The following is a 144,179-nucleotide window of genomic DNA, read 5'->3' on the forward strand; positions in this document are numbered from 1 at the left end:
ACAGGCATTTCAGGTTCAAGAATATTTGAGAACTATTCTGTGGATGGTTGCTCCAGTGAATAGATTTCAAATTATGTGAAATTGGTTTTATGTGAAAAGTGCAAGAGTTTGTCCTAAAAATACATTAATTTTATTAGATTGTTTAGAGCTTTGGAGTTCCCTCTGGACAGAGCCAAGACTGCCTTCATTGCCTCCTCTATGTACTGAGCTGGTCCAACGTAATTCTCTATGGTGATGGTAATCCATCCATTCTGAAGGTGGTAAAATGGGGGTGGGGGTTTAATGAAGGCAAATGATCCCAGAGGTGGTTGTGCCCTCAAAGGACAGTGGTTAGTCCTTGGGAGAGACAGTCCTTTTAGTTTGAGCTCTCATCAACATATTCTCAAGGTGGGAGCTCTATGTCCAAGACATCTTCATCACTAAGATTTCTGGACTTCAGAACTCCTCTGTGTAGTGTCTTATCGCAACAGAGGAGCCTGAACTTCTTGAACAGTGGTGCAGGGCTTTCAGAGCCAGGAAGCAGAAGCAGCCAGCCCTCCTAAAGCTTGGGCTCAAAACCACGATGGTCATTTCCACCGTAAGTCGCAAGCAGCCCAGATTAAAGAAGGTCAGTAGCACATGTGCACAGAGAAGGAAGGAATTTTTGGGAGTGGCCATATTTCTTGTTAGAGCCTACATGCTGTGGAGGGATGTAGGAGGAGGGGGTGTGCCATAATGAGTATGGAAAATTGTTGTTCTTAGAAAGTTGAGGAAGAGATTAGAAAATTACTTAAACAGATGGTATGAGAGATAAGCACTAATCTCATGATGTATAAAATGACAAAGGATATAAAAATGATGAGACATGGAGAGTGTTGTAGACTGAATTGTGCCCCTGCTCCCCCCAGTTTAGATGTTGTAGTGCTAAGCTGTAGTACTTCAGGATATGACTGTAGTTGTGGATAGGACCTTTGAACGGATAAGTAAGGTAAAACGAGGTCATTTGGGTGGGCCCTAATCCAGTAAGATGGGTGTCCTTAGAAGGAGTGGATATTAAGACTTAAAAAATTGACTAAGGAAAAAATACATGAGGACACAGCAGGAGGCAGCCACTTGCAAACTCATTAGAGAGGTCCCAGAAGAAACTGAACTTTCAATCACCATGATCTTGGACTTAAGACACCCAGTCTGTGGCACTTTGTGATAACAATCCTAGCAAAGCAATGCAATCAGCATCTTCAAGACACTTAGCTCCACTGGAGATGTAGACAAATAAAGAGGCATTTCTTTTTTTTTTTTTAATAATACTTTTTAAAGATTATATTTATTTATTTGACACAGAGAGAGATCACAAGTAAGCAAAGCAGCAGACAGAGAGAGAGGGAGAAGCAGGCTCCTTGCTGAGCAGAGAGCCGCACGCAGGCTCTATCCCAGGACCCTGAGATCATGACCTGAGCCAAAGGCAGAGGCTTAACCCACTGAGCCACCCAGGCACCCCAAGACAAGTGTTTTAAAGGAAATAAATGTGGTAAATCTTCATTTAGTAACAACACAGTAGCTGTTTTGTCCCCATGAACCACTACAATCTCTGGCTTTTCACCTTTACTCGTAAATGAGACATTTCTAATACCCACCTCAGGAGTGGACACAGGATGCCATGGGAATACATAAAAAAGACAATGTATTCTCTTTCTTTGTATGCTTCATTAGCATAAATTTTCATTGCTTTTTCTTTTTTGTAAAGATTTTATTTATTTTTTTGTGAGAGAGAGAGAGCATACCAGTAGGGAGGAGGAGCAGTGGGAGAAGGGCAAGCAGACTCCCTGCTGAGCGGGGAACCCAACTCAGGGCTCAATCCCAGGTCCCTGAGATCATGACCCGAGCCAAAGGCAAACACTTAACCAAATGAGCCACCCAGGTGCCCCTTCATTGCTTTCTCTGATGGTAAAATGAGACTTTCTGTATAAAATACTGAAATATAGTAGATGTCCATCATGTATTAGTTCTTTAGGTACTCCCTTTTAGCCAATTGTATACATACATAATTTTTTTTATTTTTCTTTTTCTACCCCAGGGAAGGGAAGTAAAAGTAGAAAACCAGAGTGGAAGGATCAGAAACAACAACAGCAACAACAAACCCAAACAACTCCACTGGCCTATTCCTTTAGGCTACACACATGGGGCTGGGGGAGGGGAGGAGGCCTGGCATTGGCTGCTCTGGGTCATTTAAGAGAGAACCTCTCACCACCCCCTGGCTGCTGGTTCTGGAGCTCTGTGAAGTCGAGCACATGATCTGAGACATTTCTGGTGATTATTTAAAAATATTCTGGATTAATTCATTCTGCTCAAGTTAAGAAGAATCTTCTCAAGATGGAACTATAATTGAGAGCAAAGATCAGCAAATAGAATTTTTCATTATTCTAAAATAATAATCTATGAAAATATGTTTCAGTAAATACTAATGGCTGTTTAAGGAAGTTATTGTATTATCAAAGCTTATACATGATAAAAGGTTTATTGAATAGTTGATGATAAAGGGAATTTCACGTGGGAAATCTTCCTGGAAGTGGTATTTCTAATAGGATGAGGAAGCATTAATGCGTATCAGGGAGGATTTATTTATATTTCTGATTTATCATTTTAATTAAGCATTGTTTTTTAATAGCACTCATGACTCAGGGCAGAAAATAAAGCAAGTAAAAGTTATAGGTGTGCAAAATATTACACCCGGCTCTATGGTTCCTTGCAGAGAGACAGACCAAGGGTCATACCCAAATAGCTATAAAATAAATGCTTTTGTGGTCAGTGTTTCCAGAAATAATACTAGGAATAAAAATATCTTTGCACATTCTATATATTTTTTGGACTCTTTCCAGCAGTCTCTCTGGGAAAATGAAGAACATCAAACATAAAAACACTAAACAGCATTTTGGGGCCTCTGCAAATAATCATTCTGAGAGAATCCAAGAAATATGGAAAGATTCTGTAAAAGTTCCTCTCATACGCTTTTGACATAAGCACAGTCTTGCTTGTGGTTGTGCTGGCTTCTCTCTCATCCCCGCCTGCCTGTCCAGCAAGTGACCTTCAGAAGGAAGTTCCAGATGGCTGCTTATCTACATGGCCCACACTTTTTATTAAGTAAGGATAAATTCCATAGTTTCCACATTTTAAAAAGCAACACCGACTGCGGTGCCTATTTCGGGGGTGAGCTCACTGCTGCAGCGACCAAGGTTGTGCATGCCTTTCACTAGGTCCTGGGGCCTCCTTGCCCTTGCCTGCTGTTCTTCAGTACTCCTTTTGCCCCTGCCTGAATCTGATATCTGTTCTCAAGAGCACTTTTAATTTTCCCTCGCTCTTTGTTACTGGTTTATCAGGATTCCAGGCGCTAACCATCAGGATCTAACTGGCTGATCCTGGTTCACTTGCCCCTGACTGCCAGGAAGGAGTCAGAGAGAGAAGCTAGAACTGCCTGCTTTGGTTTCTGCTCTGGCAGACTGGGGACAGGTGGGGGATACCCTGAAAATAAGAAAGAGGTTTAGATGTTAAGTAGACACATAATTAAACTTCAATGAGGACTTTTATTTCAAATTCATAAAATTGTGTTACTATTTCTAGTAACACTTAAAAACAAGTTTAGCTAGCCTTGTCATGATCCTTCACCAACGGCATTACCATGTCAAAACAATTGTTTTCCGCTAAGTATGTATATCAGTTGAGGTCATTATCCTTTACTCATAATTTTATTCATGATTTAATGGAAAAGCAAAGAGTCTTTCTTAAAAGCTCATCCTAGAGGACCTATTAGAGCTGGGGCAAGTTTTCATTTACTGAGTAATTACTATGTTCCTGGCTGACACTAGGCTACGTAATTTATAAGCAGTATCTTATTTAGGTCTCCTTGCAAACTCTGCACCATTGACTTCATTTTCTGTATGAAAAAAGTTCCCAAACTGTCTACATGCAGAACCCAGGACCGGAATCTAGGATTTCCTTCCCCCTTCCTTCCTTCCTTCCTTTCTTCGTTCTTTCCGTCTTCCTTACTTCTTCTTTCTTTGACATCAAAGTCCATATACATAATATTATTTCCTCACCACTTCGCATGGCTAATTAGTAGTGTAAAGGCCCACGAATCCTACCTTCATGAAGAAATCTACTTTTTTTCCTGAAAATATGTACTTAGTCACCATCATCATAGATTCTCTGACGTAGCCTGATTGGTTTTTAAACTTCAAAAAAAAACAAAAAATCATTCTGAACTTCCACTTAGAAATGAAAACGGATTTGAAAAGCTATGGATCCTTGACTGTGTCACTGAGACATGGTACAGAACTGACAGTGCTCTAAGAAAAAGAGGAGCGGGAGATCATCAGTGTGGTCTCACAGTTGGCATTCTTCGCTGGGAACCAGGGCAGAGTGGGAAAACATCTGTCCTCAAATGTTGCAAAGGCCACTGCCCTAGTTAAACTGTTGTGAACTGGGGCACTTGAATCTAAGTAATTCAGGACTTTTATTTTCAGCACATGTCCCCAATCATTCCTGCAGAAATGAAGGCCATTTCTTGACTTCGAATGTGCCATTTACCCTTAGTACACAATCTGTAACTTTTATCCAACCAGTAAAGACAGAAAAGTGGAAAAATGTCACATTCTCAGAATTAAAAAAAAAAAAGTTGAAAACATTTGAGGAAAGGGAAAAGTGTTGTCAGAGTCTATTAAACCAAAACCATATATTTCTAGTTGAGTACCCTAATTATGGTTCTTTTCACTTTATTACTTATTCTATAATATACTTTACTGAACATAAATAAATTTCACCATTTATTAAAAAAGAAAAGTATCTCCATTCCATACAAATCCATATAATACACTCATTATAACTTGGAGTTGAGAAGAGGCCAATATTTTGTGAGATTTTCCTATCTAAATGCTAACTAGATCTGAATATGCATAACTTCTTCCAACTAGAGTTAAGAAATGGGCCCAGGAATCATGAAGGTAACATTTTAGTCCTTTTAGACATTCTGGATTTCTTCTTCTATATTGTTATTCTCCGTCAGGTAAGGCTTTTTGGTTCTATCCAGCAATGGCCAAGGTTGAGGGGGAAAGGATAAATCTGAGTAGAATAAATAGTAGACATGTTGGTGGCCCTGAAGATGTAATGAGGGGTTTTGCTCAGTAATAGACAGTGTTATGTTGTGGTTATGGTTGTGGTTATGGACTTTGGAGTCAGGCTTCCCTGATTCAAATCCTGGTTGTGGGTTAAATAACCTTGAGCAAGTAATTTTGCCTTTTAGTAACCCAGTAGCCTCATCTGTAAAATGGAGGTAATGGTAAGAATACGTCATAAAGTTACTGTGGAAATTAAGTGAGTTAATAATATAAACCATCCAGGTCAACCCATAGTAAGTATAAAACTTATGAGAATTTAATACATGTATTTTATCATGATTCTTCAAAATTTATTTTTCTATCGTTACGGAGCATTTGACCATAGAGATGAAAAATAATTGACTCACTGCCTATTGTAACAAAATTTTAGATTACTTCTGATTTTTCATGGCTATGTATTTGCTTATTCTTTTCAGATTAACCTTAAAATCACTTTGTCAACTTCCAAGAAAAATACTTTTGGAATTTTAATTGGAATTATATTAAACTTATACATTTATTTTGGTGATATTTTTCTACAAAATTCAATTTCTTATCCTGGGATATAGTATACCCATCTGCATATTCTAGCCTTCCTAAAAAATGAATCTAGTATTTTGTAATTATTTTCATAGAGATCATCTATATTTATTTTTACATTAATTCTTATGTATTTCATGATTTTGCCATTAGGAACTATTAAATAGAATTTATTCTTATGTGTTGCTGTTATGAAATATTTAGTACTTTGTTTATGTGGATATTTATATGGAGGTTATAATTTTTCATAGTAAAAACATCAAACCTTTTCTGCTATGACTATTTCTATGCATAGAAAATGTCAGCTTACGTCCTGAATTTAGAGCAATTTTTACCTATAATTTCTTTCAGTAAAAGCACTTTCGAAAGGTAAAAATTTTAAGTCTATCATGTAAATGCATAGCTAAGCAATAGGATGATTTCATAAATAAATCACTTAAACAAACAGCATTGGTGCTTCATGTCTCTTAAACAAAGAGTCAGTAGGACCATCTCAGTCCAAATAGAACAAGATTTTAAGAAAATTCCATGCTTCACTAACAGGCCCATTAGTGGGTTATAAACTACAGAAGTCCAACATTTACTCAAGTCCCGCCTTCTTTTCTAACATTCCTACCTTACTGTTCTTCTCCTACGTTTGTAATTGTCTTGTTTATTTACTGTTTACTTGTTTATTGTCTATTTCCCCCCCCCCATTGCCACTGCCATTTCTATTAGGCTGTAACCTTGGTTGTCTTGTTTACTACAATAATCAATATCAAACCAGTCTTATTCATGCATTCATTCAATAAATATGTATTAATCTGCTATTTTTTGTCAGGAACTGTTGTAGATAGACAAGGTCTCTGGCCTTGAAGCGTTTAAAGAAAGAAAACAAAGAAACAAATAACATAATTTCAGGTAAATTGTAAGACCTCTGGGAAGGTAAGGCAGTAGACTGAGCAAAGCAAGGAGGGGTACTGGGTACTGTTTCAGAAAGAATAGCCAGTAAAGGCCTCTCTAAGGAGGTAAAATATGAACAGAGACCTGAACGATATGAAACATTTGGAGGAAGAATATTGCGGGTAGACTGAACGGTTATAAAGATCTTGAGGTGGATAAACTTGGTTGTCTAAGAAGTAGCAATAAAACCAGGGAACAAGGGAGAGAGTGGCAGGTCAGGAAGGCAAATCATGGTCAGACCTTCAGTCAAGGCCTTCTTCTCTCCACTAGTGCTTTTCGAGACTTGTTGCGCATACAAATCATCTAGGATCTTGTTAAAACACAGACTCTGGCTCAGTTGGTCTGGGGCAAGGGTTGGGATTCTGAATTTCTAACAATCTTCCAGAGGATTTTATTGCTGTTGTTCTGAGGACCAGTCTTTGAATAATAAGCTTCTGAACTATGAAAAGGTAGTTGAATTCTATTGTAAATATGAATGAAAGCCATTGAAGGGCCCTGGACTTGAGATAACACAACTGATTTACACTTTTAAAGGATCATGAAGGTTCTGTGTGTAGAAAACCTATTGGGGAGAAAATGGAAGCTGGAAACCAGTAAGAAGATTGCTTCAGTTAGACAGCAGATGATAATGGCTTGAAGTAGCATTGGCAATGAATGAACTCATGAGACATAGTCAAATTTCAGATACATTTTGATTACAGAGTCAACAGGATGTTCTGATGAATTAGATGTTGGAAGTAAAAGTAACAGTGATGAAAACAGACTACTAGTTTTTAGACTGAGCACTCGGATGGCTTGTGGCTCATGTCCAGAGCTTAGGGGAGATTGCTGGATGAGAGATGGAAATTTAGGAACCATTAGATTTTAAAGCTATGCAATTAAATGAGCTCATCTAGTAAGTGGGTATATACAGAAGAGATTTAAGATTGAGAAAAGGAAGAAAGCCCACTCAAAGAATTGAGAAGGAGCTATCAGTGAGACTGGAAAAAAAAAAAAAAAATGTGTGATGTCCCAGAAGTCTAGTGAAGGGCTTCAGCATAGGAGTTGGTGAGGAGTGTGATCAATAATTCAAACAAAATGTTAAAATAAAATGGATGATTGAGACTTGACCATTGGACTTGGCCAGATGTGGGTTACTGCTGATTTGACAAAGGTGGCCTCGATGAATAGGGTAATGAATCTTGGCTGGACAGTAAAAGAGAGAGAATAAGTAGTGATAAAGTGGAGGCAGAGACAAGAGACACCTGTTTCAAAGATTTTTGGTACAGAAATGGGCCCTCACTGGAGAGTGACAACGAATCAAAGGATTTTTTTTAAGATAAGAGATAATGAAACATATTTATGTTTTGATTATGAGTGACAGGTGTGATACTGTGACTTATAATATGAAATATACATTCGAGGTGTGATACTGTGACTTATAATATGAAATATACATTTGGTCTTCACTCCTGTTTCTGGTTCAAAACTCCTAAAACCCTTGACATTTCCTAAGGCTGTCTTTTGTTATGATGTTAATGAGGTGACTTTGGGAAAACCCCTAAGGCTGGGGGCTGGGTGCCAAGGGAACCAAAAGTTGAAATTCCAGTCCCACTCCCCAACTTCCTGGAAAGAAAGAGAGGCTGGGGGTTGAATTCAGTCAGCAATGGCCAATGATTTAATCAATCATGCTTATGTAACCCTCCATAAAAACTCAAAAGGACCAGGAAGCTTCTGGATTGGTGAGCATGGGGAGTTACCAGGAGAACGACATATTTAGAGAGGGCAAGGGAGCTGTGTGTCCTTTTCCCATACTTTGCATCTCTTCCTTCTGGCTGTCCCTCAGTTATATCCTTTTATAATAAACTGGCAATCTAGTAAGTAAAATGTTTCTCTGAGTTCTGTGAGCTGCCCTAGCAAATTAACTAAACCCAAGGAAGAGGTCGTAGGAACCTTCAGTCTATAACTGGTTGGTCAGAAGTACAGGTAACAGCCTGGACTTGCAATTGGCATCTGAAATGGGGGCCAGGAGCAGACTTGTGGACTGAGTCCTTAACCTGTGAGGTCTGAACTATAACCAGGTAGACAGTATCAGAACTGAATCAAATTGGAAGGTGTCCAGCTGGTATTGGAGCATTGCTTGGTGGTGTGGGGGGAAAAAACCCTACACATTGGAACTGGAATCAGAATTTACATAGATCAAGAGAAAAATATTATTTATATAGGTGGACGGGCTGGCTGTGAAGAGAAGAGACAGGGTCAGGAGGGAATGCAGAATACTCGCGCATGTGTGTGTGTGTGTGTGTGTGTGTGTGTGTGCACGCACACACATACATGCATATATATATTCTGTTGGTGGGAAGATGCAGTACTTTTCTTCTTTTCAATAAAATGCAAAGAAAGATCATCAACCAACAGTGAGAAATATGGGAAGAGTATTGGAGACTTGAGCAGTGAAGGAGTGGTGTGATATAATCATCTCACAAATTGTGAAAACAAGTTCAGTAGGACAATGTCGTAGGATTCAAAAGGCAGAACTGTGGAGCCATTTAAAATATAATAATATTAAAATGAAACAAGTGGGCTTCCCTCTCATCACATGTGATTGTTTAGAAAGCAAACGGTAAGGTTACTGAGGACATAGGAAAGGAAGAAATTTTAATAATGAACCATGGCATCTAAACCTAGAAAGAAGCCTTGAAAATTGGTGAGTTAATGCATTGTTCAAACGGGACAAAAGAACAGATGTTACAGTAAATGAACTGAAAAACAGGAGGTTCTTTGAGCTCTCAGGTAAATTAAACCCTATATAACCTTCCCCTGCAATTCTTCAAAGGTGCTAGACAGGGTGACCTTAACCAGTAACGCGTAGTTTGAATTGTCATGAGCTTTTCTCAAAAGGCTCACCATTGCTTTACTTTACACAGTCATCATATGATTTTATTTACTCACAATTTCTTAAAAATAGATCCATTGAGAAAAGCAGGGTACAGCATCAGTACAACAACTATATCCCCTTTGATTTTAAAGCATTTTAAAATGTTTTAATGCACCAAACCAAAAAGCAAAACATCATTCAAACCAAACAAGTTATTAAAGTACCAGCCTTAAGTGCTGTTTTGTCTCTTTGCTTATTATTCTCTCAACAGCAATAAAGCAGAAATCATATTACCGAATTTGAATGCTAACACATTTCCAGGATAATATGAACAGGAAACAAATAGAATCTTGAAACGCCATCTCAAATACTCTTCAGAAAACTGTTAGGAGGGCAAAAAGTCCATAAAGTAAGCCACAAGGGTAGGCAATGAGAAGCTGTTGTCCCTCCATGCCCAAGGCAGAACTGAAGATTTTGGAAGCCGACAGACTACACCAGCCAACAATGACCAGTGCCAACACAGTTCCGAAGGTGCCCCTATAGCAAAGACAAAAGAGATGATTACCCTATATCATGAGAAAAGGAGATTATTGAATCAAAGCTGCTTCTGAAACGTCCTTGGTACAATATTTTTAACTACTTTCTCCATTCGCAAAATGAGGGTGAGGAACTGTATGAAGTCAAAGGCCGTGGCCAGCTTGAAAATTTGTGAGTCAAATTCCCCATCAGAGGTAAACATTTTATACTTCAGTAAAACTTGAACTCATAGGAGTACAAAACTCACCTACAGTTACCGTCATCTGTCAACATTCAAATCCCAATTCCTGAAAATCTTTTATAAAAACTATGCTTAGGGGAGCCTGGGTGGCTCAGTTGGTTAAGCAACTGCCTTCGGCTCAGGTCATGATCTCAGAGTCCTGGGATTGAGTCCAACATCAGGCTCCCTGCTCAGCAGGGAGTCTGCTTCTCTCTCTGACCCTCCCCTCTCATGCTTTCTCTCTCTCTCAAATAAATAAATAAAATATTTTTAAAAAATGTTTAAAAAAAACAACAACTATGCTTAGGGTTTTCTTTTATAATTACACATTCTTTTTCCCACACTCTCTTTCCAAATTGATGCATGGTATGAACAGAAGGAAAACTGGACTTGTAATCCAGCTGGGGGCCTCGTCCCCACTGCTCCCATGTCCGCTTTTCAGGTTTCTATCTGAAATAGATAGACACACTTCAAGTAGGGAACACAATTTTGTGTGTGGCCTCCCACCTCATTGCTGAAGATTCCTTTTGTAGGTGTATTGTGGATTTTTTAGAATATTGGGATGGATTTGTTCCAATTGATATCATCAAAAATAACTGTGGAGGCAATAGGCTCTGAAAGAATGACTGGGTAGGGCCGCCTGGGTGGCTCAGTAGGTTAAAGCCTCTGCTTTCAGCTCAGGTCATGATCCCAGGGTCCTGGGATCCAGCCCCTCAACAGGCTCTCTGCTCAGCAGGGAGCCTGCTTCCTCCTCCCTCTCTCTCTGCCCGCCTCTCTGCCTGCTTGTGATCTCTGTATGTCAAATAAATAAATTTTAAAAAAATATTTAAAAAAAAGAACGAATGGGTAAATAAGGTAGTTAAGTCTAGCCACCATGGGGATAAAAGAGGAGGTATGGGAGTAAAGAGTGAATTTCATTCCTTATGTGCAAAACAGAATGTGTTATTTAGAAAAATAAGCTGTAAAATCTACAAAAGATCACAAGATAGCTAGTCCCCAGCTTTAGATCGATGAAGTGACATGAGGAAAATTACACAGTGCAATGGCATTAGGTCAAGATCTCCTAATTCCCAATGCCACGTTGCTCCTTTCACCATCAAACTACACTGTCTCACTCGATCCTGGTATAATCTGAAGTTGAGAATTATGTTTATTATTTGTGAGAATGACAAAAATATTTACTTTTAATAACTGAACCAGAGAAAAACAAATGAAAAACTATACAGTATATGGCTTCTGATGCTGTGGATTATAAATAAACCAAAAATACTTAAAGTGTCCTCTAATAAATATGATATGCATTGGTTTAATAAATATATATTAGGAAACATTTATAGGTCAACCTAATATACATGTTTTTTGAATGAAAATGTAAAATTATATGTGATTGATTTGAATGATATAGTATTATGCCCAAAAAGGAAATTTCAGTGTAATAGTCTTAGGGGGTTGGATAATTTACTCTCCTTTAATATAATTTAAAAGATTTCTAAATCATCCTTTATCATTTCAGAATGAATCTCCAATGAAAAAGGGTCCAGACTTCTGATGATTCTCAAAATCTCATTTTAGTTGTTATTTTCTTCCCCTAATAATCTGAAGTCATTTGAGATGCTCAAATAGAGCATCTTAACTTTGCTGGAAATAATGTTTTAAATTTCAAATTTTTAAATCGTAAATGATTACAGCATTCTTTGGCAAAAGCTTTCAACAAAATAGAAGTTGTAGAACTAAACTCTGCATTAACATGTCAAATGTATTAACAACACAGTAAATGGAAAAGCTTGCTAAAGAACCCGCTTGGGATTCTCTCCCTCTCCTTCTGCCCCTCCCACTTGAGCTAAATAAATAAATAAATATATATATATATATATATGGGACCATATTAAAACAAAGAAGCATTTCCAACTAAGTCCCTCTCAATAATGTTATTAAAAAACTAAATGAGACATCTAAACAAAATTTGTAAAGGCTCTCCTACAACGTCTACCTTTGGCATTGGTAAGTTTTTTTATATAATACACTATCCAGTGTAGTGTTGATAACCTAAAATGTGGATCTTCCAAAAAATTGCAAATTGTGTCTCCTTTGGATGCGGAAGAATGGGCACTGATGGCAAATGTTTATTGAGTTCTGAGCACGTAGGGGACAAAAGACTATGTAATTACTTGCTCTCCCCAAACTGTGGTAGTGATGTTCGTTCATATGCCCTGGGAAATTGCCCAACAGAAATATATCTACTGGATCCTCATTAATAGTTTTGAATTGCAAATCCTAACTTCCCAGGAAGTAAAAAAGAAAAAAAAAAAAATCTATTGGCTGAGCATATACGCTATAAAGTTCTCCAGCATTAATATCCTCATCAGGGTTCCTGGGAATTCTTCACTGCAAGGAGCCCAGCTGAGAAAGCACAGTTGCTTGCTGCCTCAAAGGCAGAATGCCTGGGAGCTGAAGCAATTCGTCAGTGTTCACCAGGCAGCTCCTCTTCCAAAATCAAACAAGTGAATTCATGCAGTTGTTCTATTACCCTAGACTATGGTTCGTACTGAAGACTGCAACCACCTCCAAAGTGCCACTTTCACAGATAACTTGGTTGAATTTATTGTTTACATCATCCAAATAGGAACAGTACCTGAGCCCAAACTGACCCACTTTCCTGAATCTGTCACTTTTAATAGCCAAAGTTTCCCCAATTCCATTCCCAAAAAGTTCAGAAAAGAGGTTAACTGTCACCCCAGTGTGGCAAGCCTGAGAGAGGACTGGGCACGTGGGGTCCATTAGGGCACGCAGGCACTTACTGCAGTGAAAAGAAGATGGCGCAGCTGGACAGGATGACCATGGGGAGCAGACAGTAGCCCAGGACGCTTGCCACGCAGCCGTAAGACGCCCCTGAAGAGCTCATCAAGTTTAGTAAGGTGTGAATCCCCAGGCAACCTATGGCACTCATGCCATACACATAACCGAACTGAACTTTTCCTGCCTGAAACAATGGGAAGGACACAGGTGAACACACAACAAAGATCAAGAGGAAATTGGAATGTCAACAGAGCAGAGAGCATTTTAGAATCAATCAGCTCAACACTGTTTCATGTCTTTCGGGCACAGTCATCAGGAGACTGGGAGTTCTGGAGAAAACACTGACTATCGTATGACTTCAGTCCTGAAAAGAAATACTCCTGGTTATATTCAGGGGGGGTGGCGTGCATGCCACTGAAAAGATGAAAAAAATTTCAAGGTTTTTTAAAAAAATCATATATCACCTACTAGAAGTACAAGACATAAGTAAGAATATACTTACTCTCCCTATTTGTTAAATAATTAAATGAATGAATTAATGGATGAAAAAAAACCTAATTTCATTTTGAAGATTTTACAAGGCAAATGAGTAATGTTAACCAATACCTACAGGATTTACTGTTAGATCCTATTCTAAGCATTTCACATGTATTAAATTATTTAATCCACACAACAACCTTATGAGGTAGGTACCATTATTATACTCATTTTACCCATGAGGAAACTAAGGTGAAGAGAATATACAACTTGCAGAAAATAAAATGTTAAGCGGTGCAACTTGGTGTGGAACCTAGCCAGTCTGGTTCTAAAATTAGATGTTGGACACCTATAGGAGCTCTCCCAAGTCTTAAAATAACGGGACTTACTTGACCTTTTTAAACCTTTTTTAACTTGACCTTTTAGCGTATCCTAAACTTATTTGACCACAGAATCCTTTGTTTTCCTAATTCCTATTACCAGTTTAACTGAACATAATTTATGAAAACCTGGTTTATATAAACCAACTGGTACTGAATCATAAAAGAAGTACTGTTAAAGGGAAATCAGTAGTGTTCAGGATACAACACTCATAAAAATACAGGACTCATAAAAATAGCCATCTCCCACAGGCACTAGGCATTGAGAGCTGAAATAGTCCCATTAAACTCACCCAGAGAAAGTCACAAACTATTATTGATTCAAAAGGGGATATTTTAATGTTTGCTACCTGAGGATGCCAAAGCTCCAGTAAAGAACGCACTTAGTTTTTCTATTTACATTACGCTGATTAGAAATTCTGGGTAAATATTGAATAGGCTGACTCTGTTTTTCATGGGAATCATGCAAAACAAGGAAGGATCTGGTAAATGCGGAGAGTGAGCTTTTTAGCTGTCATGTTCTCTTCTCCATGGCTGTTATCTATACAGTCTTTATGTCTTATAGAGTAAAGAGATATTTACTTTGCAATTAATTAATGGAGAATATTTGACCATTTTAATGTTCAAAATTATCTAGCTATTTTGAGTTCTTCTTCCTCTACAGAGATGGGGAGATTGGTCACTACCAAGTCTTTTCACAAAATGTCCCTGGGCTGTGCTTGCAGAATTCTCTCCTGCAGTAACCATAATGAGTTCTTACTGAGTAACTTTTGTATTTTCATGGCTATCTTGTGAAATAATACTAATAATGCTAATGGACATGCTTAAGAACCCTCTTAGTTATTGTTCTATTGGGTGAGTTTTTTCCACTTGGAAAATAGTGACCATTTAAAATCACTTGTATTAGAGAAATATCCTACTTAATATTTTAATTGGATGGGATAATTCTGAGGTAGCAAAAGCTGTAACAGTGAAGGTCAACTTCCCCACAACCAAAACACACAGAGCTAGAACTTTCTGACCCCAAGCACTTTTATAAAAAGGGTGGGGTATATAGAGGGTGGACAAAATTAATTTGAGAGTAAAACTGTCCCTTCGGGATATGAGTTAGTGACTGTTCTCCTCATCTCTTCTCTTGTCAGTTTATCCATTCTAAGTTGTGATTCCATTTGGCAGGGGCCATCGCCATTTTTAACTTGTTTCAAATTCTAAAAACGGGCTTGTAACTAAAATGGAAAACCAATGTTCCATTTCTTCTTAAACTCAAAATTCACATGTCCTCCTTGTACCACCTTCATTACTAAATCTGAATTTGAAATACTCATTATTCTTCTGATTATGCTTTTACATTGGTCATGCATGTTCCTTTTCCAGATCATACTCTTAGAGTTACCAGAAAAATTAAAGGGAGCCATACTTTTAAACCACTTATCTTCCTTGTTTTGGGAGTAAAATAATTTTGACAGCAAAAATAAAACTAAATTTATGCTACCTGTTTGAAGCTGTCCTCTTTGGTTTGCCTCCTTCAACATGAAGAAAGTCACTAAAAGATACTATGTCATGCCTTATGTCAACATAAATTATAAAAATGATAAGTATGTGATCATGAGTTTTATGCCTCTGAAGAAAATGAACAAATCGATTGTTGTTTTGGATTCAATTTTGCTTTCTCTAGTACAATGCATATACCAGCCCATAAACTTTTCTTTTACATTTTAATTCTAGATACCCAGGGCATGGTTAGTTTAGTTTCAAATGGGCTCTGAGTGAAATCTGACTTCATTAGTATATACCTGGATGATTTTTTTGTTGTTTTTGGTCTTTATTGCTCTACATGTATTAGAATCAATTCTGAAGTAATGACATCTAATGGGAAAATAAAACTGATAATGTCTGCTTAAAATATTTCAGAAAATATGCACTTTCACATATTCCTCCAAATTTTACAGCTGAAAGGAACCTTAAGAACTACTTACATAAGTGTTTTTTGTCTTCAAAATGAAGAAATGAAGAAATAAGAAACAAAAATCTCAAGCTCATACCCAGAGGCAAAGTTAGGGGTACGTTCAATTTCTCACTTCCATTTGGGTTCTTAGCCTATATTGTTTTGTACTTCAAACAAAAAAGAGGATATTTAAATAATTCCAACTAACTTTATACACCCCAAAGAGATCTTTTTTTTTTTTTTTTAAGATTTTATTTATTTATTTGTCATAGAGAGAAGCGAGAGTGAGCACAGGCAGACAGAGTGGCAGGCAGAGGCAGAGGGAGAAGCAGGCTCACCGCCAAGCAAGGAGCCCGATGTGGGACTCGATCCCAGGACGCTGGGATCATGACCCGAGCCGAAGGCAGCTGCTTAACCAACTGAGCCACCCAGGCATCCCATCCCAAAGAGATCTTAATGGGATTAATGCTTTCCTTTAAGGGATGGTAATACTAACATTTTCTATAAGAAAACAAACAGCTGTTATATTAGAAATCACTTGAAAAAGAAATATGGTTTAATATATTAAATTTATTGTTTCTATTTGATTAATTGACATGGTCTTAACTTAGTGTAGCTAAGATTATCAAATTACTGTGACAAAGAGAGAAGTGAAGTTAAAGACTAAATTAAAACTCTAGTTGATATAGTGTTTGATTTACAGAGTATTTTCATTTGCTGAAGTTCAAAGGAAGAAATAAGATGCTATCACTAAATACTATTGTATTGCATAAATATGATGTGATTATTAATCATATCACCATGCAGAAACTAGATTGCTCTAAGTATTTTGACTGGTATAAAATAAATTAATAAATAAAAAGTGAAAATTTATTTAGTTGCAAATACATTTTACATCTACTTTTGAAAACTATAACTATAGTGGAGAAAAAAGCATTTATGGAAAGTGGATAGCCAAGAGACAGAGTAGTGGAGTGAAGAGTTATTTTAAGGGCTTTTCCTAGAATTTTTATTTTATTTTAATATTCCTGTATTCTTTCTTCTGTCAAGTTTATCTCTTTGTCCCTTAATGAAACTATACTTTTCAGACTGGCCTGACCATCTTTTTCATCCTCTGTTTTTCACATATAGTCATTACTTCCTTGGTTTAAAATCATAGACATTTTCTCTTTTTCTTCCTTTTTCTTTAAATGAAACATTTTTCTCAAGTATGAGCTAAATGTCTTCTAAACTTAACGTGGGTGAAAATGTGTTTTTCTTTACTTCTTTGGAGACTCAATCACATTAGTCCCGATTTAAAGAATGAAAGAGGCCCATACACAAGACGAATGGTAAAGTCAAGGGGAAAAATGCCTATACAAAAAGCAGAAAACTCAAATAATAGAGAAATATATAGGCTAAATATACAAATCACTGGTTACACATTGTGAATTAATGTACTCATCATAACCTAACCGGAAACAAGGAGACTCATCTCATACTCATACCTCACACAGTATTTGAAATATTCTATAGGTACACCCCAGCAGAGATAATGACGAGCAAAGAGAAAGGATTTTTCTGGTGTCACAACAGAAGTGTCACAGAAAACAAGAAATAAAATTTGGGCCAGTATTTCCCAAATCCATGTGTTCTTCAACTTTTTCAAATTGACAATCTTTTCTGAATAACAAGAAAGACATAAGGGATTGCCCGCTTTGTTAAAAACTTACTTGGTGATTTGATTTTTGATATTCTGTTTAAATTTATATTTTTTTCTGTCCTAATACTTGAGGGTTGTTTCTCTTTATCACTATGGTTCAATTAGCTTTGCCACACACACACACACACACATACACACACACACACAGGGTAGGTATAAATTAAATAATCTACACTTTATCAAGTAACATATAGTCTCCTGTATTAACAAAGACTTCTTCAAAAATGACACTTGACACACATTAAAATCTGGTGCTTGCCGCCGTCTGTTACCAGAAGCAAGGTGGCTCCCAGAGCGATACAAAACAGGATCGGCCCAGCGAGGTCCGTTTCATTCATAATGCTGCCATCTGCTGGCTTCAGCGGGTTTAACACGGTCAAGGTTTTTTGCCATATGTGATCAAAATTAATTCCAAGTTCTGCAAAAACAAACAAACAAAAGGAATAATAATATAAAAAATAATAATAAATAATATAAATAAATAAATAAATAAATAAATAATAAATAGTAAATAATATAAAAAATAAACATGGATAATGTTTACTTAAATTTAACATATCTCATTAATTTACTTAGCACTTTCATCAGACTGTTACACCTCCAAAATCTAAAGTTCTATGCAATGTACAGTAATTTAACAACAACAACAACAACAAAAGATTTGTTGTTCCCAAACAAGGAACTAAAGAAATATTTTAGAGAAATAATTACATCAAGGGAAAATTTCCATGCCTTATGCACCAAATATAAGCTTAAAATCTAGCTGAAAATTGGGAAATAGATGTTCTACAATAAAAAATAAAATAAAATGGTAACTAAGAGACCCAAAGTCCCATCATATTGCTTAATTAATATTAGATATTAGATATTTCCTCCCCCCCCCCCATTTTCCCTTAATAACACTGTTAGGAGTTAGTTAGATAGTTAGGGAGTCAGGGCCAGTGTCCCCAACAACAATATATGGAGTCAGGATAGCTACAATAAAACAGCAGTGACAACCTGTTTTGCAGCTTGGACAAGACTACACTAGCGTTCTGCTTGCAGCCTTTGCAGAAATGACTTCAGCAAAACATCCTAAAATAAGACAATTAACCACAAAGCATATGTCACCATCATAGGCAATGGGCAGTTAAGACATAAGCACCAGTTGTCAGCAAAAAAGACCATCAGTATGCTGACATGAACCTAATAAGGAGACAGATAAGTGACCAAAGCCCTGATTGGTATGACTCAGCACACTCTGATTGCTTAAGATAGTTTCACAAAAGAGCTCATAAAAACCCCTCTTAGGAACTCCAAGGGCAGCCCTCTTGGGCCCCCCACCCTCTCTAGGAGCTTTATACTACCACTCAATAAACTCCGCTTTGGCTGTCCTCCACTCTTCATCTGGCCTACCTCTTCATTCGTCAAACCATTGTGACCAAGAACTGTGGGCACAAAAGGCAAAAAATCCTGGAACAACACTTCTGAAATCATATCATACTTATATCAAACATGGTATAATTGCTCAATTAGCAGTATTATCTAAAGTAAAGATATTTAGCCCAGATCTGGGATTTTATTTCCACCTTGCCTGATGAGAAAAGTAGTTGTATGCTAATTGCCTTAACCTCCACAGAGGAGAAAAGCGGATGTCTCTTTCTTATACCCGTATTTTAAAAAGGTCTGTGCTACTGTGGTTCAATCTATGTATCCAAAGTGAAATTCTTGAGACAAGTTAACCTTTCCCTTTTGTGAGTGGCGGTGGTAGAATAAAATATTCAAAATCAATGGAGCTTATTGTCCATGAGTCCAAATTCATTTAGAAATATCTATTTTTCCCCAATACCTTGTTTTTAAGTAATTCTGACTGCCACATCACAGATCCTTCTGCTAGATCCTGCCCCTCTTACATTTTTATTTAATTTTTTTAAAAAAACCCAGCTACCTGATATCCACTGAATACAGAAATAAATAGTAACACCACATCGGTTTCTTTTCTCACCAGTTCTATAAAGATAAACATTAAAATGTATCTTGAGTAGGAAAAAAGAACATTCAAAAAGGAGAAGAACAGGACTTTACTATTTAGGACCCAATAATCATGCTGACTACTGCTATCATTTTAAATTTGAATAAGAGTAAGCCAGAGACCCAGAATAATTAGAGATAAACTACTGTAAAGAACAATGCATTTCAGCTAAAAAGAACTGAATGGGTTTTTTGTTTGTTTGTTTGTTTCTTTGTTGTTATTGTTGTTACTGTTCTCACTGAATTCTGCTGCGGGCTCTACAAGATTTGTATGCATTGGTCTTACAGACATGTAATGAGGCTAGGGCTGTTATTTTATTCCTATTTTGTGCATCAGATATCTGAGGTTTTGAGATATGAAGAATTTGTCCAAAGGCACTGAACTAGTAACAGAAAATACAGATTTCAATGCTGGAGAATCTAATTCAAGAACCCATGTTTCCTCCCCAAGACAAACAATACAATTACAAAAGCAGCAAAGGATCTGAATAGACATTTTTCCAAAGAGGACATGCAAATGTCCAACAGGTACGCGAAAAAGTTCTCAATATCACTAATTCTCAGGGCAATGCAGTCAAAACCACAATGAGGTATCGCCTCACACTCCTCATTAGAATGCTATTATCAGGGCGCCTGGGTGGCTCAGTGGGTTAAGCCGCTGCCTTCCGCTCAGGTTATGATCTCAGGGTCCTGGGATCAAGTCCCGCATCGGGTTCTCTGCTCGGCAGAGATCCTGCTTCCCTCTCTCTCTCTCTCTGCCTGCCTCTCCATCTACTTGTGATCTCTCTCTGTCAAATAAATAAATAAAATCTTTAAAAAAAAAAAAAGAATGCTATTATCAAAAAGATGAGAAGTAAGTGTTGATTAGGATGTGGAGAAAGGGGAACGCTTGTGCACTGTAGGTGGGAATGTAAATTCATGCAGCCACTGTGGAAAATAGTACAGACATTCCTCAAAAATTAAAAAAAAATAATAATAAGCGCTCCCATTACCCCACTGTGGCCTCTGCCCAGGCCAGGCTGACAACATGTCCACTTATGGCTGGAGGACATGGGCATTTAGCAGAGAACACTGTGGGTCAGTCCCCAGGGCAGCAATGGTTGGCATCCAACCATTTGACCTGAGCACTGAACCTGGCCAATATAAAAAAAGAAAAAAAGGAAAAAAAAAAAAAAAGAACTTCTATATGATCCAGCAATCCCACTTCTGGATACATATCCAAAGGCAATGGAAACAGGACATCAAAGAGATACATGATCTCCCATGTTCAATGCAGCATTTTCACAATAATCAGGACATGGGAACAACCTAAATGTCTGTCAGTGGGTGAACAGATAAAAAAGATGTGGGATATACATACGATGGAATATTCATTCGTGAGAAAGAAGGAAATCCTGCCGTTTGCAATGACATGGATGGACCTTGAGGACATTATGTTAATTTAAAAAAATAGAGAAAGACAAATACTGTGTAGCGTCATTTGTGGAATCTAAAATCAAGGAGAAAAAAAGAGTCAACCTCATAGAAACGGAGTAGAAAATTGGTTAGCTGAGGGTGAGAGACACAGGAAGGGGTGAGTATAAAGGTATACACACACACACCCCACACACAAAACAAAACAGCAAAAAACCAAAAATCTTGCTTTTAATCATAGAGCTATGGATGTCAACGTGTACCTAATCTCACAACTTTTTTTTTTTTTTTTTAATTGAGCTCAGTTTTCCCATGTGAAGGATTTTTTCCCTAAATCATTTGTACAAGGCATTCAACTTCCCTTCCCAGGACAGTGACAGTCTTTGGTTAGATACAAAGTATAGTTCAAATGCTTTTATACCTGCACGTATCACCTGACATCTTGCATATCTGACTTTCCATACACAAAATACCAGATGGACTTTAATGCCTGCCATGACAAAGAGGGGTCTTACTCTCACAGGGACCTAGACATTTTCAAAAGATTGGACAGACATTGGTCTACACTGCAGTAGTAAGGATCTTTTTTTTCACTTATTTCATATCCAGGCTGACCATCGCTATCCCTAGCTTAAAAAGAAAGAATTTGACTGCTTATGTCCATTTCAACTTTTGTGCTGCATCCTTTCTATTATCACCATGTAGTTATATATTTCTTTTTTTTTTAACATTTTATTTATTTATTTGACATATAGAGATCACAAGTAGACAGAGAGAGAGGAGGAAGCAGGCTCCCTGCTGAGCAGAGAGCCCATTGCGGGGCTTGATCCCAGGACCCTGGGATCAGGACCTGAGCCGAAGGCAGAGGCTTTAACCCACTGAGCCACCCAGGCGCCCCGTATAGTTATATATTTCTTAACAAACATACACTTTGGAGGAGGTGAGCAATTCACCAAGCTTAAAATGAAGTTAGAATGTCTCGTGTGATTTTTAAAAAGCAGATTTTAAAAACTGAGAAATATTGTAGCTTAAATTAATTTCACCTAAGCCTTATGTTGTTTTCAAACTTTTTTTGCGATTAAGACATTTATGTTAGTAATATGTTTTCAGCATTTGCCACAACACAGTGGCCTTTAATTCAAAATACCTTTTTCCTCAAAAAGCATAATAATTATTCCTGAAGAAACTCAGATGTAAAACGCCTTGTGAGGCATTATTACTGATTTCAGACGTTTATTTGATGGCATCAACTTCTGCACATGTTTCAACATCGAGTCATGAAACAGTGAGTGAACATAAGACCTACTAAATATTGTCATACCAAAAAAGAATTTATGTGTTTTCTACCAAAATACATCTCCATAATATTTTGTTTTCAAATTAATTACAAGGTATGCAAATGAGATTATAAGTATTTATTAATTGTAAATATCCTAATATAGTACCTTATTATACAAGATAAAAGATGAAACCGCTGTGAAATTTGAATATAAAATTTATTGTTTTGCTGTCATCTAGTGGTAGTAAAGTATATGATATATATGCTATAAAAATGAATTAATATCTTTGTTTTCTATGCAAATGGTGGCACTGGCCTTTTAAATAGAAACATTGGGCTGTGCTACAAATATAAGTACTGAATAGCACAGTAATTTTTCTGGTTTGACAGACTTGAATTGGCTATTATTCTTCAAGATACATTTGTTAACATATTGATTGTACATAATCAAATAGGAAAAGTTATCATTCTTACATAAAATCACCAAACAAGTCTTTTAGACAACAAAGTATTTAAGGAATAAAGAAGCACACTTTCAAATAACATATTTTTGCATAAGGGATGTTAATTATTATAGCTTCATAATGTGATACCTTGTTTGGTGTATACTCAATAAAAACTAGCAAATGACATTTATCACCTTATCTTAGAAAGCCTGCCTGTGGCTTTTTCATATCTTTGAAACAGATGAGGCTCCAGACTTTCACAAAGTCACCCAGCCTCAGGAATGTATTGAATCAGCATCTAGAAATTTCATAGATTCAAAATGCAAAATTATATTAGGTGCAATTGCTTGCATCTCTAATACATTAGCAATTTGGTGGGGACAATCACAAAGAGAAAATAAAATCTAAGAATTTTCTCTAAGTTACATAAAGTGGGAGAAGAAATCTAGTATATTTTCTATTGGAAATTAATAAGATATTAGGGAGGATGCCTTCAAGTTTAGAATATCACAATAGAGACATTTAGACAAGCAGAAAAGAAAATATTATTTTCAACAAATGTTACAGGAAAAATTTGATATTCATTAAAGAAAAAAATGTTAAATCCTAAAGAACCTAGATGTCCATCAACAGACGAATGGATAAAGAAGATGTGGTATATATACACAATGGAATACTATGCAGCCATCAAAAGAAATGAAATCTTGCCATTTGCGATGACGTGGATGGAACTAGAGGGTATCATGCTTAGCAAAATAAGTCAATCGGAGAAAGACAACTATCATATGATCTCCCTGATATGAGGGAGAGGAGATGCAATATGGGGGGTTAAGGGGGTAGGAGAAGAGTAAATGAAACAAGATGGGATTGGGAGGGAGACAAACCATAAGTGACTCTTAATCTCACAAAACAAACTGAGGGTTGATAGGGGAAGGGGGGTTGGGAGAGGGGGGGTGGGGTTATGGATATTGGGGAGGGTATGTGCTATGGTGAGTGCTGTGAAGTGTGTAAACCTGGTGATTCACAGACCTGTACCCCTGGGGATAAAAATATATGTTTATAAAAAATAAAATTTAAAAAAAAAAAGTTAAATCCTACTTCACATACTAACTTAAAATAATTTTTAATGAATCAAAAATTTAAGTGCAAAACAAAAAGATAATTTAAAAATTTAAGAATATACAAGAGGATATAAACAGTAGCTAGAGCTGGAGAAATAAATTCTGAATAAAATTTACCAAGAAAAATATTGTGGAGTTAAAAAAATAAATATTAAAATTTCTATATGATTTAGCATCCTATTAACAAATTAGATGGCAAACACCACCTGGGGAAAAAAATGTTTGCAATACATATTCCAGGTAATCATTAAATATCCTTACCAAATAAATATCTTTAAAAATCAAAAAAGAAAAGGAAAAATTTTAAGGTTCAAATAAGAAATTTGACAAAGAATATGAAAAACAATAGTCAATAAACGTGAAAAAAATGTGTAACTTTTCTAGTAATCAAGAACTACAAAGTATTCCTTTTACCCATCCAATTAACAAAAATATCTCATATTCTACTATGATGGTGTAGGGGTCATCCTTTTCTAGATCAGTTTGACAGTGTAAGTACCTTTTGACCCAGTAATCCCAGTGTTATGGATCCATCGTAAGGACAGACTCTGTAGAGATGAAAGTTACTTACTTCACCAAAGCATTACTTATTATAAGGATTAACCTTTAAGGTGAGTTTAAATTATGGTACTTTCATATGAAAAATATTATGTAGCCATTCTATATACTTTCTAATAATATTTAATGACTTTAAAGAATGCATGCATAGAAATAATTTTGATATTAGGTAACTTTAAAAGCTATAGAACGTCACAGCCATCGTATGATCCAACTTTCATTTTTAAATATTCATAAATACACATGTATTCAAAAATATGGTTTTTCACTTTTAAGCATATATACTTAAAATACATATATTCTTGTGCAAAATATTTACATATATGTATTTCACACATACACACTCATAAAAATAGACTAAAAGTTGGAAGAAAATACATCAAGTCATTAATGGAAGTCATGTCACAAAGACAAAATTTTAGGAGGTCTTCATATTTTTACTCATATGTTTCTCTATTTGCCAAATTTCTATATTGAATATAGGTTATTTTATAACAACTGATTTTTTTTTAAAGTAGAGATGCTGGTGGAATCAAGGAGAATATTTAATAAGGATAACTTACAATTTTCAGGTACTGATTATTATTGCAGAGGCAAACTGGACTGAATTGGTTAAACATAACTGATCCCCCAAGTCTAACTGGCTTCTAACCAGCCAACAGGCCTATGGTAACATTTCCTGTGCTTTTCTGAGTAGTTAAAATCGTTCACCTTTTTTTAAATTTTGAACTCAAAGAAAGAATGTTTTAATGCCAGGTGGTTAGCTCTGTTCATATGAGGCAAACACTGACTTTTTGATGTAAAATATTGGGAATTTTAATCTCGCCCTTTTCATTGACCACATATAAAGGGGTGAGAGCATAATTGTTGACTATTCATATATTCATACTTCTCCTTGGCTCTTAACTTTTTTTTTTTCAAAGATTTTGTTTGTTTATTTGACAGAGAGATCACAAGGTAGGCAGAGAGGAGGCAGAGAGAGAGGAGGAAGCAGGCTCCCTGCTGAGCAGAGAGCCCGATGTGGGGCTTGATGCCAGGAGGGGATCACGATCTGAGCTGAAGGCAGAGGCTTTAATCCACTGAGCCACCCAGGCGTCCCAACCTTGGCTCTTCAATTTAAATCTACTTGAGTTTTGGTTTTCCAGCCCCTATACTTCTGGCATCATTTGATTTGCTATAAGGGCAAAAGCAGCAGGTATAGCATGGTCGGATTTTAAAAAGAAGAGAAAAATCAGTGTATGGAACCCCCCTGAAATTCCTAAAGAACAATCCTAAAGGTGCACCGGTTTCCTCGCCACCAGGAGTGCTATTCCCTGGAATCGTATATTCCTCCGCACTCAGCCATACCCAGCTGGGGATGAGGGGGCTCCTTTGAGCCAGGGAAGAAAAAGAAAAAAAAAAAAAAAAAAAAAAAAAGACTGGCTTATCTCTATGACAATTAAGAAATACTGAGAAACTACCCCCATGGCCCCCAGGCATCCTAGCAGAAGAAGCAGCTTCATTCACTGGGATGGGAAGGGCCATTACTTTGATGCAACGGCTCTGCTCAAAGATGTGTTCACTGTTGTCTAGCCTCCATCAGGGAGTCCACACTTCAACAAATTGAAGAAACACTTAATAACAGCAGTTAATAGCACAGCAATGGCAACACATCTACTTTCAGTTTTTCCCCCACGCAAGCACGAGACAAACGTCCGATGGTTTCAGCACCTTCTTCGTCTGGCAGACTTGTTTATACATGGAACGATCACACATAAAACACAAAGCATGCTGACCGCACATTACGTGCTGTTATTGCTATTATTCTTCTAGCTGTACACACGTTAATAGCACTTCCTTAACTTACCTTCTAGCAAAGGAGGCTCTTCCTCAAAACTGTCAATGTAAGAAGATTGTGAATAATAATCCGGGTTGGATGCTGGCTGAAAATATTGTCCCTCGTAACCTGATGACGTGAGCATCTCTGCTGGGACAAAAGCAGGCGGAGGCTGCTGGCTGGCTGGTGGTCTAGAGAAAGGAAAATATTGAATTTTATACATTTCAGAATGGGATATCATGACAAGTGGTGGAAGGAAACTACAATGTTCCTTCTATGAGTTCTACTAGTTTTTGTGAGTATTTACCCATGAAAGAAATAACTTGCTTAAAATTTACCTTTAATTTAAAAAATGAAGTAACTGGTCATGAGAAGTTTCTAGAAGAAAGATCTATACCAACTAATACTTATTATGGACAATGTGCTGGACACTTCGCCTCACATTTTCCCACATAATGAATACTCTGTAAGGTAAAAACTGTAGTTTTAATCCCATTTTACAGGTAAAGAAGCAGAGTTTCATGGACACTGAAGGACTTGGCCAATGTAGCAAAATAATTCTTCAGGGGTTGGACTCCTAAGTGAAGCTGCTTGAGCTGTGCTCAGATGATACAATGTTGCTTTTTTACTGATTTTTTTCAGGGGCAATCACCAAAGACATTCCCTATAAATCTGTGGAAACAAAAGTAAGTAAAAATCACAGTTTTAATAGTAGAGTCAATTCATAAAAAAAAAAACAAATACATAAACTGACCTTCTAGCTCTGGCCATTCCCAGATAATTACTGACAACTGAATTATCTTTGAGTACCTAAAAGGATTCTATGGCTGGCTTAAAGTCCCTCTTTTGAAGTATGCAATTTAGTTTTGTTGAAGCATGATATTTTGATACTTTCTTAACCACATTTTTATTGGATTTTATTTCACCATTTGTCTTAGAAAGTTGGAAAACAACACTCAGTACATAATTTCTTAGAGCTAGAGAAAAGAAGGAAGGGGAAAAAAGAAGTATATGAGGTTATTTGATCATTTTAAATTGTTTTTACCTGAAGGAAGGGGGAGACACGTAAGGAGTTGTCCTTATGAACATGTTTAAGTTTCTTTCATCAGAGCCACTAAGGGCTAAGCTAAAAATACAGCTCAGGATTCTGAACTTTGCAGCTCCCTGTGATCTCTCTGCATTAAAATATTTACGAAATGGCTTTTCATACTTTCCTTCCAACATTACGCTTAATATGAAATCTAAGAATAACATATTCAACTTCTGTTATATGAGTAAGCCTGACAGAGAAAATAAACTTCTCTGGAAAACAGAGCTACGAAAATAGAGATATATGTGTTTAATCATTCACCAACTCAACGGTAAGCTCATTAAGGGCAAGGACCTGGTGTAATACTTCCTGAATCCCCCACAGCATATGTTGATTACTGTTATTGTTCCCTTAGCCATGAGGCATATTCCTAACCTTTTTTTTTTTTCTTTTTGTCAGTAAAATAGAACCACTATCAAAAGTATTGGTAGAAATGAATTACAAATAAGAACCTGATGGTTTGTTGGTTGATGAAAACCCCCCCTTGATCTATATTTTTTTTAATGGAAGCATTTCTAGAAGAATAGAAGGGGAAAATAAATTTGACTCAATGGGCCAGCATCTAACCAGGACTATTCCACTGACAAACAATCCTAGCATCACCATAACTCAGGCCTAGGTGTGACTAACCAGGCTTGAGGAAAGGTAACTTTTACAGTTACTCCCTGAAAAGCAATTTCCATGAAGGAGGGAATTTAGCAGAGGTGATTGACCCAACCCCAGCAAAGAGAAAAACACATTAAAGGAAAAAAAAAAAAAAAGTGTCCATTACCAGCTAGATCCCATCCCTTTCTCTTTCCTTCCTCTCTCTCTCTGCTCCTTCATCCAGCAAAACTTCTTTATCAGGAGCTTGGTCTCTGTTGTCCTATTATAATGGAGGCATAATATTAAAATTCTCCCACCATTTATTTAAGAAACTATAATTTCAAACTCCATCCAACAAAGGAAACCTCAAAAGCTTTTTTTTTTTCTTTTTAAGATTTTATTTGTTTATTTGACAGACAGATATTACAAGTAGGCAGAGAGGCAGGCAGGGGCGGGGGGGGGGGGAAGCAGGCTCCTTGCTGAGCAGAGAGCCAGATGTGGGGCTCAATCCCAGAACCCTGAGATCATGACCTGAGCCGAAGGCAGAGGCTTTAACCCACTGAGCTACCCAGGTGCCCCATAAATTATCATGGTCACCCACTACCACTATCTGAATTAAAATTCTCTCCTTTTATCTTTTAACTTTGTACATGTTGACTCTAACAATTGACACTACATCTCAATGAATAAAATCTAAGCAATACCAATATAGTCATATGATTAGTCCACACGTCTACCCAACAAACTCTGTAAATGTTAATTTTCAGGTTTTAGGCTTTTTTCTGAAAATTGCAATGAATAACCATAATTTTATTTAACCATGTATTTCTTTTTTTTATTAAGTGTTTAATTTTAATTCCATTATAGTTAATATACAGGATTATACTAATTTCAGGTGTACCATATAGTGACTCACTAATTCTATGCATTACTCAGTGCTCATTATGATGTGTGCTCTTAGCCATATATTTGGACACTTTACTAATTGCTTTGTTAACTACATAGCCCTGAATTATTAACTTACTAAAGGCAATTGCATGAGTTAGATTAGTGTACCCACCCAATACTTAAGATGGTAAGGTTATATCATATCTATATTTCATATAGTAATGTGAGTTTTGCAGAGTATATCAACAAAATATTCCTCTCTTCTTGATTACGCAACATCTTAATTAGCTTTATGAGAAGAGGCATATTGAAATTTTGATGATATTTAACTTAGCACATTATCCCAGATGAAACAAATGTCAATGAATTTGACCAAAATAAACGCTGAACTCTGGCTGGTAGAGTTTAAACATTAACTTTGTTAGTGGGCATCTCCTCTTCCTGTAAATATTATTTAAAACAACTATGTGATGACTGCAAAAGATTCCTTTAGGACAACTGGCAACATTCTTGGTCATACTACTCTTCCTTTGCTTCCTGATTCTGTGGGGGTTACACTTTTGCTTATAAAAACAGTCCAATGAGAAAATTTATCCTAAGTCGAGTGCAGTGGTTAGCAAACAAGCTTCTGGAGTTATACTGTCTGTGTTCAAATCCCAGTTTTATACTCTTAGGCAAATTATCTTACATCAGTGCCTTGATTTTCTCATCTGTAAAATGAGGATAATAATAGAACTCACAAAGGAAACTAGTGGTTACTAGAGGCAAGGAGGTTTGGGGGATGGGCAAAATAGGTGAAAGACGTTAAAAAGTACAAACTTCTGGTTATAAAATATAAAAGTCATGAGGACGACAAGTACAGCATAGGAAATACAGTCAATAACCCTGTAATAATGCATGGTGATAGATGGTAACTACATTTATCGTGATGAACATTAATTAATGCATAGAAATGTCTAATCAATATGTTGTACACCTGAAACTAATATAATATTGTGTATCAAACTAATATAATATTGTGTATACCTTAAAAAATATGAACGAGGGGCACCTGGGTGGCTCAGTGGGTTAAAGCCTCTGCCTCTGGCTCAGGTCATGATCCCAAGGTCCTGGGATCCAGCCCCACATCAGGCTCTCTGCTTCTTCCTCTCCATCTCTCTCTGCCTGCCTTTTTGCCTGCTTGTGATCTCTGTCTGTCAAATAAATAAATAAAGTCGTTAAAAAAATATGAATGAGTAAGAACCAAATAAAAAAAGTATTTGTTGATATTAAAGTTGAACAGGGCTTGCAGTTCTTCTACCAATACACCCAAGCCGTTAAAAAGTCTGCTGTATAATAACAATAATAATAATGATAATGATGATCTCATAAGGTTTTTGTAAATTAAATTAGCTGAAATAAGTAAAGCACTCAGAACAGCGTTGGGCATGCAAAAAATGATCAATAAACATGAGCCACGTCTTGGTATGCTTTTTTCTCCCTGAGACTTACACTAAAGCATTCTAGACATCTTCCACAAAGTCTGGAGCCGCATCTTCTGTATTTGTAAAGAGTTGTCTCTTCCTCAAAGAAAACAACATAAATAAGAGGCCAAGAGTTTATATGCCTTCTGTGCTGATCATCTTTCACTTTTCATCATTTTTGGTCTCCTTGGAAAACCCAAACTGACTTTGACAACATCCCACCAGTGTTGTGTTTTCCTACCAGGAGAATCTCCCCTATACACATGCCAGGACTTCTGTCTCTAAGCAGTAAAACAATGGCCACACACCTGCTCTGTATAAAAACCCTCTGCACATTCACCCAATTCTTCAGTATTTCCCTTTTCACCATCCATACCTGGGTTTATAAAGTTCCAACAAGTCTCCAGATGGATGATGTTGTGTTAGGATAAGACATAGTCTCCAGCTGGGGAAAAGATTTTCCCTGGCTCTGAGGCAGCAGGACTTAACATTCATTGCCCAAAGCAAATATAGGAGATCATTGTAATTAATCTCAGAACACTACATCGAAAACTAAGGATGTACTGTAAGGTAACTAACATAACATAGTAAAAAATAATAATTAAAGAAAAGATCATTGTTAAAAGACTCAGTAGTAATTTTTATGATTACAGAAATGTGCTTTCTGTGTCCTATCACACAGTCACTAGATATGTATTTTTTTTAATTTTTTTTGAAGACTTTATTTATTTATTTGACAGATAGAGATCACAGTAAGCAGAGAGGCAGGCAGAGAGAGAGAGAGGAGGAAGCAGGCTCCCTGCCGAGCAGAGAGCCTGATGCGGGGCTCGATCCCAGAACCCTGAGATCATGACTTAGAGCCGAAGGCAGAGGCTTTAACCCACTGAGCCACCCAGGTGCCCCACTAGGTATGTATTTTATTGAAAGTTTTGTTGTTCTAAAACTATCTGTTTAGACTTCCTTCATGATGGTCACCTGATGCTGCTTTCCTTTGTCAAGCTGATCCAGGAGGCATGGGGTGATGAGCTGTCACAGTGTCACATGGAGGGCTGGAGTATAAATCAGGTTGTAAAAAAATGCACCAGCAGATAAGTACAAGTCATGGAAAGTCTAGCTGCACATTTTAACTAATATTCAAGTATGGGTGTATTTCATATAGCCAGATGACATAGCATCTGGAACCTGAGACTAGGAAGGGTTTCAGAATTTGAAACATCATCACCTGAAACAGCCTGAGACAACAATATGACTGATCAACAACAAAAATACACTGGTTTTTTTTTTTTTTAAGGTTTTATTTATTTGACAGAGAGATCACAAGCAGACAGACAGGCAGGCAGAGAGAAGGGGAAGCAGGCTCCCTGCTGAGCAGAGAGCCTGATGCGGGGCTCGATCCCAGGACCCTGAGATCATGACGTGAGCCAAAGGCAGAGGCTCAACCCACTGAGCCACTCAGGTGCCCCTCAAAATACCCTGTTGATTAAAAAATATAGTCGGTACTCCCAGAAACAGTTTATCTATGTCAGTCTCCAGGTAAGCCAGTAAAATCTGGTATTTTAAATATCCCCAGTAAGAACAAAATGTACAGGATCAGTTGAATGGTGGTGTGTTTTAGGGAATAGTAGCAGGGGACCTGACATTTACATCATTCCCAGATTCTGGCCGAGCCAGCAGGTGCACAGTGACAACATACCATTGGCAGAGTCAAAACTGTGTTTGACGCTCTAGAGGAAGATCAACTCAGGGGATTCAGAAAAGCTGGGGATTCAGTATCAGTCTGTTAAAGTCCTGTGAAACCATTCAAAGAGAGTTTTCCAGCTGTTGTCTCCTTTTGTGTGGAAATATCTTGTCCTTTCTCTAAATAATTTGAATAGATTTCCCATTTTAAAGTATAGAAAAATATAGTGGGAAAATATAGCCCAGGTGACAGGTTACAGGTGTTGAAAATAGTGTCTATCTGAATGACTGAATAGTTGTTTAAAATGAGGAAATGCCTTCTTGTTTATCCTAAAATAAGAAAACTTGTTTTTTAATATAAATATTTTTATTGTCTTAGTAAATTACAGTCAACCAGCTTTTAGATCAGTATGCTACTGAGCAAGTTTTCTAAGCAATCTCCAACAGGGGCACCTAGTGGAGTCTGCTTAAGATTCTCTTCCTCTCTCTCTCTTCACCTCCCCCCTCCCCTGGTCCTTCAGGCGAATGTGTGTATGTGTACGCATGCGTGCTCACTAGCTCTCTCAAATAAATATGTACTTACATATACATACATGCATAAAATCTTTAAAACTTGCTCCCATATATGAGAGTGGGGGTGGACAGAGACAGAGAGAAGGAGACTAACTGATTAAAACTATCTCCTGGATTCCTGTGTCTTTTGCCAGGATCGTTAGCATCTTTTTTCTGTTTTGGGGTGTATTTTAATTGAACTATTCACTGTATGAATAAAAGATCGAATCTCTCAAGTTTGATGTACACTAGTAAGTCACTGACTTGACTCCACATTTTATGTACCTCATAAAACTACCACAGCTAATATGCCCTTTTCTAATTCCTGAGACTTGCAGTGTGGATTGGAATTTAAATGTTACTGTATCCAAATCACGACTTGCATTTAAATGCTAAGGAACTGAAGCAGGTTAGGCCATCAACTTAAAATAATATAATCTTGAGTTTTCCCCTTTGGTTATGTTCATTTCCATCTCATTTTCATCTTGATTTCTGGGAAATGTTGATATGTGTAATCAAATAGAAAAATAAAATTGGGTGGTGGTTTGGTGCTGGGGGGTGGGGGGGGGGGAAGCTGTGGTCCATGAGTCCCTACATAAAGAGAAAGTTTTGTTCCTCTCTTATTAGATTTTTTAATTTTGTTTAGTTTGAAAATGTAGATCATAGATGCCACCCATGTGTTTACTCCATCTGAAGAAAAGAAACAAAAGGTGACTAGTTTCTTTCACTAACATAGGAAATAGAGCAGAAAAAATCCTATTAGATTTTGGATTATATATTTTGAGTTACCATCCTGTAACACTTTACTGTCCAAGCTACTCCCTCTGCCTGATTAACACTTTTCTGGCACCAAACACTTTTTCTTGATCTTCAAAGTATAAATAATAAATGAAATAAAATCAAGTTCTTTTTCTGTAGTTAGATTCTGCAATGATTGAGTCAAATCTCTACAACCTTATTCTTTTATCCTATTTTTCTTATAAATAGGATAAATCTATTTATCTAATGATAAATTTAAATCTAATGATAAAAATACCTAATGATAACATTCATAGAAAGAGAGTGAAGGAGGAGGGAGGCAGTATAGATTGTTTTTCATTTTAGGAAATTTTTACGGTACCTGACTGAAGCTGGACAACATAGACTAGGTTCATTGATGGGATAAAACTCCAGAGGTTTAACTTTGATAGTTTTAAAAACATTCTATACCAATCCTTTCCCTATCACCTTAGAGTAATGGTTCAGCAGGAGCACCTATCTCTTGTGTCTTCAGGAGTGATCAGCTAGTGGAAACAATTTCCAAACTGTCCCGTTCATAGTTGGAACTGAAGAGTTCCCGTTGCTTGTTGTATTTATTCTATCTTTTCCTTTTTATCTGGAGCTTTCAAGGCACTTATCTGTGTTTAGAAAATGAAACTTCAAGAATTAATAAATTTGAAATATTTGTTATGTGGTTATTTGGCTTAAACTTGTTGAAATGAAGCGGTGACTACACATCCCATCTTTACCTAAGATGACCTAGTTGTAGTTCTATTGTACCAACATCATTATTCCTAGCATACATTTTACTCTTACAGATGTCTTGATTTTAAAATAAATTATATGCCTACCCTAGTATTGGGTCTAATCAAACAACTTTGAACTAAAATCCAAACCCCATTTCTTATTAGTTGTGTGTCCTTGAAAAAGTTCCTTAATTTCTCTTGGTTCCTGTTTTCTCATAAGTAAAACGGGGAAAAATACTAGCTCTCATCTCAGGATTGTCTGAGGATCCAATGAGTTAACTTACATGCAGTTCACAATAGTACCTAATGCGTAGGAAGAATTCAGTAACAGTTAGCTTAGAAGTTCCAATGTCTGACCCTTCTCACGGTTCACTGGTCTAAGTGTGCTAATCCTACACATTAGCACAACTGTTCTTTATGATAATTTCATGAAGTAGGTACTATTAATGTCCTTATTTCGCAGTGTAATGTACTCAGGAAGTGAAGTTAAAAATCTTTCCCAATATTACAAAGGCTAGAGCCAGAACTTGAACCAATTCTTCTTACCATAAATGCCCTATTTACCCTAGTAAAGGCTAAATTACTAAACTCTTCATCATTTTTATTTTCAACTCAAGTTGAATTGTCAACTGAAAATAACTAACACAGTGCTCCACATCACTCGGTATCAAGGAGATATAAATCAAAACCACAATGAGATACCACATCACACCAGTCAGAATGGCAAAAATTAACAAGTCAGGAAATGACAGATGCTGGCAAGGATGCGGAGAAAGGGGAACTCTCTTACGCTGTTGATGGGCATGCAAACTGGTGAAACCACTCTGGAAAACATCATGGAGGTTCCTCAAAAAGTTGAAAATAGAGCTACCCTACGACCCAGCAATTGCACTACTGAGTATTTACCCTAAAGATACAAATGTAGTGATCCAAAGGGGCACGTGCCCCTGAATGTTTATAGCAGCAATGTCCACAATAGCCAAACTATGGAAAGAACCTAGATGTCCATCAACATGAATGGATAAGGAAGATGTGGTGTATATATATACAACAGAATACTATGCAGCCATCAAGAGAAATGAAATTTTGTCATTTGCAATGATGTGGATGGAACTAGAGGGTATTATGCTTAGCGAAATAAGTCAATCAGAAAGACAATTATCATATGATCTCCCTGATGCGAATAAGTTGAGAGGCAACATGGGGTTTTGGGGGGTAGGAAAAGAATAAATGTAATGAGATGGGATTGGGAGGGAGACAAACCATAAGAGACTCTTAATCTCACAAAACAAACTGAGGGTTGCCGGGGGGAGGAGGGTAGGGAGATGGTGGTTGGGTTATGGACATTGGGGAAGGTATGTGCTATGGTGAGTGCTGTGCAGTGTGTAAACCTGGTGATTCATAGACCTGTACCCCTGGGGCTAATAATACATTATATGTTAATTTAAAAAAAATTTTTAAAAAACTAACACATTCTGAAATATGTTTATTTCAATTCCATTTAAGAGTTTTCACACTGTATTATAATTGCATATTTAATTGCCACTGTCCAACATAAATTCTTAAATTTTATGAAGGAAAAGATTATAGACTTCTTTTTTATCATTGGGATTCCTAACACACAGCAGGCACTTGATAAATGTTTACTAGTCAAATAAAATCTATTTTTTGAGTAGTGTCTCAAAAAATATCATGTGAACTGAAATGTTTTCTGTTCTGTCCAGGGCCTATATTCAGGCTCCCTGTTAAGTGGTATTTTGAAAAGAGGAGCCCAACCACCCACCTATAAATGGGCCTGAGGTGAACTGAATTAATTTCTCTGACCTTTCCTGGCATTTCTTCTTGGGTATTTTACCAAGATATGTTGGAGAGAGCTTTCGCTTTCCCCAAAGAAGCCCTCCCAGTGTGGAAACCCCTTACTAAAATATTACACCTTCTTAAAACAAAAGCATATTTTTTCAATATAAAATACTTACTTTCTAGATCCATAAACATATGCATACATATTAGAATCTTCAGAACTCTGCTCCTGATTATCAATAGTATAATTAGATTGGTAAAAATCGCAGTCAAATTGTCCCACATTTGACATCCTGAAAAATAAGAATGCTTTTTACTGAGAACTTAATGATTCAATAGAACTTCTTTTGAGATATTTACAAGTATTAACTGATGATGTGATTATAGATGGATTCCTGTTAGAGAACAAGGTACTCTTTGGATGGGTTAAATTAAGTATTAAGAAAAGGTATGGAAATGTATTTAGAAAGTCATTTATAAAATGTGTTTCTCAACAAACTTTTCTGAAATTTTCATTCATGAGCACTTTGACTTTGACTAAATTAACTGACGAGAAAGAACTAATATTTTTCACCAAATTCCTTATTCCCAGCATTTTAAGAAAAAAAAAAGATTTTTAAATTAGTATACATCTAGAAAGTTTTCCCTTAAACAATGTTAGTTCCTCACTTTAAATGTGTGCACACATGTTGCAAGCCAGAAGACAAATGGTTGATGATAATTCTATTTGAGTTTCATTTTTCCTAGAGCTTTAACATGTGCTAACAGCTTCCCCCATGCCTCCACAAAACAAACAAACAAACAAAACAAAAAAAGTCCTACAAATCAATTTCCTAGTTTTACTTTCCAATTCCTAAAATGTATTTGGAACATTTTCCTTTTTCTCATACCTTGCCTGCTACTCCTAGGTTTCTGGCTGAGTCAGAGGGAGAAAGGCTCAGTTCTGCTAAGGGAGGAGTCTTATCTTTCTATACACACTCTCTACCTAGTTTGTACTCACTCAGGGAGCAAAGAAGAGTGTGTGATCTTGATTTACACCTAGTGCCCAGAAATACCAGAAGAAGGAAAAAGGACTTGAGTGGAGAAAAAGGTGGGGAAGAAAGTAATAGTAAGGTATAGTGGCTTTTTGAATGAAAATTACAGAATGGAGAATCTTTTCAAGTGGAGAAATATGGTTATTCAACTCAATATTTTAATCTTTTTTTTTGAAAAGGATTCTATTTCAAAGGAGTGAATTTAAAAATGATGAGGCATTGGGACGCCTGGGTGGCTCAGTTGGTTAAGCAGCTGCCTTCAGCTCAGGTCATGATCCCAGCGTCCTGGGATCGAGTCCCACGTGGGCTCCTTGCTCATCAGGGAGCCTGCTTCTCCCTCTGCCTCTGCCTACCATTCTGTCTGCCTGTGCTTGCTCTCTCTCCCTCTCTCTCTCTGACAAATAAATAAATAAAATCTTTAAAAAAAAATGATGAGGCACAATCCACATAATCTAATAATTTATGGAATACTAATAATAAGTTTCAAATGAAATTGCATAAACAGCCTTAGCTCTAAGAGCTTCATTAATCAGAAATATTTGAGCAATTGTCAAATACTTCAAATTCCTACAGTTCTGTGGAAATACAGAAAGCTTTTCTAAAATTAGATGCAGCAGTTCATATATTTGACTTCATAAATCAGGATTTTTCATTAGTAATATGTGTGAAAGTAGCTATGAATTATGATGAATCACGTAAACTAAAATCAAGACCTGGAGAGTGTTAAGTCTTTTAATAATTTATAATTTAAAGAATTCAAAATTTAATAGCATAACTTTCTCAGTCCATGAAAACATGTTATTATAAAGCATGAAGAGTAATGTCACAGAATACAGTAAGGTTTCATAACATTCAATACTTTATGTAACACGACTATGGGTAAGAGAGTCCTTACATAACTCAGCTTCATGTTTTGTTTAAATGCCAAGTTTATTAGAAGGATTAGATACATACCTTTGTATTTTTTATGCCAAAAGATCTTCCAAGCAATGTAGCTTTACTTGAGAAATTTATAACAGATCAGTTCGTGAGATGATGACCTGCTGGCTCTTCATAAAAGTTTCTAAATTTGTACCCTGACACTCGGAACAGATGCTACAGCCAAAAAAAAAAAAAAAAGCCAAACAGAATATCCAGTATCTAATAGGACCTGTTAAAGTTACAAACACAGTAAATGGTATAGAGACATACAATTTGATAAGGTGAAACGGCAGATTTCAGTTTTCCTATGTGTGTGTCCCATTAAACTAAGATCATTCATCTGAGGCAAGCAGTGGAAAGCAAGAGGCTTTAATATTCCCTTTGCTTCATAACCTATAAGAATATATTCAACCTAGACAGGATTTCCTAATAATACACAATAAAAATCAATATGATACAGGACCGTAACATAACGATTTTATCAACTGTCTGAAAATAGGGTGTTGTCAATTTTATCCAAATGTGAACCAACTTATATAAACAACATTTAGAAAAGTGACCTATAAACTGTATCTGGTTTCTTTTCCTTTATTACTTCTCCATAAGAGCGCAAGATGGATATGCTCATGTGATCTAACAGAGCTTATTGATAGGCATGTTCTGTTCCATTTTTGAGCCAATCCTGACCACTGGAAGCATAAGACCTATTTCCCCCACTGAGTTGGTTCCCTCTATATCTGTGGGTCATTTCCAGGTGTCTTCTCCCTAGTTCTGACCCAGGGAACGTGGCTAATACTCCCCAGTCCCATCCAGACCTCATGGGTTTGTTTCTAATATCAGCCTCATAGCTGAAAGTCAATTTTCTTTGTGATCAGCTTCATGCAGATAACTTTGTAAGATGGTGATTTCCCATGTATCCAGATCTTCATTAACTGAAATTTGCTGTTGAAGGGTGAATATATTTGGCTGTTAGAAATTTTCAACTAGAGCCAAAGACAAGAATGGTAAATTACGTAAACTTTCCCACATTACTTTAAAACATTTGGATTTCTCCAACATTTAGTATTTCTTTGATCAGAGCTGTCCTTCACCAGGTGACCAGTCGGGTGACAGTGGCTTATGCTTTTATTGAGGATCTATTATGGAGTGCCAGATTGTGTTCTAGATGTCATAGTTACAGAAGTGGACAAACTTATAAAGAGCTATATTTTACTGTTGATTCTACTATATCTACAGCAAATGATAATGACTAACAAGGCATTGTACTATGAACTTTAGGTTTAAATCATTTAACTTTTGCAACAACCTTATGAAGTATTATTATCCCATTTTAGAGGGAAAGAAATAGAGATTAAAAAACTTTCCCAGGTAGAAGCTGGTAGTAGGTGGAAGAGCCAGCGTTTGAAACCTGGTAGGATAAGTCCAGAGCCCACATTAGTACCCAAGATAATTTCAGGAATCAACTGAAATCTATCAAGTTAGCGTATGTTATTTAAATGGAGAGGTCGAAGGGGAGGGAGATCGGGTATTCAATGAAGATCTCTTAAGAAGGTCATTTGGAGGGGTGCCTGGGTGGCTCAGAGGGTTAAAGCCTCTGCCTTTGGCTCAGGTCATGACCTCAGGGTCCTGGATAGAGACCCACATCAGGCTCTCTGCTCAGCAGGGAGTCTGCTTCCCCCTTTCTCTCTGCCTACTTGTGATCTCTGTCTGTCAAATAAATAAAATTTTTTAAAAAATCTTTATTAAAAAAAGAAGGTCATTTGGTTTGGGACTTGACTTTTGAGAAAGAAGCCACTTGAAAGACTATGTAAGGAGGATTTAAAGCAAATTCTCTGAGATGGCAAGGAATTTTGCAGGCTGTGGTTTAGAAAGAAATCATGCGGTAGTGATTTTGAATCAGGGAAAAGTTGAAGGAGATGGAAATCAGTGGCATAGGCAGAGGCCACATCATAAAGGACATGGTAAGGAGTCTAGATTTTATTATACTTGAAATGAGATGCCTCTGCAGGATTTTGAGCAATGGGCCGATATGACCAGTTTTTGCAGCATTCAGTTTGTAGGATGTCGTAGCTGTAACATAGGCATGAGACACAGGTGGCTTAGAGGAAGACAGCAGTTGAAACGGGAGAACTGGTAGAAGGATCTTAGCAGCTGAGGGAAGGATGAATTGGAGGGGTTAAGACTGGGGCAGTTGTCTAAGCAAGAAGTTCATTCTTGGGAAATGACGGTAAGTTGTTCTAAGTGGGTAAGGTCCCATGGAGACGGGACTGAACAGGAAAAAAGGATACATGGAAAAAATATTGATAGGATTCAACTTCTACTGAATAGGAGGGAAAAAAGGGGGACAATTGTTGAAGATGGTTTCTAGAATTCTGACAATGTCCTTATACTAATGTATTCATGTTATAAGAAGAGGCTAAATTTTTATATAGTGGCTAAATTTAGATCATAAATTTAAATTAAATTAGAAAGTAAATTTAAATTTACTTTCCACTCCTTTCAGATTCCTTTGTGTGAGACTTAAGTTTCCTCCTCTAACAGCAAAGACTCAGAGTGCACTTTTTTCTGATATACAAATGCACTGAAAAGTTTACCAAAGATAATATGTTCAATTTTAGTCCATTTAAATTTTAAACTTATTTTGCGATTTTGTGCTTTTCAACTTAACTTTCCTTCATGAAAACCCAGCTTGATTAAATGAACTGCAGAAATACATGGATTGAAAATGGCATATAAAAATGAAATTAATCTAAGCCTCAAGTGAACTATAAGCCATGAAACATTGAAAACCAAATGACTTCATTCTGTTGATAAGGGCATTAATAAACCATTAATACACTCATCAGAATTCTTTGAAGCTACTTTGATAAAAGGAACATGGTATTGAATAAAATATACATTTAAATTTTTTCCACTAATGAATCATCTAATATATCCATAGTATTTGTACATAGTGAAGATACATATTATATATATTTATCTCCAATATAGAAAGCTTATTTTATTTTTTAAAAAGATTTTATTTACTTATTTGACAGAGAGAGATAGCACGGAGACACAAGCAAGTGGAGCAGCAGCAGAGGGAGAGGGAGTAGCAGGCTCCCCACCGAGCACAGAGCCAGATGTGGGGGCTCTATCCCAGGACCCCAGGATCATGACCTGAGCTGAAGATAGGCTTAACCAACTAAGCCACTCGGATGCTCCTCCAATATAGAAAGTTTAAATCAATATTATAAAAGGTCACAGTTTCATCAATTGATTATTTTAGTTCAACTACTTTAATAATTATTTCTGGGTTCTGAATGATCAAAAAGACTGGATCATATGAATAAGGATTCTCACCTGATACAAAGAGTACTATGTTCTGTTCACAATCATTCTCCTTTCCCTTCCTCTTCTCCCTTTCTCCCTCCCTCCCACCTTCCCTCCCTTTCTTCTGTTCTCTCTCTCTAAACTCTCTCCTAAGGTGATCTCCTCTATTCCCCTGGCTCTATACACCATCTATGTATAGACAGTTCCTGAATTCACTTTTCTTCACAGCTCCAGGCTATTTGATATTTCACAGACATTTTGAACTTACTAACCATAACTGACTTCATCCAAACTGGTTTGTAAAAATCTCTACACTACCCAATACAATACTCTGTTTTTCATTACAAGAAATAGTGTTGAAGGGACTCCTGATTGGCTCAGTTGGTTAAGCAGCTGCCTTTGGCTCAGGCCATGACACAGGGGCATGGGACAGAGTCCTGCATGGGACTCCCTGCTCAGCGGGGAGCCTGCTTATCCCTTTGCCTTATCCCTTTGCCCTACTTGTGCGCTCTTTCTCTCTGTCTCTGAATAAACAAACAAACAAATAAATAAATCTTTTTAAAAAATAGAATAAATTGCTACTCTTATTATAGCAGAAAGAATACAATACAATTTGTGTTCTATTACTTTTTAAATTTTATTATCTTTTATAAAAAGATTTTATTTATTTATTTGACAGAGAGAGAGATCACAAGTAGGCAGAGAGGCAGGCAGAGAGAGAGGAGGAAGCAGGCTCCCCAGTGAGCAGAAAGCCCAATGCGGGGCTTGATCCCAGAACCCTGGGATCAGGACCTGAGCTGAAGGCAGAGGCTTTATTCTACTGAGCCATCCAGGTGCCCCTCTATTACTTTTTTAAAAAGCACATTTTGGTCAGTATTATATACATGCTTCTCTTGTTAATATCGTGCAAGATCTGTTCCTGACCATAAAGACCATGACTTTAAAGACCATGCTGTTTCCATTTTATAAGTCTTGAACCTCAGCCTTGAGTATTTCATAGTCACATGAAAATGGACATAAAATTATGTTTCAATGCATGAATTTTAAAGAGCTTAATGTGTTCAATGGCAAGAAAATAGAATTACAGGGTTTTCCCTCATTAATGTTGTCATAATTTATCATTGAGTTCCAATTTAGTTAATTCTTGTTAGCTTCCACTTTTGTCTGAGAAAAAATGGAACCTACTAGAACTATTACGGAACACATGAAGTTTTTGGTTTGGTAATAACATTAGCAAAAACAATTTGCATCTGAAATTATGAAAGTTGATATGAGTAGTAGTTGAGTTATACATCCTTAGTAACCATACTATTATAAAATCATTTTAGAAAATGTAATACCGAAGTCCAAGTTACATACATTTAGTAGACTAACAGAATTTTTATAGGAGATCTTTCCTAGGAATTACATAAATCGCTCCACAAGTTCTATAACCACATGGATCCTCAGTTCTCTCATCTGTAGAATAAGAAGAAAATGTATACCTACCTTTTAGGGACTATTTATTTTACATTTAGGTCATCAACTTAATTTTTTTCCATATTTTTTCCCAATTTTTCCATGTTTTATAATATATCTAAATTATTAATCAATAAATAATTTAAGTAAATATATAAGTATAAATAAATTTGTGTATAAAATAGGAGGATTAAACAGGTTTTTAAAACAGAATAATTAACATAGAGCAAATAGTAAATTCTCAGTAAATGTTATCTGTTATGATTATGCTTCCAGGTGGAAATAAAGTTGGAGAATAGCAGGTGTCTGTATTCACTCTGTGTCCACTATTTATAGTCACTCACTACATAAATATTTCTTAGTGAAGTCTATATAGCTATTACGTAAATCTACATGAACAAATCCATTTCACCAAAAGAAGGTGATGGGTATCTGTTATGTATACATAGTGATTAGACATAAAACATTGCTTCAACATTTATCTCTTACTTTTTAAAAAATAAAAATTTTAAATATGGAAAGGCTAAGAATGGACTTATACCATGAGTATACCACTCATTATTTTGATTAAACTCTTTTAGATGCCAAGCAGAAATGATGTAAAAATATGTTGTTTATATTTCTTTCATCAATGAAAGACAAAATCTTTCCCATGTTCGACTATAATTAAACCTTTGCAATTATAGCATTGGATTTTTCAATATATTCCAAGTTTAATTTGAATATTTTATTATATTGAGTGGGTGAAAGTAGTTGCAGCAGTTTGGGAAAAAAGTGACTGGATATTATATATATTTAAATGTAATTGTTAACATAGAACTTTTATTTCAGAAAACAGTATCTCCACCTTTTGGCACTAGGACTTCGCTACTTACAGCTTAAAATTTTAACTTAACAGATATGTATTCAAACATTGCCTTGACATAGAAGCATCTTTATCACAATGAAGCATTTATATTTTTATTCACAAAGATGATGTAGGAAAGTAGTGTACAGAGTAACAAATCAATATTTTGAATACAATCTCATTTCTGTTTAAAAAATATTTTGGATCTCTGGTTTAAATGGCACTAGGCTAGAAAGTTGCCTCACGATTCCCAGATGGATACTCACAGGTGTTTAGGAAAAGAGAAATACTCCACAATCTCAAAAACTGATGTTTGGAATCAGATTACTGCCAGAATCTAGGCAGAATTTCTATGATAAAGTTGAAGAGTCTGCAGTGAGAAAAACAACTTTTGACTATCACATTCCTTCTTTCATACCAAAGAACAGTCATTCATACAAAAAGAAATAGGTAGATTCCTGAGATCCTTGCAGTCTTAGGTTTTATAACTAAATAAAAGGGAAACGGAGCTGTGCCACTACCGTAAGTATGAAGCTTTTTAAAGTGCCCATAGAGGCTGGGGCCAAGATGGCGGAGGAGTAGCAGACTGAGATGACATCAGGTCCCAGGAGTTCAGCTAGATAGTTATCAAACCATTCTGAACACTACAAACTCAACAGGAGATTGAAGAGAAGAAGAGCAGCAATTCTAGGAATAGAAAATAGACCATTTTCTGAACCATAGGATGTGTGGAGAAGTGAATCCAAAATGATGGGAAGATAGACCAGGGGTGGGGTGGCTCCCAGCAAGCAGTGGAGCAGCAGAGCACAAAATCAGAACTTTTGGAAGTCTGCTCCACTGAGGGACTTTGCTCCAGAGGGTAAGCGGGGGTGGAGCCCTCACGGGGACAGTGTGGTCTCAGGTCCTGTGGGATCATAGAAAGACTGGGGGTGTCTGAGTGTGTCAGAGCTCCCAGGTATCAGAGCAGGGAAGCCAACTACGGAGAAAGAGCCGAGGAGTGTTTCAGATCAGGGTTACCTTAAACCGTGACCCAAGGCATAGTGAGGGCCACTGCTCTTTAAGTAGGGACCTCACAAGTGGCAGATCTGGAGAGACCCTCTCCTTCCTCTTCTAGGAGGAGCAGTGCAGGAACACGTGGCAGGAATCTGCTGGGTTTGGAGACTCCAAATGGGGATGTGGGCCAGAGATAGAAATGCTCAGTCACAGGCCAGGTGAGCACAGAGTGCAGCTGGAGACAAGGGAGAGAAGAGTGATTGACTGCTTTTCTCTGGAGGCACACTGAAGAGTGGGGCCCCAAGCTCTTGGCTACTCCAGGCTGGTGATTGGGAGGCCACCATTTTCATTCCATCCTCCGAGCTCTATGGAAAGCATTCAGTGAACAAAAGCTACTGAGAGCAAACCTGAGCAGATTACTTAGCCTGACCCCTGGCAAGGGCACTACAATTCTGCCTTGGGAAAAGACATTTGATACTCACTACAACAGGCCCCTCCCCCAGAAGATCAGCAAGAACATCCTGCCAAGACCAAGTTCATTGATCAATAAAAACTGCAGAACTCCAGAGCTAGGGGAAAGCAACACATAGAATTCATGGCATTTTCCCCATGATCCTTTCATCTTGCAAAGTTAGGGGTGCCTGGGTGGCTCAGTGGGTTAAGCCTCTGCCTTCATCTCTAGTCATGATCCCAGGGTCCTGGGATAGAGCCCCACATCGGGCTCTCTGCTCAACGGGGAGCCTGCACCCCCCCCCCCCGCCTGCCTCTCTGCCTGCTTGTGATCTCTGTCTGTCAAATAAATAAATAAAATCTTTTAAAAAAATTAAAATTAAAAAAATCTTTAAAAAAAGTTAATTATTTTTAATTTTATTTTTTTCTATTTTTTTTAACTTTTCCTATTTCCTCTTTTAACGTTTTTAAACTAGTTTATCTTAACAATACCTTTCTTTAAAAAAAAATCTTTTAAAACTTTCATTGTTACAGTCATATTTTATCCCTTCATTATATTTAACCTTATTTTTGGTATACATATAGATTTTTTTGTTGTTGTTCTTTAAAATTTTGGGATACAATTTCTTCTAATAGATCAAATTATACCCTAAATCTAGCACATGGCTTTGTTCTAGTCTCCAACCTGAACACATTCTCTCCTCTTCTTTTTTCTTCTTCCAACCAACTTATTTTATCAATTCCTTTTTTAGAATTTTTTTTTAACTTTCATCTTTACAGTCATAGTCCATTCCTTCATCGTGTTTACCCTTATTTTTGTATATATATAAGTTTTTCTTTCTTTAAAATTTTGGGAGGTAGTTTCTTCTAAGAGACCAGAATACACCCAAAATCAAGTTAGTGGCTCTGTTCTATTCACCAGTCTAATATATATATATATATATATATATATATATATATATATATATATTTATTTATTTATTTTTATATATCTTTCACCCTTTTTTCCTCCCCAGTATTGGGTCTCTTCTGATTTGGTTAGCATACATTTTTTTCTGGGGTCTTTGCCACACTTTTAACATTTTATTCTCTCATTCATATATTTTTATCTGGATAAAATGACAAAATGGAAAAACTCACCACAAAAAAAAAAAAAAAAAAAAGAACAAGAGGCAGTACCAATGCCTACGGACATAATCAATATGGACATTGGTAATATGTCAGAATTAGAGTTCAGAATGATGATTCTCAAGGTGCTAACTGGGCTTGAAAAAGGTATGGAAGATATTAGAGAATCCCTTTCTGGAGAAACAAAATCCCTTTCTGGAGAAATAAAAGAACTAAAATCTAACCAAGTTGAAATCAAAAAAGCTATTAATGAGGTGCAATAAAAAATGGAGGCTCTCACTGCTAGGATAAATGAGGCAGAAGAGAGAATTGGTGATATAGAAGACCAAATGACAGAGAATAAAGAAGCTGAGCAAAAGAGAGACAAACAACTACTGGACCATGAGGGGAGAATTCAAGAGATAAGTGATACCATAAGATGAAACAATATTAGAATAATTGGGACTCCAGAAAAAGAAAAAAGAGAGAGAGGGGCAGAAGGTATATTGGAGCCAATTATAGTAGAGAATTTCCCTAATACAGCAAATGGAACAAGTATCAAAATCCAGGAGGCACAGAGAACCCCCCTCAAAATCAATAAAAATAGATCCACACCCCATCATCTAATAGTAATTTACAATTAGTAAATTAGTAAATAGTAATTTACAATTCTTAGTGACAAAGAGAAAATCCTGAAAGCAGCTCAGGATAAGAAGTCTATAACATACAATGGTAGAAAAATTAAATTGGCAACAGACTTATCCACAGAGATCTGGCAGGCCAGAAAGAATTGGCATGATATATTCAGAGCACTAAATGAAAAAAAATTCAGCAAAAAATACTATATTCAGCTAGGCTATCATTGAAAATAGAAGGAGAGATAAAAAGCTTCTAGGACAAACAAAAATTAAACAAATTTACAAACACCAAACCAGCCCTACAGGAAATATTGAAAGGGGTCCTCTAAGCAAAGAGAGAGCATAAAAGTAGTAGACCAGAAAAGAACAGAGACATTATACAGTAACAGTCACCTTACAGGCAATACAATGGCACTAAGTTCATATCTTTCAAAAGTTACCCTGAATGTAAATGGGGTAAATGCCCTAATCAAAAGATACAGGGTGATGTGAGAAATTTGAGAGGCAATGTGGGGGCGTTTTGGGAATAGGGAAGGAAAAAATGAAACAAGATGGGATTGGGAGGGAGATAACCATAAGAGACTCTTAATTGCATAAAACAAATGGAGGGTTGCTGGGGGGAGGGGAGTGGGGGGGTGGTTGGGTTATGGATATTGGGGAGGGTATGTGCTATGGTGAGTGCTGTGAAGTGTGTAAACCTGGCAATTCACAGACCTGTACTCCTGGGGCTAATAATACATTATATGTTATTAAAAAATTAAAAATTAAAAAAAAAAGTCACAGGGTATCAGAATGGATTAAAAAAACAAGACCCATCAATATGCTGTCTATAAGAAACTCATTTTAGACCCAAAGACACCTCCAGTTTTAAAGTGAGGGGGTGGAAAACAATTTACTATGCTAATGGACAAAAGAAAGCTGAGGTGGAAATCCTTATATCAGATAAATTAGATTTTAAGCCAAAGACTATAATAAAAGATGTGGAAGGACACTATAGCATACTTAAAGGATCTGTCCAAAAAGATTTAACAATTTAAAATATCTATACCCCTAACATGGGAGCAGCCAACTATTTAAACCAATTAATAACAAAATCAAAGAAACACATCAACAATAATACAATAGTAGTAGGGGATTTTAACACCCCCCTCACTGAAATGGACAGATCATCCAAGCAAAAGATCAAAAAGGAAATAAAGGCTTTAAATGACACACTGGTCCGGATGGACATCACAGATATATTCAGAACATTCCATCCCAAAGCAACAGAATACACATTCTTCTCTAGTGCGCATGGAATATTCTCCAGAATAGATCACATCCTAGGTCACAAATCACGTCTCAAATGGTACCAAAAGATTGGGATCATTCCCTACATATTTTCATACCACAATGCTCTGAAGCTAGAACTCAATCACAAGAGGAAAGCTGGAAAGAACTCAAATACATGGAGGCTAAAGAGCATCCTACTAAAGAATGAATGGGTCAACCAGGAAATTAAAGAAGAATTGAAAAAATTCATGGAAATAAATGAAAATGAAAACAAAACTCTTCAAAATCTGTGGGACACAGCAAAGGCAGTCCTGAGAGGAAGGTATATAGTGGTACAAGCCTTTCTCAAGAGACAAGAAAGGTCTCAAGTACACAACCTAACTCTATACCTAAAGGACCTGGAGAAAGAACAGCAAAGAAAGCCTAAATCCAGCAGGAGAAGAAAAATAATAAAGATAAGAGCATAAATCAATGAAATAAAAACCAAAAGAATAGTCGAGCAAATCAATAAAACTAGGAGCTGGTTCTTTGAAAGGATTAATAAGCTTGATAAGCCCCTGGGCAGACTTATCGAAAAGGAAAGAGAAAGGACCCAAATAAATAAAATCATGAATGAAAGAGGAGAGAGCACAACCAACACCAAAGAAATACAAACAATTATAAGAACATATTATGAGCAACTATATGCCAGCAAATTTGACAATCTGGAAGAAATGGGTGCATTCCTAGAGACATATAAATGGCTAAAACTGAACCAGGAAGAAATAGAAAACCTGAACAGACCCATAACCAGTAAGGAGATTGAAGCAGTCATCAAAAATCTCCCAACAAACAAGAACCCAGGGCCAGATGGCTTCCAAGGGGAATTCTACCAAACATTTAATGAAGAATTAATACCTATTCTCCTGAAACTGTTCCAAAAAATAAAAACGGAAGGAAAACTTCCTAACTCATTTTATGAGGCCAGCATTATCTTGATCCCAAAACCAGACAAAGACCCCATCAAAAAGGAGAATTACAGACCAATATCCCTGATGAACACGGATGCAAAAATTCTCACCAAAATACTAGCCAATAGGATCCAACAGTACATTAAAAGGATTATTCACCACGACTAAGTGGGATTTATTCCTGGGCTGCAAGGTTGGTTCGCCATCTGCAAATCAATCAGTGTGATAAAATACATAAATAAAAGAAAGAACAAGAACCCCATGATCCTCTCAACAGTTGAAGAAAAAACATTTGACAAAGTACAGCATCCTTTCTTGATCAAAACTCTTCAAAGTGTAGGGATAGAAGGTACATACCTCAATATCATCAAAGCCATCTATGAAAAACCCACAGTGATTATCATTCTCAATGGGAAAAAACTGAGAGCTTTCCCCTAAGGACAGAAACATGGCAGGGATGTCCACTATCACCACTACTATTCAAAAATAGTACTAGAAGTCCTAGCCTCAGCTATCAGACAACAAAAAGAAATAAAAGTCATTTGAACTGGCAAAGAAGAAGTCAAACTCATTCTCTGCAGATGATATGATACTTTATGTGGAAAACCCAAAAGACTCCACTCTAAATCTACTAAATCTCATACAGGAATTCAGTAAAGTGTCAGGATATAAAATCAATACACAGAAATCAGTTACATTTCTATGCACCAACAACAAGACAGAAGAAAGAGAAATTAAGGAGTCAATCCCATTTACAATTTCACCCAAAACCATAAGATACCTAGGAATAAATCTAACCAAAGAGGCAAAGAATCCATACTCTGAAAACTATAAAGTACTCATGAAAAACATTGAGGAAGACACAAATAAATGGAAAATGTTCCATGCTCATGGATTAGAAGAAAAAATATTGTGAAAATATCTATGCTACCTACCTAAAGCAATCTATATGTTTAATGCAATCCCTATCAAAATACCATCAATTTTTTCGAAGAAATAGAACAAATAATCCTAAAATTTGTATGGAACCAGAAAAGACCCTGAATAGCCAGTGGAATGTGGAAAAAGAAAATCAAAGCTGGTGGTATCAAAATTCCAAACTTCAAGCTCTCTTACAATGCTGTCATCATTAAGAAAGTATGGTACTGGCACAAAAACAGACACATAGATAAATGGAACATAATACAGAGCCCAGAAATAGACCCTCAATTCTATGGTCAACTAATCTTCAACAAAGCAGTAAAGAATCCAATGGAAAAAAGATAGTCTCTTCAACAAATTGTGTTGGGAAAATTAGACAGCCTCATGCAGAAAAATGAAACTGGACCACTTCCTTACACCACACACAAAAATAGACTCAAAATGATGAAAGACCTCAATGTGAGCAGGAATCCATCAAAATACTTGAGGAGAACACAGGCAGCAACCTCTTCAACCTCAGCCACAGCAACTTCTTCCCAGCAACATCACCAAAGGCAAGGGAAGCAAGGGCAAAAATGAACTATTGGGATTTCATCAAGATCAAAAGCTTTTGCGCAGCAAAGGAAACAGTCAACAAAACCAAAAGACAACTGACAGAATGGGAGAAGATATTCTCAAATGACATATCAGATATAGGGCTAATATCCAAAATCTATAAAGAACTTATCAAACTCAATACCCAAAGAACAAATAATCCAATCAAGAAATGGGCAGAAGACACGAACAGATATTTCTGCAAAGAAGTCATCCAGATGGCCAACAGACACGTGAAAAAGTGCTCAACATCACTTGGTATCAGGGAAATGCAAATCAAAACCACAATGAGAGACTGCCTCACATGAATCAGGATGGCTAAAATTAACAAGTCAGGAAACAACATATGCTAGCAAGGATGTGGAGAAAGGGAAGCCTCCTACACTGTTGGTGGGAATGCAAGCTGGTGCAGCCACTCTGGAAAACAGCATGGAGTTTCCTCAAAAAGTTGAAAATAGAGCTACCTTATGACCCAGCAATTGCACTACTGGGTATTTACCCTAAAGATACAAATGTAGGAATCTGAAAGGGCACATGCACCTGAATGTTTATAGCAACAATGTCCACAATAGCCAAACTATGGAAAAAACCTTGATGTCCATCAACAGATGAATGGATAAAGAAGATGTGGTATACACACACACACACACACACACACACACACACATACATATATATACACACACACACACACACACATATATACATATGTATACACAATGGAATACTATGCAGCCATCAAAAGAAATGAAATCTTGCCATTTGCGACGACATGGATGGAACTAGAGGGTATTATGCTGAGTGAAATAAGTCAGTCAGAGGAAGGTAATTATCATATTATCTCCCTGACATGAGGAATTTGAGAGTCAGGCTGGGGGGTTTAGGAGGTAGGGAAGGAAAAAATGAAACAAGATGGGATTGGGAAGGAGACAAACCATAAGACACTCTTAATCTCACAAAACAAACTGAGGGTTGCTGGGGGAAGAGGGGTTATGGAGAGGGTTGTTGGGTTGTGGACATTGGGGAGGGTATGCGATATTGTGAATGTTGTGAGATGTATAAGCCTGAGGATTCACAGACCTATACCCCATGGGCAAATAATACATTATATGTTAATAAAAATAATCAATTAAAAAGTTAAAAAAAATAAAGTGCCCATAGAGGGGCACCTGGGTGGCTCATGGTTGAGCAATGGCCTTCAGGTTATATTGTGGTCCCAAGGTCCTGGGATCGAGTCTCACATCAGGCTGCCTGCTCAGCGGGGAGTCTGCTTCTTACTTTCCCTCTTTTTCTCGCTCTCAAATGAATGAATAGAAGCTCAATAAAATAAATAAAGTGCCAGTAGAAAACCTGCCATCTGCTCCTATGCCAACATGTTTTTAGAGAAGACCACTTCTGGTGAGAAGGAGGACTGGAGCTGGGAAATATGAAGGGGAGTTGCCACAGTGTGATGGGGGTGTGGAAGTTCTTCCTAATTATGGTTTGATGCATCCTGGAAACTATTGTCTCCCCTTTATGCTGCTGTTGGTGCGGTCAAAGACATAAGTTATTTAGTAACAATGTATATTGGGGGAGTAGAGCTTTTCATGTCCTACAATACTTCCACTGAATGGTCTAATGTGAAAGGTGGTCAACATGACCAATAGAGTACAGAAACCAATATCTAATAAGAAGAAAAAAATGAAGATTTGCCAGCATTGAGTGTACAAATTTTTACTGTAGCCTCCCTGTTTTCCAGGTCTTATCTGCAGTGTTGGTGAGTTCCTGAGGGAAGACTGGGAGCCCACCACTTGGAGAGGTTGCCAGTGATGCCCATTATCATCCCTTCTCTTTAGTAGGCCTGCAACATATTGTGGTTTATTAATGCCCACTAAGTAGAATAATGCAATGGGATTTTTTAACATAAATTTTCCTCACAATAAGCACTCATGGCTTCAAAGTCACAGAGCAAATGAAATAAGAAGACAAAGAATGAGAACAAAACATAACAGCAGGAATTTGACACCAAAAGAGACTTGTATTATTTAGGAAATCAGTAAGGAAGCTGTTTGCTAAAACAGAATAATTTAAATCTTCAGTGGAAATGACAAAATATAAACCATAGTGTAGAAAATTTAATCAGGGCTATAGAGAACACATTTAAGATATTATCTTCTAATTCAGAATAAAAGGACAGAGAAATTAAAATGAAAGAGGAAAGGACAGCAAAGAAATGAATAAAAACGATTAATAATTTAAAAGTAAAATTAGATATGATTTTGACCTATCAAATTAACATAGATCAAATTCAGTGAAAACATCTAATTTTAGTAAAGATGAAGGCAACCAGAACTCTCACACAGAGTTTGTTTTAGTATATGTTGTATTTAAAAATCCTTAGCAGGTAGGTAGTCATTGAAACACATTATAAAACTTGTATATTCTCCTGATTTATCAAATGCAATTGAAGGAATTTATCCTAAGGATGTAATCAGGGACACACATAAAGTAAAATCTTATACTGGCCTGAATGTCTAATATTAAGGGACTAGCTTAAAGAAATCATGATACATCTCTCAACTGAAAACCTTGCAATTTGAGGCACATTAAAGATAGCTGTAAATTCTTTGACACTTCTCTCATTAAGAAGTGGGATCTATTTCTTTTCACCTTGAACTGAAAGTAGGCATTTCTAAGGTTCTGAACAGATTTAGAAAAAATATAAGAGAACTAGGATTTAATTTGAAAATAAAACTATTTGCCAACTTTCTTTCTCAGCAAAGATATTTAAAATAAGAAATGGTTTCAGAGCAAAGATAAAACCCAGAATGCCACCATCATAGCATGGAATCAGGTGATTAAACTCAAGGGTATGACTGTGAAACCCAATAGATTGACAGGTATACCTAGTAGAACCACTTATGGGAAAACACAGCATTTAGTCTAAATGTATCATGACAATTACTGCTATAAGTTGAAAATCTTCCTCTCACATATTTCAGAGTTGCCATAATTTAGCATCTCTTATAATTATGTCCACGGCTTGTATTTTATTTTGGTAAGACACATGAGAGCTGATTTGCATTTGTATTTCTTTCATAATATGTAGCATAGTGGTGGGATATAGAAGATGCTTAATTAAAGTTTGTTGAATTAATGAATACCCAAATGAGGTCAAGAAAAATTTTACCTGATGTTTTTATCAAGACTAATGGATACATATTAAGAATAAATATTCTGTATAACAGGCTTTCTTAACATTTTATCAGAGTAACATACTGTAAAATATCACATAACATAGTAAAAATCCCCACCAACAATTACTTTTCTCTTTTCATAGCCTTTCCAATTAGCATTTTATTAGAAGTAAGATCCACTTCTAAGTTTATTTCTCTGTGCTTTCAATTAACATATTACTAAGTGAAAGAAACTAATCTGGAAAGGCTATATACTGTATGATTCCAACTATATGATATTTGAGAAAAGCAAAACTATGGAGATGGTAAATGCCCCCATGGTTGTGGGGAGTTACTATCAATGGACAGAACACAGAGGATATGGGAAATTTTGCTGTGACCCTAAAACTACTCCTAAAAAATAAAGTCTTAAAAATAAATACAATTCAAGTCCCATTTGTAAGTATGTTTGACTACCTTTTGTTTTTCTTTAAGATTTCACTTATTTATTTGAGAGACAGAGAGAGAGAGAGAGAGTACACATGAGTGTGAGCAGGGGGAAGGGTAGAAGGAGAGGGACAAGCAGACCCACTGCTGAGTGAGGTTCAATCTCAGGACCCTGAGATCGTGACCTGAATGGAAGTCAGATGCTTAAGTTACTGAACCACTTGGGTGTCTCTGATTATCTTTTTGGTTGGAGAAATAAAATATTGTGGGTTATAAATAATTTTTGGTAATTTTTTATTGCCAAAATAAGTTTATCATATGTTTTAAATACAGTAAAATTATCTTTAAAATCTTCACTTATTTTCTGTTACATCATTGTTTCTACATGGAAATTTCCCACTAAGCAGCTTTTTAGGTTGTGAATATTAGGTTGTTGATATAAGTCTACAGTTCTCACAGAATAATAGTTATATTGAGAGGTCTTACTGGCAAAGTTGCTTTCTAGTTGTGATAGGAAACATCTATATGGTTACGGTTGATCCTAAGCATTCTGATATTCAAGCTTTGTACAATAACTTTCCCTGAGTGTACTCTGGACAAGTAATTTGATTCTAATCAGTAAAACATGGCAAAGGTGATGGGGTGTTATAACCATGATTAAGTTACAAACGATTATGACTTCTGTCTTGTTAGGAGACTCTACCTACTGTCCTCATGGCTGGCCCACTTTGATGATGCAAGCGGCCATGTGGGAGAGGCCCTAGGTGGCATGGAACTGGGAGGGCTCCAATAAACAGAATGTTTATTAATAAACTGAATGTTGCCAATAATCACTGAGTGGCTTCGGTTAACATACCCTTCTCTGGCTGTAACTTCAGATGAGATTCTAGTTCAAATGGCATTCCTAGTTCAACACCTTAATTGCAGCCTGTGATAGGCTGTGAAACGGAGAACCCAGTTAAGCCATGGGAAGTTTCTTGACACAGAAACTATGAGATAATGAATGTGTGTTGCTTGGTTAACAACAGATAATAAAAGAAACCTGTCAGTAAAACTGCTTTTGTGTAACTTCTTAAAAAAAAAAAAAAACTAAATGAACAAAAACTCATCTTCATAGACATTTTGCCAATATTACCCAACTCTCTTTTCCTAAGAAAGTCAGATAATTTATCTGCCAAGTCAAACCAACAGGCGTTATAATGTCTCCTCCAGATGTCAGACACTCACATTATTTCTCTCTAAAGCAGTTGGTATGACGAAGAAGGGAAATAGGAGACATAAGATTCATCCGACAAAACTTACGTGATACCAGATGACCTACAGCTGACCCTTTTCGAGAGGGAAGAACGGTATCAAGTTTCTCCACTGAGATAGCCACTGAGTTTGTCTCAGAGATTTCCCTAGTCATTCATTACATCCTGCAAACATGGAGTTTCACATCCAATAACATTAGAGGTCTTTTTCTCCCATTTGACCTCAGGCAATTTACTTAGCTTCTCTGGATCTCTGTTTTCTCATCAATAAAATGAAGATTTTGGACTATAATATATAAAACCACTTCCAATAACTACTGAAATACTGCAAGTAAGTCCATTTAGAAAAAATGCCGCACTCTTGATGTGGCCAGAGCGGAAGTTCCTGATGGGAGACTATCATTTGTGAGCAAAGCTGCTTGATATGCACCCTGAATGTGTCAACAATTTCTGCTCACACATTTTATTACAAACTTAAATCTGCTGCAATCTACAGAGAGTCTTTTCAGTAGAGCTTCTAGGCCGTTTTTTTTTTTTTTGGTTTGTTTTTGACAGTTGTTTGCTTTTTTCATATTCTTCGTGCAACTTTAAAAGTATTTATCCCTCATATTCTTTACTCCAGTTTTGACAATTTCTTTCCTTCAGAGCAACAAATAAGTTCCACCACTGCGAAAGAGAAATAAGTACAAAATAGAATGACACACCCTAAGGTAACTCCCTTTCAAATAAATGAATATTTGTGAGGGGTTTAATGAATCTAAAACTCATGATAAAAATCAGAGCAATTAGAAGAGGAAAAGCTGATCAGCACTGAATAAATAATGATTCACAAAAAAAAAAAATCAGAGAAGCCGAAAATAAGTTGATGCAAAAGTTATTTTCGGAAAGACAAATGAAGTTACAAAAAAATTAATTTCCTTGAGAAATAAAGATCTACTTTCCTTGGCATTTTTGCTCTTAGAAATGCACCGTTTTGGATTCGTTATGAATCCTTTAATTCCTGTAATGGACATGTACTGCCTCTTGTGTCCACCTCTGTGCTCATTTCCTGTCAACACCTTGTTTCTCCTTTGGAGAACATCCTGTTGAGGTTTGAGAGCTGTGTGGTCTGACCAGAACGACAGTACATCTTCTGGTAGAAACACTGCAATAACCAAAGGACCTTATTGTTGCTCTTTACTTAGGTATTGTTGTACATGCTGGGTTTCAGATATTTTTTCAGTTTAAGCACTTCCAAACTTGGGGTTGCCTGGCTGGTTCAGTCAGTAGAGCACACAACCCTTAATCTCAGGGTTGTGAGTTCAAATCCCTTGTTGGGCATGGAGCTTAATTAAAAACAAGCAAACAAACAAAACTACTTGCAATCTTATGCTTCCCCATGTCTTAAGAGGAAAAAATTACGCATTGACATCCACATTAAATTACTTACTTAAGAACTTAATTTTTTTAGAAGATTTTATTTATTTATTTGAGAGAGGAAGAGCACGAGCAGGGGAGGGGCAGTGGGAGAGGGAGAAGCAGACTCCTCGAAGAGCAGAGAGCTGGAGGCAGGGCTCAATCCCAGGACCCCAAAGGCAGACACTTAACTGATTGAGCCATCCAGGTGTTCTGGAATTTATTTTTTTATAACAAAATTGCTTAAAAATTTTAATCACGTACTCTTCTTCCTTTTTTTTTTTTTAAGATGTTATTTATTTATTTGACAGAGATCACAAGCAGGCAGAGAGGCAGGCAGAGAGAGAGGAGGAAGCAGGCTCCCTGCCGAGCAGAGAGCCCCATGCAGGGCTCGATCCCAGGGTCCCGGGACCATGACCCGAGCCAAAGGCAGAGGCTTTAACCCACTGAGCCACCCAGGTGCCCCTCACGTACTCTTCTTAAATGAAATACAAATGCTCACTAACAGCATTGGAAGACAACATTGCTTTCAAAGTTTTACTAGTGAAGATTTGGGCTCTCAAACATGATATTTCAAAGGGTACAGCCATTGTTGGGTATTCCCTTGTGGTTATGAAAGTTACTTGACAGCAGGCAGGCCGTTCATGTGTGACATAATTTGGTGCATGAGTAGCACATCATTTCAGTGGGTCAATGACTTTAAGCTACGTCATCGAACAGGTTTTTGTATACCCAAACAATAGAAGTAAGAAAGTCAAAGGCAAGTCATTTCAGTTACTTCTAAATCCCTGAAGCCATAAGTTTCATGGAGGAATTTGTGAACCAGAAGCTTTGCTCTTAATGTTTTTTTCTTTCTTTCTCCTTCTTCTTCTTCTTCTTCTTTTTTTAATCATAAAGACTAATATCCCATGAAGTTAGAAAGTAGTTGAATTGGTCTTCATCTGTAAAGTCTGTCACAAGAGTCTCACTGGGGCAAAACAAAACAAAACACTGACTCTTCTCCTGTGTTCTTACTTAATCTCTTAAACCAATAGATGATACCTGCTGATGAATGGAAATTACAGACCAGTGGATACATTTCAAATGTGAAATAGGAAAATGCTCCCCCCGCCTTTTTTCCTTTGGTTTTGTAAAACTTGCCTTTTCACATTCTATTATCTTTTCAAGACAAGCTAATTTTGCCTTCTAGTTGGATTTACTTCTTCCCCTTCCATACTACCACTGCCATAATAGGCTATCTTCATTTATCTCTTAAACCTAATTTGCCCCTGCCTTCAAGCAGCTGTCAGAAAGACCTACATGAGACGTTAACTTCCCATGTTACTCCCCTTGCCTAACCCTGCAGTGGCTATAATAACCTACAACATAAAGTCCCAGCTCCTCCTTACAGGGTCTTGCTTCTGATTTCTTTTCCAGCTTCATCTCTTTCTGAATTCTGTAAACTCCTGCAAGCTAAAAGTGCTAGAAGCTTCCTATGTGTATCACACCTTTGCTCACATAGGGCGATGAATGCCACCCTCCCCTTCCAATTCTCAGCCTGGTTAAAACTTTACACCCAGTGTAGGGGGAATAACTTTGTGACCGGTGGAATGGTTTTGAAATCTATCAGAAGAGTGTGTGAAGAGTGTGGAAGATGCTTCCTTTCTGATCTCCTATGACAACCTATCCACATTTCTGTCCTAGCAGTTACAACACTGTAGTACAATGATCTTTTTAAAAATTTTTATTTATTTTTTTAAATTTCTTTTCAGTGTTCCAGAATTCATTGTTTATGCACCACATTAAGTGCTCCATGCAATACGTGCCCTCTATAACACCCACCAGCAGTCTCACCCAACCTCCCACTCCCACCCCTCCAAAACCCTTAGATTGTTTTTCAGAGTCTATAGTCTCTCATGGTTCCTCTCCCCCTCCAATTTCCCCCAATTTATTTCTCCTCTTCAACTCCCCATGTCCTCCATGTTATTTCTTATGTTCCACAAGTAAGTGAAACCATATGATAACTGACTCTCTCTGCTTGACTTATTTCACTCAGCATAATCTCTTCCAGTACCATCCATGTTGCTACAAAAGTTGGGTATTCGTCCTTTCTGATGGAGGCATAATACTCCATTGTGTATACGGACCACATCTTCCTTATCCATTCGTCCGTTGAAGGGCACTAATCAAAACCACATTGAGATACCACTTTACACCACTTAGAATGGCCAAAATTAACAAGACAGTAAACAAAGTGTGTTGGAGAGGATGTGGAGAAAGGGGAACCCTCTTACGCTGTTGGTGGGAATGCAAGTTGGTGCAGCCACTTTGGAGAACAGTGTGGAGATTCCTTAAGAAATTAAAAATAGAGGGGCACCTGGGTGGCTCAGTGGGTTGGGCCTCTGCCTTCGGCCCAGGTCATGATCTTGGGGTCCTGGGGTTGAGCCCCGCGTCGGGCTCTCTGCTCGGCGGTGAGCCTGCTTCCCCCCTCTCTGCCTGCCTCTCTGACTACTTGTGATGTCTCTCTCTCTCTCTCTCTCTGTCAAATAGATAAAATCTTTAAAAAAAACAACAACAAAAAAAAAAGAAATTAAAAATAGAGCTTCCCTATGACCCTCCAATTGTACTACTGGGTATTTACCCCAAAGATACAGATGTAGTGAAAAGAAGGGTCATCTGTACTCCAATGCTCATAGCAACAATGGCCACAGTCACCAAACTGTGGAAAGAAACAATTATCTTTTATATAATGGTCTTCTTCCTTTGATTGTGAATTCTTCGATTACTATAACCATATCTATTTCATTTTTGCCTTCCTGACTTAATACTGTGCTCTTGAATACTTACCAGAATTTCTAAAAAAAAAAAAAAATGTAAACATACATCATACGTGCTCTTCTGTGACTGTGAACTGTTTCTCTCATTTCACAAAAGAGTATCCTACTTAGTGTGTCTGGTTTTTTTTCTCAACTATTTTATTTCCTACTCTCTGATTTAAAAACTCCCACAGTTTTTTAGTTGTCTTTTTATATGTGGTTTCTAAAATTTTAGCCCTGAACTTTTTCCCCAAGCTCCATTTATAAAAACCTATTATATACTGAGTATCTAAGTTTCACATTCTAGTAAACATCCATTACATTCTCCAATATACCCAAGCTATAAAATATGAAGTTATCCTGGACTCCACCTTCTCTCTACATCAAATGAACCCTGTTAATTCTATCTCCAAAATATCCACCAATTACTCTCTCATCTCTATTCTTTGCAGGGACTTATTCAGGCCCCTGCCATGTCCCACCTAGATTATAAAAATAGGATCCTCTCATCTCTCTGTCCCATTTCTCTCATCACTTCCTCTGCTTTCTTCTTCAATCTATGTACACACCATTGTTAGAGTAGGCTTCCTAAAACAAAAACCTGGTGTGTTATTTCCTTGCCTATGGTACAATAGCTTCTGCACAGGATAATGGTGAAATGTTAACTAGCAAGACCCTACTTAAAGTTCTTCACAAACCTGGGTGAGGTTGTTTTTTCCATATATAACTCCTGCCACTTTTCTCCTTCTTTCCTCAAATACCGTCTATTTTGTGATTAAAAAATATTTATAAAGCCCTAATTTGAAAATATATGAAACTCTGAAAATAATCACAGATTTTAAAAACTGACTTAAAAAATGAATTTCAAGCTGTATTTTCCACTGGAGACACACGATGGCAGCATTTTAGCTGCCTAACGGCTGTATTGCAACTCCTTTGTTAACATCCTGTGGATATGCTTATAAATTTGTGCATGTGCTTTGTGAGGACTACTGTAATATTATTTTAAACATTATTAATAGTATGCTAGTGTTAAAATGCTCTGCAATAACTTTGAAACAAATTTAGAGGTGCTAAAATTATTTATGTATTGTGTTTTTATTATTCACTTTATTATGGACTAAATCCATATTCATATGTTGATATCCTAACCCCAATATTCTTCAGAATACGATTGTATTTGAAGATAAGGTCTTTAAAGAGATAATTGAGTTAGAATGAGGTTTTTAGGGTTGGCGCAAATCTAAAATTATGCGTGTGCTTATAAGAGGAGATTAGGACACAGACGAGTACAGAGGAAGACCATGTAAAGACACGAGTAAACAATCAACTATTAGCCATGGAGAGAGGCCTCAGGAGAAATCAACCCTGCTGACTCAAACCTTGATCTTGGACTACTAGACTCCAGATCTGTGAGAAAACAAGTTTCTGTCGTTTAAGCCACCCAGTGTATGTTACTTTGTTATGGCAGCCCTAGCACACTAATAAGCCTTTTGGATGTTTTAAAATACATGCATACAATATACATAAATATGATAGCTGTGGATTGATAGAATATGTAAGGCTATAATCTCCCTATTATAGTTATTCTTAAAGGGGAATTATTTTTGATTTATGTGAGTTTTTAATCCATGAACTCTTCAGAAATCCTTGCCTCAAGTAAAATGTCACCGTCTCAAAACTTGCGCATTTGCTTCTAGTGATCATTAACGTAGCAGGTCATATGTTTTTACTCATTTACACTTGCTCAGCAGAATTTAATGGAATGGCTAAGGGTGCAGATTCTGGAGCCAGATTGCTTGGGCTCATAGCCCACTTCATCACTAACTGTGTAGCTCCGGGCAGTTACTCAAAAAGCCACATTTTCCTCAGATGTCTGTACAGAAACAGTCACAAGAGTACCTATCTTAGAGAGTTCTGTAAGGATTAAAAAAGTTGGTGGACTGAAAGTGTGTGGAGTAGTACTGGGAACATAGTAAATGTAATTATGCTGTTCCTAATTCCTCTGCTTGGTTAGGCTCTAGTTATCTCTTTGAGAAAAACTTTTTATCCTTCAAGGACCAGAGGAAAATATATCTCTACTTTGAAATTTTAGAGACTCAAACTCCCCCTTCTTCCCAGACTGAAAACTAAATAAACTTGTGCTGCTAAAGATACTGCAGAGAGTTGAGCTTTGGTTTCAAATACAGATTTTTTCCACTTACCTATTATATAATTTCAGACAACTTACTTAATTTCTTTGAATTTCTGTATCAAGTACAGTACCCTGACTTGGGAATTCTCAGTGGTTGTTTTTCTAATGAATACGTATTACATCTGTAGGTTTGGGAATGTAGCATCAACTACATAAGATACAGCAGTGTTCCCAAAGGGTAGGACTAATGAAAGTACCAAGATGCTTTTAGATGAGATGGACATGGCATCGAGAATACCCAATGATAAAGAGAAAATTCTCCTTCTCTTTTCTTTTTAAGATTTTATTTATTTATTTGAGGTAGAGAGAGAACACAAGCCAGGTGCAGGGAGAGGGAGAAGAAGGCTCCCTGCAGGGCAAGGAGCCCAACAACCTGGGGCTGGATCCCAGGACCCCGGGGATCATGACCTGAGCAGAAGGCAGATAGATGCTTAATTGACTATGCCACCCAGATGCCCCAAGAAAATTCTCCTTTCAATTTTATTTCAATACTACTAATTAGGTCAAGGAGAGAAACCTTTGTTTAGTGCTATGTTTTTAACATTTTTCTCTAATGCCTGCTGATCTACATTTGTTTGTCCTTGGTTTTTGCTTCTTCGTTTTGAGAAAGAGCATGCCCACAAGTAAGAGTCACGAGTTAGGGGAGAGGGCCAGGGCCAGAGGGAGACAGAGAATCCTAAGCAGGCTCCAAGCCAGACATCTGACTGGAACACACCACCCCAGATTATGAAACCCCCCCACCCCAGTTGCTCAACTGACTGAGCACTCAGGAGTCCCGCTAATCTATATGTTTAATGAAGAGAGATTCAGATCCTTTACTAGGTAAGATCTTAGCACTGAATCAATTTTTTAAATGAATTACCCTTATTTTTACTGTTTTATTTTAATTCATGGCAGGTCACAATGCTTTTTCAATTTATGGTAATGATACAAATTTTTCTTTTAAAATAAATTAAGTATAAAAGGTAATTTGATTTAAGGAAAATATTAAGTATATAATAGCAGTATATATAGTGAAAGCAAGGAGAATAACATTCAAATTATTCCATTTTGCAACTGATTTATATGAACTGCTATGAATTATTGTGTTCATGATAATTCACGGTAGCTGTTAAATTTACTAACAAAGGTGGTAGCAATTACTGTTGTATCAAGTATTGTTTTGATTTACAGTACTCCAAAAACGGACTAGAACCAATACAAGGATGAACTCAACGCAGCTGTTGTCTCATTCCTCTGCACCAAACTTCAGATATTCCAGAAAAGCCCAAGAGAGAGAGAGTGGGAGACAGACACTGAACATGCTACAGAGGTCTCATGATCTCTTATCATTATCACCCACGTTACTTGGCCAAAGACCTGCCCTCTGCAAGGTCAGTATTTGTTGAAACCATAACTTGAAAATAATGGGAGACTTATGGCAATTCAGGGTGTAACTCTTTCCCACCTTCCGTTCTGGTCCAAACTTTCCTAGGATACATTATTGGAATCAATTTTACTGCCCGTTTCCTTACAGATGCAGTAAAATACTAGCCACATCAGTAACAGCAGGGGGAGTTTCTTTCGACTTTCAAATTTTAAAATATTTGCTATATTATTCTGGTATTTGGTAGGAACCTGAATCACTACACGCTTTCAGACTACAACTAACTCTACGGCAGCTCTCGCCCTCACGTGACTTCCAAGCTGCCTCTCGCGGAAGCGCGCTGACGTCATCCTGTCCTGCGACTTGCAGACGCCGACCAGCGGCGCTGCGTCTCGGGTGTCGCGCTGCCGGAAGCTCTAGTTGGGCCACACGGGCCCCAGTACTTTTTCTTCTCCCGCTGCATAAGGGTGGTTGCGTCTTTTTCGTGGGCTCATAGCGGCGGGCGTTTTTGCAAAATCGGGGCGCAGGCCATGGCGTCGAACCGTCTCGAGACCCTGTCCTGACGCCTCCGTAGCGCGGAGGGATGTGGACTCCTGTGGGTCGTGGCAGGTGGCACGGTCGCGCGCTCACGGTGTGGGCCGCCGCAGCTGCACATCGGGGGCTCCTGGAGCCTCGTCCCACGCCGACCCGTGAGGCTGCTGCCAAGTCCAGGACTCTCGACCGGCTCTACAGCTCTGCCGACCGCAAGGTGACCTCCATTAGTCTCTGATTAACCGTGTTTTAAAACTAGGGAGGACGTTCCTTGCAAAAATGTAGGCTGGAAGGGCTTCCTAGACTACGTGTGAATGCGGGTTGAGATTCTGTGGGGGAGGTAGAGCTAAGAGAGCGCCTCGCTCTCGGGTTTCTGTAGGCTCCACCGCTCACCACTGTGACCTTGGGCAAGTCACTTCTCGAGTTCACTGGTTTGTAATGTCAGTAACTAATTTATTGATTATGCGAGGCACTGATGCAGGGGTTTTGCATGCATTTAATTCTCTTAAAAGCCCGCTGAAGAGGCTAGTGTAACCTCCATTTTCCTGCAACTTAGTAGCTCTGTGGCCTGGGGAAGCTACGTGAACGTGCTGTAACTTTTCTTCAGTGGTAAATGAATGAGATAAGAATAAAAGAATGGCTCTTCATGAGGATGGTAACTACGTAAGGAATAAGACTTTTTAGTCCGATATCTAGAATGGAAGACGTGCTGGGTATGCTTTAGCTTCTGTTTCTTATTTGATTTTAAGTGATCCAAAGCAAACTTGTTTTCTGAGTTTTTGTTCTTGTGGTGGAGAAGGTGAGGAATTCTCACCTCATTTAAAAACTTTTTAAAAATACACTATTTATTTGCTAGGAAAAGATACAGTTTAGGCAGAAAAGTAGAGTAATTGAACACAAGTTAGGAGTACCTGGAAAAAAATAAGACTTAAAGTATGATAATGCCCTCTTCTAACATGCTTGTGGAATGTAAAATGGATTTATCTTGCAATTCAAAGTTCTTAAAAGTGGTAAGTCCTGTGTATCTTTTTAATTGAATGGCGATTGAAAGGGCAGTGTGGGAAATACACCGGGCAAACAAATCAGGTTTAGTTTTTAATCAGAATTTCTTTCAAATATAACTTGCACTTACATTGTCTGCTTTGTATTGGAACATTTATGAAAAGAAAACGTAAAGCCCCTGAGTATTATGTATTTCATTGTAATTTTACTTTTTTTTTTAAGATTTTATTTATTATTTGACAGACACAGTGAGAGAGGGAACACAAGCTGGGGGAGTGGGAGAGGAAGAAGCCGGCTTCCTGCTGAGCAGGGAGCCCAATGCCCAGTGCTGGGGCTGTTCCCAGATCCGCAGGACCCCGGGATCATTACATGACTGGAAGGCAGTCACTTAACAACTAAGCCACCCAGAAGCCCCAATAATTTTACTTTTTTAATGCTGATTATAAGATGGATTGCTTGGAAAAATAAAATGTTTAGAGTACCCAAAAAGATGGCATATTCTACTTGAATAAGCATTTTTAGCAGTTTGCAATGAGTCTACATAAAACATTAAAGAAGATGTATATAACTAAAAATCGGGAGTTACATTTTAAAATATTTTAAAGTTTTGAATGATAAGAGGTTTTTTCTTTTCTTTTTTTTTTTTTTGCTGCTGATATCTTTTTTCCCTCTCCAGAGAAGTTGCTAAATAACATAATTGTATCTGATTAAACTTTTGAAGATTCTATTAGGAGCACAGATTTTTAAATAGATTTGACTGCTGACTAAATGTGTGATGAGGACAAAGAATTTCCTTTTTTTCTTAAAACTTTTCTGTAGCTTTTTTTTTTTTTTTGCTTCAAGCAGTTTTATTAGGCCAGGCACTCTAAGGCTGTTCAGGAGTTCTAGATATCTTGTGTTCTTCTTTCATGAAAATAAATTCATTTCCTCATTGGCCCTCTAAGTGGTGGAAATATTTATAAAGGACTCCTCTTTAGCTTGGTTGTCACCTTGACTGTGAAACTGATATATTTGATAAGTGTGGTTTTAATCATATGCTTGTAATTAGAGTTTAGCCATATACCTTTTTATTGTCATAGGAATAATATAAATGTTATAAAATGAAATGGCTGAGACTAAAGGAATAATCTTTGAATTAGTATTCTTTTTTCGTATAATGCAAAATGTATACTCATAAGTGTTTTATTTTTCTTCCCTTTCTAGGAAAAAATTGACCTATCTAGATTCTCTGTTGAAAATATTAGAAATTTCAGTATCATTGCACATGTGGATCATGGCAAAAGTACTTTAGCTGACAGGCTCTTGGAACTAACAGGTATTTTCATTTTATGTTATATAGTTAATTGATGGCCATGAGTAATTAATCATCATTTTTACTATGATTTTTAAAATTTTGGTTTTAATTTTATATGTAATATTGTGTCTTTAAAAGCCCATTGAAGTATCAATAAGTATTTCTCTTTATAGGCACAATTGATAAAACAAAAAATAATAAGCAGGTTCTTGATAAATTGCAAGTGGAACGAGAAAGAGGAATCACTGTTAAAGCCCAGACAGCATCTCTTTTCTATAATTGTGAAGGAAAGCAGTACCTTTTAAATCTCATTGATACACCAGTAAGTTTAATATTTTACCTCTCTTGTCAAGTCAGCCTTGTATTAATAGTGGGAACAAATCCTTGTTCAGTGTTTGAACTGAACATAAACACTTTGCTCTTTGTTTTCTCAGTGTTCTTATGTTTGAGTAATTGTTTCACAAGTAGAGGCTAAAAAAAGAAATGTACTAACTTTTTATCAAGGGGAGTCAGTAGATTTGCCATAATGCCCCTCCCTAAAAATATTACAGCTAACTTTAGAAATACCAATATTTTTTGTTTTTCAGGGCCATGTTGATTTTAGTTATGAAGTATCCAGATCACTCTCTGCTTGCCAGGGTGTTTTACTTGTGGTTGATGCAAACGAGGTCGGTACTTTTAATTTCATGTGGTGTGATACGCCCTAGGTTATTTCAGGATATTTTCCTTAAAATGTATTTTGGAAATAGAATTTTTGTGTTTGAAAAGAATAAGATTTATTGTATTATTTAAGCTAACGCACATGATTTAGTCCTGGTACTTTGAATTTTATTGCACTAAAACAGTCTGTGAAATTGACTAGTTCATACTTTAAACACTTTAAGCTGATCAGATGAATGAAGGGATTGGTGAAGTATATTATATTTACATTCATCCTACCAAAAACTCACTTTTTAGCAGTTCTTTATTTGGGGTTTTAATACTAATTTTTAGCAGAACTTGAAAATGAATCTATTTTGGAGGTTATTTTGGGTGATTTTAAGGTAATAATGTTTTAAGTTTAAAGAAACATGTCAGTAACATTACCAGGTTCTTGTTTGGTATAAAGAGAACCATAAAAAAACATATTCATTGATGATATAAGACTTATTATGTACTATTAAAGTAAGCTTTTGATATAATTCAGTTTCTCACAAACTTTTCATTTAAAACCCAAGATAATTGTTGTGTTAAACTTTCCTTGTTCCTGTCAGGGAAAGTTTATGTCTAGCTTATACACATAGTACAGGGTTTTATAAACCACATCGTATGACTGTGTCCTTTAGTAGGCTTTCATGACCTTGAGGATTCATGTTTCACTTTTTTTTGTCTCCAGTAATGTTCTCCAAAATGAAAGGAATTTTCACAAGGAATTAACCAATTCATGGATGGGACAGCTAGAAATTATTCTTGCAATCCAGTTGAAAGAACTAAGGCACAAAGGTTTTACTACTTTAAGATTACAGATCTAGTTAGCTAATGTGCCAGGACTAAAACACAAGTTTTCTGCAACTGATTATAATAGTATTTCTTGTTAGCCATTTTTCCTCTGTGGAAATACTTTATATATGTTCATGGAAGTATAGATACTGTACTTTACTCTGTACCTCTGCTTTTGGTGAAGATGTATGGAGTAGCTTAAATTATAAGTTTTGTGATAGATGGTAGAATGGTCATATCAGTATCTTGTGTCTTGATATTTCTAGGGTATTCAAGCGCAAACTGTAGCAAACTTCTTTCTTGCCTTTGAAGCACAGCTGTCGATAATTCCAGTTATAAACAAGGTAATTCTAGGGGTGCCTGGGTGGCTTAGTGGGTTAAGCCTCTGCTTTCAGCTCAGGTCATGATCCCAGTGTCCTGGGATTGAGCCCCATATTGGGCTCCCTGCTCGGCGTGAAGTCTGCTTCTCCCTCTCCCACTGCTTGTATTCCCTCTCTTGCTGTGACTCTCTGTCAAATAAATAAATAAAATCTTAAAAAAAAAAAATAAATAAACAATGTAATTCTAATGAGACAACAATAATGTTTATTATTTTATTTTCTAAAAGTGAATTTGGTGTTTGACTATTAAGTATACTACTTTTTATATGAGGAATCTTCAATTATATATTAAATGTATTGGTAGGATTTATTTCTTTAAATTGCACGTGATAGAATTGCAACTCAAACTCCTATAACCTTACACATAGTTGAGAAGACATTCTCCCTGAATTGACATGGAGTGATTGAAGGCTGTTTCTTTAGGAAAGAAATATATTTCTTTCTTTGGCACGGCAGCCAAAAAATTATGTTTATCACACTAAAACATATATTGGAAAAGAAAAAGCGCTTAAGATCTTGGGGAAAACAGTGTAACACATGAAACATAACAGTTAAGTGCTAAGCTGAATACTGTTGATAAACCTTAGCTTTTATATTTTGAAATTAATAAAGAATCCTTATTTAAAAATCTTCATTGTGGGGTACTTGGGGGGCTCAGTCAGTTAAGTGTCTGATTCTTGATCTCAGTTCATTTGTGAGTTCAAGCCCTGCATTGGGCTCTGCTCGACATGGATCCTACTTTAAAAAACAAACAAACAAGCAAACAAACCAAAAAAAACTGCATTGCATTTAGTTGAATTTTTTTTATAATGGAGTTAAGTTTAAATGAGGCAGAGTTGCTTATGGTAAGACAGTTTGTTGTCATGAGTTACATCTAACTTGTAAAATCAGTTTACATGGTGTTAGTTGATATGTTATTATTGAACCCTTCTGCCTTGAATTGCCTGCTCCCTAAAATTTTTGCATGCTCTGCTTTGCCTACCCTCTGTTTTTCAGTAGCCATACTTGTTAAAATTATATTGCCTATATCTAGATTATTTTAACACTTTCGAAATGAAAAATAGAGGTATCAGTTATTATAGGTATGCTTTTGATTGTTTGAATGCTATTAATATGTAATACATTTTATTTTATTTTTACTGTGTTAAGACATAATGAATTTTTTTCTTAAGGTAGATCTGAAGAATGCTGATCCTGAAAGGGTTGAAAAGCAAATTGAAAAAGTGTTTGATATTCCAAGTGATGAATGTATTAAGGTAAAATACCCTTTTTCTTGAAGACATACTTTAAAAAATGTCGGGTATTGGCCTAAGTGAAATTTCATAGTATTTGATAGCCCATTGGTATATAAAGTTTTCATAGTTTTATAAAGTTCTTTTTACTAATATTTCATTTGATCTTCACCAAAAACCCTTGTTACATGGTTAGGACAGATAGGAATTATTCTTACAATACAGTTGAAAGACCTAAGGCACAAAGGTTTTATCACTTTCTTAAGATTACAGATCTAGTTAGCTAATGTGCCAGGACTAAAATGCAAGTCTTCTGCAACGGATTACAGTAGTATTTCTTGTTAGTATTTTGCCTCTGTGGAAATACTCTCTCTCTATATTTATTTATTTAAAGATCTATTTATTTTTATTTTACAGAGAGAGTATGCAAGAGTGGGTTTGGCAGGTGGAGGGAGAGAGAATCCTCAAGTATACTCCCTTCTGAGTGCAGAGCCTGACTCAGGGCTCAGTCCCAAGACCTTGAGATCATGACCTAAGCCAAAATCAAGAGCCAGAGGCTTAACTGACTGTGCCACCCCAGCGTGCCTGGAAATACTCTCTTTAAAGAACAGATTCAAATTAATTACAAGGCGTTTGTATGTATTAGTTTTGGAATTGACAAAGCTTTTTTTTATAATAGAACTAGATATAGTAATAATCGTAAACAACAGATTTTATTTATATCAAAGTTGATATTACTTTTTTTTTTTTTTAAGATTTTCTTTCTTTATTCATGACAGAGAGATAGAAGGAGGCAGAGGCAGAAGCAGGCTCCCTGCTGAGCAGAGAGCCCTATGTGGGACTCGATCCCAGGACCCTGGGATCATGACCTGAGCCCAAAGCAGATGCTTAACCAACTGAGCCACCCAGGCGCCCAAAGTTGATATTACTTCAAATTTGAATTTTTTTATTTACCTTTTAAATGATGACTAGGTGTTGAATAGCCATGGCCAGACTGTGCTGTGCTATGTTGTGTGTCAGTACAACAGTATGCATTCAGCTTCCACTTCGGTCTCCTTTGATTTTTTGAAAAAGCAAGTTTCAGATGATGAATTATTTTCTTTTGTTTAACACAGTGGAGGATTACATTCAATATGGTATTAACTGAAAAACTGTATTTTTTTTCCCTTGGAGATAGATACACACGTAGAGAATTTAAATGGTTTTTATAACAAAGAGGGACCTCATTATAAAGCAGTCCTGGAATTATGGTTTCATAACTTGTTAAAGTATAATGAACTACTCTGATTTTAATACATCTTTACAAAATTTATTCAGATACTTATTTGGAATGTGCCAGCTAGGGGCACAGCTGTGAACAGGCTAGATAAGATTGCTGTATCATTGTGTTATGTTCTCCTTAGGGAGGCCGTCGTTAAATGAGTAAAGAAAGAAGTAAGCGAGTAAGTGTAGTAATTATTGAATAAGACAGGTATTGTCAAGAAAATTCATTTAGCAGATTGTGTTGTTTCAGGTGGAGTATCATACTTAACTGTAGAAAAGTAGTTTTTTCTCAGAGAGATGCTATGATGCAGAGTAACTTAGGGCATCTCTGATGAACTGAGACTGAAGAAATGAAGGTTGGGAGAAACTTCCAAGAGGAGGAAAGAGCAAGTGTATAGGCTTGGCATGTTTAGCAAGGTTTGGCATGTTTAAGGAACAGAGCAGAGGCAAATTAGATGAGATGGTTTTGTAGGGAGAGGCAGGAATCAGGTCATGCTGAGACACTTGCTGTGCTGAGGTTTGAAAATGATTCTATGATAAAGGATTTTAAAGTAAGTGAGGAAAATAAACTGATCTGGTTGCCTTATAGAGAATTCACTAGAAAACAATAAGAAGAGGTAAGGGGAAACTGGTTTGCAATAATAGCTGAAGTGCTTATAGAGGTGGCTAAGTATGTGATGTTGATATTGGAGAAGTCGGCAGATTTGATGTTTATTTGGAGAGATAGGAAATAGATACTTGGATAGGAGAGATTTGGTGTGGGTTACATGTGAGGAAGTGAAATAAAGGGAAGAATCAGGTAGCTTTGGGTTTAAGCAAGTAGCTGCTACTAGATGTTAATATCCATATGAGGAGGAGTTGGAGAGGAAATGATATAGGAGAAAACAGAAAGCTTTGCTTTGTCTATTAGACATCAAGTAGAGAGAATGTATAAATCTTTAATTCAGGCATTCATGGAGATAATTGCAGTCAGAGATAGATACGTAGGAGTTGTTAACATGTATGTGGTAAACAAATAGGGTTTCATAGGGAGAAGTGTAGAGAAAAGATCCTAAGAGTCAAACTACATTATTGTGAATTTGAGGGTGTTACAAGTAAGAACTTGAGAAGGATTTGAGTGGAATTCAGAATAAAAAGAATGGAAGGATTGAGTCTCCAGAGAAGGGGGAATAATTTCCAAATTATAGAGACCGCAAAGAGGTTGTGATATAGATACAGATAGATTCATATATTTTGGATAAGGAAGTTTGTGATATTTTCTGTTACCTTAAAGGAAATAACAGTCAAAGTCATCAACCAAGAGTGAATTGGCCAGAGGGGAAAATGTGTAGATTGAAAAAGAAGGTAGTGTGAAACACCTTACTGAGTGGTAATATGAATTTACTATGGGATGCATCTTGGGAAGTTAGGAAGTTTAACTGCACATTGAGATGTGTGGTCATGAATTCAGAGAAACTTGCCAGACCAATTACTTGATTTTTCTCCAGTAATGTTAAGCCCTTTGTATTATAGGCACAGAAAAGACACTTGTTGGGGCACCTGGGTGGCTCAGTCAGTTAAGTGTTTGACTTTGACTCGGGTCATGATCTTGGGATCTTGGGATCCAGCTCTGTGTTGGGCTCTGTGCTCTGCAGGGGGTCTGCTTCTCCCTCTGTCCCCTCACCTCCCGCTTGTGCTCACTCACTCGCTCTTTCTCAAATTAGTAAAGTCTTTAAAAAAAAAAAAAAAAAAAGGTAAGACACAGTGTTGGAAGCAGTCACAGTTGAGTTTTACCAACCTTATGGTAGGAGAGAATCGGTAGTGGTTGAACTGTGATTGTAAATAGTGGACCTTGGAGTTTCTGCTGGGAAAGGAGGGGACATGGGGCTAATGGATAGTGAAAGGAGATAGTCCATTCAATGGTTTAGAGATGGGAACTTGAAGGATTGTTGCAAAGAAGGTATGGAGTCTAGAGCAGTGGTTCTCGTTAGGGGGTATTTTTGCCCTGTAGGAAACATTTGGCAATCTCTGGAGATGATTTTTGTTGTTATACTGGGGAGTAGGTGCTATGGTCATCTTGTGGGTAGATGACATGCCATAGATTCTGTTAAAAATCCCTTAAGACGGGGCACCTGGGTGGCTCAGTGGGTTAAGCCTCTGCCTTCGGCTCAGGTCATGATCTCAGGGTCCTGGGATCAAGTCCCACATCGGGTTCTCTGCTCCACAGGGAGCCTGCTTCCTCCTCTCTCTCTCTCTCTCTCTGCTCGCCTCTGCCCACTTGTGATCTCTCTCTGTCAAGTTAAAAAAAAAAAAAAAAATCTTTAAAAAAAAAAAAAAAATCCCTTAAGACAATTATCAGTCCAAACTGTCCTTAGTGCTGACTTGAGAAACTGATCTGGAGAGAGTTTAAAGGTTAAGAGGTGGTGTTTAGGAAATGAGTTTTAAAATCAAGATTTCAGAGATAGTCCAGCTATTAGTTATGACAAAGTTGAGTCATACCTGTGTTTTTTGAGTCTTCAGGCTTGCTCTCTCAGTGGGAGAACAATAGTAGTAATATCCCTTGTAACTGCATGTGTGTTATCCATAATATGGATGTTGTTTATTCTCTTTACACAACAGTCTTGAGATTTAGGAAAAATATAAATGATCATTTATTAGATGAGGAACTTGAAGCTCAAATATGTATTGCTCAAGTTATACAGTCCATACAGAATCATAACTGTTACTCAGATTTTTTTTTAACTCTTAAGACCACTGCTCTTTCATTACCATAATCAGAATGTTTTTGCAATTTAATCCAAGAACCATAGACTCACCTAACTGTATTGGAAGGACATTTGTCAATATAGTATATGCTTTGTGCTTTCTTTTATTACTGTCTTCAAATTCATAACTGTTAGAATTCTTTCTTTTTTCTGATTATAAAGCTCAGTCACCTGGATAGAAAAGTAGTCTTTAAATCCTTATTTTTTTAGTATACTTTTTTTTAGATATCTGCTAAACTTGGAACAAATGTTGAAAGAGTTCTTCAGGCAGTCATTGAAAGAATTCCACCGTAAGTATTTTGCTATTTTTGTACTTTTTACTTATCTTTAATAGTACAAAGGCCATCAGTCTGATCTGTAATTTTAGATTAGACTATACTTGTGGTGAGTGATAATACATTATTTTTAGTTGTACATAGAAATCAAGTACGGTATAGAAAAAGAAAGCAAACAAGGGTGATTGAGTTCTCTTCTTAATAATTATTGTAATAGGGGTGCCTGAGTGGCTCAGTGGGTTAAAGCCTCTGCCTTTGGCTCTGGTCATGATCCCAGGGTGTTGGGATTGAGCCCCACATCCGGCTCTCTGCTCAGCGGGGAGCCTTTTCCCCCTCTCTCTGTCTCTTCCTGCCTCTCTGCCTACTTGTGATCTCTGTCTGTCAAATAAATAAATAAAATCTTAAAAAAAAAAAAATCATTGTAATAGGGGCACCTGGATGGCTCAGTGGGTTGAGCCTCTGCCTTTGGCTCGGATCATGGTCTCAGGGTCCTGGGATCGAGCCCATGTTGGGCTCTCTGATCAGCAGGAGCCTGCTTCCCCCTCTCTCTCTGCCTGCCTCTCCACCTACTTGTGATCTCTTTCTCCATCAAATAAATAAATAAAATCTTTAAAAAAATAGTAATAATTTATTCAAGTCTTGAATAAATTAAAGTCTCTCTATTACAATGATTTTTAAAAAAAATTTAATTTTAAATTTTAATTTAAATTTTAAAATTTAATTTAAAATTCAAGACTTGAATAAATTATTACTATTTTTTTTTTAAAGATTTTATTTATTTGACACAGAGAGAGATCAGAAGTAGGCAGAGAGGCAGGCAGAGAGAGAGGAGGAAGCAGGCTCCCCGCTGAGCAGAGAGCCCGATGCGGGGCTCGATCCCAGGACTCCGAGATCACGACCTGAGCCGAAGGCAGCAGCTTAACCCACTGAGCCACCCAGGCGCCCCAAATTATTACTATTTTTTTAAAGATTTATTTATTTATTTGACAGAGAGAGATCACAAGTAGAGAGCCAGGCAGAGAGAGAGAGGGAAGCAGGCTCCCCGCTGAGCAGAGAGCCCGAAGTGGGGCTCGATCCCAGGACGCTGAGATCATGACCTGAGCCGGAGGCAGCGGCTTAACCCACTGAGCCACCCAGGCACCCGAATAAATTATGTTTTAATACTGAATAAATGTATTTCATCAGTTTCATAAATCATCTTAAAACATTTAAACTCAAGGTTGCAATAAAATTAATATAAAAATAGGCATTATACTTTTTTGGAAGATATTTTTATTTTGGCTGTCACTTATTAGCCTTTCTTAGGTACTAGAATAAATTAAGCATAATATTATTTAAATAATAGTCATTTTATTAAGAGTTTAATTTATTATGTGTACATTTTCTTTTTACTTATTTTTAATAGTCCTAAAGTGCATCGCAAAAATCCCCTCAAAGCTTTGGTGTTCGATTCCACATTTGACCAGTATAGGGGTGTGATAGCCAATGTAGCGTTATTTGATGGAGTGGTTTCCAAAGGAGATAAAATTGTATCTGCACATACTAAAAAGACATATGAAGTTAATGAAGTAGGAGTTCTGAATCCTAATGAGCAGCCAACACATAAACTGTAAGTAATCTGCAGTAGTAATTAAAATACATTTGTATGTGTTGCAATCTCTGCCTTTCTCAGCTTGGTATGCTTAGAATGATCCCAGTTTGGTAACTCAGAGAAGAAAAACCCAAACTGATTATTTAATGCAACTAAATATTAAATGCTCTTGCAAAAGGAATCTCATGTGTGAAGGACTAGTCATAACAAATTTTATGATCTGCTGTATTTGATGAGCCAGTGAAAGAGATGGTTCTGTCACCCATATCCAAATCATACTGGGTATCAATTTTGATATTTAATTTTTTTATAATTAGATTTTTCAACATATAAGTAGTGAAGAAAATTTGGTAATTTTTTCCCTTTTGTATGGAATTCATTGTAAAACTTTGTTTAAAATCCATGGCACATGGGGTTAGTAAGGTAGTGTGTATTAGAAAAACTGAATTCTGAGTTCACTGACAAATACTTGAGTGCCTGCTCCATCAGTACTGAAAGGTACTGATGAGATAAATCATCTGGCATATACCAGGAGCATTCTAAGGTCTTTGTTAACTTATCTGTAAAAATTAAGGTAGTGACCATAGAGGTCACACTTGATAGTTTAATGCTTGTCTAAAACCAACACTATTTTGCTTAATACATTTTTTATTTAATAGAGTCATAAAGTCTATTTTAATTTTACTCAAAGATTTCTGGAGTCTGTATTCCATCATGTAATGCATATATTGACCATTACTATATCTTCACTTAAGATTCTGATACCTTATCCTAAATGTAAATTAGTTTATCATGTAGGAAATTTGCTTTATTAAAAAAAAAAACTAATCTAAAACTCTGAAATCTTGGGATGTGCTCTTTTCATATAAGAGGAACATCAAATTGGTGCCAGATTTGTTTAGAGTTCACATTTTTCTGCTTGGTTTTAAAAATTTATTTTTTTTAGAGCACATTAGTGACACAGTTCATTAATAAAATAGCGTTTTACACTTCACAAGAAGTTATTTTGTGTTTCTGCACTTAGTTTTACTTTGTTTACATTATATTTAGAAGCTGTTGTTTAATATGCAGAGGTGGGCAGAGTCATGAGGAAGGCCATAAGACTTGTGTTTTAGAGGTCCTTGATAATGGACTGTAAGGCATGGTATGTTCTTTTGCTGACAGTTTAGTGTTGAGAATTGATACATAATACTTATTTTGAATTAGATGAGGTTTTCTTTGGAAAATATAATCATTTCCGGGAAGGGTAATTGTGAGTATGCACTTGAAACATTAAAGCAGTAAATATTTCCATATAATAATTTTATTTAGATATGCAGGACAGGTGGGCTATCTGATTGCTGGGATGAAAGATGTCACTGAAGCACAAATAGGAGATACATTATATTTACATAAACAACCAGTGGAGCCCTTGCCTGGGTTTAAATCAGCGAAACCAATGGTATTTGCAGGTGAGGAGCTCACAAATGCAGGATGAGGGCCAATTTATTATGTAAATTGAAGTAAGAATTATTAGAAATACTCATTTTAAATAACAGCTAATTCCAGAATATTCTATTTCTTTTAGTTTTTTTGTGTGCTATTTATCAGTTAATTTCATATGTATAGTGCAACTTTATGTGGGAGATCATTTCCTACATTTTTTTTTTAATCACTTCTTAGAAAGTATAAGCTCTTAAACGAGCTCTCTGGTATATAAAAGAACATAGATTTTCTTTGTTTCACTAGAGAGTAAATCATTGCATTCAGAATATTTTTCTAGTTAGGATGTTTTCATTACTAATTGTCAGTGGACATTTACTGACTGCCTTTCTGTTAGTTGAACTTTGTTTAATATTGTACAGTACTGGTGTAGGCATGGCAGAGGATAGTGTTACTTCTCATATGCACGACTTCACAACCTTTTACTACTGTGTGATGTTAAAGACATTTGGAAAAGGAAGGCTTGATTGAAGGTCATCAAGTTACTCTGTGCTGGATATCCAGCACTTGCTTTTCTCCCTTTGTTTGTGTCACTGGGAAGTATGAAGTTTGTTTAATCCTACGTTAGGCAAAGTCAGTCATTTGAGTTTTGGAGGATGTGAGAGATGAGGATGATTAATTTTGATCCTGGAAGCATTGTATATTTAGTTTTAGGTAGATTTTCACATGTGATAATTAGAAATCGTTGTGTCCTCAGGAATGTACCCTATAGACCAATCTGAATATAATAACCTGAAGAGTGCTGTAGAAAAGTTGACTATAAATGATTCCAGTGTGACAGTTCATCGGGATAGTAGCCTTGCCTTAGGTGCTGGCTGGAGGTAAGATTCTTTTCTCTGTAGGATCAAATTTCTATTGAAAAGTGAAATTTAAGTGGTTCATTGGTCCTCAACATTTCATCTCTGAAGATAAGTTCTTAATAGTGTAAAGTGAACCAAAATAAACATCTGCCTATTTCACATTGTATTCATACTCTGTGGGTAAGCTTTATAGCAATTTTAAATAGAATTCCAATAGAAATTTTTTTTGAAATTTTCAATCCTATTTAATGAAGTTTTGTTAGCATTTAATTATGTGAATTGCTTGAATGACCTTTTTTTGGATTAACTTTCGATTCTACCCATCCCCCACAAAATAATATAGTATTATTTATAATTTTTTACAATACTATAATATATAAATAATATATAAATATATAGTATATAGATAATAAATAAATAATACAGTATTATAGTCTGTAATACTATATTCATCAAAGAAGCCAGAACCCACGAGACATAAACATTTTGGAGTTTGCCTTTTTCTTCCCCAGGTTGGGATTTCTTGGACTTTTGCATATGGAAGTTTTCAACCAGCGACTGGAGCAAGAATATAATGCTTCTGTAATTTTGACAACCCCAACTGTTCCATATAAAGCTGTTCTTTCATCAGCAAAATTGATAAAGGTACTGTTGTGAACCAGCATACAAGGGAAAACTAAACAAGCGTGTGTATATATATGCAGAATGCAGGAGAAACTTTTTAGTACACCATTACCTGACTAACTTTTACATGAAATATTTCTTCATTAGTAGCATTAAACATTGAATTATTTTATGACTAATAATGGACAAGCCACTTGAGAACTAATATATGCAGTATTTTTCTTAACCTGATAGAAATCTGTATATTGTCGGTACTATCCTGTTACTGAGAGTGAAACGTAGAATCAGTGATTATCTGTCTAAATCCAGTACAGAAATTAAGAATATAATTTGGTCGTAAGTATTTTATCTTAATGAAAGGTGAAGTATTCATGGCTACCTGGCTATAGGAAATTTTAGATTTCAAGGTAGTGATAGAGACAGTATTGTATTCTATCTGAATGGCAGTCTCTTCATTTTAAACAAATTTTAACTTTGGCATCTGTAAATATTTTCCAACAAAATGAACTTAGGAAACTAATGGTAATGCCTTATAAGGGCACTTTTATATCATATTTTTTCTAAGTGGTACATAAGATGTGCTTAGTAGATGTCAATGAACGGGATACATTACTTACTAAAAATTGTTATTAAGGGGTTATGATTGGGTGGTTTTTAAAGTACAGAGCATGTTAGGGACTCCTGGGTGGCTCATTTGGGGGTAAAGCCTCTGCCTTCAGCTCAGGTCATGATCCCAGGGGCCTGGGATCAAGCCCCGCATCGGGCGCTCTGCTCAGCAGGGAGCCTGCTTCCTTCTCTCTCTCTTCCTGCCTCTTTGCCTACTTGTTATCTCTGTCAAATAAATCTTTAAAAAAATAAAATACAATAAAATACAAAGCCTATTAAGATAATAGCTTAACCTTTAGGAATTCTTTTGATTTTATTAATTCAGCAAATGCAATTATAATAAATTCTGACATTTACTATAAATTAAAAGATTTTAAAGCGTGGTAATTAAGACTTATTTTTAGCTGTTGGTGATTTTTCTTATTTTTAGGAATACAGAGAAAAGGAAATTACAATCATCAATCCTGCACAATTCCCTGATAAATCAAAAGTAACAGAATATTTGGAACCAGTTGTTTTGGGTACAATTATCACACCAGATGAATACACTGGAAAAGTAATGATGCTTTGCCAGGTATAAGTATGATACAATTTAATATAAAAGTAAATTTTAGTCCTAACAGTGGTTTCCCACTCAGGTTTTGAAAGTTTTCTCTCTGTAGAGCACATTGAATTTGTAAGAAATTTTCATAAAGATCTACATCTATGTGTGTGTGTATATATATGTACATACACACACACACACACACACACACACACACACACATATGTATGTGTGTGTGTGTGTGTGTATGAGAGATGTAGATATAAATACACTTCTAAAATAATTTTGATTTTAGGGCGCCTGGGTGGCTCAGTGGGTTAAGCCGCTGCCTTCGGCTCAGGTCATGATCTCAGGGTCCTGGGATCAAGTCCCGTATCGGGCTCTCTGCTCAGCAGGGAGCCTGCTTCCCTCTCTCTCTCTCTGCCTGCCTCTCCATCTACTTGTGATCTCTCTCTGTCAAATAAATAAATAAAATCTTAAAAAAAAAAAAAATTTTGATTTTAAATGAGAAAAATAGAACCAGAATTTTGGTCATCTGTGTTAAGGACTTGAAATGTTAGCCCACAGGAAAGAAATTTGATGCTTATTTATACTTACTAGCTCAAAGAATAATTTCTTTTAGCCTTTATAGTACTTGAAAGTGAGGATAGTTTGAAAGATTACTGTAATACTTGACACTTTTGACTAAAGGATGGGTATTCCCTATTTTGCCTTAGTTTTTGCCACAATGTACTAAAGGACTTAATCCATAAATTATAGTCCTCAAAAAAACTATTTGAAGTACTCTGACGTATATTGGAAAGAACTCTCAAATGATTATTAGTGGACTTGAATTTTAATTCTGTAATCACAAACTAGAAAACTTGGGTCAGTTGCTTAATTTCTTGGGACTAAGTTTATTTGTAAAACAGGAAATCAGAACTTTGATGTTATCTGTGGTTAATTTGGTTTATCATTAAGTACTATATAATTTTAAAAAGATAAAATTGTTAGATAAAGACAAAGGATTAAAAGCTTTGGTAATAAATACAATTAAAATATGAAATAGTTGTCTCTATTAAAAGTGTTATTTGCAAGTTTTTGGTAGACCATTAAATATTCCTTCATTTTGTCCACTGTTTATTAGGATTTGTAAGGAAATTTTTAGGTTGGTAATTGACATCTTTCTATAGTCATTGTAAATCATTTCATCAATAGGTTATCATTAAACACATTTTTTTTTCTTTTTTAGGCTCGAAGAGCAGTTCAGAAGAATATGATGTATATTGATCAAAATAGAGTTATGCTTAAATATCTCTTCCCTTTGAATGAAATTGTGGTGGATTTTTATGATTCTTTGAAATCTCTGTCTTCTGGATATGCTAGGTAAAAATTTAATTCAGATACCTGGATAATTCTTTTGAATACTGACCAACATAAGTATAGAAAGGCTTGAAGCAACCTTTAAAGTATTAGAGAGTACTCCTAATTTGCTTATGGAAGAATGAATTCCTTTAGTTCACTTTTAGCCTTCTTCTAATAAAAAAAATTAGTGTCCTCTTCATGAAAGAGTATACTCCTCTGTCCGTTAAAAATTATATGTAATTTCAGGAAGCTACTGTGATCTTAGTGACACATTGGATTCGTGTGTTATATAATCCTAGGAGCACCTGAATATATTTGGAAAACAGAAGTACATATTTAGTCTGTAAAAAATGCTACATGTGTCCCCATACCTGTGAACACTTTATTAACTTGGTCTTCCAGAATAAGTCATCCAAATTATGAAAACCATTGTCTAATATCCAGGAGTGTATGGAGGAACAGCCTGATAGAAGTGAAGGAAGATTTAATACTAAGTAACAAAGAACTCCATGCATAGCATTTTGGGAGTATTTTATGTTGGGGTAAATAAGTCTAGATGCCCTTAATACCCTGAGATCTTATGTTATTGGATAGCATATATTGGGATATTAAAGAAAATATAAAATATGCTGGGAAAGTAGGGAAAATGAGCAATCACATCTGTAAAATACACATGCACCTACGTGCATGTGCAGGCATATTTAATACTAACATTCAAAGAAAGATTCGTGTTCAGAGAACATGCTACAGTGATCTGGAAATTTAGCTTTATGAAATGAGTGTTAGAGTGAAAGTTATCATAATTGATACAAAGGAGTGTTCTTTGTGTTTTTTTTTGTATTGAGAAACTATTTTTTCTACTTTTTCAGCCAATTTTTTTCTTATGTGTCTTCTTTCAGACAAGAACATAAGCAAATAAGTGGCAGTGGGATTTAAAGTAGAATGAATTGAGGCAGCATCATTAAAATAGTTATTGTGGGGTGCCTGGGTGGCTCAGTCAGTTAGGCATCTGCCTTCAGCTCAGGTCATGATCACAGGGTCCTGGGATTGAGCCCCGAGTCAGGCTCCTTGCTAAGCAGGAAGCCTACTTCTCCCTCTGCCTCTGGCTGCTGCTCTCCCTCCTGCTTGTGCTCTCTCTCTCTGACAAATAAATGAATAAAATCTTTAAACAAACAAAAATAAAAATTATTGTGGTTAAAAGAATAATTACTAAGCTGAGTGTTTATAAACATTTTTAACGAAGTCTGTCAATTGTAGTTTGCATTTAGATACCCCTTTATGAGTTAAGTGGTCTTAAAATTTTTTAGCTTAGAAACTTAAACATACTTCAGATTAATGAAAAAATGTATTTAATTTTGAACTATGTGAAAATAAAATAATGCCACCTTTCAGAATTAAAGTGATTCTTATGTTCAAGATGGATCTTTTTTACATGTAGTCCGTTCCTAAGGATAAAAATGCACTGTAGTCTGTCTAGCCTAGTCATTGGCCTCTCCTGGACTTAATAAGGAACAATTTCTCTTACACCAGGTGGCAAGAATCTTCTGCAGCTGGGGCGGAAGGGGAATTCCTTTGTTATTTGAGGACTGTAGTGAGGCTGCTTCTCATACTTAACTTGATGCAACTGTTTGTCCTTAAACCTGCACGTAGCCTTTTTGAGTCCTAAATGTGATCCTGCATCCAGGGGTACAGTTGAATGAATAATCTGTGTTTTGAATAGAGATTAGGTTTCCATTTGGCTGGCTTGGAAACAGAGACGTTTGCTTAATGGTTTCTTTTGGAAAAAAATGAATGAAGAAATTCTAAAATTTTGGAGCACAGAATTTTAAAGTTGTAAACAGGTGAAATCTAGGGACTATGTCTAGATTTTATTTTTCTGCATATACTTAAGGTGATATCTTTCATATAGTAAATGCTTAATATTTATTGAAAGGATTTTAGCAAAACTTTAGGTAATATGGTTTTTATGGTTTTAGAGAGTATTAGTATCAACTTACGACCTTCTTGCTTTAGAAACCAAAAATTAGCAGCTGAAGGCATTAGTTTGTTTTTAAAATTAAGACAGTTTAGGACTATATATGTTCTTATCCATAGTTTAAAAGACATGTAAGCATAATGAAAGTTTCTCATTAGACTTCCGTTTTGAGAGTTAAACCTGTTTTGATTAGCATTGTAAGCTTTTGCCATATTTTTTAATAGTAATAGCTGATGCTAATCAAGTGCTTTAATGTGCTAAGCTAGGCTCTGTTTTAAACACTGTTTTTGTATTAGGTACTGTTTCAGTGCTTTACACGTATTAACTCATTTCATCCTCACAAAAGCCCTGTGAAGCTTTAAGCCGAAGAGTAGTGTAAGAAATCCAAATTTCTTATTTACAGTGACTCTTTATCAGTACCATAGCATTTATTTAACTGGTAATAGAAAGCTAAACAGAAATCCATACTTAATGAATCTTGGAGAATGACACATTAATATATACTGTTGTCTCCAGCCAGCCAGCTCTTGGGAGGAAACATTGGGAAGAAGGTGACATTTGCCTTCAGTGTCCCATTTTCCTAGACTGGCTTACAAGTTTATTTTCCTTTCCCCTGTGAAGCATGTTTCCCTTGCTTTTGCCTTTCATTTTGTAAATGTAAAAAGTTGAGGGAGTTTGTTCCTCACTGTGGTCATGTAGATCCCGTTTATGTGAAATGTATATTTACTATTTTGATAGCTCTTTGGGTCAGGTGTAAGAGAATGGGTAGAAAAAAATTTTTTTTTTAAAGATTTTTTAAAATTTATTTATTTGACAGAGATCACAAGAGACGCAGGCAGAGAGAGAGGGGGAGAAGAAGGCTCCCTGCTGAGCAGAGAGCCCGATGTGGGGCTCAATCCCAGGACCCTGGGATCACAACCTAGCCGAAGGCAGAGACTCTGACCCACTGAGCCACCCAGGTGCCCCTAGAAAAAATGTTTTGCAAAGAAAAATAATACAGTCTTTTGGGAAGTATGTTTATCTATTACTTGGATGTTCTTTCTTGTTAGTTTTGATTACGAAGATGCGGGCTACCAGACTGCAGAACTTGTAAAAATGGATATTCTACTGAATGGAAATCCTGTAGAGGAGCTGGTAACTATTGTACACAAGTAAGTCAAATAGAAACTAATCATGGAATGTGCAAGTAACCACTTTTGACATGTTTTTATTTAATTATGGATTACTTATTTTTATTTGACAGCTATATTTTGGAAACTTACAAGTAATTAAATTTCCTTGTACTGGGGCACCTGGGTGGCTTAGTTGTTAAGCGGCTGCCTTTGGCTCATGTCATGATCCCAGGGTCCTGGGACTGAGCTCCGCATTGGGCTCCCTGCTTGGTGGGAAGCCTGCTTCTCCCTTTCCCACTCCCTCTGCTTGTGTTCCCTCTCTCGCTGTATCTTTCTCTGTCAAATAAATGAATAAAATCTTTAAAAAGAAAAAATTTCCTTGTACTAGTTTTTCTTTCCATTCTTTTTCCATACTGTTAAATTTGAAAGAATAGAATTGCAATAGCTAAAAAGAAGAGTGTCTTGGGAAGAAATATTTCCCTCACCAGAGTAATGTAGAAGAAATGGTTTTAAACTTTATGATAGATTTAAAATTGAGAACAAAAGGTTTTTTTTTTTAAGAACAAAAAATTTTTTATATTCATATAATTTTATAATAAAAAATGAAATATCCTACATGTTCAGCAAATTGATAAAAATAAATAATGGAGCACCTCTTTAATAATCCTGTTAAGCTATTAAAATTATACTATGAAATAATCTTAAGTGACATAAAAATGCCTATTAAATAAAGAGTAGACATATATTCACTATGATTCAAACTATAAAATATCAAACATATGCAGGAAAATAATGGAAGGATATATGTTTTTAACATAGACATTCTAAAATGTTAAACACTGGTTTTCTGCGGATAAAGGGAATGGCATCAATAACGGTTTTGTTTTTTTGTTGTTTTTTTAATTTTATTTATTTATTTGAGAGAGAATGAATGAGAGCATGAGAGGGGAGAAGATCAGAGGGAGAAGCAGACTCCCCAAAGAGCTGGGAGCCCGAGGCGGGACTCGATCCTGGATGTCCAGGATCACGACCTGAGCCGAAGGCAGTCGCTCAACCACCTGAGCCACCCAGGCGCCCAATAATGGTTTTTATGTATGTTTTTCTACATTGCCTGTAATGGTCATAATGTTATTTTTGCAGTCAGAAAAGTCACATGATTCAGAGTAAGAGATGTTTATGACAGATGAGTTCCATTTGAATCTCCTTGAGAAATCACCTTTACATTGATTATGCATATGGACTAGAAAGGTACTTTGAATATTCATATTTAGGATATATAAATAGTTGCATTTTCTCTCTCAGAGACAAAGCACACTCTGTTGGCAAAGCCATATGTGAGCGTCTTAAGGAGTCTCTTCCTAGGCAACTGTTTGAGATAGCAATTCAGGCTGCTGTTGGAAGTAAAATCATTGCAAGAGAAACGTGAGTTGAAATTCATTTTTGTTCTTGTTTTAGAAATGGCAAATGGTTAGAAATGATAAGACTAGAACTGTATTATGAAATAATATTGAAAAATTTAACGTCACATTGGCCTAAACTTTGTTCCTACTTGTAGAAATACTAATCTGATTTTTAATTCCACTTAATTGATAATTGTTGATTTACTTAACACTTAGTGATATTATTTATAATAATATAATGGGCATGGGTTTGAGGAATTGCTTTATTTCCACTCATTTTACTGAATGACTACTGAATTTCCTGGGTAAGGTATGGCTTATAAGCTAATAGCAACTGAAACTTAAGAAGTTTTGAGGGGAAAAAAAAAAGGTTTTGGAGATACTCTTCCAAAAGACAAAACTAAATTATGATTTTTACTTGAAGCACTTAATATCACTTTTCAGAACTACCCAATTTAGAGAGTTGACAGAGGAATGCTAGCATGTTGAGTTTTGTATTGTAGATTAAGTAATCTGTAGTAGACATTGAAGATAGACTAATTTATGTAGAAAACTGGTCTTTTTGAATGAGAGATGTGTTACACAAATCAGAACACAGAATAAGCTGCTCTACTAGTAACAGTAAGTGCAGGAAGTATTGTGTAACATATTTCCTTGGTTTCTGGAAAATCAGAAGTGTCCTCTAGCTGGAAATTGCCATTCAGTTGTAGTTTAAACCCAAACCTACATGTATCAATAGTGGTGAAATTACAGCCAACATTTTACATAGTCATGGGACAAATTTTATGCCTATATTTGCAGTGAATTTCATTTCCTAAGGCAATTTAGTTTTAGTTAATTGTTTTGAATTTCATGAGTACCCAGAGATTAGGCAGAACATAGTTGATAACTAGGGAACATCCTGGAAAGCACAATTTAAAATAGCAAATAATTCCAACATGTGTGTTGAGGTAGAAGATACCTTAGAAGGGAAAAAAAAAATAGATTTTTATATCTTATAAGAAATACATATAAATGGAACTTTTTAAATTTCTAAATTTCTTAGAAACACTGTAGAAATAGATTAGTTTGTATCTCTTTGGGTGGATATATTAAAATTATTTAGTTTGCCCTGAAAAGGGCTTTATAAAAGAAATAATATTTTTATATTCCTAGTCACTCTTAACCCACATGTGGTAGAGTTAGTAATGTGATAACCATTTTTCAATTTTTTGGAAGTAGTAGTAGTAAGAACAGTTTTAAGTTGAGCCAGAAATGATGTTAGGATGTTATACTTACTCTTGAATTTGGCCTAAATCAAGACTACCCACAAGCCCTGATGTTTTTTATTCTTAATAAAATTTATGTTGATGTTCATGTTGAATCCATTTTCTGTTTTATGTCAAATACATAAAAATAGATGCAAGAGCATTTGAGCTATTTGTTTATGGCAGTTTTACTTAGGTATGACATGATTATTTAAATCTGCAAAGGAGATTGTTTTTGAAAATAAAATTCTTATAAAGAGTATATTGAAACGATAAAATTTTTATATAAAATTTCTTGTTTTACAGTGTGAAAGCTTATAGGAAAAACGTTTTGGCAAAATGTGTACGTATTTGCCAGTATTCTACTTTTTATTAATATATCTGTTTTCATGAGTTTAAAGTAAGAGGGGAGATATAAATATATTGATTTCCATTGTTTTTATAATAATCATTTCATCTCTAGTTTTCTTTTTAAATAGGTATATCTCAGCTTGACTGTTAATATATTCATTTTGGTAACATTCTTATTTTTCCATCTTATTTATAAAAATTTCCCTTATATGAAGTACTACCCAGTATTTTTGTAATAGTTATGATCAGGATAACATGTTTTATCCATCTAATTTATAAGGAGAAATTTTGAAGACAATGACTGTGTCTTACTCTGGGAAAGGGTATGGCAATTTGAAATCCACCTCTCCTACATTGCTTTGCCGTTTGTGGTCTCCTCTATTAAAATTTCTTAACTCAGTTATGAGAAATAAATGTTTAATGCTTTTTTAAATCCTTAGTGTCAGACTGGCACAGTTATGCCTGTGTGAATTTATTAGACTACAGCTATATGACCCAGAATTTTAAGACTTGAATCAGTAAGAGGCTTGATAATTATTCTTGATATGCATAACGTAATGTTGGGTTTCCTTGGTGATCTTCATCTCCATCCAAAAAATAAATAAACCCTTTATCATTCTTTGAGATGTTAAATTATGATCTGCTATGAAGGTGATTAGAAAAGTAACTTTGCAGATGTCTACCTCATGGGTAATAACTGTAAGGTTAATATAATTCTGTTGTCTGTTTGTACTTGTATGATTTTCTATGGAGTGATTTGGACTTCCTATTTTTAAAAATATTTTTCAGTATGGTGGTGATATTACCCGAAAAATGAAACTTTTGAAGAGACAAGCAGAAGGAAAAAAAAAACTGAGGAAAATTGGCAACATTGAAGTTCCAAAAGATGCTTTCATAAAAGTTCTAAGAACACAATGTGATAAGTAATTGGTGGAAAAAAATACAGTGAATTTTCATAAATTAAAACTTGTGTATCTTTTAATTTTTTTCATAATTTATATGTTGATGACAATGAAAATTATAAAATTTGCTGGTTGCTTTCTGGGTTTTTAGGTTTAAAGAATCTGTTAGCTCTTTGAAAAGTAAGTAGTGGGTGGGTTAAGAACTTGGATTCTGAAGCCATATTGTCCGGTTTCACATTTCTATTCCACCACTCGCTAGAGCAAGGTAAATTATTACTTACCCTCTCTGTTTACTCTTTAGTGAAGTCAGGATTATGCTGTTATTTACCTCCATAGGTTGTTGTGAAGATTGTATCATAGAGTATGTTTAAAATACTCAGTGTATGACACAGTAGTGTTTAGTGAATCTTAACTATTTTGTTTTCATGCACATTTTTTCTTACACTGAACGACCCCATAATTAAGATTCTATCTAATTCAAGTCTATGATATTTTCAGAATCACCTAAGTATCAGTTTGTTTAGCTGGATAAATTTAGATTTATAGCAGTCAGTTATTAAATAAAGTCAGTAGCTTTCTAGCTGAACATGTGCTGTCTAGTTTTTGTTAAAATTTTTATAAATGAAACAGTTTAATACACATCTAAATTAAAATAAGGGTAGGGGCTATTAACATGCATTGGGTGCAAAGCAATAGGTGTTTGGTGTCAGCAGTAGCTGTTATTAATAGCAATTTTAGTAATTATTGTCTAGATTTCATAGTTGAGACAAAGCTTTAGTTAACTTGATGTCACACAGCCAGTAAATGGCTGTCATGCTTCAAAAGCATGTGTTCTTACCTCCATTCACCGTTAGTGAACAAACCAGAGGGCAACTTGTATTACAGTAAGATACTTTAGCCATTGAATTTTGTTCCGTACCTTGAATGAGCTAAATGAGGTAAATGTCTTTTAGGGATAAGACTATCAATGTATTTTATACTAGGATTATTACATAATGAGGTAATTCTAACTATAAGGTAGCGGGATTTACTTAAAATTGTGTATAGAGGTTAATTAACCTGTGACTTTGTCCTACTTATATCATCTGCTCAGGTATCTTCCCTATCCTCTCTAGCTGTAATAGAACAGTTGAAATATGAGGTTCCGTAATACTTGTATTTTGAGTAGTATATTTGAAACTAGAAGAGCATTTACATATAATTTCTAAATGTTCTGTTCTACCATTATTATCAGGTGAAAGTTACAGGTTGGTACCTGGCACAAAGTATGCACCATGTGTCTACCATTTAATATTTGTGCTTTATTAGTATGTGTATAATTTAGGCACATTTAGTTCTCTTCCTTTAAGCAGTATTAGTAGTAGTGATAAAAGTATTTTTCAAATTTTTTAGTATAAGCGTAAGTTCTCTCCCCTGACCATTCTCCCAAACAGATGATTTTCACGATACGGAGTTGTGTGCCTTCTGAGTATATTCCCCAGAGGACCTTAACAATACTGACATTTTTGCAAACATTACAATCATTTAAATAGGAGTATTAGAATGGCCACCATTTATTGAGTATATGACAGCCACTGAGCTGAGCTCCATAGGCATTTCCTCAATCTATACAACAGTTGAGGTACAGGTACTATTACCACCTTATCGTAAGGGCTGGCAGCTCAGACGTATACGTGCCGGTGTCAGTAGTTGACAGAGCTGGAATTCAAACAGTGGTTTCCTTATCCAAACCCTACCAATTTTTAGCTGCCATGCTTTATTGCCTTGTGGATATCTAATAGGCTTCTTTGTTCTTTAATAGCAGCTTAGCCTTTGAGTTAGGGAGTTAGAGTGGCCAGAAATCAGTCTGCTGAGGGGCTTGAGTACATGGGCTTGACTCAAACTAGTCCCCTAAAATCAAGGGCAGTGATAGATCTTCTAAATTGTGTTTCACCTAGCACATTTAAAGCACAGAAATAACAAGTTGAATCATGCACCAAAACAGTTATCTTTAGCGTTTTCACTATAATACTATCACTTTCTAAGATAGGGTGGTTTGTAGTAACACAGTACTTTATTACCAGATGTGTGACTGGAAGATGATCAAAGCAATTATAACTACATTATTTGGAATTTAAGGAACATATTTTATACAAACAGTTTTATTTACTTTTATTTTTTGCTGTTTTTATTTTAAGGAACTTAATTATAAATAACATTTCAGTCACATTTCTATTAAGTTATTTAAGTAATGCTTCTCCGTGATGGGCTTAGACGATGCAAAATATGCTGAAGAAATGGGAGAATTTTTTACTCCCCACTGAGCAACTACTAAATTATAGGTAGAATTATTGTCTTTTAACTTAAATCTCCTAAATGCCTGTTGGCAACAAACAAAAAGTAAATGCAGAATTAATACTACTACTAATGTTGGAATATCTCAAATGCATGTATTCAGTTTTACTTCTGGAAATGAAATTTAGATAACATTTATTTATTATAAGCTTTATTTGAGTTAAAGATAGAAAACAATATACTTTTATTTGCAATTTAATGATGCAAGTTAATGGCAATTTTAAGTTTACAGTAATTCCTTTATAAATATTTCATCATGTTATCCTTTTAGACATGTAAGTCAGGAATAAAGCTAATCATTTATGAATTTAACAATAATCAGAAAATTGTCTTCAAAAGAATTTCTTTAAGTGCGTTGCTAGGTATAAAGTTCATAATTGCCAAAATACTTATATTAAAAGCATGAACCCAAGTCATTAAATAAGAGCACATTTGTAAAAAAGTGCTATAGAAGGTGGTGCACAAAAATCATGCACTTATACATACTTTCCAAAAGGACGTAAACTGTACTTTTAGGCACTGGCATCTCTTCAGATTCTCTGTTCCAACAATATATAGCAGGACTTTTGATGTCCAAAGGCTACTGCAGAAAGATGACTAAGGCAACCACGTGCAGAAAAGCTTGTGTGTAATGCACAGGAAATACAAAGATTACATTCCAAAAGTAAAGGTTTGCAATGATACCTCAAAGGCTTGGAGTGTCTTTATGTGATTAAAAAATAAAACTCTGAGAATGCCACCAGATTCATATGAATAATATTTGATGTATAGATTCTTCATATTTAAAATGACTTGAAATTTTTAAACAGACATTTCATTTCTGTGATGTTTTACAGAGTGGCTGTGTGGCTTCCGTACTTTATAATAAACAGCTATTTTTGACAGCCAACTACTTCTAAACCTTAGTATAAAATGGACACATTCTAAATCTGGAATGTTTAACATATAGATATTGGACTTCAAAAAGGACAGTCTTCAAAAAATCCCCATGTTTTATCATATTGCATAGCTGAAAATTCATCTACGACTTATAAAAGTGTTCTGTTCATTCAAGTAGAATTTGCTCCAATCTCCTTCAATTTCCTTCTTTCATACTGTATAGTGGATCCACAAGTTTATTGTGCACATGCATTAAACCTTAAAGAAAAAAAGCACAATTCTAGTTTTATTTTTAATTTTGAATTATCTCATTTACCTTAGAAAACAAGAATTTATAAGATACCATAAGTATGCTGGTTCCCATCTAATACAAAATAGTTAAGTTTAATTGAAAAATGTATTTTAGGTAGAAATGTTTCGTAAGGTTTGGTTGTACTACCTAGCAAATAGCAATTTACAATTATTGATGAAGCCCTAGATCGAGGAGGAGTACAAATTCCTTTGCAGTAGCAGCAGTTCTTGCCTTCAGAGCTTCAATATGGCAAAATAACAAATCTCAATACTGACGTGGTAATACATTTTAATTTTATCCTATAAAGCTGTTGAGTTCGATCCTCTGGCACTTCTCTACCAGACTTCAGCCCAGGAACTCAGAGAACTGTTGTTAAACTGGGATAGTTAAGTTCTCCGAAGTATTATCCTATCCATTCATCTGGCAAATCATTTTCCACGATTTTGACATGTATTTACAATTGGGGTGATAACAAACTATACTGAAGGAGGTTAGTCAAAAAATCCAAGGTGCCATTAAAAAGTTGAGGACTCCATACTTAAACATAACCAAAGTTTTACACTTCAAATGTGAAAAATGTAGAGCAGTCAATACTGAATCATTTCTGACTCCCAAACTGATGACACCTGGAAGCTGTCCACCTGGCAGAAATCAAGTACAGCCCCAACCTTAGGATATAATAGAGCTAGAGAAGGTTCAAGGAGTCTTTGACTCTCCCATGTTAATATACAAATTTGTGTCTGCAAGCGTCTGTGCATATGTGTGTTTTTTCCTGAGGGCAGTCTCTTCACCAGATTATCATACTGGTCCGTGACCCAAAAGAGGTGAACCCTGGTTTTCCTTTGCGCTCTTAACCTCTACATTCCTGTTTGCTTTCAAAGTATAATCTAGCCCAGGGTCTCCTGGCTGGCTAAGCTGAAGAGCATGCAACTCGATTTTGGGTTTGTAAATTCAAGCCCCGTGTTGTGTGTAGAGATTACTAAGAATACATACATACATACAATCTAGTCCCATTTTATCAATATACTTCAACTGTTCTCTAGTCTATTAATGGGAACTTGTTCTGCTCCTGTGTTAGTTCTTCCTTGTATCTGTGTACCTACCCACAATTTATCAAATACCCCCAATGTACCAGGCACACTTCCAGATGCTGAAATAATGCAGTGAACAAAATCTAAGTCCCTACCTTTGTGGAGCTTTTATTTTAATGAAATATATTACATTTTATTTTCTCAAATCACTTAATATGCCAACTTTTTATGATGGTGAGTCAACTACTTTCAGAAAGAGATACTTCTTATACTTTTTTTTTTTTTTTTAAACTAACACCATGCAAGAGATTATGTACTTGAAGGCATTTTGGCCTGTTTTCTTGGCTGATGACACTAACTGGAAAATATAATTTGTATTTACCAAAAATATACATTAAAGGGTAATTTTTATAGTGCAGAAGAAGTATTGGTAATGAAAACTATTTACCAGATGGTTATCTCTAAACAGAACCAATCCTATTTAAAGCAGGATTTAACTGAGAAGTTTAATCCATTTCAACAACCAGAATGTAAAGAGCAGTAAAATAGGAAACTGGAGAAACTCAGGAGAGGGGACAACAAAAACAGTGGTAATTTTAGCCACTCAGTTTAGAAGATGTAACCTCTTATGGAGAAGCAGCTGCAATTAATAGGATCATTCTACTTGATACAATTCATCTATCACTCACTTACAGCTTTAATCATGGAAATAATACATTGGAGCTTGAAAACACAAAATATCAGAATAAACATTAAAAATTCAACTCTAAAATTTAACTATACATTGGCTGTAACTTCTACATAAAAGGCTATTTCCAAACTAGAAATGCATTTTGGATGATAAAGAATTTATTATGACTTAAGGTAAAACTGACAATTTTTTATACAAGATTTTGATAGAAACAAATCATGGCTACTTAAATCATTAACAGAAAAAAATTCTGAGTACTAAAATGTATAAACTTCCTAACATACTGCCAGAAGAAGTTAAATGTCATAGATTCTAAATGTCAATTTTATGGTTTTGACTCAATCTGAACTCATTCAATCAAGCTACTGAGGAGGACTGACAAAGGTTGAAACAAACAAAAAAATGTTCACCATAATGATGAGGTCTTGAAAATATATTCTCAAGGACATAAAACCAAGGCTTTATATAAAATCAGCAAAAACAAAAAAATTAGAAAAAAACATTGAATACTAGACTGTTTTCCTGTGATTTACTTGTATCTTCCAAAGGTATATACTGAAATGAACTTCCACTTGCTAATGGTTTTTATTGTTTTCGATGCAGTTGACCTAGATTTTCTTTAGGACCTAAATAATTAGAGCCCTTTTATGTACATTTTAGTGATGGCAGAAGAAAGGGTAGTAATGTGACAGAAATCTGAAGAATTACAGAAGGTAACTACAGGATACATATCCTTCTGTACATCTTAAAGTGATAAAATAACTCAATGAGAATATGGCAAAATATAAAACTATACTTATAATACATGTAAGTTTATGAATATTCACTTCTACCCTCTATTAAAATACCTTACTGTAAAATGAGGTCTGCATACAGCCCAGAATAATATCTCAATTCCATTTTTCTCCATATTAATGGGAGGCACTCTGAGGCTGATACCCTGAACCTCTCCAGAAATATATACAGATGCATATAGAATATACAATGTCCTCAAAAGAGCAGTGCAGCGATTCTCTCTTCAATAGTCTATACTTCAAAATGTTTCAGAAAAGTTTAGAATCTGGATAGATGAATTAAAGAACAAAATACATGTAATCACCTACGTCTCTTGTGTTTTAAATGCTCTTTAACCTATGTCTATACCTTTTTGGAAGCAATTATTATGGTATGAAAGCAATGCAACAAACAGAAATATGATAAAGATAGCCAGAGTTTTATTCTTCTTCTATGAAGCAGTATCAACAGTGGACAAAAGCCCAGATGCCAGATAAGCCTGATTTCACTTACCCAGCTCTGCCCACATATGAGCTCTATGACTTTGGGTGACTTAACATCTCTATTAAGCGTGTTAGCTCATCTGTAAATAGGATTTTAAGAATATCCACTTCACTGAATTGTGAGAATTAAGTAAATCAAGTATAATGTATTTTGAGTAATGCGTGGTCATACAAGTACTGGCTATTATTAAGTATCTTATTAAATATTTACTTCACTAAAATGTAAACATTACAAAAGTAACTGACATCTGATAAGCATAAGGGTCTACCTGAGGATTGCTGGTACCAGACATGGGAATGTTAAATAAATCTCTGGCATTAAAATATGTGGATAATAGGGATTCCTTCTATTAATTTTTTCAAGGAATCTAGTATTTGTAATAAAATGAAAAACTACATGGAAATATATGGGTAAAACTTCATACAAGGGCTCTTATTCACAACTCATCATAGATCTTTCTCTTTTACCTGCCAACTTATTTAAAAACTTGACAATATTTCAGTTTAATTTGATACTTTTGTGGCTTGGTAAAAAATAATTTTTGATAAAAATATAAATGACTGGAAATAATCTAAGCATTTAACAGTAAGAAAAGATTTAAGTAAATTATGATACATCTACTTATAAAGCCATTAAAAATGCTTTTGTAGAACAGGGAAATAGGAAAATGCTCACAACAGCTAAGTGCAAATAAAGAACTATAAGCAGGATCAAAATTTTGATTGTTCACAATTCATTAAACTTCATTTGTGATTCATCTTCAAGATTTTTGCCACATTCACACCATTTACATGAACTATGAGTTAAAGATTTCCTTTAACTTATAATTTAAAATCATATACTATTATCTCATGAATGAGACGCTGAAGACGGTAAGACACATTATTTTACATACCATTAAGAAAAAATGCTACCAGGTAACTGATAATGACCAATTATAAACACATCCCAATTTTAGTCAAGATAGATGTGAAAAAAGATGTGTCTCAGAGGCAGTAAAATATGGTAACTTCTTTATCTCTGTCAATACTGATACTCATGGAATATAGGTTTGATCAGTTCCATGTATTTTTTCTAATACATGTTAAATAAACACCTAGTAACTAGAGTAAAAAGATTAAAAATACATATTCATGTAATATCATCAGTACACATACTACACACACTGAATTACGGATATATACATATATACCTATATATATATATGAGCAGTTCTATAGTATTTCCATATCAGCTATATGAAATACAAGTACTTTATAAAGAGCACCTATTTATACAGGTTGTTATGTGTGTGTATCTATATGTGGAATTCACTCTTAAGCAGGGAATGGTTTCTAAATAGTCAAATTTTCCTTAAAAATCTCTTAAATCACCCATTACATCAAGCACATGTGGTTTCAAATACACAACCTGGTACGGTAAGGCTTGAGAATTACTGAACTAGACTGCAGAAGAGTCAAAAGGACAAGCTACATACAGAAGTGTGGGTAGTCAAACCCCTGCTTACTTGCAGAGTTCATTCCACACTGCTCTGACACTGAACTGTTATTAATTGGTGTATGGAAATAATTTGAAATTGTGGGTGACCCAACTTATAAGCTGATTAGATTCTAAACCATAGCTTGGTGAGGAAGGTGGGACAGGGAAACAAAAGAACATTGTAACATATGTGTATTTCCTTTTGGATTATTTAATCTTATATATACAATATGAAAGTAAAATATTTTATATTTTATTAAATTTTGGATTTCAAGAAAAAAATAGGAAACTACTCTGAAAACTACTATTATTTGAGATGAGATTTTTCTTTTCCTTAAAAAGAACTGGCTACTGTGTTGGCAAAATGCTGGTCTCAATAGGCACAGAGCAGGATGTAACTCCACAGTCTACTAAGTTTTAATTGTCATCTACAATTGGACATTCTCACAGTCTGCTTCTGAAATTTCAATGCTCACCTTTAAAGTATTTCACAGTTTTAACTCTTAATTCTAAAGTAGCATCTTCGTCACACACAAAAATAGTTCGAGGATGCTGCTGAAAAGCAGAAACAGTCCACATGTGATTTACTCCTTCTTCTATCGCTTTGTAGAGAGCAAATGCCTTGTGTGCACCTGTTATGAGGATCATTACCTGAAAAGTCATGACCATGACATGTTAATTAATTCTTAAAATTTGTTTCAAATGACTAAAAAAGCTCTTTTTTTAAAAGAAAGATGTTAGCACGAATATTCTCGAAGGTAAAATAAAAATAGCTACATATTTCTTCACAGTTTGAGGTATTTATTTTTGTTCTTCAAGGTAAAAGGCAAGCATTAAGTACTTCTCTTCTGGTTTAAGAAAGTAAAATAGTATCTTCTTATGAAGTGTTACTGAATAAACCATAATGCAGGTACTTATTAATACATTAGATACTGATGTGCAGAAGTGACCAGGAAAATGAAAAAAAGGAAAGAAAAGGGCTGTTTTGCAAAAGCAGAACTGAGGGTCAACAAAGAATTTACATAACCAGGAATGATATACCAAACTGCTCTAATCCAATCAACACAGCAGATATTACTTTGAAAGTTAGAGAAAGAAGCCTGAAGACTATTTTATGAAACAGATGTTATCAAAGTTGTCTTGACACAAAACCTAGATTTATTTTTTTTAAAGATTTTTTATTTATTTATTTGACAGAGAGAGATCACAAGTAGATGGAGAGGCAGGCAGAGAGAGAGAGAGGGAAGCAGGATCTCCGCTGAGCAGAGAACCCGATGTGGGACTCCATCCCAGGACCCTGAGATCATGACCTGAGCCGAAGGCAGCGGCTTAACCCACTGAGCCACCCAGGCGCCCAAAACCTAGATTTAAAGAATGATTAGGGATCTACTTAAATGTAAGAACAGCCCTTTAAGCACACAAGACAAAGAATACCCTCACGAACTAATAGAAAATCCAAGCTCTTGGTCCCAAATTCCTAAAAGCCTGCAATTCAGAGAACACGTGCAAATCTAAGTATATAATATATCAGAATGAATCTTTACCATTTTTGTGATTGAGAAGAGGTTTGCAATAATCCTTGAAAAAAATGGATATATAGATTTAATAGGCAGTAATGATGGAGGGCGGGATCCTTATTTACCTCTAAGTTATCTGTTAAATGGTTGGGATTTGGTGACTAATGAGATGTAAAGAAACCGAGAATGGACACATGTTTCAAGCTCAGATAATTTTCATGGTGAGTGCTGCTATTCAGCAAGGCAGGGAATATTCAGAGGAAAGACAAATTTCGTGGAAGGATAAATTTAATTTTTGGACAGCTTAAATATAGGGCGTCTAAATATCGAGATGTCAGCTGGAAGTTGGAAATACAAAACGGGCAGCTTCAGAAGGAGTGCAAGATAAAGATACATTATTATCACTGTATTAAGAGTGCTTTACCTTTTTGGAATAGTGATAAAACTAAAAAAAAAAAAAAAAAAAAAGTCATGCCCCAAAGCATGCAGAGTGAATATGCAGCTCCAGAATGAAACCCTAGGGAACCGCAATATTCAAAAGGGAGATGAAGAAGAAAAGCTTGAGAAGGAGACTGAGAAGAAATGCTCAGAAAGTAAGAGGACTAATGGCAGAGTTTTATGATGGGAGGCATGGTCAACAGCAGTAGGTGATGAAAAGAGACCCAGTAGGGTAAGACCTACAGAGAAGATGCCAGTGTTAGCAATGAAGAAATCATTACTGACCTTGGTGATTTTCAGTAAGGTAGCAAAATCAAAAGCAGATTTTAAAATTTTTTGGTTTTTCCTATGTCACCTTAAGAATAAATATCTGAAGTATTATATGTAACAATTTTAAAGATGTTGCAATAGTGGAAAATGATTTGTTTTCTCTTGAAATTACCTTTAAAATATATGACATTATCTTTAAATATACCTCAGTAAAAACAAATTTCAATCCTTTGAAGGTAGATTTAGACTTTGGCAAAGAGCCAAAAGTCAACAAAAATCAGATTGGATGGTTCAAGTAAATGACGAAGCTGTTGACAGAACTTTGTCTGACATGAATTATGAACATAATTCATTCACACTATTCCCAATATTAAATACCTATTATATGACAGGCAGTGTAAGGTGCTAGATATACATGACCTATAAACTCACAGAGATTATAAATTAATGAGAAAAAAGATATAAACCAGAAAACATACAAGAACAATCAGAAATTGTGAAAAGTGCTACAAAGGAAAAGAACAGAGTGGTCTAAGAGAAAATATAAGTAACTTTGACTATAAGAATTATGGTCAAGAATGGGAGTTCTGAAAGTTGAAAACCGAAAAGTGCCATTTTAGCTAAGCAGAGTCTGGAAAAGTAGAGCATTTCACACATACCATCAGTGTAAAAGCCTCAAGCCCAGGAAAGAGTGATAAAGTAGTGATTGGTGTGGTTCCTTATCTAGTTGGTAATTCCCAAGTCTTAAGGGAACCTATAATGACTTCCAGGGTGTCACTTCCAAGGTGTGTACAGAAGGTCCTCGTGAACAGAGCTGCCAGACTGTGAAGCTCTTCCTGACGCACTAACCATTTAGAAATTGGTTTACCATTCATATGTACTTTTCATCTAACAATGGCATTTTCCCCACACATTGATTCAAAACTTTATTAAGTGTATTTGTTCTTAACGAAACTAAAATTGAAGAACAGCCCACATCACCGTTCAAACCACTGGCAAATAAAAATCTGTATACATTAAGCTCCTTACAATGAAAGATAGGAAAATCTCTAAGTATGATGACAAGATACTTGTTTCCAAAGAATGATATAAAAGAGCACACTAAGGCCCCTGAGAAAATAATTAAGTCCTAAAATAGTTCTGCCATAATAGTTTCCTCTGTAATCATGCTGGGAGTGAGTACTGTGAGGTGAGTGGCATCATAAAATTTTGTTGGAAAAACCAAATGGAAAAAAAAATTCAGTATTTTAATAACTCTCTGTTCACTCTAAGAATTAGCTTGTTACAACTTAAATCTTGTTAAATGTAAGAAATCTATTTGTATAACTTTCAGTTTCGTATTTTAGAAATACAATTGCTCTAAAATCTTTCTCAACTTAATTACTACGAATTTCAACTCGTGAAAGGTCTTTCTTCACATACTGATGATTTTTAGATGAAAAACCACATTCTGAATGACAGTTCTATTTGTATGTTCAAGTCTAGACATATTTACATTAAGATCCATTTCTTACTCATCATAACTTGTCTATGTGCTTTCCTCTCCCATCTTAGTATCAGGAAGGAATGGAGTTTCCATGTAACAACCACTGATAATCATGAGCAAACTAATTTGTTCTGTTTTTCTCAGGGAAGGAAATGAAAGCCCAATTAAAAATTTAAAAATTAGGCCGGATCTATTCAGACTATTTGCCTTCTTACGTATACCAAATTTGGAACAGATTCAGCCTTCGATGGGTTCTTTTTCTGCTGGAAACTAACTGGCTATCTTCCCACAGTCAAGAAGTACTTGACACTAAATTATCCGAGCTTCCAAAAATAGTTTAGTGTTAACCAGCATTGCATCTTTGTTACAACAGACCTTTCACCAGACCATTTCACTTAATAACAGACCATTTGATCAGTATGATTTTAGAAACTCAAACTGTGAAGAAGCAGACAATGTAGCAGTATTCCAGAAGGGGTGATGCCTGATTCTTAGTTTACATAAGCTCCAGAAGACTTGACTTAGTTGGATTCTCAACATGGCAATGAGACTGACAGAAGTCACTGAAAGCTAAATAACAATTTACGTAGTGAATAGGATGTAGCCTATTATCTGGTGCCATAATTCCTCCAAAATCTACAGACATCAAAGAACATTGAATGCTTACTTCTCTTGCATCCATCACTGTCCCCACACCAACTGTTAGAGCCATAGTTGGCACCTTCGACAAATCTCCATCAAAATATTTAGCATTTGCCAAAATGGTGTCCATTGCTAGAGTCTTTAATCTTGTCCTTGATACTAAACTGGATCCTGGCTCATTGAAAGCGATATGACCATCTGGACCAATTCCTTTTAAAAGAAGTATACACACACATAGACACATAAAGTAAGATTTCTCAACATTCAACTTGTTTTTAAGAGAAAACAGTCATAAACAGGCTCACCTTGTTTTATAGGATAGCTGAATTTCTAATGCTGTATTAAAATATTTGTTCCTGTATTTGACTCAACAAGTATTTCAATATATTCCATACACCTAGCACAGAGCTAGCATTATTGTAACACCAGTAGAATTTAGCATATTAGCTTGTATTAGCACACTTCACAGTTTATAAAGTATTTTCACATCAACACATATATTTAACAATCTTATAAGATAATCTTATTAGGAATATTTATTTCCCTCCTCTCCTCAAGCTTTCTTTGAGCTCAAAAGGAAACTCAGACATGCATGGAAAATACATGACTGCTCAAGGTAACAATTTAGTAAATACTGTGACAAAACTCAAATCCAAATCTTCTGATGCCTAACCCAGTGGTTTCTATGGTCAACCCTTTAACCTGCCTGGTTCTAGTCTAGATGGTGCGATTAACTACTGGACCTCCCTGTAGTAGAGCTTCCTCACTTACAAAAATGTCTAGATTGGACCATACAGGGCAGTAGTTTTCTTCAGACGTGTTGAGTACAGCCTACTAGAAGAAATATATTTGACACTGCAATCTAGCACACATATACACACATGCATATGTAATTAAAAACAAGAACTGCATGAAAACAATACTTACCCTGCTAGGAGTCATTCTATTTCATTAGCAAAACGTACAAAAGGGAAATGCAGAAAGTGAATGACTGTATGTCATGGCCTAATAATGGGTGACCACCACACCCTGAAAATACTCCTTTAAAGAGACATACTGCCAGCTCTAATATTCTAGGAGTGCCTCTAAAATGTAGATAAAAATATGATATTCCTTATTTGAATGAAACTGGAAGTAAATCTTTTTTTTTTAAATGAAGAATCTTTCCATGGCATGAATAAATCAAGTTTTACGTATGTGTACCCTACTAGCTAGCCAGAGTTCTCACAACCTCCATGAAAAAATAAACCCACAAGATCTGAGTCGAAATACCTGTTACATTTATACTCTACATTTTACTTTAATGATAGATATATGTATTTTATTGACTCTTAGCCTATAATTCAAACCAATTTTTCCCAGATTACAACAAAGTAAAATATGACAAAGAATAACCTGGTTTTGATGGAACAAAGAAGAAATGAAAATCTTAGGGAGCAAATATAAGCTACCAAAGCACCACATTCTAGGAATTTTTAATGTGGTGACATAATGTCTGACCTACATATAGTTAATATGTATGGATCCTTCCATTAGCATACATATACCTGCCTATAAATGTAAGTTTTAAATTATAGAAATGCATTTCTCTCTACATTTGTAAAACTATAGTTTCTCCTCCTAAAGTATACATCTGTGTAAATATTTGTATTTCTCTATGTGTATATAAGGAGAAAAGGCTGGAACCAGGAATATAAAAGTTCCAGAAAAAGTAGGAAGTCCTTAGGGATCAACATTAGTGTTCTAACTAGTATTGTGGGTCATACAAAAGAGTACAGTAAGACTGAATTATCAGCAGTGGGTCATGGTAATATATTTCCTTACTGACTATAAGTAGCTATTAGAAATTTGAGCTTTCTGATATAAATGTTCTAAAAGCATTCAGAATGTTTCACAAAGCTTTACAAAACTTTAAAAAAAATAATCATGAGATCTAAAAACCACGTCGCATTCTCATTCAGTCTTTAAGTCTAAACTAATATATTTACACCTTTATGAAACATCTCTAAAACCTGAGTCTGGATTATAGGCCTTCTCTGTCTTCCTACAGTTCTGTGGGGTAGAATGCAAATTTCATTGCATAAGGACTTGCTCTTAATTACTATACATCAGAACAATACATCAGATAGGAGGCCCTCAATAAATAATGGCTGAAAAAAGGAATAGATGGTTACTATTCTTTGGTATGCTCAGTATAGTTTCTCTCTCTTCCTTCTATCTTGGTCTGCCCCCCTCACAATAGGGGGAGGGGAGCTTTATCTACTCCGTATCTCTCTGAGTCAAGAGGATTGTGGTCTACTGATAAAATACTTGTCCCAAGCTGAAACAGAATTTCTCTCAAAGAATTCTGAACCTTGCACAAGGGTGCAGAAAAGAAGGAAGGCATCTACAGCTGAGGTATCTGATGACAGCATTGCAGGAGAGTATCTATAAGCTCCTGCTTTGGAAATTTGAGGCTCCTTGGTTCTTGTTCTTCCACAGACTTGGCTGTTTCAACTCTCCTAACAATTCTGCAAGTTAGCCCAGAGTCATTCCAGTTAATTCACTTTTGGTCCCAAAGTAGATTACAATTACTTGCAAACCAAAGATTCTAACCAGGTACCCAAAGGAAAGGGTTAAAAGTAGTACCTTAAGATAATTTTAAAGTTAGCAATATCTTTAGATTTTATCTACAAAATTTCGTATTTGTGTATTTTATTGCTGGAGGTGGGTCAGGGATTGCATGACACACTTTACTCTTTAACAATTGTATTGTCACAGGGAGAATAACAACTTTTGGCAGTATTTATTTCCTTTCTCTTTTCTACATAGGAAAAGGAATTCCTGTTCTATTTCCCAGGAGTAAGACACGAGGGATTCATAGTCTTGAGGTCCTCATTCTACTATTCCCAGTTTAGAGGGGAAGGATAGGAAACTCCATTTTGGCCTCAAGCCCAACCTGAAACCTCTAATCCAACTTTACCTTTAATAAGGCTGATATTTTGATCCCATTTGGCTCAGTTCTTAGTGTTTTTATTAACCAACAAACCCTGGAACAAAAGAAGGGTAAGTGGTAAGACCCAAATACCAAGCCTCATCTTGAAAATCTAATAACAAACCTAGATCAACAAAGGCAAAGAATCAAATGAGATTCTTTCATGAGTATACATCCAATAATAGGGTACCCCAAATAGGAAAAAGTTCAAAGATAATGCAATAAGCTAACTCTTCTCCCCCCTATCCACAGAGTAATTATGTCCTTTGGATGGTAAATATAAAATGGCAGACTGTGGATCATGACATGACTACAGCGAAGATATTAATGGAAGAGGTAAGGAAATCTTATTTATTGACTGATTAACTGATTGGTTGGTCAGAAGAGAATGTCTACAGGAAGCTTAAGACAAAAATTGGTTAGAAAACAAAGTAAAGTTCTTTCTAGTAGTAAGAGTCAGTGATACACATACATAATTAAAATTTATGCTCCATCTGTTTCAAAGGGAAAAAAGACCTATAGTGAGGAAATACACCAAAAAACTTAAGCTAAAAGGAAATGAGAAATGACTTAAAGCTATAGGAAAAGAAGAAAGTTCTATGAGAAATCTTTGAGAAGGGATATTCAGGCTTAACCACATTATTTAGCTGTAAGTACTTTCTAGAAAGCAGACAAAGGGAGAAAATGGAGTTAAGAGTTTTTAGGTCCCCCCCCCCCCCTGTAAATTCTGTAAATTCTATTTTCTGGCATGGGATCCCCAAGGGATTTGTCACATGGATCCTTATGTAAGCCAATTAAATTAACAGGAAAAAAAAGGATATTCAAATGAAGAAGTAAAAAAGATATTTTTCATTAAGTTATTTTAAATAATGAAACTCTATTAGCTCCATGCCTTTTTGTATAATGGTAAAGGAGTGAAAATATTTCTTGATATAACTAAAATACAGACACATTAGGTATAATTACATTACAGTAATTAGGTATACATTATAGTAATTCTACTTGATTCTGGTATGGAGAAAACCTGAAGAATGCATGGGTAGTGCATTTCTTAAACATTCTCAAATATGGATTGCCATAGCCTTGATATTGGCAACTACAAATAGTAATTATTTCAGAATTAAACAGTATTGACAAAACTGGAATACAAATGTTTTCCAGGAATACTGAAGCAATATTAGCAAATTTTATTTCAAACACAGGTAAGTTTCTATTATGAAAAGCAAAACAGTCTAGCTTGGATTCTTGCTCAGATAAAAACCATCCCACCTACGAAAGAAAGTAAATGATACTGGCTCTGTTAGGTAGAGAAAAGAATTTCCTCAAAGAAAAAATCTTAATCTCACTGGATACCCTTAGAGGTAATTCAGTAAAAAAGCATAAATTCGGGGCGCCTGGGTGGCTCAGTGGGTTAAGCCGCTGCCTTCGGCTCAGGTCATGATCTCAGGGTCCTGGGATCGAGTCCCGCATCGGGCTCTCTGCTCAGCAGGGAGCCTGCTTCCCTCTCTCTCTCTCTCTCTCTCTCTCTCTCTGCCTCTCCATCTACTTGTGATCTCTCTGTCAAATAAATAAATAAAATCTTAAAAAAAAAAAAAGCAATAAATTCAATGAACTAAGGAACAATTAAGAGAAGACTGAAGTAACACTTAATGGAGTACCAATTACACACCAAGCATTTTACATGTTCTAACATGGTAAATTCTTCCAAGTTTTGGAATGGTTAATAGTCATGCCTGTTTTACAAATAACTTAGTTTTACTGGATTTCAATAAACGTCCCAAGGTCATACAAGTTATAAGTGACCAAAACAGAATGCGAATTCATGTCTGACTGTAATACCCAATCTTCCCTAACGGCAATCAACCACTGCAACCATACCTGGCCACCTCAACCATCAGTCAGCCTCAATTCAGCACTAGTGAAGATCTAATTCATGTACTTTTAAGCAGTCTTTTAATAAATTAAATATAAGATATATCTGGCGAACTAAATTTAGAGCTTTAGTACATTTAGTTGAATAATAAAAGCTTTAGCAAAAAGCATTTTGGTTTCAATTTAGTTGATGTTATATTTTTATGGTAATTAATTAGCTGTCTCAGGCTTCATAATGACAACAGAAAACCATATTGTCGTTACAAAGAAAGAAACTTGCTATTTTCAATGGTACATTACGAACACACAAATGCATGTAGATATATATACACATTTTAAGTGGAATTTAGCCAATTAAGCATTTATTCATGTGGAGTTTACAAAGACAGTTATATAGCTTAGTTCACATTACTAAAGGGTGATGGTAAAGTCTTACTTCTTAACTAATTTTTTTTAGTGAGCTGAAGCAATTTAAGCAATCAATACAGAAATGCTAAAATCCATGTGTTCCACATGCAAACTTTTGTCAGAGATTCAACTTTGTAATCTGGTAAGAAAGCGGGGTTGGAAATTTAAAGAAAGCATAAAAGATAAGAATTATCATTTAGGAAAAAAACATCACTCATTTTGTAAGATGTGGTAAACCGTTAATTCTAAAGACATAAAAGTTTAGCAGGTATTGGAACTTATTTCTCAAGACATAATTTAAACAATTCTAACTTGCAACCTTAATATTATCTTTTGATGAAAATAAAATAAAAACCAGTAGCTGAATAAATGGGTATTATAGACAGTTACAGGTGTTCCCTACATTACACAAAGGTAAGATAAACGACAAAATGTTTTACTTACCTCCAACAAAAAGGTCAATTCCTCCGGCTTCTTTTATTTTCTTTTCAAAAGCATCACATTCTGCTTGTAAATCTGCAGCATTCCCATCAAGGATATGAGCATTCTTAGGATCTATATCAATATGCTTAAAAAAGTTATTCCACATATAAGAATGGTAGCTTTCAGGATGATTTCTGGGAAGTCCTAAATAAAATGTTTATAAATGTAAGTACTTCCAGGAATAAATCCAAACTTTACTTTTCTGATTAGGCCATAAATGCTATTTAAAATATATAACCTTCCTATTCCATATCCAATGGATATCCAAATTAAATCCAATTTAAAGACTTTTTTTTTTTAAGATTTTATTTATTTATTTGACAGACAGATCACAAGTAGGCAGAGAGAGAGGAGGAAGCAGGCTCCCTGCCAAGCAGAGAGCCTGATGCGGGGCTTGATCCCAGAACCCTGGGATCATTACCTAAACCGAAAAAAAAAAAAAAAAAAAATAGGCAGAGGCTTTAACCCACTGAGCTACCCAGCCACCCCTAAAAAGAAATTTTTATGTGAAATATGTGATCATTACATGCCAGATGTTATTTTAATCACCTTACATGTATGTATTAATTCAAATAATTTAGAGAACATCTATGGAATTACTTTTATCATTCTCATAAATAACAAAAGCACAGAAATGTTAACTTACCCAAGGTCACCTGGCTCATAGAAAGACTGGAACTCAAACAAAGAAGTCTAGTTCACATGCATTTCATCACTCCTCCATTTCTCAAGCGCACTAACTTCCACCAATGGAACTGATTTATGTGTTAATTTCAACATAAATTAATTGGCCATATATCTGAAATGTTGGTCAGTGTTTCTGACCTATTTCTCTTACATGCATGCGAAGTATATCAAATCACAATTCTTTGGCTATCACTTAGGCTACCATTAAAAATGTATTCCTGGGGTGCCTGGGTGGCTCAGTGCATTAAGCCTCTGCCTGCAGCTCAGGTCATGATCCCAGGGTCCTGGGATGGAGCCCCACATCGGACTCTGCTCAGCAGGGAGCCTGCTTCCCCCTCTCTTTCTCTGCCTGCTATTCTGCCTACTTGTGATCTCTCTGTCAAATAAATAAATAAAATCTTTAAAAAAAAAATGTATTCCTATGTTCAAAGTTTAAAACAAGAGTTTATTCGCATCATACATCTTTCCTGTTAAGCAAGTTAACAATCAATATGACATAAAAGCTTCATAGCCACAATTATAAATATGCTTATATTTGAAAAATCTTTATTTTACTAATTACTTTTACATATGTGGTACTCTATTCCCACAACAACACTGGTTTTAACTTTGCCTTAAGGGAAAAAAAAGAAAGAACTGTGAGGTACTGGCTCAAAGTTGCATAATTGGTAAGTGGCAGAGCCCAAGAATGAAAACAGATCTTCTGATTTCTAGTCCCAAATTCCTCCAGGATATTGTGCTGGCATCATAAAAATACAGTATTTTTAAAAATATAAATTCCCAATCTCATCACAAGGCAGTACATTATCTTCTAGAAATAATCATATTACATTCAAAACATAAATGCAAATAATATACTAATTCTTAGACAATATTCATTTTATTTAAAATATAACACATCCAAATAATATATTCAAATAATGTAGCTTACCTACATATTCATCCATGTTAAAGGTCTTCACATATTTAAAAGAAAGGTCTCCATTTTTGTGATATTCTATTAGTTTTTTATAACATCCTAAAGGTGTACTCCCTAAAAAGAAAGAAATTCCATTTTCTAACATAACATGAAAAATCTATTTTTTTAAAGGTTATATTTACTTTACTCTCTTAATGATATTCTATCTTTAATTTACGAGGAAAACAATAATTTAAATACACATTCAATTAACAAATGTATTTTGAATCATATATACATTTGCAAAGTACCCTGAAATCTTAGTAAATTAGAATTTGCTGAATAAAACTGGAAATTTGTCAATAGAAATTATAGTTAGAAAATTATTCTAGAGTTGTTCACTATTTGGAATTAATGTTGTATATTCCAAGCTTAGAAACTTCTAAAAAGCACATTTGAATTAAAAGAAAAATAAATACCTCACCTTTTGAGAAAAAGCTTTTTTTCAGGATTTGTATCATATAAAACAAATATAAAAAGGTCAAGTTGACCATTTAATGCAATCAAAAGGGAAACCAGAGCTAAATTTAAATATTGCCTCTACTTTCAAAATAGACTCAGAAATTGGCAAGGACTCTTTGATGAACATTTTTAATATTAGCCTTTATGATTTTTTTTTAATTTTATTTTTTATAAACATATATTTTTATCCCCAGGGGTACAGGTCTGTGAATCACCAGGTTTACACACTTCACAGCCTTTATGATTTTAACTGGAGGTTCTGTTTCCTATTTTGTGTTATCTTTAGCATGTATCAGCTAAAATGTATAAAGTAAAATGACCTCTGGGAAATGGGATTTTGGCTTTGGATCCTTCATCTGAGTTCCTGATTTTAATTGTTTTATAAATGTGATTCTTTTACATGTTTTATGAAACTAAAATCAGTTTGATAGTGCTTCTTGACATAGCATAAAAAAGATTAATAAATTTATCCACTTGAAGACGGCTTCCGTTTTCAAATCTGTTGTATTTTTTCATTTTAACTAAAAACTGGAAGGTTAGCTTGACTGCATTCTTAACAAGTGATCTGGCCCTCCCAGTGCTGACTGAAGTATTGATTAATTCCTAATTATATCCGCCATCACAAAACAAAACATCTGCACACAAAATTTCTACTCAAGTGGCAGACAGAAGTATGACAGAACTAAACAGTCTTTGGCAAAAAAAAAAAAAAAAAAAAAAACAAAAAAACCAGGAAATTCCATGGTAGTAAAAAGATTGCCTTTTATCTGAGATAAAAGAATAATACAAGTGGTTATAAATACTAAATATAGGTTCAGAGAAGACTAAAAGAGTTTCTTAAAGCTAATGCAAACATACTGTTTTAAATTGTAATCAATAATTTATACAAATTTTACAATTCCATCTCAAAGAACTATAGCCCACTAATATGTGTATGTTTACCATGTGCTAAATGCTATACACCAGTATTTTTATATATCAGCTCATGTAAATCTCACAACCCTGGGAAACTGGTATTATCTTTCCCATTTTGAGAATGAAGAACTGGGTCAAAAAGATTAAGGGATTTGCCAAATCATATGGTAATGAAGGCAGAGATTCAAGAGATTCTGTCTGGTTCCACAGCTCATGTAGTTTTCATTATATAACATACTAGCAACATGAGTCAAAGTAAAGCCACCAAGGCCAGTTCTATTCTTTGAACTACAAGTAGTCTAATCTTCCTATCATGACTCAGAGTAAGAGAATCAGGGAATAAGTCTGGGAGGCAAGAAGCACGCAGGCCCTTACATGTGAAGCTTCTTAAGATCACATCAATAAGCACTGAAAAGATTGCCCAGACACTGTGCTTGGTGGAGGGATGATTACAATATGAGATGCTATACACAATTACAGAAATATATGTTCAAACTTCAAAAGCAAGGAGGAGAGAGCATGATTAATACTATCAATGGTCAATGAAGGAGGCAAGTGGAAAATGTCAACAAAGGTTTTCCAAGATATGTCACTGGCAGATGTATTATGAGCAGTTAAATTATCCAAAAATAAGCAAAACTTGTCAATTTAAACACACGAAATAATGTTTAGAACTGCCTGAATTCATAACTTTGAAGACTTTCTGCCCCCAAGCTAATATTGTTTATTTCTACGTCATATTTAAGACAGCGTGATCAAAGCAGCTAGCCGGTTGCAGCCCAGGTTTACAGTATGCAGACTGATACAGAGGCCAAGTCCAACCACTTGGGTTCATGTATCAAAAATGTGGGTGTGGAGGGTGCCAGTCTGGTGTATGCAATTTTTAAAAATCCCTCTTTGTCATTCTCACAAGACTGACTGCCCTAGACAAAAAGACAAAGAGCAAGATAATAACTTGAGCTAAACAATACCTTTCATGGAAATTAGGTGGAAAAAAGTATGATTGTAGCTTTTACATAGTTAGCACATATGGTGCAAGGAGCAGAAGGAAAAAAATACTGTTTAAATAAGACACACTTATGGGAAGTTTAAATTTATATGGTATTTACACTATACAAGGGAGTGGCATAAACACTGCTTTACTGAGCCTCAAACCACATTATTGGCCATTATTATCCTTATCTTTTTTAAAGGTAAGGAAATCAAAGATTAGGGAGGTAGAATAAATGCCTTGCAGTCACTGAGAAAATGATAGCTCTGATTCCATGTCCAATAATCTTTCCTGTGGAAGTCAACAATATCAAGTTAAGTGCCATGAGATCAATGATGCCACTTGGTTAATTTTTAAGAAATACCTTAACAGGGAACTAAATACAATAAAATGTGTAATTCATATTTATGTTTACTCTGTCATGATGACATACCAGTCTTCACTTTTTCAGTCATAATACTTCTATAATAAAAAGAAAATAAACATAGAAATTATTAAAGGCTAATAAGGTAATAAAGTGTATGAGGCAGGGGAGGTGAAACCAAGAGGCAAGAGAACATACTTCAGGCATTAGAAAGGCTAATCTACTAATTGATTATATGAATAATGAAAGTAATATCCTTAATAAAACAAAAGATGACTAGATAAAGGTACAAAAATATTATGACCATCACTGAAGTCAGGATATTTCCTTTTGCATTTTGGAGTGGTAAGTGCTATATAATTTTAATACAAAAAAAAAAAAAAAAAAAAAAACAAAAAAACCAGTAATGAAACACAGATACCAGATAGTTATATATGTGTTTCTGGCTTTATATACTAAAATGTTCAATAAGTGATATGGCAAGAAATAAAGGGGAAACATATTTTACTAAAGGAAACTCTTCCATCCCATGATTTTAAGTATCTAAAATGGAACAAAAATGGTATGTTACCTGTTGGTAAGCCCAATGTAAAGTATCTGTCCTGTCCAGGTTTGAACTGAATGATGCGATTACAGATGTATTTGGCTGCCCATTCACTAGCCAAGTCATAGTTATCAAGAATTACAAGCCTCATTATGGTGATGCACAGGTTCCAGGACAAGAATTCAAACCTGAGAAAATTCCATTGTAGAGCACTTTAAGTAATTTACAGACATGCAAACATAAGTGTATTAAAACTGATGACTTTAAAAAGGACATTATTTAAGAAAGACATACTTATATACAAATACAACTTATACTTTTAAAATAGTAATAGCCTTTCTTGTTTGAACAGACCCTGGGTTCTGAGCAGTGGCTTACATAATTTAAGTACATACAACAATCTTCTGAAGTAAATATAACACCCACTTTTAGATGAGGAGAAGTCACATAATTTGACTGAGGTCACACAGCTACTAAATGAGAAAGCCAGAAATCACATCAAAGCAAACTTAAAGTTTTTATAAGACACCACAGTACACTGTCTTGACAGGGATGTTATATAAAGCAACATAAAACAAACCTAAAGACAAACAAAGCAGTACTCATTTCTTGAATGCAAGTTAAAAGTAGTAAAGAATACTTAGCATCCTTTGGGTTACTTGCTAAAAATCCAGAACTCTCCCTATAAATACTGTAAAAACCAAACCTCCCTTTTGTTAAATGTTTTTGTCACTTTTCATAAATTTCTTTCAGTATAGAAAGGTATTAGAGGAAAAAAAAATCAACCCAAATCCTACACTCAGAAATAAAAACTATTATTATTAGTAAACAACATTCTAGATGTCTATCTAATGTGCACACATATAAGTAGAATGTATAGAAATTTTCAGCAGTGAGATCACACTAGACATGCTGTTTTATAATAAAAAGCATAACATGTAATTCTTCCTGAATTTAACAAAAGAAAAAGTGAACTAACACTGCTGATCTCTGAAGAAAAAGAAAAATTCTTCATAAAAAGCAATGTTGGTTCCTAAAAGAGTACTTTAAGGTTAAGACAAAATATTTCACAAATATTAAGAGATCAGAGTCATTTAAAAACTATAATTCTATTTTACACAATGTGGATTGACCTACTACCATGACTCACAACCCCTGATTTCTGTAAAATGTATTATTTTTATACTGACAAGATTTATAACATTTACACTGTATTCCAGAACCATAATTTCCATATTTTAATTCTTAGTGTCATACTTAGATGGATCTATCACCCATACCAATCCTTTTACAAATGGCTTCAGCAGTCCTAAATTCCCATACACTTCACATACAAAATTAAGTCAAATTCTTGAAATTAATGGGAATCGTAGGTCTTATTACAACGAATATATGAAACCCAAATGATATCCTTAAGAATACAACGATTTAGAATTCTGGCATAACAAGAAATTATGATCACCATGATTTAAAATTCTGGCACAGTAACAATAGACAAATAGCTTTTACAGACAATAATTTACATAGTAAGTCATAAATTCACTCCAACATAAATGGACTTGACCTCTATTTAAATTCATTAATGAACTAATGCCAGAAACAATTTCAAAATTACACCAAGAATCAGAAACACTTCCTGGCCATGAAGAAACAGACTTAATTATAACAAATATGGCGAGCAAGAGATATACTTACTTCTAACAAGAATATTCAGCAAACTGATTATTGATAAAAAGAAAAAAAAAACTGTAAGGTAAGGAGGAAGAGGATTAGAATTTTCCAAGTGCCTTCTGTCTTCTGGGCACGCTCTTTTTCTCAATTCAACACACTTTTGAGGGCCTATTAAATGCCAAACGCTAAGTTCTGTAGTCACAAAAATGATTAAGATTGGGGCCTTGTTAGTAAGGGCTTAGAATCCTCAAATACTCTCTGGGGTAGAAATTAACATCTTCAGGGACACCTGGGTGGCTCAGTGGGTTAAAGCCTCTGCCTTCCGCTCAGGTCAGGATCCCTGGGTGCTAGGACCCAGCCCCACATCAGGCTCTCTGCTCCATGGGGAGCCTGCTTCCTCCTCTCTCTCTCTGCCTGCCTCTCTGCCTACTTGTGATCTCTGTCTGTCAGATAAATAAACTCTTTAAAAAAAAAAATTAATTCTTCATTTGTCAGATAGAGAAAACTGCAACTCAGGACTTTATTGCTAAAGTTATAAAGCTATTAATGGTAGAGGGTCTACCTGACTGAAAGACCTATGCTCCACATGTGCCTTAAAAAAAGCACCTAGGATACTTGCTAAAGATAGAGATTCCCAGGCCCCTCTCGTTGGACATCAAGTCTTTCAAAAGATGTGAAATGGGATCCAAGGCATCTGCACTTTCATAAATATCTTAGATGATTATTACGATCCGGTTAAATTTCGAAAAACCACCACAGGAAGAGATTTCATTGTAAAGAAGTTAAGTCTCTCAGATCAGGTACAGGCAAGTTTTGTTTGTTTTAAACTCCGAGAACTCAGACTTCGTTACGAAAGTCTCAAATGAATCATCCCAGGCAAAGTTAAGCAGAATGTTTTGGTCACACTTATTCAGATTAAAAAACGTGTTTTTGCTAATCCTCATAGATTCAAAGTGGGGTGGCTCTGGGCAATTCTCTGGCATCACAACCAAAGAGCACTCACAAAAAAATGACACTGCACCCCTCCCCCCAAGCCCCGTCCCAATTCCCTCAATTCCCTCACCTTCCTCTGGTGCTGATTCATTCTGAATGTGCATTAACTTGGAGAATGGGCTGCTGAATACCAATCTCAGAACTCTGGAGCAGGATGGGAACTTGCACACGACTTAGCTTGCAGTTAATCTATAATCTACACTGGCATCTGAACTTCAGAATCCCTGCTTTGAGTCTTTTTTCTACACCACACCTCAAAATGTCTCTCAAGCGCAGGGCAGGGGAGCCGCATCTCTGCGAGCAGCGAGAAGCCGCGGAGAAAGGCTGTGGTCCCTGCCCAGAAAGCCAGGGCTGCAAACCCACCTCAACTCCGTGGCTGCTGGCCCCAATCACTCCGCAAACCACAACGAACTACAACAAATGCGGACGACTGTTACTGATTTTTAACAAATGTCAGGAGAACGCCTCCAAAACAGAGGAAGGAATAGGTACCCGCTCCCTCAGGCCCCGTTTCGAAGGGCACCAGCAGCCACACGTCACCCTCCGCCCCGCCTCGAAGCTCCCAGGACCCCAGTCTGCCCCAGCCGCACGTCCCCATTTCGGCACAAAGGCCACCCTAGGGGGCAATGACCAATCCGTTCCCCGCCAGACTCCCCTTCTTGGTCCCCACCCCGGACTCACCTGCCGACCCAACAACACTTCCGATGTTGGAACAGCGGAAATAACAAGAACCCAGCAACCCCGAGCGACCCCAACCGGCGTGCGGAGCGTGAAGCCCAAAGACCCGGATGTAAACCCAAGGCACAGAAGGGACGGCGGCGCAGCCCGCGGGTACTGCGCGTGCGCGTACCCCTAGCACTCTAGGGATGGGCTATACGGAGATTCTTAGAATTCTGTGAGGCAGCATCTCTTTCCTACACCGGAAGTTTCCAGTTCCTGGGCCATCACCTTGCCGCTACTCTTTTTATCAACTCTCAAAGGTTGAATTGAGGTAGATTCTCTGCGTTTATGAAATTTAGTATGTAGGACTGCCGTGCTCATACATAAGCATTACTTAAATTGTTCCTTATCATAGCAGTACGAATTCATCTTTATCTCTAAGCTATTGAACGTTTACTCCGCGCGCACAGCTATTCAGTGTTTCCTAAGTGCCTTTTATCAATAAGCTAATCAAAGTTAAGTTTGTTACGTGCTGCAGAAAAGCAAAGTGTAAACCCTGGGAAGCCTTGGAGTGGCTCACTAGGAATAAACTTAGAAGGACACTGTAGGGCAGAATTCTTCCTCTAGTCCTCACCGTCTTCCAGCTGGCCTAAGAATTCAATTTTCATGACCTAGATTAACAGGAGGAAAAAAACACAAAGGTGTTTTTGTTTGTTTGTTTGTTTGTTTGTTTTTATCCATGCATAGAAAACCAATAACATATTCAGACACAAAGAAATGACCAAGTCAGGTAGCTTTCATACATTTAAACAAACAGTAAATTTGTGAGGAATTTAAAGAAAACAGGCATTTGGGAGTTTACTAAGGGGAATTTAGGCTGAGGCTGTAGATCAGTAAAAATGTAACAAGGTTTATTTCTACAGCTTTCTCAACTTTAAAGTCACTTTCTGGTGATAAGAGTGCCCCCCCCCCTTTTTTTGAAAGAGAGCATGGGCACCTGCACCCGAGGTAAGAGGCAGGGCAGGGCAGAGCGAGAGGGAGAGAATCCCATGCCGACTGGTGCTGAGCTCAGAGCCCTTGGTGGGACTCCATTTCAGGACCTGGAAATCAAGAGTAGGAGGCTTAACTCACTGAGCTACTCAAGTACCCCTGGAATCTTTTTTTTCTTAGTACAGGTATGGTATTTTTCATGCAGGTTGGTTTTCTGCTTTTGAGGTGACAGGAGGGTCTCAGTATCCTTGCACAGGTTTTTCCTCAGGTTCGATTAAAAATAATTAGTATGCCATTGTGGTACATTTCAGAGCTGCTTTTCCTGGGCTCAGGATTTTAATAGGATATAGACTTGTGCTGAACCATTCTAAGAAGAAGTAGAGGAAGCAGAATTAGCTACAAACTGTTATCAAGATCTTTGTTCAGGATGGGGAAGGAAGGAAGCAGGGATAGAGAAATTATTGTTAAAACAGCAGTCACTCAAAAGAAGGGTCCTGTGGCCTCGCTGATGTTCCCATTAGAAACACTGTTTCAGATTCTATTAGGAACAATATAATCTGACTAACACCATGAGGTGACAAGCGGACTCAATGTACTATTTCATTGAACATGACAAGGTTAAGATAAATGAAAAATGCTAGGTCCTTAAATTCTTTGTCTGGACTTGTGTACATGGGTTGTAAATCCTTTCTCAGGGTCAAATTCTGCAGTTCTTCAGGCAAGAGTAGGAGGTTCCTTCTCAATGATAAGACTTCACACAGCAAAGTTTCTCCCGAACTGATTAGAGGACAAGATTTGTTAGCACTATAGACATGAGTTCATTTTACTACAGCAATTTTTAACACCTTTCCAGTACTATAACTTATGATCTAACGAAAATCTATTATACATCTACTGTAGTCAAAAAGACCTGCAACTTAATAAAAAAGAGATTTGCAGGGAATATTACTGGAGCATAGAAGGATATTTGTGTAATGCATTCTTTCCCCATGGTTTTACTTCTTTATGTGTTTCTGACACTAGAAGTATAAGTTCTGCCCCTACTGTAGGTACTGACTATGGTTAATCTGCCTTGATCGCCCTATGTAATATCCTGTCTTCCTTTTCTCTCAAGTTGATGTTTCTCACCTTTTGCAACCAAATGCCATTCTCTTTGTATCAAGATTCAAGTAAGGGGTTACCACCATTAAAAGAAAAATACTTGAGGCACCTGGGTAGCTCAGTTGGTTAAGTGTCTGCCTTTGGCTCGGGTCATGATCCCAGAGTTGTGGGATCGAGCTCTATGTTGGGCCCCCTGCTCAGCAAGGAGCCTGCTTCTTCCTCTCCCTCTCCTCCTGCTTGTGGTGTCTCTCTCTCTCTCTCTCTCAAATAAATAAATAAAATCTTTTAAAAAATAAAAATACCCACTGCTAATCAGAAAAATTGTTTTTGACAAAAGCAGAGACATTTGAGTTATTCATTTGTCCATTCAAAAAACACTTGCCAAGCTCATATTATGTGCCAAACATGAGTAAAACACACGGTCCTTGCTTGGAATAAAGTGAGTCTTGTGGGGATATAGAAGTCACCCAGCAAATCCAAAAAAAGGCCAAGTATTCTCAGTCATGAGACTCCAATTAAGGTTTTAACTTTATATTTATATTTAGAGATGGCTTGAGCAAGAAAGGACCTGTCTCTTGTTCTCCAAATGAATCCCCAAGGAATGGCAGGATTAACAGAAAGGTCCCTAGAACCAAGGTTTTGGATGGAGAGTTTGAAAGAAAAATTTTAATAGGCTGTCACTCAGAATATGACAGATTTACACTGCCATAGGAGCGCTATAGTGGAGGTGGCTATGTAGGCGACAGGAAAATATGTCGGGTGACAACCCTGGTTGACTACAGGGCACCAAGAGAAGCATCAGACAGCAGTCATACCCTGTAATCCTGAGTAGCTGACATACAGCTTAAGTTGGCTGACAGAGAATGTGAAGCAGTGTTTTAGTCAACATAGATCATGCAAATGGAGGCCAACGGCAAAAATTGTTTCAGCAGATACCAACAGGGATATAAGTCAAAGACTAAAAATACACAGAAAGAGATAACTATCATTTTAGTGGATAGCGGAGAAGAGAAAATGACACCAGTAGAGATGCCTCCACTGATATAAATACCAGTAGTGTCTCTACCTTAGATTTCATTCTGAGTCAAATGTAGGGAAAGAGGGATACTCAGAAAACAAGGAATGTATACACACACACACACACACACACACACACACATATGTGTATATATATTTTTAAAGATTTTATTTATCTGAGAGCAAGTGAGCATGAGCAGGGGGAGGGGCAGAGGAAGAGGGAGAGGGAGAAAGCAGACTCCGCGTTGAGCAGGGAGCCCTATGTGGCACTCCATCCCAGGACCCCAGGATCCCGACCTGAGCCTAAAGTAGAACCTTAACTGAGCCACCCAGGACAGAATTCATGTTTGAGATGACTAAGAAAACACTAAAACAGTTTGATGAACCTGAAATAATTGACATAAGTTTCCCACTCTCATGAGAAGGGGGCGAGGGAAAAATTTAAGTAAAAGCTATATTAAGGATGTAGACTGTATAGAGCTATTAAAGAAAAATAAGAATGATATATTGGAATTTGTGACCTATGAGATTTCTTTATGCTCCAAAATGTTTTGATAGGGTAAACCATGATCCAATTTGTATGTAAGGGGAAAAAAAAAAAAAAAAAGAAGAAGAACAGATTGAAGCTAGGTCAGGAGTAGATCAGGGTAAGCTGGATTTTTTTTCAGAAAGAGAATACAGAGAAGGACCCTCTAGGCCCAGGAAATAGCTTGCACAAAGTATGTGACCAGGAAAGGAAAAAGCATATGTATAGAATTCTGAACAACTCTCCTGGAGCTAGAAGTAGATTATATTTAAACAACTAGCAGAAGTTGAATCTGGAAAGAGGTGAAATGAAATACCTAGTAGACTATGCATTGAACTTAGATTTTTATTGTAAGCAATGGGGAGCCTCTTAAGCTTCACGAATGAGGTAAGAGACTAGCAGATTATGTTTTAGGAAGGAGGTAGAGTGGGTGGGGATTGTATTGTAGAAGCAAATTTCCAGATTCAGAAAGACTCTAAGCCCAGCCCTATTATTAGACATTTCACTAATGACTGATAGTGTTTATTATTTTTTAAATCAAGAATTGACATAGGTTTTATCAAATATTCCCTGCGTCTTTCATAGTATGGTTTAGTGAATCACAGTAATTGATTTTTGAATGTTAAATACACCTTGCATTGCTGAGACAAACCTGACTTGGACACGGTTTTTCTTGGTCATGGTCTTTCAAACAGAAGCAACTGAACACTTGACTGTGATTTTGTTTTTGTTTTTGTTTTTTTTTTTAAAGATTCTATCCATTCCTTTGACAGAAATCACCAGTAGGCAGAGAGGCAGGCAGAGAGAGAGAGAGAGAGGAGGAAGCAGGCTCCCTGACAGGCAGAGAGCCCGATGCGGGGCTCGATCCCAGGACCCTGAGGTCATGACCTGAGCTGAAAGCAGAGGCTTTAACCCACTGAGCCACCCAGGCGCCCCAACTGTGATGTTTTTGACAAATGTTCCTTTCCCCTGAGACTGGCTCTAGCACAAGATGAAAGTTCTGAGTTTGATAAAGTAAAAGACAAGCCTTTTGGCTGCTTTTTCCAAGGCATGTCCAGTATTTTCACAATAAGCATCTTTTCCATAGACCTGCCAAAAGCATTTTCACTAAATATTTAATTGGCCATAAGGCAATTTTTCCATAAAAGACAAACAATAACAACAACAAAACTGGTTGGCAGATTGGTTTTATCAACTGGTTGAAGTTTGGTTTCATTTGTCTATTAGCACAGTACTCCAATTTTTATATTACAGAAATCTTAGCCCTCATAATGGTTTGTATAGTGACAGTGCTGAACTCACATTTTCCATAGACCTTTGGAACATCCATCAATGGACATGTGATAATAGCCCAAAACCAAACAATGGCATTGAAGGCTTTCACAGTGTAATGTAAAACTCAGTTACAAATATGCATCCTAGCATTTGGAAACTGATACCTCTCTTAATGAAGGAAGAAATTTGAGAAAAAAAGAAAAGAAAGAAAGAAAGAAAGAAAGAAAGAAAGAAAGAAAGAAAGAAAGGTGTGATGCTGAATGAGGAGATAAATTAACAAGCCAAAAAAAATGTTTCATACTATGAACGAAAGACTTTGAAGACAAGTGCTTAGTTACAATTCACAAAAATAAAACCAATTATTTGCACAGCATTGACATGAATCTACACACATTTTAAGTATATTCAAATATTTCATACTTCAAAAGAGTCTTTTTAATTTTGTTATTCCTTTTTTGTGTTTGTCTTTTTTAATGAATGCCTTTTTATCTTTTCTGATTTTATCTTTTATAGCAAAATTGCCTTGTGCCAATTAGTAATGTGGTGAAAATGCTTTCAAACAAAATTACCTGGAATGTGTGAATTGACCACTTTATCATTATGAAAGGATTTTCTTTATCCACAGTAATATTCTTTGCTCTGTTATCTCTTTGGTATGATTATCACCAGTCTTTTTTTTTTTTTTTTCTGATTAGTGTTCAAATGGCATATATTCTCCACTCTTTTACTTTTAACCTATCCATGTCTTTGTTTTAAGCTTATTTCTTAAAAAATAGATTGAGGTATGATTGATATACAAAAACTGCACATATTTAATGTATACAGTTTTATAAGTTTGGGCCTATGCATACAACCAAGAAAATCACAATCCAGGAAATAAACTTTCCCATCACCTCCAAAAGTTTCTTCCCTGCCCCCTACTTTTTTGTGTGGTTAGAACAGCTAACATGAGATCTTCCCTCTTAACAAAATATTTAGGTGTATAGTACGGTTTTGTTAACATAATAGACAATACGTTACCCAGTAAATTTCCAGAACCTGTTTATCTTGCATAACTGAAACCTTATATACATTAAACAACAAATTGCCATTTTCTTCTATCCCCAGCCTTTGGCAAGCAACAAAGTATTGCCCACTACAATAGTTTGGCTATTTTTAGATACCACATATAAAGTAGAATCATGCAGTTTTTGCCCTTCTGTTACTGGCTTATTGTTAAAGGAAAAAGGAAATTATCTGCAGATGAATGCAAGACTTAGCAATATTAAGACTTCCAATCTAATCCATTAACATGAGATGTCTTTCCATTTATTTTTGTCTTTAATTTCTTTCCTCAGTGTTTTATAGTTCAAATGTATGTCTTTCACCTGCTTGGTTAAGTTTAAGTATTTTATTCCTTTTTATAACATTGTGAATGGGATTGTTTTCTTAGTTTCTTAATTTCCCTTTTTGGATAGTTCTTTGTTAATATAAAGAAATGCAACTATTATTATATATTGATTGATATTATATCCTGCAACTTTACTGAATGCATTTATTAGATCTAAGAGTTTATGGAGTTTTTAGGGTTTTCTGCATATAAAATGCAGTCATCTGCAAACAGATAACTTCCTTTCTCCTTTAAAATTTGGATGCCTTTTATTTCTTTTTCTTGTCTAATTACTCTTGCATGGACTTCCAGTATTATGTTTAGAAGTGGTGAGAGTGGGTATCTTTGTTTTTTTTTCTGATCTTAGAAAAAAAAAGCTTCCAGTTTTTTACAATTGAATATGATGTTAGCTTTGGGCTTATCATCTATGACCTTTATTGTGTTCAACTAAATTCTTTCTGTACCTAGTTTGTTGAGAGTTTTTATTGTGAAAGGGTGTAGAATTTCATCAAATGCCTTTTTTCTGTATCTATTGAGACGATCACAATTTTCACCCTCTATTTTATTAATGTGATATATTACATTGATTGATTTATGTTATACCATCCTTGAATCTGGGAATAAATCCCAGTTGGTCATGGAGTATGAGCTTTCTAATATGTTGTTGAATTTGTTTTGCTAGCATTTTTTTGAGGGTTTTTGCATCTATGTTCATCAGAGATACCTGAAGTTTTCCGTTGGCTATTTTGATTATTTCTGCTCTAATCTTTATTATTTCCTTCCCTCGGCTAACTTTGTGCTTGATTTTTTCTGCTTTTTCTAGTTCCTTGAGGTATAAAATTAGGTTGTTTATTTGAGACCTTTCTTCTTTTCTAATGTAGGGATTTATGGCTATAAACTTCCTTCTTAGAACTGTTTTGTTGCATCCCATTTAGGTTGATATGTTGTTTTCATTTTCATTTGTCTCAAGATATTTTATGATTTCTCTTTTCATTTTTTCTTTGACCTCTTTGTTATTCAGGAGGGTGTTGTTTAAGACCCACATATTTGTGTATTTTCCTTCTGTTATGATTTCTAGTGCTATCCTATTCTGGTTAGAAAAGATACTTGATATATTTTCAGCCATCTTAAATCTGTTGACATGTATTGTGACCTAACAAAATACAGGGTATTTTCCATTTTAGACATTGTAGTTTTCATCCCTAAACAATTGGTTTGAGTTTTTTATGATGTCCATGTTTCTATTTAACATCTTTAGTCTTTCCTTTAGCTCCTTGAACATATGGCATATAAGTATGATAACTGCTTTAATTTCATTGTCTAAGTTTATCACTCATGTTACATCTGGTGCTCTTTCAATTGATTGATTTTTCTCCTTATTATGATTCATATTTGCCTGCTTATTTGCATTCCTGGTAATTTTTATTTGACTTTCACATCATGAATTTTATTTTCTTGTGTGCTGGATATTGCTGTTTTCTAAAAATGTCCTTGAGAATTGTTCTGGGACATGGCTAAGCTACTTATAAATAGTTTGCTCCCTTTGGGTCTTGCTCTTAAGCTTTTTAAGGTGGGAATGGAGCAGAGATTTTTCTAGAGTTAATTTCCCCTGCTTGGAAAACAAGAACCTTATTGTTAATATAAAAACCTTGTGTCATGAATTATGACTTTTCTATTCTAGTTGTGGGAACAGGAACTATGTCTGTTCTTATATGTGCCTCAGACACGGTTCCCTCTAATCCTTTCAAGTGGTTCTCAGTTTCAGGCAATTTCCTTATATGTTTGTGCTGATGGGTACTTAGCTGAATACCTCAGGGAAACATTCATTAGATCTTTCAAGTTCTCCATCTGTGATCTTGTGGCTCTCTGGTACCTTGGCCTCCTTGGATTCCCAAATCTCTTCCCTCAACACAGAGAGACCATGCGTCTCCACCAGAGTTGTTTTCTCTGTGCTACATTGTGGGAACTTTTTCTAGGAATTAAGCTGGTGTAAACATAGGGCTCACTTTTCATTTCCCATTACCAGGGATCACAGTCCTTTGTTGCCTAATGAACAGTGTCTTGAGAGTTATTGTTTCATATATATTGTCCAGTTTTTTATTTGTTTAAGCCAGAAAGGTGAATTAAATCTGACTCCATCTCAGCTAGATTTAAAGCTGAGTTGGAGTCGGTTCCTCAAAATACCATTTAATGAAATTTTACTACCCCAATTCTGTCTAATGCTGAGAAGTGAGTTTCTGTGGTTATTGAAAAAGTAATATTTTCTTCTGTCAGTGTTACAACCCATTTGCTTCCTATGAAAGTGGCTATTAAACTTTCAGAGACTTCTTCATTAAAAAGTCATTTTCAAGGATTAGCTATAGCCATGTGAAGCATAAAACTTAACAGAAAAAAACGTTATATTCTTGAAATCAGGTTTAAATTCCTCAGCCAATAAAAATAAAAAAGATTTTATTTGGAAGTTTTGTACAAATTAAAACTCAACATCTTTCTTAATGTTTTATATGTCATTTTTCTTTTCTGAATTATGTAATATGAAGAAGTTAATACAACTTTCCACTGTCCTGGTATAGATGCCCTCAAAACTCCACTAGTTTACTTCACTGTGCTGTATGTATATGATCTTTTTTTTTTTAATGTGTCCCATTACATGAATACATTTGTAAGCCCTTACATGAAAAGTGAGTCTAAATCTTGAATGACATTTTGCTGTAAGTAGCAACTGTACAGATAGGGAAGGGCATGACTGAGCTCATGAGTGTTGGTGAGGGGAGACTCAAAGTTTGTGTGACCATCCATGTGTGTTTTAATTCTAGAGTTTATAGTAAAAGCAAAGGAAAGTCTGATTTGATTTGCAAAGGAGATAATTTTATAGTCATTAGTACTGGATATCTTGTGGCATACTGATTGCAGAAATGGCTTTAATTCTCTACCTTTCCTTATATCTACACTCTTTCTAATATGATTGGATTTGGTGGTGGCTCATTTCACATCATTGTTATAGCAATTGCTAAGTGATGCACATCTGTTGTAATGCATTAGAGAAAGAATGTGATCATGTATGGAACCCTCCACACTCAAACATGAGCTCATACAGCTGTTGGAAATGTCTGGTGAGGTGGGTTTCATGACTCCTAAGCAAAGATGTTGCCTTACATTTTGGATCAGCATGAGTAAATGTTAGTCAGATTAGGTTCTTGCTTCATTACTTAGGCCTCCATAAACAAGGTAGGTATTACAGGAACATTACAATTTGACAAGCTTTCATTCATAATTTTAACCATATATATAAATATATACAATAAGATGGGGCAAAGCATTCCTAGGGGAAAGTGGGAAATGATTATATCATTCATTACTTAAAGAAAATGTAATATACAGTCTGAGAGGGCACTTAGATTTTTAATACAAGTGGGCTTTTGAGTCAGTCATTTAGGTGTAATGAGGGACTGGGGAACTTGATTTGAAGCTACATTTCCATAGCTGACTCAGTGTTTTAAATTGGAATTTAGGTTTATTTGGGGTCATTTGAGGTTTAATATACTTAGAGGAAGAGTTAAAGTCACCACTCATACGACTTAACTAGATAGTCCCCACAAACACTGAGGTAGTATAAGAGAGCACTCTTACAGTAAGAATAAGAGGGACTGGGCAGGCGATTTTTTTCCATTTTATTTTATTTTATTTCTTTTCAGTGTTCCAAAATTCATTGTTTATGCACTGTACCCAGTGCTCCATGCAATACGAGCCATCCACCAAGCTCGCCCAGCCCCCACTTCCCACCCCTCTGAAACCCTCAGTTTGTTTGTCAGAGTCCACAATCTCTCATGGTTTGTCTCCCCCTCCGAATTCCCCAATCTCACTTCTCCTCTCCATCTCCCCATGACCTCGGTGTTATTCCTTATGCTCCCTAAGTAAGTGAAACCATATGATACTTGACTCTCTCTGCTTGATTTACTTCACTCAGCATAAACTCTTCCAGTCCTGTCCATGTTGATACAAAAGTTGGGTATTCATCCTTTCTGAGGCATAATACTCCATATACTCCAGGCATAATACTCCATTGTATATATGGACCATATCTTTTTTATCCATTTGTCCATTGAAGGGCATTTTGGTCCTTTCCACAGTTTGACAACTGTGGCCATTGCTGCTATGAACATTGGAGTACAGATGGCCCTACTTTTCACTATATCTGTATCTTTGGGATAAATGCCCAGTAATGCAATTGCAGGGTTATAGGATAGCTCTATTTTTAATTTCTTAAGGAATCTCCAAACTGTTTTCCAAAGTGGCTGCACCAACTTGCATTCCCACCAACAGTGTAAGAGGGTTCCCTTTTCTCCACATCCTCTCCAACACTTGTTGTATACTGTCTTGTTAATTTGGGCCATTCTAACTGGTGTAAGGTGGTATCTCAATGTGGTTTTGATTTTAATCTCCCTGATGCCTAATGATGATGAACATTTTTTCATGTGTCTATTAGCCATTTGTATGTCTTCATTGGAGAAATGTCTGTTCATGTCTTCTGCCCATTTTTTGACGTGATTATCTGTTTTATGTGTGTTGAGTTTGAGGAGCTCTTTATAGATTCTGGATATCAGTCCTTTGTCAGTAGTGTCATTTGCAAATATCTTCTCCCATTCTGAGGGTTGCCTCTTTGTTTTGTTGACTGTTTCCTTTGCTGTATAGAAGCTTTTGATCTTGATGAAGTGGGAATGGGCAATTGATTAAATAAGAAATGCTCAGTGGGTCTTGATACTTAGGAGGGACGGCACAATCTCCTGATACAGAGATACGATGATCTGTTAAGTGTGAAACAGTAGGGGCGCCTGGATGGCTCAGTGGGTTAAGGCCTCTGCCTTCGGCTCAGGTCATGGTCCCACGGTTCTGGGATCGAGCCCCACGTCGGGCTCTCTGCTCAGCAGGGAGACTGCTTCCTCCTCTCTCTCTGCCTGCCTCTCTGCCTACTTTGTGATCTCTATCTGTCAAATAAATAAATAAAATCTTTTAAAAAAAAAGAGTGAAACAGTAATCCTTGTGTAATCAAAAGCTAGAATGGATGAGTATTGATTTAAATATTTCTCTAAAATCAAATTCTCCCAAATTTGCCTACCATGGTTTATATCTTATATTTGTATTTATTATAGGAAGGTTCATTGTGTTCTACATAATATGCTATCAATATCGGTCAACACAATTGATTTGCTATTCCTTTAAATTAAAATAAGGACTTTTGTTTTTGAAAGCCACAAAAGCCAGTTAATAAAATTTGAGGAATTTATATCAGCACTGAGATTTTTAAAAAGTTTTTTTTTAGATAAGAATCATAAAAATGCAGATGGTAAGAACATATAATGAGATTTAGGGTATTTCAGTTTTAATAACGTGGGCTAAAGCATTGTCTCTTATTGGCAATTTAATAAAGTTTTCCTGGGATCATAAACTATGAAATTATAGCCTCAGAGGCTTCTCAGTGACAACTAACACTGAGATTAAATAAGAGCTTTAGAATTAAACATCACAATGTACTTTATTGAAGGTTATATCTTTCCAAATAATAGCTATAATACTAAACCAGGGTATTATGAAATATTTACCAGCAGAAGTTAAGGAGAAAGGTTAGGGGAAAACCAAATTGATAATTTAAGATCATAGATGAAAGAAATTATTGAGGGGCACCTGGGTGGCTCAGTGAGTTAACCCTCTGCCTTTGACTCAAGTCATGATCTTAGGGTCCTGGGATCCAGCCCTGCATCAGGCTCTCTGCTGATCAGGGAGCCTGCTTCCCCCTCTCTGCCTGCCTCTCTGCCTACTTGTGATCTCTCTCTCTGTGTCAAATAAATAAATAAAATCTTAAAAAAAATTAAAGAAATTATTGGCAATATTTATTTTGTAACTGATAAAACTAATTGTACCATATAATGAAATGCTTAATCTTCATACACAGATTTTCAAAGAGAATTTAAACTTCGTGATAATTAAAATAAGTTCTAATTACTTTCTATGAATATAGGGACCTTGGAGGTCTTATCCACAGGTGTATCCTCAGTGTCCAGCATAGGATCTGGAACATAGAACTTGACAGTTTTTGTTGTATTTCATTTTTAAAATGGAAGGTGCTATGCTACAGTTATACACAAGAGGGCATGATTGAACCTGATATAGAATGGGATGTGCTGATAGTACAGCATTTTGTTACTGACTGTGGTTTTGTTTTTACCAGTTGTTCTTTATAGCTAGTAGTTCATTCGGGCTGATCTTCTATAGCATAGCCATAACAAACAATAGAGACTATTGTAAAAATCTGTTAAACTGAAATTTACTATAATATACAACTTAATACCTACTTTCATTTATAATATTAATAAGTTTTATCAAAGAATGGGAAAAGAAAAACATAAAATAGAGTGATGTAAAGTTTTAGGATTTTTTTTTTTTTTTTTTTTTTTTTTTTGCTAATAACAACTCTTCCACAAGAACCGGAACTCTTTCTCAGATCACTGCCACAGGAACTGTGCTTTTATTTGGTTAGCATATTCCTTAAATTTCATTTTTCTCCATTTTTGATTGGTAAACCGAAGCAAATTAGTGTAAGAAAATTAAACTTGATAAAGTAAATTTATTCTTCAGAATAAAAATAGGGATTAAAAAACAAAGGGTAGAAATGAAAGTGGCTACCAATATTTTATATGTGGGGAGAAAGAGGGAGCTCTACAGACCATCCCAGATTCTTGGTAGGTGGCTGTGCTAGTTGTGCACTAATCCAAGGCATTGATACTTCCTGGCAGTTGTATGTTATAATGTATCACCATTATAGATCATTCTTATTCCCCTATGTTTTAGCTCTTTCCCTATGGGCTCACGTTGCCCTCATAAAAATAAACAGCATAACAAATAGTTTAAAAATATTTTTCTATAACCTCCCATGTAGTTTTTCTTCCTTACCAATATTTACTGTGACATATTTTTTGCTAAAATTGATAGGCGTTCTTTATCTTATTTGATTTCTGGGAAGCATTTAGTACCACTGACCTCTCGTCCATCTTAAAATATTGCTCTCTCCTGCCTTTTTTTGTTTTAGAGAGAGGGAAAGAGAGTGGGGTAGAGGCAGAGGGAGCAGGAGACAGAGAAAGCATCTCAAGCAAGCTCCATCTCACAACACTGAGATCATGACTTGAGCCATAATCAAGAGTTGGACTCTTAACTGATTGAGCCACCCAGGTGCCCCTCTCCTGCTTTCTTTGTTACTTTCATGGACTTTCCTTTTCAATCTCTCAAAAGGGCTTCTCTTTCCAAGATTCCCTCTTTGGCCCTCTTCTCCTCTCACATTGCTTTAGCTCTGTGAATGGCAATACCATCTGGACAATGGTCCACGTCAGTTGTCTAAGCAATTAGTTTGACTTCTTAGACTCCACAGCTACTCTGGGAGACACTGTGCTTGTCTCTACAACAGCCAATCTCAACATTCCTTTCACTGCTATAAGAACCTCTCTATTGTAGAGGGTGAAAGGGCCAGATTTCATTTTCTCAACTTCACTCGCATTTAGGCGTGGGCATTTGGCCCATTCTGGTTAATGCAACATGAGAGGAAGCTTGCATAAAGCCTTCTGGGAAAGACCATTCTCTCCTTCCTGTTATGGACACTGCTGTTTGAGGATATGATGCTCCAGGTTTTTGCTTGAGAATAATGCACAGAGAAGTCAACACAGAGTTCTGACAGGGATGTAGCAATTATGCCTATCTCCATTCTTCTCATATAAGAAAGTGAACCCAAATTATTCTCTTACTTAGAGTTAAAATTATTCTAACTTTAAGTTGTAAAGAGATAACTTGAAAGCCAATTGATTTTAGTTCCAGAATATCTCTTAAGATCTGTCTCTTTCTTTCAGTTCCCATTCTTAATATCTCTGTTTGGGCCTTTATCATTTCTTACGTAGACTACTGCAATAGCAGTCTGGCTCTTATTTCTTCTCTTCCAGTCTAGCTTTCCCTTTGGTATCAGAGGGATTTTAATTTCAAACTTGAAGTCAGATCATGTCCCTGCCCTTGTTACAACATTTTCAATGGTTTTTCTTACATTGTAGTTATGGTTAAGTGGTCAAACAGTCCCTAGGCAGCAGCTACTACTTCAGTTGCTAGACTGACTAATTTCCCACATTTCCATAAATTTGGTTGGTAAGGAAACAATGAGTTTAAGTGGATCTAGACAGCTTATTACTCATGGGACATCACACAACATGAGCTTATGATTCCATTGGTCCCTCTTGCCCCCCCTTCATCATCTGTGGGTGATGAAGGCTGTGTCCTAGTAGACATTGCACATACAATGGATTTGTATGTGTCATAGCTGAGGAACACTTAGTTTAGGAAACCAGTCTTATTAGGGGATTGCAAACTACAAGCCAATCTGTTTAATCTCTGCTTCCAAGGGAGACGTTACCTTAATTGTCTTGATAAGGAAATAAATCAGCCTTTAACCTGAAGGGAGACTTTCTTTCCAGTTTCTAAGGATAGTTTGAGTGTAAACATCCTTGAAAAGGTAACCTGAGACTTGTAGAAATGCATTGGAAAATTGTTCTCAACAGTTAGGAGCTGGATTTGGGAATCAAACAAATCTGGAATTACATTTAAATGTCGATGTCTTCTAAATCTATTTGTCTAGTCCAGAGTCTTTCCACTAAACCTCAATCCGATTCCAGCTTTCTACTTGACACATACGTGTGAACATCTAATAAGAACATCAGGTTTAGCATATCCAAATCTAAGCTCCTGGTATTTCCCAACAAACTTCTTCCTCCCAAAGATTAATGGCAGTTTATCCTTCTGGCTATCCAGGCTTCCAATCTTACTGGCGTTTTTGATTCCTCTCTTTTTCTTTTTTTTTTAAGATTTTATTTTTTTGACAGAGAGAGAGAGATCACAAGCAGGCAGAGAGGCAGGCAGAGAGAGAGGGGGAAGCAGCCTCCCCACTGAGCAGAGAGCCCGATGCGGGGCTTGATCCCAGGACCCTGAGATCATGACCTGAGCCGAAGGCAGAGGCTTTAACCGACTGAGCCATCCAGGTGCCTCAATTTCTCTTTTTTTCTTATACCCCATATTCAGTCTATCTGCAAATCCTGTTGGCTCTACTTTCAAATATATTGAGATAACCTGCCATTCCTCTGTTGTTAGCACAAGGTCCTACCTTCTGATGTCTAGGCTATTGAAGACAGTGCTAACCGGCCTCCCTGCTTCCTCTCTTCAGATTTTTTTTTTTTTTTTTTGCATGGGAGTCAAAGTGATCCTGTTAAAGCATGTCCTCCTAGAATAAAAACCCAGGTTTTTGTTTGTTTTGTTTTGTTTTTGTTTTAATCAGGAGCAAATGCCAAAGACCTGACTATGAAGTACAAGAGCTGCCCCCCTCCACTATTACCATCCAGATTTCATGGTCTGCTTTTCTTACCTTCTTACGCTTGGCTTTATCAGGACCTTCCTGTCTGCTGTTTATTCTTCCTCACGTACTTTTCCCTTTGACGTCTGCACATCTAACTCCCTCACTACCTTGAAGCAATTACTCAAATGCCACTTTCTCTCCTATATTCACTGCCTACTCAACAGATACACTTGGGTGCCTAACAGGTATGTCAAATTTAACATGTTCACCATGAGGAGTTTGCTAACTATCTTAATTAAAATTTCAGTCTCACTCCCTTCTATATTACTTACATGTTTCATTTTGTTTTAGTGGGTATTTATGATTTACTATTACATATATATTTTTTAATTTTTATTTTTTGTATTTCCTATATTCCTTCCTAAAATATAGGTTTCTCAAAGATGGGTAATTTTATTTGTTGTCTTCACTACTGTAACCTCAGGATCTGGAACATGCCTCATACATAGTAGGTGCTCAATAATAAATCCATGAAAAAAATGAATGAGCTTTGTCTTTATTCCTTATTTTTCTCAGGCCTTGGAAAACTTAACATATCTTTACATAAGCCTGATCTTTCTCATCAGTTACAAGAGAAAATAGCACCATCTAATCAGTTTATCGTGAGGGTAAAATGATATAACATGCATAAAATACTTAGTATGCATAGTGTCTAGCACATAGTAGGCTCTCATTTCCTAGGAATGGAAATACCTCATCACTCCCCTCCCAATTTGTGTTAGCCATGGATCCTCATAGCATTCTGTGTCTTATGTTGTACGTTAATTGTTCAGTTATTGTTTAATTCTTGTTTGTGAGTCTATCTCGGTGTTGGCTTATAGTAGAAATTTAGGGGGAAAAACTGATTTGGCAGGTTACAAGTTGCTTTAAATACATCATCTCATTTGATCCTCAGAACTAACCCATATGGGAGGTAGTCTGGTAAAATCATATAAAAAAACTGAGGGTTACAGGGGTTCATAGTACATTGCCAAATCTTATCTAGTGATGATTTCTTTAACGTTTAGATAACAAGATCTCATACCTTTCTAAAAGGTACTGAAATGAAAACATTTTTTGAAACAGAAGCAATCTGTTTACCTATGAATATTAATTTGAGTTCTGCAATTCCCAGTTCTGTTTGACTTTCATAGGCTGCTAAACACATTATTGCTATCTTGGTGAAATTGCATTAGAAGTGAGATAACACCTTTATTCTCCCCCTTCTCTTATGTTTCACTTACATGCCTATTATTGGAAGATCAAACACAATGCCTAATTTTCTTAAATAGTCTGTTTTTAAGAAGAAATCAACTCATAATACAAACAGCAAATTTGTCTTCTCAAAAATAAAATATCTCATAAAAATCATTATGTGCTATTTGAGGATTTAAAATATATTTTGCTTCTAATTTGGTGTCTGATGACATTAATTAAAATAGCTGTATAATTATGACTTAAATATTCATTAGGTCTTCAGTAATATCTTTCCTAGTTATTGTTTTGACAAAGCAATTTATAGAAAACATCACTATCTTATCAGATTATATTTATCATCTTACAAATAAAGATAGTTTCGGAGTACTGGCAGGTGATTGAAATAGGAAAGTATATATGTTAAAGGAGCAGTTTGGACATTTGGGGAAGGTTGGAACAATTTTTACACATATATTAGTTTCCTATTACTGCTGTTAAAAATTACTACAAGATTAACAGCTTAAAACAACACACTTATTATCATACAGGTCTGGGAGTCCAGACTCTGAAGTGGGTCTCATTGGGTTAAAACTAAGGTGTTGGCAGGGCTGCATTTCTTCTTCTTAGAGATTCCAAAGGAAAATCCATTTTCTTGTCTTCTCCAGCTTTAGAAGTTTCTTGGATTCCTTGGCTCTTGGCCCCCTTCAGTCCTCAAAGCCAGCAGAGTCTTTCTCATGATTCTGACTCCACTGCTTCCCTTTTCCCCATTTGAGGGACCCTTATGATTACACTGACCCATCTGGATTATCCAGAATAATTTATGTATTCTAATTTTGGCTGATTAGCAATCTTAAATCTATCTGCAACTGTATCTCCCCCTTGCCATATAATGTAACATATTCACAGGCCCCATGGATTAGGATATGAATATCTTTGGGGGCACATTATTTTGCCTACCATAGTGGGTAAAGCAAAGATAGAAGACCAAAATGGTGTGATCATGCCATATAGTTACAGTTGTTTATTTAGGTAAGGAGTTCAAGGGTGAATATATACTACCATCTAATATTTTTCCCACATATCAGGTCAATACTTATTTTAAGAAATTCTGGCCATTTTAAGAAGTTCATGCTTTTCTATGACTGTTTGACCCAAGTTGAACTCATCATTAGCAATTACCTTAAGTACTTGATTTTCTGCTGGCATGCCACTTTAATTTTTTTTTAGCAAATGATTTTGCAATCAATGACATATGCCAATTGATTTGATATGAGCTGTTGCATACATGATATCCCTTTATTGTTACTTCTTGGTAGGTAGAGACAATTTTAATCATCTTAGTAATTTTAACTCATATATATTGCTACCCTGTATCCCAAGGGAAAGGGATAATGTTTAAATGGGGTAGATGCCAAAATAAGTATAATTTTTGAACATTAAATTTTTTTTTTAAGAGAGAGAGAGCAAGTGGGGAGAGGGAGGAGTAAAGAGGGACAGAGAGAGAGAATCTCAAGCAGGCCCATGCCCAACTGGAGCCCGACACAGGGCTCAATCGCACAATCCCAAGATCATGACCTGAGGGGAAATCAAGAGTCTGACACTCAACCAATTGAGACACCCAGGCACCCCTGATTTGAACATTTTTTGAATTGACAGAACATTTTCTTCAAGTGTTATAGTCTTGGAAGTCTTTGGACTGTTATGTGAAGCAGATAAAAACTGAACTTTTTTGTTGGCAGAAGGAAAGTTCTAACCTCCTTCCTCTACTTCCTACTTTTGGTGACTCCATATTGAAAAAGAGTAAATTCATGTGTCCTCAGGAAATGTGTAAGGAAGTTGATGATAAAACAAATAAAACTTTTTATTTTTTATTAAAAATGGTTTTCCCAGCTTTAGTGAGATATGACATATAACATGGTATATGTTTAAGGGATACAATGTAATGATGTATTTATATATTGCAAAATGATTACCACATTAACATTAGTTAACACACGTATCACCTCACATAGTTATAATTTTTGTATTTGTGGTCAGAGCTTTTTAAACCTACTCTCTTAGCAACTTTAAAATATACAATAATGTAAGACTAACTGTAGTCACCATGTTGTACATTACATCCCCAGAATTTATTCCTCTTATAACTCAAAGTTTATACCCTTTGACCATTTTCACCTGTTTTCCTTACCCCCAACTCCCCAGCCTTGGCAACAGATGAAAACTTTAGTAGGAGGCAGAGTGGAAGAAGTGACAAGGATGGAGTACGATGTGGAGTAGAAATTTAGGAAACACAAAAATCATAGTGAGTTTCTGGAATTGTTTGGTATAGGAGTCATGACTTGTCAGGACAAGTAAGATTTTGGAAGAGCTGAGATAATGTGGAAGAAGCACAGGCAGGCAGCAAAGAGGTGAGTGAGGGTGAAGAAACAAAAGGACAGGGTATATTTGTGGATAGCACATAGATCACTTGGACACCAACATGGGTTAAATTTAAGAGAGAATTGAGAAATATGGGTCAAGATATGAAATGGGGAAAGCTGGGGGAAAGCTTTAAATATCAGGGTAATAAAAGCTGAGTTGCATTCCTTCCTAGTCAACTTGCACTAAACATAAGAGTCAGGAATTAGAAGTAGATTGTATTAAAAAAGCGAACCTCAGGGACGCCTGGGTGGCTCAGTTGGTTGGACGACTGCCTTCGGCTCAGGTCATGATCCTGGAGTCCCGGGATCGAGTGCCGCATCGGGCTCCCGGCTCCGCGGGGAGTCTGCTTCTCTCTCTGACCTTCTACTCGCTCATGCTCTCTCTCACTGTCTCTCTCTCAAATAAAAAAAAAAAAAAAAAAAAAAAAAAAAGCGAACCTCAGTTATAAAACTAGTTGATAGTATGATAGTTTCCTTTGAGCTAAGCAAAGAAAGCATGTTTATGAACCATGACCAGCACTGTGACTTCCTTTCTGTCATGCAGTAGTGTGTCCTAGTTCATGACAATGAATGCTCTCAGTCATTTTCCCTGACCCCAAAGACTTTCTCTCTCACAACCCACTCTGCTCTTTTCTATAATAGCACATATGAAATTTTCCTATTCCTAGAGGGGCCTTTAACTTGATTTAAACAGTAGAACTCAGTGAATATAAAGCCTATTTATATGGCATCCTTGACAATGGTTTCATTTTGGTGAATTCCCACGTGAAGGTTGATTTGGCAGATGTGAATGGACTTTATATTGCCTCAGACCTCAAAGGAAATCATGGCTTGTTTTCACACATTCTGTCACTGTTTGCTATAAAAGTTCAGTAGATTACACTGCTACATCATATGACATGTAGTTTTCAATCACAACTTTTTTTAAAAAATTGAGTCTTCTGTTGAATATTCTACCATGGATCTTTCAGTTGTTATCATTCTGTTGTTTGTACAGATTTGTCTTCCAGACCACTGGAAACATGCATGGAAATTTTACTCACTTTCTGGGGAAAACCAGTGAGGGGTTCTACTGGCTTCATCTATGCAAATAACAACATTATCATCTCAGTTTCTTTTTTTAATTAACATACAATGTATTATTTGTTTCAGGGGTACAGGTCTGTGATTCCTCAGTCCTACACAGTTCATAGTACTCACCATAGCACATACCCTCCTCATCCCTCACACCCCCCATCTCAATTTCTTAGGCAAGAAACCAGGGAGTCATTATTGATGTTTTCTTTTCCTCTGTCTCATCAATTCTATTTCAAAAAATGCTGACGATTATCTACTATTTTCTATATCTACACCCTTTACAGTGTGACTTTGCAACTCCTCCCATCAAGAGATGGATTAGCTTCTCCTCTCCCTGAATCTGAGTAGGTCTTATGACATTAATATATATGTATATATATATATGTGTGTGTGTCTTTATTACATAATATATGTAATAATATGTATTTTCTCTTGTTCCAAATATTTATACATTAAGCAGAGAAGTTTTTTTTAAGTATCAAGTATAATAGCCATATTTGCAAATCTGTAGTTCCAAGGTCATCCCAATTTCCCTTTATCTTTAGCCCAATTAATCTTCTTTTAACCTAACAACTTTATTGGGATACAATTCACATATTATAAAATTCAACCACTCAAAATGTACAATTCAGTAATTTTTAGTATATTCACACAGCCATGTAACTATCATTACAACCAATTTTAGAACATTTTCATCACCCCTGAAAGAAACTCCATACCCATGAATAGTCATTCCCCATAGCCCTCCAACCCCTGGACCTCAGGCAACCACTAATCTATCTTTTAACTTCATAGCTTTGTCTATTCTGGACATTTCATATAAATGGAGACATATAACTGTGGTCTGTTGTCAAGCTTCTTTAATTTGGCATATACTGTTTTCAAGGTTATCCATGATATCTTAGGATTTTGTTACTTTTTACAGCCAAACAATATTCTATTGTATGGATATATCGCTTTTTATTTATCTGTTCATCAGTTGGCAGACATTCGCATGTTTCCACTTCTTGGCTATTATGAAAAATCCCATGAACATGCATGTGCAAGTCTTTTCATGGACATATGCATTTATGCCTTGAGTTATGCATAGGTGTAGAATTACTGAGTCATATGAGAACTCTGTGTTCAACTTCGAGGAGCTTCCAAAGTTTTCTAGAGTGGTTTGCCATTTTAGATTCCCACCCCAGTAGTGTATGAGGATTCTACTTTCTCTGCATCCCCACTAACACATGGTATTATCTGTCTTGTTTATTAGAACCATCCCAGTGGGTTTGAAGTGGTATCTCTTGATGGTTTTGGTTTGCATTTTCCTTATGGTTAAGGATACTGGCATCTTTTCATGTTTTACTGGCTATTTGTATGTCTTCTTTGGAGAAATGTCTTTTAACTTATTTTGATTAATAGATGTTGGAGCTATTTCCAGCCCTAGGCATTAAGCAATCTTGCATACTCCTGCTATTCTTACCAACACCTCTCTTCTACCATCTTGAGAACAGGCCTGGGCTAGCCACTGTGGGCAAAGGACCACAAAGTGAAGCTGAATCACCTGATTCATCCCAGCTGAAGCCCTAGATATATGAACCCAGCCAAGATCAGCATAGCTGTCTTAACAGCTCACCTACCAATTGATGTAGACACATGAGCTAAACCTTCTGGCCCTAGCTAATCCATAAACTTAGGATTTAAGTAAATGCTTCTTATTTTAAGCCACTAAATGTGGGGGTGCTTAATTATGCAGTAAAGCTAACTGATACAGCCTCCTTTATTTAGACAGTCTCTGAGTTATCATAGCTCTACTTCTTTAATATAATTTCTCTGCATTTCTTTTTCTCCTTTATTGCCTTCTATCTCAATTTTAATCTTGTATCCTTCTACTATTAGAATAGTTATATTATTCTTCCACTTAAAACCCTTTGATGGCTCTACATTTTCAATGTAATATAATACACACTGCTGAAGGGAATCAGCCTGATGGCCAAGCGCCCGTCAGACTTCCTGGCTCTTTGACTTTCTAGCTATGTGACTTTGGGCACAATACTAAACCGCTCTGTGCTTCAGTGGAATAAATGGACTGGAATGGAATAAAACTACTACCAAACTGATGTTTTTTGTGAGAATCAAATGAGATTATACAAGTAGAGTCTAGAATAGAATCTGGCACATCAGAAATACTCACTATATGTACTATGTAAGTGTTTACTCCTTAGGACGAACTGGCTCTCTTTCTCTCTCTCTGAAGTCATATTTCACTGTGACTTTATGCCAGCCAAAGCCCTCAGTTTTTCTAGTCTGTACCATATTGTTTAAAGTCTCCATATTTTTATTCATATTGCTTCAGTTTTTCAATACCTAGTCCCTGCCTCTCTTATCTCCTGCTTCCAGTCCCCCCACTCTGCCCCTATGACTACTTCTCTTCCAATACTTTCCTTAAGCAGTGCCATCTTAGTAAAGTCTTTTCTAGGCTCCACTGAGATAATCAGTCATGCCCTGATTTATGCCCCGATAGTATCCTGCCCATACTTCTTGCATGGCATGTATTGACTTATGCATTCCAAACTGTTGGTTCCTTTTGGGAAGAAACTGTGTCCTCTTTGTTCTTATTTCTCCATCATCTAACAATTTTTTTTTTTTTTAAGATTTTATTTATTTGTTTGAAAGACAGAGATCACAAGTAGGCAGAGAGGCAGGCAAGGAGAGAGGAGGAACCAGGCTTCCCACTGAGCAGAGAGCCCCAATGTGGGGTTCGATTCCAAGACCCTGAGACCATGACCTGAGCTGAAGGCAGAGGCTTTAATCCACTGAGCCACCCAGGCGCCCCATAACAATGTTTGACATACATTCTGAACTTCATAAAAGCTAATTATGAATTTAGGACATTATAAAGAGACAAAGGAAGTAACTGAGAAGAAGTTGATCAGGCTCTAATTTTCTGTTTCCCAAATGCTAAAGCCATGGGTGCTGTTGGAATGATTGCAGATAACTATAGGCAAAGAGGCCAGTGGGGTCAGGGTGAATGGAGGCAAGAGGGTGGAGGAAGGGCTCATGTGAGTCACACTATAGATCTGTATAGATCCTGAAAAACTTGGAAGGTAATAATATTACTAAAACTCCAGGAGCAAGTTGAAGCTCAGGAGCATGGCAACACTGAGGGCATGTAGAAATTCCCCAGTTTGGTCAGAATAGAAGGGTTTCTGCCACTGTTAGTGGCTATGAATGACTATAAATACCATTTAAAATTTAGGACTTTTGACAGAAAAATAATTTTCAAGTTGCATAAGCTATGTGCTGACTTCATGCTTATTATATATTTTTGCTAATATGTTCTCTTTTATAAACTTGATGTTTCTAATGATAAAAGAAGGAATGAAATGCATATATTCTGTAAGACAGTATCAGGAATATTGGGATGGGAAACATTAGATGAAGTTAATTTTTCATGCATTTATTGACCCAAGGTTGTGATTTCTGATGATTGAAAAAAGCACTCCAGGGACGCCTGGGTGCTCAGTTTGTTAAGCCTCTGCCTTCAGCTCAGGTCATGATCTCAGAGTCCTGGGATGGAGCCCCCCATCTGACTCCCTGCTCAGCAGGGAGACTGCTTCCCCCTCTCCCTTTGCCCCTCACCCAGCTCATTCTCTCTCAAAAATAAATAAATACAATCTTCAAAAAAATTTAAAAAATAAGAAATTTAAAAAATTTTTAAAAATACTCCAATAGATTCACTGTTTGTAAACCAAATATATATATCAATGGAGAGAAGTATAACTGTAGATCAATGCACAGTAACGCGCTGCAACTCCTCCCACAACTGGAAACCATCATTTACTCTTTGTCTCCGATTTTGACTACTGTAAGTGCCTCATATAAATATAAGCATAGAATATTTGTCTTTTTGAGATTGGTTTATTTGACTTAATGTCCTAAAGTTTCATCCATGTTGTGGCATGTTAGACTCTCTTCCTTTCTAAAACTTGAGTATATTCTATGTGTATATATAAAACATTAGCTTATCCATTCCTTCATCAATACACACTTGGGTTGAGTCTGCATTTTAGCTATTGTGAATAATGCTGCTATAAACATAGGTATACAAATATCTCTTTGTGAATCTGCATTTGCTTCTTTTGGTTAGATACCCAGAAGTGGAACTGCTAGACCATCTGGTAATTATATTTTTAGCTTTTTGCTGTACTGTTTCCACAACAGTTGTACCATTTAATATTCCCACCAACAATGTTCAGGGGTTCTAACTTCTCCACATCCTCAGCAATACATGTTTTTATTTGTTTGTTTTAATAGTAGCCATCCCAATGGGTGTAAACTTCTTTCTCATTATGGTATGTATGGGGTAGAATTTCCATATGATTTTGATTTACATTTACCTAATGTTTAGTGATATTGAATATATTTTTATGTGCTTAGTGCCATTTGTGTATCTTTGGAGAAATATCTATTGCCTCTATTGAATGCCTGTGGTCTTTTTTGAATGGTTTATTTTTAATTGTTGAGTTTTAGGAGTTCTCTATTCTGGATATTAATCCCTTATCAGATATTTTCTCCCATTCTGTGGGTTCCCCTTTTACTCTGTTGATCTGTATTTTGATGCACAAAATTTGAAAATTTTCACGAAGTTCAATCTATTTTGTTGTCTCTGCCTTTGGCATTATATCCAAGAAATTATTGCCAAATCCAATGCCATGTATCTTTTACCCTGTGTTTCTTTTCTTTTTTTTATTTCCTAAGGGTTTTATAGTTTGAGGTCTTGTGTTTACGTCCATTTTGAGTTATCTTTTTGTATTAGGTAGGGGTCCCGCTTCATTCTTTTGCATGTGGATACCCAGTTTCCTCAGCACCATTTGTTGAAAAGACTGCCCCTTCCTCACTGAGTGGTCTTGGCCCCTTTGTTGCACATCATTTGAGTATATATGCAAGTTTATTTCTGGACTTTCTATTTCATTGGCCTCTCAGTCTATCATTATGCCATGGCCATAATGTTTTGATTAGAGTAGCTTTGTAATAAATTTTGAAATCAAGACATAAGTCCTTCAGCTTAGATCTAAGTGTCTCATACATTTTTGTGGTACCCTAATCCATGGGAACATTTAACAGATACCTCCGAGTAATTGTGGATTTAATGATGAAACTGCTGCTATTATGTAATGTGCTCCCATCTTGCAAAACCAAAAATAATTTCCACAGCACTAATTTCAACAAGAAAACATCAAACATATTTTTCATATATAAATTATTCCATATACTACTTACTAGAAGCTGGTATTCTGGTAAAGAATGAGTTGATTTATTCTCATGATGTTTTGCCCTCTTTTATATTCATTAAAATTCAGGTGATTGGTATTACAGAAAGAAAATCACTTTCAATTAGTCATGGATTCTGAGCATAAAGTTTTTCGAATGCTAGAAAATTGATCTGACAGAATTTCTTATCCATAGAAAATAATATGATCTCTTTATTACAGTTTTCACTTAACATTTTGGTATGGATTAAAAGTCTAAGGAAATATGATAGGGGATGCTAAGGTTATATTTAGCAGTGCCATGATAAAAAGAAAAAGTGATTAGAGTCTAGTGAAGTGAATTTCAGAAGTGAGGTATATTATAAATCATCTTAGTAAAAGAAGTCTGGTGATGGAGATTCTAGTTTCATAAACCATAATTTGTTTGTTTTGAAATTTATGAGGATAACATTTACCATCTTTTAATTTTTCTGATTAAATTTTGGAATTTCAGAATTTAAGGTCTCTGAATGTTCACTGTGTTAGTGAAGGTAAGGATTGCTTGCTCTGACAGAGAGAACTAACAATACTTGAGTGGCTTAAAGAAAATGAAAGTTAATTTTTTTCCTCACTGCAAGATGTTGTAAGCCAGACCGGGAAGAGGTATCACTTTCACTGACATTTCATTGGTGAGACTCAGTCAGTAAGCCACACCTGTCTACAAGGGGCATTGGGAAGTAGAGTCCTGGTTAGGCAGTCATGTCAGCTTTAGCTCTCTTACTATACAGAAAAGGAAAAATAAATTTCAGGTAACTAGCAGTGTCCTCCACAATCACTCAGACCAAAATTCTCAGCTTATCAGTGAGGGAAGGGAAGCTAGAGAGACGTGATCATTTATCACCTATGTCATCTTGGACATATAGCCTCTGCCACTGACCACCCATCTGACCTCGAATATCTAACCTCTATCATTTATTGTTATGAGACTTTGGGCACATAATCTCTACCAGTAACTGTCTGTGTGACTTTAGACTCATGACATCTACCATATAAATACCTTCGTGACCTTTGACTTCTAATCTTTACCTCTTAACACCTATGTGACCTTGGTCTATAACCTTGCTAAGCATATTTTTCTCTTCTTCACCTCATAGGATTGTGTTAGCCAACAAAATTAATTAAAGGCATTAGAGCTATGACTAGCACATAGTGCTCGATAAATGATAGCTGCTGTTTCTGCTGTTACTATCATTGCTACTCATGCTACTGCTATTTTTGTTATCTAGTTAACAGAAAACTAGTAAATATTCTTTTTTTTTAAAAAGATTTATTTATTTATTTGGTGGGTAAACAGAGGCAGAGAGAAAATCTCAAGCAGATTCTGCACTGAGAGCAGAGCCTGACATGGGTTTGATCCCATGGACCTGAGATCATGACCTGAGCTGAAACCAGGGGTCAGATGCTTAATGAGTTGGCACACCCACGCACCCCCAAACTAACAAACATTTTAATTAATCTTGCATTGATCATAGAGAGGATTGTTGTAGGGCCTCCAGGTTAGTTATTGCTAACCATGGGAAGGTTCCCAGACAAAAAGTTAGAGTTGATATAATATTACCCTAGTCTCAGATTAAATAGGTGAATAATAGATTTGTATATTCTGGTTCTATTCACCAGTTATAAAATTCAACGACTTTTTATGGGGTATTGGTCCTAGGGGAAATTAGAACATCAAAAGTGACATATTTTATTCTGAATATATTCTTAGAGTGAAATCAACCATTAATGCATTTTATTCATCCTGTTCTTATGCTAACATCTCAGGGAAGCTAAGTGTTCCTAATGATAATTAGCTCAATGAATAAACCATTTAATTGGAAATAGAAGTCCCAAAGTAAAAACCCCAAGTAGTTTACCAGATTTTCCAAAACAAAATTCTGTTAATTTGTAAATGCATCCTCACATGTGAATGACCTGTCCCTTCCCACACACAGCAAAATAACTTGGATAGTTGAATGTCCTTATAAAGTAACCAAAGTAAACAAATTAATTTCAAAGTCAGAATCAGCTTTTCTGTATTTCATAGACATCAGAACAAACATTTTGAACATTCAGCTTCCACTGATGTTAGCATGCTTTTCTCTAACTCAGTTTATGTTTTTATTACCAAGAGTTCCTTTTCAAAGTGTGTTTAGACCTCTGTTACCCCAAATGAGAGTTCATAGTTGTCGTTGACCACATATACAGTATGAATCCATGCTTTGATGTATATTTTAAACCTCAGCAATAATTCAAAGTTTATAGATTACAGAATATCCTTGATATTTGCAAATTATCCATTTGCATTAATACATGTGTGTAAGCACATGCGTGCGCGCGCGCACACACACACACACACACACAAGGATTTAGTAGAATTCTATTATGTTGAAAATAGACCCAAAAAGGGATGAAGGTTTCTGCTGGTGATGGAAATAATGACAAAGTAAAAAGTCTTACAGAATGGCTTATTAGGAAATAGAAGCTCAGGATAAATTAAAACGAGGCAGTCAAATTCAGTGGTGGGTTGGTTATATGTCATGAGCAAGTCCACCACATGTTTGATATAGAAATGTAAAAATATGAATCATGATATTATTTCAGTGAGTGTTCCAGGGAGAATTCATTTTTTATAGCTTTGTAAGAGGGAAAATTTGGAGCTATTTTATAAAACCAAAAAGGTAAGAAAAGACACTAAATACCTACATTTAGTTATTATACACTGTGAAGGAAAGTATATGTATTATAATATTTAGGAATTAGAGGTGTCTTCATAGGCTCACCATGTATGACAATATTTATTTAGGATGGAAATAATCATTGCACTCACTACTGATCTCTCACTCACTGAACACATACGAGTCAATTTGCTAGATACACGGATTGTGTTCCGTCTGGATTTTGCTGAAATAGCACACTAAAATGTAGTCTAATATCAGCTGTTTTTGGAGCGGAGGAGTCAAGATGGCGGAGAAGTAGCAGGCTGAGACTACTTCGGGTAGCGGGAGATCAGCTAAATAGCTTATCTAAAGATTGCAAACACCTACAAATCCAACGGGAGATTGAAGAGAAGAAGAACAGCAATTCTAGAAACAGAAAATCAACCACTTTCTGCAAGGTAGGACTGGCGGAGAAGTGAATCCAAAGCGACAGGAAGATAGACCGCGGGGGGAGGGGCCGGCTCCCGGCGAGCGGCGGAGCAACGGAGCAAAATCAGGACTTTTAAAAGTCTGTTCCGCTGAGGGACATCGCTCCAGAGGCTTAACTGGGGTGAAGCCCAGGCGGGGACAGCGTGGCCTCAGGTCCCGCAGGGTTGCAGAAGGATCGGGGGTGTCTGAGTGTCGCAGAGCTTACCGGTATTAGAACAGGGAAGCCGGCTACAGAGACAGAGCCGAGGAGTGACTCTCAGCTCGGGGTTGCCTTGAACCGGTCGCAGGCTCGGTCAGCTCGGAGCGCGGCCGGAGGCCAGGGTGACGGGAGTCATTGGGCGCTGTTCTCTGGGGGCGCACTGAGGAGTGGGGCCACGGGCTATCAGCTCCTCAGGCCGGAGACCGGGAGGCCGCCATCTTCATTCCTGTCTTCCGGAACTCTACGGAAAGCGCTCAGGGAACAAAAGCTCCCGAAAGCAAACCCGAGCGGATTACTCAGCTACTCAGCGCGGCCCCGGGTAAGGGCGGTGCAACTCCGCCTGGGGCAGAGACTCTTGAGAATCACTACAACAGGCCCCTCCCCCAGAAGATCAACGGGAAACCCAGCCAGGACCAAGTTCACCTACCCAGGAGTGCTGTTTCAATACCAAGGAGAGCGGCAGAATTCCAGAGGAGAAAAAAGCAAAGCACGGAACTCATGGCTTTCTCCCCATGATTTTTTAGCCTTGCAGTTATTTTTTTTTTCTTTTTCAATTTTTTTTTCTTTTTCTCTTCTTCTGCTAAATTTTTCTTTTAACTTTTACCGTTTTCTTTTTTAACGATTTTAAATAGTTTATCTAATATATATATATATATATTTTTTTTTTTTCCTCTTTTTATATTTTTTCTTTATCGGCTTTCTTTTTTTAAATAGTTTTTTTTTTTTCTTTTTGAACCCATTTTTATCCCCTTTCTCCCCCCTCACGATTTGGGATCTCTTCTGATTTGGCTAAAGCATATTTTCCTGGGGTTGTTGCCACCCTTATAGTATTTTACTTGCTCCTTCATAAACTTTTATCTGGACAAAATGACAAGGCGGAAAAATTCACAACAAAAAAAAAGAACAAGAGGCAGTACCAAAGGCTAAGGACCTAATCAATACAGACATTGGTAATATGTCAGATATAGAGTTCAGAATGACGATTCTCAAGGTTCTAGCCGGGCTTGAAAAAGGCATGGAAGATATTAAAGCAACCCTCTCGGGAGATATAAAAGCCCTTTCTGGAGAAATAAAAGAACTAAAATCTAACCAAGTTGAAATCAAAAAAGCTATTAATGAGGTGCAATCAAAAATGGAGGCTCTCACTGCTAGGATAAATGAGGCAGAAGAAAGAATTAGCGATATAGAAGACCAAATGACAGAGAATAAAGAAGCCGAGCAAAAGAGGGACAAACAGCTACTGGACCACGAGGGGAGAATTCGAGAGATAAGTGACACCATAAGACAAAACAACATTAGAATAATTGGGATTCCAGAAGAAGAGGAAACAGAGAGGGGAGCAGAAGGTATATTGGAGAGAATTATTGGAGAGAATTTCCCCAATATGGCAAAGGGAACAAGCATCAAAATTCAGGAGGTTCAGAGAACCCCCCTCAAAATCAATAAGAATAGGTCCACACCCTGTCACCTAATAGTAAAATTTACAAGTCTTAGTGACAAAGAAAAGATCCTGAAAGCAACCCGGGAAAAGAAGTCTGTAACGTACAATGTTAAAAATATTAGATTGGCAGCAGACTTATCCACAGAGACCTGGCAGGCCAGAAAGAGCTGGCATGATATATCCAGAGTACTAAATGAGAAAAATATGCAGCCAAGAATACTATATCCAGCTAGACTATCATTGAAAATAGAAGGAGAAATTAAAAGCTTCCAGGACAAACAAAAACTGAAAGAATTTGCAAATACCAAACCAGCTCTACAGGAAATATTGAAAGGGGTCCTCTAAGCAAAGAGAGACCCTAAAAGTAGTAGATCAGAAAGAAACAGAGACAATACACAATAACAGT

The 144,179-nt window shown here is 36.1% G+C and overlaps 3 protein-coding genes across 7 annotated transcripts; 1 reads left to right on the plus strand and 2 right to left on the minus strand.

The window, feature by feature from the left end:
- Positions 1 to 4,783: 4,783 nt before the first annotated feature.
- Positions 4,784 to 37,838, minus strand: YIPF7 (Yip1 domain family member 7). 2 transcript variants are annotated; one of them, XM_047719203.1, is made up of 6 exons: positions 37,714 to 37,838; positions 35,902 to 36,018; positions 26,196 to 26,356; positions 17,795 to 17,940; positions 13,021 to 13,202; positions 4,784 to 10,002 (listed from the first exon to the last, which is right to left on the minus strand). In XM_047719203.1, the coding sequence occupies exons 2-6, from the start codon at positions 36,015 to 36,017 to the stop codon at positions 9,840 to 9,842; spliced, it is 768 nt and encodes a 255-aa protein (XP_047575159.1). In that variant the 5' UTR covers position 36,018; positions 37,714 to 37,838; the 3' UTR covers positions 4,784 to 9,839. The 2 variants fall into 2 exon arrangements, with proteins under 2 accessions (XP_047575159.1, XP_047575160.1); XM_047719204.1 differs by lacking the exon at positions 13,021 to 13,202 and having other exon boundaries at positions 17,763 to 17,940; positions 37,714 to 37,813.
- A 25,369-nt stretch (positions 37,839 to 63,207) lies between these two features.
- On the plus strand, positions 63,208 to 87,069 carry GUF1 (GTP binding elongation factor GUF1). 4 transcript variants are annotated; one of them, XM_047719205.1, is made up of 17 exons: positions 63,208 to 63,584; positions 65,564 to 65,675; positions 65,828 to 65,976; positions 66,242 to 66,322; positions 67,400 to 67,477; positions 68,686 to 68,769; positions 72,978 to 73,042; positions 74,433 to 74,636; positions 75,930 to 76,069; positions 76,798 to 76,921; positions 77,413 to 77,545; positions 78,561 to 78,704; positions 79,906 to 80,039; positions 83,043 to 83,144; positions 84,408 to 84,527; positions 86,059 to 86,095; positions 86,893 to 87,069. In XM_047719205.1, the coding sequence occupies exons 1-17, from the start codon at positions 63,411 to 63,413 to the stop codon at positions 87,028 to 87,030; spliced, it is 2,019 nt and encodes a 672-aa protein (XP_047575161.1). In that variant the 5' UTR covers positions 63,208 to 63,410; the 3' UTR covers positions 87,031 to 87,069. The 4 variants fall into 4 exon arrangements, with proteins under 4 accessions (XP_047575161.1, XP_047575163.1, XP_047575162.1 ...); XM_047719206.1 differs by having other exon boundaries at positions 63,209 to 63,575; XM_047719207.1 differs by lacking the exon at positions 83,043 to 83,144.
- A 2,390-nt stretch (positions 87,070 to 89,459) lies between these two features.
- GNPDA2 (glucosamine-6-phosphate deaminase 2) lies at positions 89,460 to 113,515 on the minus strand. The gene is made up of 7 exons (XM_047719210.1): positions 113,346 to 113,515; positions 110,028 to 110,188; positions 106,698 to 106,799; positions 105,041 to 105,223; positions 99,368 to 99,552; positions 95,466 to 95,640; positions 89,460 to 90,476 (listed from the first exon to the last, which is right to left on the minus strand). Exons 2-7 carry the CDS (start codon positions 110,149 to 110,151, stop codon positions 90,415 to 90,417), a joined length of 831 nt encoding a protein of 276 aa, XP_047575166.1. The 5' UTR covers positions 110,152 to 110,188; positions 113,346 to 113,515; the 3' UTR covers positions 89,460 to 90,414.
- Positions 113,516 to 144,179: the final 30,664 nt, after the last annotated feature.

This window comes from Lutra lutra, chromosome 2 (assembly GCF_902655055.1).
Source record: "Lutra lutra chromosome 2, mLutLut1.2, whole genome shotgun sequence".
Taxonomy (NCBI): Eukaryota; Metazoa; Chordata; class Mammalia; order Carnivora; family Mustelidae; genus Lutra; species Lutra lutra.

What these genes read in the sequence shown, in the direction of transcription:
- YIPF7 (XM_047719203.1), bottom strand. Translation starts at nt 36,017, where the DNA reads ATGTCAAATGTGGGACAATTTGACTGCGATTTTTACCAATCTAATTAT. An exon ending in AGAGCCTCCTTTGCTAGAAG is followed by an intron (nt 17,941 to 26,195) that starts GTAAGTTAAGGA and finishes TTGTTTTTGCAG; the next exon opens with AACTTGGAATTAATTTTGAT. An exon ending in GCCATCTTCTTTTCACTGCA is followed by an intron (nt 10,003 to 13,020) that starts GTAAGTGCCTGC and finishes TCTTTGCTATAG; the next exon opens with GGGCACCTTCGGAACTGTGT.
- GUF1 (XM_047719205.1), top strand. Translation starts at nt 63,411, where the DNA reads ATGTGGACTCCTGTGGGTCGTGGCAGGTGGCACGGTCGCGCGCTCACG. An exon ending in GAAACCAATGGTATTTGCAG is followed by an intron (nt 76,070 to 76,797) that starts GTGAGGAGCTCA and finishes TTGTGTCCTCAG; the next exon opens with GAATGTACCCTATAGACCAA. An exon ending in AAAATCATTGCAAGAGAAAC is followed by an intron (nt 84,528 to 86,058) that starts GTGAGTTGAAAT and finishes CTTGTTTTACAG; the next exon opens with TGTGAAAGCTTATAGGAAAA.
- GNPDA2 (XM_047719210.1), bottom strand. Translation starts at nt 110,151, where the DNA reads ATGAGGCTTGTAATTCTTGATAACTATGACTTGGCTAGTGAATGGGCA. An exon ending in CAGTGATGGATGCAAGAGAA is followed by an intron (nt 95,641 to 99,367) that starts GTAAGCATTCAA and finishes ATGACTTTTCAG; the next exon opens with GTAATGATCCTCATAACAGG. An exon ending in AACTGTGAAATACTTTAAAG is followed by an intron (nt 90,477 to 95,465) that starts GTGAGCATTGAA and finishes TTTTTCTTTAAG; the next exon opens with GTTTAATGCATGTGCACAAT.